We start from the raw sequence: 104032 nt of genomic DNA on the forward strand, positions 1-104032 counted from the left end.
TGTACGTTCAAAAAGTTAGATCCATTTACACGCCGGGTGGCGGTAATATTTTTTGGGTGATTAGTGCATTCCAGTGACATAAACGTACAGTTTCCAGCCAACGGCAAGCTGCAATTGACCGATTGTGCTAAATAAACTGACTTTATGCTTCACAACCACTATTGTACGTTCAAAGAGTTAAATCCACTTACACGCCGGCTGGCGGTAATATTTTTTGGGTGATTAGTGCATTCCAGTGACATAAACGTACAGTTTCCAGCCAACGGCAAGCTGCAATTGACCGATTGTGCTAAATAAACTGACTTTCTGCTTCACAACCACTATTGTACATTCAAAGAGTTAAATCCATATACACGCCGGGTGACGGTAATATTTTTTGGGTGATTAGTGCATTCCAGTGACATAAACGTACAGTTTCCAGCCAACGGCAAGCTGCAATTGACCGATTGTACTAAATAAACTGACTTTCTGCTTCACAACCACTATTGTACGTTCAAAGAGTTAGATCCATTTACACGCCGGCTGGCGGTAATAATTTTTGGGTGATTAGTGCATTCCAGTGACATAAACGTACAGTTTCCAGCCAATGGCAAGCTGCAATTGACCGATTGTGCTAAATAAACTGACTTTATGCTTCACAACCACTATTGTACGTTCAAAGAGTTAGATCCATTTACACGCCGGCTGGCGGTAATATTTTTTGGGTGACTAGTGCATTCCAGTGACAGAAACGTACAGTTTCCAGCCAACGGCAAGCTGCAATTGACCGATTGTGTACAATAAACTGACTTTCTGCTTCACAACCACTATTGTACGTTCAAAGAGTTAGATCCATTTACACGCCGGGTGGCGGTAATATTTTTTGGGTGATTAGTGCATTCCAGTGACATAAACGTACAGTTTCCAGCCAACGGCAAGCTGCAATTGACCGATTGTGCTAAATAAACTGACTTTCTGCTTCACAACCACTATTGTACATTCAAAGAGTTAAATCCATATACACGCCGGGTGACGGTAATATTTTTTGGGTGATTAGTGCATTCCAGTGACATAAACGTACAGTTTCCAGCCAACGGCAAGCTGCAATTGACCGATTGTGCTAAATAAACTGACTTTCTGCTTCACAACCACTATTGTACGTTCAAAGAGTTAGATCCATTTACACGCCGGGTGGCGGTAATATTTTTTGGGTGATTAGTGCATTCCAGTGACATAAACGTACAGTTTCCAGCCAACGGCAAGCTGCAATTGACCGATTGTGCTAAATAAACTGACTTTCTGCTTCACAACCACTATTGTACATTCAAAGAGTTAAATCCATTTACACGCCGGGTGGCGGTAATATTTTTTGGGTGATTAGTGCATTCCAGTGACATAAACGTACAGTTTCCAGCCAACGGCAAGCTGCAATTGACCGATTGTGCTAAATAAACTGACTTTCTGCTTCACAACCACTATTGTACGTTCAAAGAGTTAAATCCATTTACACGCCGGCTGGCGGTAATATTGTATGGGTGATTAGTGCATTCCAGTGACATAAACGTACAGTTTCCAGCCAACGGCAAGCTGCAATTGACCGATTGTGCTAAATAAACTGACTTTCTGCTTCACAACCACTATTGTACGTTCAAAGAGTTAGATCCAATTACACGCCGGGTGGCGGTAATATTTTTTGGGTGATTAGTGCATTCCAGTGACATAAACGTACAGTTTCCAGCCAACGGCAAGCTGCAATTGACCGATTGTGCTAAATAAACTGACTTTCTGCTTCACAACCACTATTGTACATTCAAAGAGTTAAATCCATTTACACGCCGGCTGGGGGTAATATTTTTTGGGTGATTAGTGCATTCCAGTGACAGAAACGTACAGTTTCCAGCCAACGGCAAGCTGCAATTGACCGATTGTGCTAAATAAACTGACTTTCTGCTTCACAACCACTATTGTACGTTCAAAGAGTTAAATCCATTTACACGCCGGCTGGCGGTAATATTTTTTGGGTGATTAGTGCATTCCAGTGACATAAACGTACAGTTTCCAGCCAACGGCAAGCTGCAATTGACCGATTGTGCTAAATAAACTGACTTTCTGCTTCACAACCACTATTGTACGTTCAAAGAGTTAAATCCGTTTTTATTTTTGGGGTGCTTATTGAATTAAAGAGTATGTCAGACAACACGCAGAGGAGTGGCAGAGGAGGCAATGTTTCAGGAGCGAGCAGACGTGGCAGCAGAGGAAGGGGTCGAGGCAGCACTAGTCGCAGCCAGAGGCCAGTGCTCCCGGTGTCATCCTGCGGTCGTGTCTCCACCGACAACCCTGCCGTCATCGCTTGGTTGACTCGGTCGTCTTCCTCTTCCCAGGTCACCTCTGACACCTACAGCCAACGGTCGGTGGGTACGTCAGACACAACCGTTAGTTGGCATGGCCCGGGAGCAAGCCCACTGAAATCACGTGTCCTCGACCTGCCCCTGTCCTTTGGTGTTCCCTCACCAAGCGAAGTATCGCATGCTGTGGGCTCAGCCCCACTGTACAGTGAGGAAGAGCTAACAGAGGGCGGTCAGGAACGGGGGGAGACATCCGCCTCTTCAGCAGCCAGGCGAAGAAGTACTGGCGAGGAGAGTGGCTCGGTAGCCGGTCTAGAGACAGGTCTGTCTCCTGACCCACACGCAGCCGAGGGGGCTAGTAGTGACGCGGAGACCCTAATTGGTGATGATGAGGCTGATCGCACTTGGCAGCCTCGTCGTCATCAGGCTATTGCTTCCGCATCATCAGGAGAAGAGGGTGCCAGCTTGCCAGCGAGCAAAACAGTCGGTGGGTTGCCCAGGAGGCAGCAGGGTCGCAGCAGTGTCAGTGGAGCCAAATGGCCACGGAGTAGAGCACCAGCTCCACTGCAGCCTACCACCACGGCCAGTAGTGGTGCCGGTGTGCACGGAGGAAGTAGCAGTCAGCCAGTGAGGAGTAGCGGGGCAAAGTTTCCTACTCGGCGGTGTGGCAATTTTTCGTCAAGCCGCCCGAGGAAGTAAACGTAGCCGTATGTCGACTATGTGGCCAGAAAGTCAAGCGTGGCCAGGGGGCCAATGTTGGGACTACAGCGTTGCGCCAGCATATGCAGCGTCGCCATTCGGTGGCCTGGGAAAACCGTGATAAAGATACGGCGGTTCTGCCTGCCCCAGCCCCCGCTCCATCACCCGCTCCGTTACTTGCTCCGTCACCCGACGTCAATCGCCCTCTATCAGCCAGTCAAGGCTCCAACACCTCTGCTGAGGGGAGTTGTCGCTCGTTGGCATCTTCCGCTCGTTCAGATGCTCCTTCTCCGGCTACTCCTCTTCACGGATTCTGTCAGCAGTCTTTCTTGGAATCCGTTTCCAAGAGACAACAGTTTGCGAGCACGCACCCGACGGTGCAGAAGCTGAACGTCCTCCTGTCCAAGTTGCTGGTGCTGCAGTCCCTCCCTTTCCAAGTGGTGGACTCAGCACCTTTCCGAGAAATGATGGCTTGTGCCGAGCCGCGGTGGAGAGTGCCAAGCCGGCATTTCTTCGCCAAAAAGGCAGTGCCAGCCCTGCATTCACATGTAGAAGAGATGGTGGGCCAGTCTTTGAGCATGTCGGTCTCTGCCAAAGTGCACGGCAGCGCCGACGTGTGGAGCTGTAACTACGGTCAGGGACAGTACATGTCATTTACGGCCCACTGGGTCAACTTGGACAGGTCACGCCGCTTTTGCCTCCACGTTTGCACGTCCTTGGTCCAGCAAAGATGTCCGCCTCTACCACCTCTTCTTCCGCCGTGTCCTCAGCCGCCACCCCCGTGCCAAGTCCCATTACCCGACCGGCATATCACATGTGCAGGGCGCAACGGTGTCACGCTGTGCTGCACCTGGTATGCCTTGGCGAACGTAGTCACACAGGGGAGGAACTTCTGAGTGTAATGAACAGAGAAATCGACAGATGGCTGTCTCCGCGCAAACTGAAAATCGGAACCATGTTGACCGACAACGGAAAGAACATGGTGTCTGCTCTGCGTCAAGGAAGGTTGTGCCATGCGCCATGCATGGCTCACGTGTTCAATCTGGTTGTCAAGCGGTTCCTAAAATCCACCATCCCACTGCAAGACATCCTTAAAATATCACGTAAACTTTGCATGCATTTCAGCCATTCCTACACTGCAAAGCACACCCTCCTTGAGCTGCAGCGGCAGAACGGAATTCCACAGCATCGCCTGATCTGCGACGTTGCAACAAGGTGGAATTCAACCCTACATATGTTAGACCGCCTTTACGAACAGCGAAAGGCCATCACCGATTTCCTGATGTTACAAGCGGATAAAGGTACTCCGCTGTGTAACTTAGATGTCAGCCATTGGCAGCTCATGCGTGACACCTGCCGCTTGCTCAGGCCCTTTGAGGAGGCCACGCTATTCGTGAGTTGGCAGGACTATGGGATGAACGACGTCATTCCTCTGTTGCACGTCCTGGAACAAATGCTGTTAACAATGGCTGGTCAGGGTGCGGTAGACGTGGCGCACAGATCTCAACGCCACATGACCCCTGTGGGGGCAGGACAGGAAGAAGAGGAGGAGGTAGAGGAGGACATTGGTGCTCAGGAATTATTGAGTGAAATGGGTGGTTTTTCCACTCAGCGGACAGGAGTGGAGGAGCAGGAGCATCTGGTAGAGGAGGAGGAGGAGACAGAGGACCCAGACGCACCGTGGCAGTATGCTGTGGAGATGGAGGCAGGGAGTCCCTCGCATTCCTTGGCACAAATGGCCCATAGCATGCTCGGTTGCTTGCGTAGCGACAGCCGAATAATAACCATCAGACAGAGGGATGACTTTTGGCTGTCCACCTTGTTGGACCCTCGCTACCGTTCAAAAATGGTGGCCTTTTTCACACCTGCTGAGAGGGAGGCCAAAATAAAGTACTATAAAAACCACCTATGTAGTCAGCTGGTCTCTGCCTTTCTGCACCAACGTCCATCCTCAGACACTGTGGGCCCTGTGCGCTCGCGGGAATTGCTTTGTATATCTGTCGCCTTAGGGGCCGCTGTCTGGCGACATAATTTTTTGTCACTGTGGAGACATCTATTTATAGGCCGATGTTTGGCCACAAAAATATATTTAGTAATAACCTAGCCGTTCAGGCCGCTCCCTGAACACCTCGGGAATTGCTTTGTATATCTGTCGCCTTAGAGGCCGCTGTCTGAACAGCTCATGAATTGCTTTCTATATGTGTCGCCTTTGAGGCCGCTGGCTGGACAGCTGATGAATTGATTTGTATATATGTACTTATTGTCCGCTGTCCGGACAGCTCATGAATTACTTTTTGTATATAGCCTTCCAAACCACTCTCAGAATAAGTCATGATATTCATGCTGTGTATAGCCTTATAGGCCAATGGTCAATCAAGTCATGATTGTTATAGTGTGTATAGCCTTATAGGCCGCTGTCTTTACAACTTTATAATTCCATGCAGTATATAGCCCTATCGGCCACTTTCTGGCATCCAGTTGCTGTAGCCCCCATCACCACACTGTGCCACGGGCCCCTGTACCGCCTTCTCATACTGCTGCCAGATCCATCCTCTGCCATGTGCGTCTTTGTCGTCTGCTCACGCTGCTGGGTTCCAGTTTTAAACCTAGGCCTGTGTATGGCTTCCGAATACTGCTGCCTCCACCGCCTCTGTCGTCTGCTCACGCTGCTGACGGCTTCCGCTTTTTAACCTAGGCCTGTGTATGGCTTCCGAATATTGCTGCCTCCACCGCCACCCTGCGCCATGTGCCTCTGTCGTCTGCTCACGCTGCTGACGGCTTCCGCTTTTTAAACTAGTCCTGTGTATTTTTTCCGAATACTGCTGCCTCCACCGCCACCCTGCGCCATGTGCCACTTTCGGGTCTCCTCACACTGCTGCCAGGTCCATACTGATTCATGGCCCCCTGTACCGGCTCCTCATGAACGTGGTTCAGCGGGTTTGCATCACTTAACGGCAAATCGTTGACAAATGCTGGGACGTTCAGTGTTGTGCGCATTAAGCCAGACACCAAAGGGCAGCACAGACCTGTTATTACTCGCTCAAGCATGGCTGAACAAAACCAGTCTCTACCACAAATTGGACCCAGACCTGCCCAGGGTCTCGTAACTAGATTGCACGGAGGAGTAGAGTCCGTTATCGGAATTAAATAGACAAAACGCCACACCAAAAAGAGTGGCCATTTCCAACACTTATTCCAGAAAGAGGAACAACTCGTTTCATATATGGCCCGTAGACGTTTCACGTCTGCCACATTCAGTCGATTTAAGACGCAAGCTCCACTTCCTGTGGTCTCTGACCGTCGATATACCTTTAAGTGTCAGCTTTGAAGCTATATTCCCTCCGGAGCACTGACACTGGTGCCCTTCCGTCAACATGCCTTTAAGTTTCAGTTTTCAACCATATTCCCCACAGAAGCCAAACTCTTGGGTATCCCAGAAGCTGCTCAGCGGGTCAGGGCAATAAAGCTCCCGGTTCGCAGGTTGTTCCGTCTTATGGATGGAAGTACGACGGTATATGATCTTCTTCGCACCCACGGCATTACCTCATAAAATTTCTGCATTGCATCTGCAATCACAACGCTGACTTCCCGGATCGCCACTTAGCCATTGGACTCTTGATAGTCGTCTCCCCACACTGCTGCTGGGGGGACTTTTTAACCTAGGCCTGTGTATGGCCTTCAATTGAAGCTGCTTCCGCTCCGCCACTCTGCCATTGGACTCTTGATGGTCGTCTCCCCACGCTGCTGCTGGGGGGACTTTTTAACATAGGCCTCTGTATGGCCTTTAATTGAAGCTGCTTACGCTCCGCCACTCTGCCATGGGCCTCTTGGGTATCCCAGAAGCTGCTCAGCGGGTCAGGGCAATAAAGCTCCCGGTTCGCAGGTTGTTCCGTCTTATGGATGGAAGTACGACGGTATATGATCTTCTTCGCACCCACGGCATCACCTCATAGAATCTCTGCATTGCATCTGCAATCACAACGCTGACTTCCCGGATCGCCACTCAGCCATTGGACTCTTGATAGTCGTCTCCCCACACTGCTGCTGGGGGGACTTTTTAACCTAGGCCTGTGTATGGCCTTCAATTGAAGCTGCTTCCGCTCCGCCACTCTGCCATTGGACTCTTGATAGTCGTCTCCCCACACTGCTGCTGGGGGGACTTTTTAACATAGGCCTCTGTATGGCCTTCAATTTAAGCTGCTTACGCTTCGCCACTCTGCCATGGGCCCCTGTACCGCCTCCTCTTGCTGCTGCCAGGTCCAGAGTGTGTCATGGGTCCCTGTACGGCCTCCCATTGCTGCTGACTTCATCGCCAGACTCTGCCATGTGCCACTTTCAGGTCTCCTTACACTGTTGGTGGGTTCCATTTTGTGATAGGGTGCTGTATGGCCTTCCATTGCTGCTGCCTCCACCGCCACCCTGCGCCATGTGCCTCTGTCGTCTGCTCACGCTGCTAACGGCTTCCGCTTTTTAACCGAGGCCTGTGCCAGGTCCATACTGATTCATGGCCCCCTGTACCGGCTCCTCATGAACGTGGTTCAGCGGGTTTGCATCACTTAACGGCAAATCGTTGACAAACGCTGGGACGTTCAGTGTTGTGCGCATTAAGCCAGACACCAAAGGGCAGCACAGACCTGTTATTACTCGCTCAAGCATGGCTGAACAAAACCAGTCTCTACCACAAATTGGACCCAGACCTGCCCAGGGTCTCGTAAGTAGATTGCACGGAGGAGTAGAGTTCGTTATTGGAATTAACTGTGAGGGACTTTTAAACCTAGGCCTGTGTATGGCCTTCAATTGAAGCTGCTTCTGCTCCGCCACTCTGCCATTGGACACTTGATAGTCGTCTCCCCACGCTGCTGCTGGGGGGACTTTTTAACATAGGCCTCTGTATGGCCTTCAATTTTAGCAGCTTACGCTCCGCCACTCTGCCATGGGCCCCTGTACCGCCTCCTCATGCTGCTGCCAGGCCCGTAATCTACCATGGGCCCCCGTACCGACTCCTCATGCTGCTGCCAGGCCCGTAATCTGTCATGGGCCCCTCTACCGCCTCCTCATGCTGCTGCCAGGTCCAGAGTGTGTCATGGGTCCCTGTACGGCCTCCCATTGCTGCTGTCTCCATCGCCACACTCTGCCATGTGCCACTTTCAGGTCTCCTCACACTGCTGGTGGGTTCCATTTTGTCATAGGGTGCTGTATGGCCTCCCATTGCTGCTGCCTCCACCGCCACACTGTGGCTCCACACTCTGGTTTTGGCCCCGTGACTGCCCAAATGAGTGAAGTGTGCGGTGATTCTAAGATCGACGGCACTCATCTGCATGTCATACTGACTGACAGTATTATTTCTCTTCCCCAGCAGACTCCAAGGGCATTTAAATTAAAGGTACAGTGTTCTGCACTAATATAAAGGCTCTCTGAAGCCTAGAAACACCCTTTTTATAAGTTAAATTCGCAGCGAATATATTTGGCTCGAAGCGAATTTATTCCGCGAATTCGGCGAATCAGCCGAACCGAATTTTTGAATAATTCGCTCATCTCTAATTATTCTGTATGGCATGAAAGAGTGCACAATTGTTTCAATACATGTTCTAGCTAAATAGATTTTGTCTAGTTAATCCCTCCATGCCAGACATTTTTTCCAGAATGCGATCAATTGTTTTAACTTGTATGTTTTATTATTAATATACCTCAGATTGTCTGCCTGCTTAGGGGGTCATGTTCTTGAATTATGCTTAAAACTTTTTATAGTCCTATGTGCAGAGGCATCCTTCCTTAGTGTTACTCCAATATCTTTAGGAATGACGAATGACCTTTGGCCCAAACCCTATTCTACACAAATATTTATCACAACTCTAAACGTCTTCTGTGGTTTTTCCTTCCTTGGGTCACCTAGCCTAAACCTAAGCATTTCAGAGAAATGAACATAATAAGATGATGACAGTAAAGATATGTATTGTTCCCACCTTCAATGGTCTACTTTCATATGGTCTGGCTAAGAACCTAAAGAGAGCAATCACATATCTGAATGGGCTTTCTCTGGGTGAACAGTTGGAAATGATTCAAAACTCTTTTTTAGTTGATCCAAATCAAAGCAATATTGCTGTTCTTTTTAACACGTTGCTGTGTTTTTTTTCCATGTGTTTATGTCACCATGGAAAAAAAAATTACCATTGTTGCCCCTGGAAACTATTTTCTGGTTTGAACTTTTACAATTATGGCTGAAAAGCAAGGTACATGCAGTCCTCGGGTTACAATCATGATAGGGTCTCTAGATTTGTTCTTAAGTTGAATTTGCAAGTAAATTAGAACAGGTACTTTTTTTAAGTGTAGCTCCAGTCAAAAACATTTTTTTTTCGGATAGCATAGGGAAGGAGTAACACCCTTGTAATGTTTGTTTTGCTGTCTGTGCTCCTGTTCAGAAGATTTCACCTCACTTTCTGTCTATGTGACAATTTAGATTTTGAAAAATGTGGTTTGTTGTAGAAACAGGTATTGGTGATAAACCTTCAGTGGAGACACTTTTTTCCCATGATAACTCTTACAGGAGTGAATTTCCCTTCCTAGGGGTAGATTTCCTCTCACTTCTTGTTTCTCACTCCATTCGTAAGTAGGATTTGTTCATAACTCAGATATTCATAACTCGGGGACTACCTGTAATGGAAAATGGAAAAAAATGGTTGAAGTTCACCATTCCCGTGTCTGACTTGCACGGCAGATAAATATGTAACTATCACTCCACCACTTCTGCAATGCATTTATTGATAAGTAATTTTCATTCACCAACCACTAAGAGTTGATTTCTGAAACTGGGGTTGGTTGTGCTGCTTGATCTGCATGATTTATTTTCTGTTAACAAACTGTACTCATTGGGGGAGGTTTGCTAAAGCTGGTTCACTCAAAATCTGGTGCAACTGTGCATGGTAGCCAATCAGCTTCTAACTTCAGCTTGTTCCATGAAAGCAGAGTTCCACTCACGTTGTCGAAAAATAAAAGTCAGCAGTTACATAAACTGTAGCTGCTGACTCTTAAAAAACAGCCACTCACCTGTCCATCGGTCTCGCGGTGTGTCCCCTGCAACCCGTTTTACTGGCCGTGTTCTCTCCCTAGGCGCCGGCATCTTCAGTGTGGGCACCTGACTGTGACAGCTTGCAGCTTCACAGCAGGGTACCCACTACGCATGCACGAGTAGCGCTGCGCTTCCTGAATGGTCCTGTTGTCTTCTGGGACCTGTCACGTGTCCCAAAAGACTACAGGGAGGGAGGAAGGGAGGACACCTTCCACTTACGATCGCCTAGGCGACTGGAGCGAAAGTTGGAGCGGGTACCTGTCAAATTTGGGTACCCGCTCCCTCCCCTGCCCCCCAAAGGTGCCAATCATTAACGGGGAGCGGAGGACCAGTCTTTAAAGCAGGGCTTCCCCTTTTGGGTGGAGCTCCTCTTTCAGCTTTAGCAATAATACCTGGAAACTGATTGGTTTCTATGCAGAAGTGCACAAGACTCTGAGTGAACCAGCTTTAGTAAATAAACCCCACTGATAAAAGTTACATTATGTTGACATCCAATTGGTCAGCCAGCAATGAGCAATCTAAAGATGATATCATGAAGTGAGGAAGGATAAGTAAGCATACACTGTACGATCTGATTGTATAATCTCCTTTTGCTCTACAATCAGCTATGTAGAGTAAGGATCTGCCTAAAAACTGATACTCATTTAGTTTTCATTCAATCCAGCAGGCTGAATAATAAAAATAAATGAGAGATAGTGGTGCTAACTAAGTAATGTTAATGCAATGTTCTCTCCCACTGTGTTATTGTGTTCTGACAGGGGGACTGCCATTGGCTGCGAGCGCTTATTGGATGCTGATTTTCCAGCATGTCCATTCGACAAAAGCTAGTCCTTAGATTGGCTTCTGCTGGCAGGACAGCTGTACACATTGTCCGAATGTTGGCCAGTTCCTGCTTTAGTTGATACATAGTGAGTGGATTGTTTAGGTGTGTCCTCATGTTACATTGTTTTCCTAATTCTAAATTAATTGTGCAATCAGATTGTATAGTGTATGATCAGTTTTAGTGCTGGTGGTCAGTAGGTGAATAGTAAAGAATAACTGACAAGGTATAAGCGTGGTGGCAAAGGATAGCCACATCAGTATTTCAATTTCAGTACACAACCATGTCCAATCATGTCATGTCCAATGTATGGTATTAAAGCCATGATTCTGTCCTGTTGTATTACATGCCTCATTTGTTTTGCTGCAATATTATTACTTTTGTACAATTCTAATGATTTTCAAGATTTTTTAGTGCAAATCTCTTTAATTGGAAGCATTTCCTTGATTTATCGTGTAGAAAGGAACTATGGGGAGAAAAGCCTTGCCTTCCATTGGGGTGTTTTCCTTCTAATTCTTGCCTGCAAACTTACATACCGTATGCTTTGAGTTGCCAGTAAAGGATGCATGTTTAATCTATGGATCCTAGTAATGATGATTGACTTTCAATGAACATATATGCCCAGGGATTCCCCGGATGAACAATAAGTCTCCCTCCCCTTCTAGAGCATGTCCGAGCATTATTCTTTCACCGTGTTCCTGTATTGGGAAACAACTTTTATTACCTCCTGTGTCATTATCACTAGATTTGTAAAATTCTTACAAGGGCAGAACTTCATGTCCCTACTCACTTCGCCAGGAAAAAAATCAGTATATGTATGTGGTGATGGACAGAGAGAGAGGCACTACGTTGTCAGCTCAAACAGGAAATTGGAAGCTTAAAGAATGTCTGATATATTTTTGCCTAATTGCAGCATTTTTTAACCCCCTAGTGTAGCTCGGGGTTAACTTTCAGTGCCAAAAGCGGTAACCCCGAGCTACACTCGGGATTACCATGCAGCGTTGCTCAGGGACTCCCTCGATCACTTACCTTGTCCTTCGCTCCCATGATGTCCCCCCCTGCAGCGTCCCCTGCCATGTTCTCCGGCCAATGCCGGCATCCGTCTTCCGGGTTCCGTTCTCTGCCAGCGTCAGGACCTACGGGACGTATGGGGGACTGAACCGGCGAGAAATTAAAAAAATTTAAAAGTGACATTCACTCAATACACTAAAATCACATAGTAAAACATTACTGTATCAAACCATTTCACATACATGTTGTCCCTAGTGCTTTGTCCTGTGCCCTGCCTGCATTTTTACTGTTCTTTCTGCCTGGAAACTGAGAAAAGTCCATGGCGTCCAAAAAGCGTCCCTTTAGGTCAAAAGTGGTTTTAGACCAGCTAGAGAACAGCGATAGTAAATCAGAACCACTTGCAGAATTGAGTGATAATGATTTGTGGGGAAATTCATCATCAGACACTGAAAACGATTTTGTGACTAAGCTCAGTGATGTGGGAACTTGGCGCTATATTTCAAATTTCAGTGTTTTTGGTTTGATTACGTTATTGAATTAAATTTATTTTTATTATTATATTATTATTTTTTAGGATTATTTATTATATTATAATTTATGATTTCGTGTTTCAAATGTTATCATACCCGGGATGTTTACTAGACTCTTGTTCTGACAGATTTCAGTAAGTTTTTCCTAAGAATTACAGGCCTACAATAAAAAAACAACATATATCTAAAGCATACATCTGTAGTGGATGGTGTACCCACTATAGGTCACAAGGGAAATGATGAAACTAGCACCAAAGAGGGGGGGAGAGAGAAAAAAAAAAGGGGAGGGGGTTTGGGAGAGATACAAAAAAGGATGAGAGTAGGACTCTAGGGAACATGTGCAGCTCAGCAGAAGGTAGCTATGCATAACGGGGAGTCAGTGGATGACCCCATGTATCTCAAGATCTTCATTAAGCCCAGTGGGTGAGAGGGAACCCAGAGTGAAGATCCAATAGGTCTCCCTCTTACATAGTCTTTGGAATTTTCTTCCACCATCTGAATCTCCTGTGATAGATTCAATCCCAAATACTTTCATGCCTGATGGATCACCACTGTGTGCCCCCTGAAAGTGCCGTGGTACGGAATATTTGTTTTTGCCTTTATTGCTCTCCTTGTAATTAATGATGTTACATTTGTGTTCACCAAACCTGACCCTCAAGGGGCGCATGGTTCGGCCAACATATAGGAGGCCACAGGGACAGATGAGCCCATAGATCACAAAGGAAGTACCACAGTTGATGAACTGCTTAATCTTATATATACGGCCATTGGTGGCAGCCACCTCTTTCTTTCTGTGGCACATGTATTTGCAGGTTCCACAATTGCTCACACCGCATTTGAAACTGCCCCTTTGATCAAACAGGGCAGACCAAGGATTGACCGTATTACTGGCACCAGCAAGAGGCTTCTTAATTCTACTGGGTGCTATGTGACTCCCGAGATCCCTAGGTTTCCTGAACACAATTTTGGGTCTGGGGGCAAGGCTCTGACCAAGAACTGGGTCCTGCTTAAGAATTTTCCAATGCTTTTGGATGCTTCGCTGTACATCAACGTGTAGGTGTCCCAGTGGACTATCAACATCTGTTGGTGTCCCTTGCGGATCGTCAACATGTGTAGGTGTCCCAGTGGACTATCAACATCTGTTGGTGTCCCTTGTGGATTGTCAACATGTGCCGGTGTCCCAGCGGGCTGTCAACATCTGTCAGTGTCCCTAGTGGACAGTCAACATCTGTCGGTGTCACCAATGGACTATCAGCATTTGTCTGTGTCCCCAGTGGATCATCAGCATTTGTCACAGTGCCCCAGTGTGCATCAACATCTGTCACAGTGTCCCAGTGCACAACAACATTTACAATTGTTTCCCAGTGAGCATCAACATCTGTTGGTGTCCCAATGGACCATCAACAGCTGTCAGTGTCCCAGAGCATATCAACATCTTTCACAGTGTCCCAAATGCACAACAGCTGAAATAGTGTCCCAGTGTAATTGCAAATATGCCTCTGTCGTGTGTAAGAAATACCTTGTTAAAATGATAATTTTCTTGAAACAAAATCATTTTATTTTATTTTTTCATTTTCCAAAGAATTGTGGGGAAAAAATTACAACTTAGAAAAATTCACAATGCATCTTACTAAATCCTATTTGGGTGTCTACTTTCCAAAAAGGGGTAATTTGGGGGGGTATTTGTACTGTCCTGGCATTTTAGGGCTTTACGAAATGAAATCAGTACAGTACCGTCAGTACATAAGGATTGATCAATTTTCATATATATGTTCCATAGTTTGTAAACTGTATTACTTCCACACAGTAAATAATATACACTGATTTGGTTACTTTTAACCAAAGAAATGTAGCAGAATACATTTTGGACTAAATTTATTTGCAAAATATTATAACAAAAACTAAAAAAAATGCTTTCTTTCAAAATTGTTGGTCTTTTCAGTTTATATAGCAAACAATAAAAAAACCCAGTGGTAATTAAATACCACCAAAACAAAGCTCTATTTGTCTAAAAATGTATAAAAATTTAATTTGGGTACAGTGTTGCATGAATATGTACTTGTTATTTAAAGCGTGACAGCACTGAAAGCTTGGCAGGAAGGGGATGAAAGTGTCCAGTATTGAGGTGGCTAACAGTATGCGTATTAACATGAAGTGGCCCTAAATTATTTATTAATAAATACAGATCTGCATTTGTATCTTTTATGACTGCCTGGAGTTCAGCTTTAATTTTTCCCCTAAATCCACGGTGTATTTTAAAATTTGTAATTACTTTTTAAATAATTAAATAAACGTGACTACAAGTTGAGCTGTTTACGTGTTGTGGGGAAAGGTTGAGGCCCCATGTTTTTTCTATACAGGACTACACATACATTAAGACAATTCCTGGTGTGGAACAATTCATTTGGGATGTTGCAGGAAGAATGTTTAACAAAGCAAATCTACTTAAAGGTGCAAATCTCTATTAAATGCTGATTGCTAACCATTTCCCTTTTATGTTTCCGCTTAATCACATTTCTGGTAAGATAACAGCCCTGTTAGATATCTTTCTGAAAACTATTGTGTGCATGGTAGTCCACTCTCACGCACTTGAAAAGGTTACATGAAATCTCTGTATTGCTACTCAGAAAAAAAAAAGATAAAAATCACTGTTAGCAGCATAAAAAAATCACAATATGTCTCAGCAAAATAATTTATATCAAAAGGCATCTTGTTGTGTCCCAATATGTTTCTGATTAGAGATGAGCGAATCGAACCAGGCGAAGTGGAATTCGATTCGAATTTCAGGAAAAATTTGATTCGCGTCGAATCCGAATATTAGCCTACTTCGGGTGCGCGAATCGGATTTTTCCCGATCAGCCGGCAAAAGTGTCCCTGCAGAGAGCTCCGCTATTTCTGACAGTTCTCTGACAGTTCCTTCACATGTACAGCAGTTGAAACATTGCATCTATTTGTTTCCATTTAGGATACAGATGTTTTTATTCGGAAACAGATACAATGTTTCAACCGCTGTAAATGTGAAAGTCAGAGAACTGTCAGAAATAGAGGAACTCTGCAGATACACTTTTTGCCGGTTTGGAATTATTCTTATTTTCATCCTACTTCTTCTTATTCTTCTTCTTCTTCTTCTTCTTCATCCTCATCCTCAGAAGAAGAAGAAGAGGATGAGGATGAAGAAGAAGAAGAAGAAGACGAAGAAGTAGGATGAAAATAAGAAGAATTCCAAGCCGGCAAAAAGTGTATCTGCAGAGCTCCTCTAAGTGTATCTGCAGAATAGAGGAGCTCTGCAGATACACTTTTTGCCGGCTTGGAATTCTTCTTATTTTCATCCTACTTCTTCTTCTTCTTCCTCTTCATCCTCATCCTCATCCTCTTCTTCTTCTTCTGAGGATGAGGATGAAGAAGAAGAAGAAGAAGTAGGATGAAAATAAGAAGAATTCCAAGCCGGCAAAAAGTGTATCTGCAGAGCTCCTCTATTCTGCAGATACACTTAGAGGAGCTCTGCAGATACACTTTTTGCCGGCTTGGAATTCTTCTTATTTTCATCCTACTTCTTCTTCTTCTTCTTCTTCTTCCTCTTCATCCTCATCCTCTTCTTCTTCTTCTGAGGATGAGGATGAAGAAGAAGAAGAAGTAGGATGAAAATAAGAAGAATTCCAAGCCGGCAAAAAGTGTATCTGCAGAGCTCCTCTATTCTGCAGATACACTTAGAGGAGCTCTGCAGACACACTTTTTGCCGGCTTGGAATTCTTCTTATTTTCATCCTACTTCTTCTTCTTCTTCTTCTTCTTCTTCTTCATCCTCATCCTCAGAAGAAGAAGAGGATGAGGATGAGGATGAAGAAGAAGAAGAAGAAGAAGAAGTAGGATGAAAATAAGAAGAATTCCAAGCCGGCAAAAAGTGTATCTGCAGAGCTCCGCTAAGTGTATCTGCAGAGCTCCACTATTTCTGACAGTTCTGTGACATTCCCTCCATACAGCGGTTGAAACATTGTATCTATTTGTTTCCATTTATGGAAACAAATAGATACAATGTTTCAACCGCTGTATGGAGTGAATGTCACAGAACTGTCAGAAATAGCCTATTTCTGACAGTTCTGTGACATTCACTCCATACAGCGGTTTCAACCGCTGTATGGAGGGAATGTCACAGAACTGTCAGAAATAGGCTATTTCTGACAGTTCTGTGACATTCCCTCCATACAGCGGTTGAAACTCCTTCTTCTCATCCTTCTCCTTCTCCTTCTTCTCATCCTTCTCCATCTTCTCATCCTTCTCCTTCTTCTCATCCTTCTCCTTCTCCTTCTCCTTCTTCTCATCCTTCTCCTTCTTCTCATCCTTCTTCTCATCCTTCTTCTCATCCTTCTCCTTCTTCTCATCCTTCTCCTTCTTCTCATCCTTCTCCTTCTTCTCATCCTTCTTCTTCTCATCCTTCTTCTTCTTCTCATCCTTCTCCTTCTTCTCATCCTTCTTCTCATCCTTCTCCTTCTTCTCATCCTTCTTCTCATCCTTCTCCTTCTTCTCATCCTTCTCCTTCTTCTCATCCTTCTCCTTCTTCTCATCCTTCTCCTTCTCCTTCTTCTCATCCTTCTCCTTCTTCTCATCCTTCTCCTTCTCCTTCTTCTCATCCTTCTCCTTCTCCTTCATCTCATCCTTCTCCTTCTCCTTCTTCTCATCCTTCTCCTTCTCCTTCTTCTCATCCTTCTCCTTCTCCTTCATCTCATCCTTCTCCTTCTCCTTCTTCTCATCCTTCTCCTTCTCCTTCTCCTCATCCTTCTCCTTCTCCTTCTTCTCATCCTTCTCCTTCTCCATCTTCTCATCCTTCTCCTTCTCCTTCTTCTCATCCTTCTCCTTCTCCTTCTTCTCATCCTTCTCCTTCTTCTCATCCTTCTCCTTCTCCTTCTTCTCATCCTTCTCCTTCTTCTCATCCTTCTCCTTCTCCTTGTCCTTCCTCATCTCCAAGGGCATTTAAATTAAAGGTACAGTGTTCTGCACTAATTTAAAGGCTCTCTGAAGCCTAGAAACCCTTTTAATAAGTTAAATTCGTAGCGAATTAATTCGCATCGAATCGAATTTCTTCCTCAAATTCGGCGAATCAGCCGAATCGAATTTTTGAATAATTCGCTCATCTCTATTTCTGATATTACAAAGTAACAGTCATACTGAGGGTGCCCTCAAATAAACAGAGGGAAGGTTCACCATGGTGCAGAGAAATCAGTTTTTCTGCACACATTCTACAAGGGCACAACAAAAGTGTGTATGAAAACTGATGTCTGCAAGTGAAATCAGTTTCCATCAGTTTTTCTGCATGTATGGTGTGAACACGGCCTTAGACATATTTTTTCTTCATTTTGCCCGCGACACTGTGACATTATTTATGGATTAACGGTTGTGTATTGACAAGTGAAGAGGGCATTGTTTTGCCCAGTTAATTTCTGTGTTGAATACATACAGAGGTCTTCCCCCTCTCTGATGGTTCTCAGAGTGTATATACAGTATATATATATATATATATATACTCACTGGCCACTTTATTAGGTACACCTTGCTAGTACATGGTTGGACCCCCTTTTGCCTTTAGAGCTACCTTAATTCTTTGTGACACAGATTCAACAAGGTTTTGGAAACATTCCTCAAAGATTTTGGTCCATATTGACATGACATCACATCTCTTCATGTAGTCCCAGACAGATTTCATGATGCTGAGATCAGGGCTCTGGGGGGGGGGGGGCAAACCAGTAGTTCCAGGACTCCTTGTTCCTCTACTTTGAAGATAGGTCATTGTCCTGCTGCAGAATAAATTTGAGGCCAGTCAAATGCCTTCCTGATAGTATGGCATAATGAATAAGTATCTGCGTGTATTTCTCAGCATTGAGGACACCATTGATCGGACAACATTGAGGATCATAGACACAGTGGTTGGCTAAGGAAACTTAATGCAGCAGATGAGAGATGCATCATTCTTACATCAGAAGATGTCCAGCAGTGCCAGCAGCACAGAACTGGCAAAAACTAGTGGGACCCAGGTACACCCATCTACTGTCCAAGGACGTCTGGCCAGAAGCTGTCTTCATGGAAGAATTGCAATAAAAAATACATACATACGATGTGGAAACAAGGCTAAGTGACTCAATTATGCATGAAAACATATGAACTTGGTTGCAAAAAAATGGCAGCAGGTGCTCTGAATTGATGAGTCAAAATTTGAAATAGATAGTGTCAGGGATCCCCTCGATCCCTGCCGCGATGGTCCCGGCGCAGGCGCACTGCTCCGCCCTGTGCAGGGACACGGGCACTAGGTCCGGGCCGGCCGCGGCGTTCGAGTTCGCGCATGCGCAGTAGAAGCCGCGGCCGCCCGCTGGGCACCAATGGCAGCGCAGGGCGGGATATTTAAATGTCCCTGAGCTGTCATTTCGTTGCCTTCTGGTCTTACCTGCTTCTTGTGATTCTGAACCTGTGCCTTGTAAGTTAATTGACCCGGATTGTTCTTGACCTGCTGATTTCTCCTGCCCAGACCCTTGCTTTGCCTGACCTCTCTCCCTGGATGCCCCTCATTAGATCTGACCTACTGTTGCTGACCTGGCGTGTGTCCCGATGATTCTCTGCCTGCTCCCTTGTACCTTACCGTCCTCTACGTTACCAACTCGGCCTGTCTGACTTCGCACTTGCTCAGCCATCCATCCCATCGGGGTCACCCGACCTCCTCACACCTGGCTCTCCCTGGTTGGAGCCCCTGGCGAACACCCCTACCACTGACAGGTGTGCTCAGTAGTGGCGACCTGGTCTCAGGGTACTACAAGTCCATCCCCACCATCAGGGGCCCTGGTGAACAAGTACCCTGGGGCTTAGACTCCGCGCTCTGGGCACGCCTGACCAGTGGAGTGCTAGTGGTGCCGCTCGGCGGTCCCTCACAGATAGCTATAGCAGGAGGCAGTTTGTTAGCGAAGGGCTGGACAGTAATGAGTGTCTGCAGGCAACAGTGAAGCATGGTGGGGGTTCCTTGCAAGTTTGTACATTTGAGGCTGCATTTCCGCAAATGGGGTTGGAGATTTGGTCAGGATCAATGGTCTCTTCAGTGCTGAGAAATACAGACAGATACTTATCCATCATGCCATACCATCAGGGAGGCATGTGATTGGTCCCAAATGTATTCTGCAGCAGGACAACGACCCCAAGCATACAGCCAATATCATTAAGAATAATCTTCAGCATAAAGAACAAGGCGTCCTGGAAGTGATGATTTGATCCCCTCAGAGCCCTGGTCTCAACATCATCTAGTCTGTCTGGGAGTATATGAAGAGACAGAAGAATTGAGGCAGTCTACATCCACATAAGATCTGCAGTTAGTTCTCTAAGATGTTTGGAACAACCTACCTGCTGACGTCCTTCAAAAACTGTGTGCAAGTGTACCTTGTGGTTACCTATGGGTTTCCCTTTGTATCCCAAACAATTCTTCTGGCAGTTGTGGCTGAAATCTTTCTTGGTCTACCTGTACTTGGCTTGGTATCAAGAGATCCCTGAATTTTCTACTTCTTAGTGGAAGTGATGACTGGCATATTCAAGGCTTTGGACATCTTTTTATGTCCTTTTCCATCTTTATAAAGTTCCATTACCTTGTTACGCAGGACTTTTGACAGTTCTTTTCTGATCTCCATGGCTCAGTATCTAGCCTAGTCAGTGCTTCCACGTAAGAGCTAACAAACCCATTGACTATTTATACACTGACACTAATTGCAATTTAAAAAGCCACAGATGTGGGACATTAACCTCTAACTGGCATTTTAACCCGTGTGTCTCACCTTGCGTGTCTGTACCAAGGCCAAACATTCCAGGGTATGTAAACTTTTGATCATGGCCATTTGGGTGATTTCTGTTATCATTATGATTTAAAAAGGAACCAAACAACTATTTGATAATAAATGATCATCATCCTTCATATGATCATCATCCTTCAATAAAAGAGCATTTTTTGGCATGATCAGTCATATTTTCAATATCAATGCCAAAATTTCACAATTTCTGCCAGGGTATGCAAACGTTTGAGCACAACTGTATGTATATATATATATATATATATATATATATATATATATATATATATATATACAGTATACACAATAGTGTCAAAATTATTGGGACACCTGCCTTTACCTCAATGGCATCCCAGTCTTAGTCCGTAAGGTTCAATATTGAGTTGACCCACCTGTTGCAGCTATAACAACTTCAGCTCTGCTGGGAAGGCTGTCCACAAGGTTTAGGAGGGTGTCTATGGGAATATTTGACCATTCTTCCAGAAGTTCTTTTGTTAGGTCAGGCACTGATGTCGGACAAGAAGGCCTGGCTCACAGTCTCTGCCCTAATTCATCTCAAAGGTGTGCTATTGGGTTGAGCTCAGGACTCTGTGCAGGTCAGTCAAGTTTCTCCATCCAAAACTCGCTCTTCCATGTCTTTATGAACCTTGCTTTGTGCACTGGTGTGCAGTCATGTTGGAACATGAAGGGGCCATCCCCAAACTGTTCCCACAAAATTGGGAGCATGAAATTGTGCAAAATGTCTTGGTATGCTGATGCCTTAAGAGTGTAACTAAGGGGCCAAGCCTAGGTTTACACCACTGCATCCGACACTTTGCATTGCACTTGGTGATGTAAGGCTTGGATGCAGCTGCTCGTCCATGGAAACCCATTCTATGAAGCTCTCTATGCACTGTTGTTGTGATAATCTGAAGGCCACATGAAGTTTGGAAGTCTTTAGCTATTAACTCTGCAGACAGTTGGTGACTTCTGCGCACTGTGCACCTCAGCATGCGCTGATCTCGCTCTGTAATTTTATGTGGCCTACCACTTCGTGGATGAGTTCCTGTTGTTCCCAGTTGCTTCCACTTTGTTATAATACCACTAACAGTTGACCGTGGAATATTTAGTAGCAAGGAAATTTCACGGATGGACTTATTGCACAGGTGGCAACTTGTCATGGTACCACGCTTGAATTCACTGAGCTCCTGAGAGCGACCCATTCTTTCACAAATGTTTGTAGAAGCAGTCTACATGCCTAGGTGCTTGCTTTTAAACACCTGTGGCCATGGAAGTGATTGGTGCACCTGAATCTAATATATATATATATATATATACACACACACACAGAATATAAACAAGCATTTGGTTAGGAGTGCCTTGCATCATGAGGATATAAATTACCTTTGATGTTCTTAGTTGTTCTTATTTGGACTAAATAAGTCCAAGCAAGGACTTATTTAGTCTAAATAAGAACAGTTATGTCATGGTGAATCAGCGTGTGAAAAAGTCCACTCGATACAACATCGTCATACACCAAACACCTATTCACTCATCTACTAGAAAGTGGATTGGTGGGATATTCCTCCTTGGCTTTCCAGCACCAAAGACCTTTAGGGTTATATAAAAGAGTCCTAAAGGGTTGATGTCAGCACAAAGGGAATGCAGGGGACTAGCCGACAAGGGTAGTGCTGGAATATCATTCCCACATCTGGAAATAGCACCAGTGATGGTGCATTTAGGTGAGTAAAACATAGGTTTGAATGGTTTTAAAAAAAACAATGGCACCCTGTTGGGAATGGGAGACAGAAGTGGTAAGGGGCCTGATTTTTGCCTAGAAGCAGGCTTTAAATTGATAAGCAATATGGTTAATAACCCTAAAGAGATAATTGTTTACATACTGTATGTATTCTTTAACATTTACATAAAACAAGTAAAGCTGTAAAATGAAAAAAAACAGGGTTAGATCCACTTTAAAATGGAGAATAATACATTTTAATTATATTACAAGGAACTAAAGGAACATGACGGAAATGAGGACATTGCTTAACAATAAAATTTTATTGTGTCCTATATGACAGTAGGAATGTATTTGCTCTAAAGCATGTGATGTTTAAAGTGGTAGTAAACCACTGCTTTTAATTAAAAAAAAACAAAAAGAAAATCCTCTGAAAGGCAACGGCATAATGTGCCAGTATGCATCACATACTAGCACATTATGAAATACTTACATTAGAGCAAAGTCCTCCAGTGGTGCATTGTCACTACTGACAGGGCTTCCATCTTCCCCTTGTCTTCCTTCCGGGTTCACTAGCGCTGGTCCTTTGAATGGCCAAACCATGATGACATCACTCCCACGCATGCGCACAGGAGTCACGGTTTACAGCACACAGCTCTGAAGGGATGGCACAGGTTTGCTGTTCCTTCATAGTGCATATGTCGGTGACATCATCAGCTGTATCCAGTGTGAATATCTCCTAAACACCACAAGTTTAGGAGATATTCACAGTACATGCAGGTACGCCTTATTATACAACTTCAAAAGTGGAGTTTACTACCACCTTAAAATCCTGCTGCAGCATTGCAAATGTCCCAGCCTATAATTTGTAAAGGTTAATGTAACTTTATTCACTCTGTTCAGCCAGTAGAAAGGATGGAGACCAGGAAGCCATTGCTGAGTGGCTATAACTCACTTTGTTCTTGACTAATATTCCATTTCTACAGCTGAGCCTCATATAGTTGCTGTAAACACTGTGCAAGATAGGCAGTGTAAAAGATCAATTTGATTAAAGGTAAGGTTTTACATTTTCTTACTAGCAACACATGGTTGGTCACTTCTATTGCCGCAGATTTGGCTGAATCCTCTCTAGAAAAACATAAAATCTGCAAATTTGTGTGAGAAGCTCACATTACCAGCATTTGCAGGCAATTTTTATGCTCTCGCCTCTATTGTGGCCAAAAATACATGATTATTCCCAAGCAAGCTCTACTTTTTTTGAGTGTTGAGTGACAGCACTTAAAAATAACGTGAAAACCTGCTGTCCAGCATTAAAACTTCTAGAAACACGCTTCAAATCACGTAGGTGTGAATGGGGCTTAGGCGTTGACTCCTGGTGACCACATGGATAGTCTTTTTCCTGAATAATCTGTACATTCCTTTTCATTTAACCGGTGCTTTTCCCATGTAGAGTTCAGTTGTTGTAAGTGAAGAAAAATACCCAATATTACCCGGTATGAGGGAGAATGTAATCTCTTTTTTGAAAATACTGTTTAAACAAAATGGGATTTTTAAGATACCAAAGAAAGAACAATGTGTCAAATATAAAACACCATAGTTTTATTTAGAATAATAAATAAAAACATCCAAAGTTAAAATGTGCAATGAGCACATGAGCAACACAATTCCATGTATTTGTTTGTTGTAGTCATTCCATCACTAAATGTCTCGGCAAACAAATTGCTTCTTCAGGAGATTTTTTTACCACAAAGTCATAAACTAAGATAAAACAGAGAGAAACACATTTAATATGATATTCGTTAACAATTAACAAATTAGCACTGAATTTTATGAAAGGCATTTCACCACAATCACTCTGATGTCATAAAGTGCCTGCATTTTTACAATATATCAACCCTTCCATTATACACCAGTTCACAATCCAAATAAGTATTTAGTAAGCCACAGGAGGGACACAGAGGTCACAAACCCCCCCCCCACCCCCCCCCCCACCCTCTCCATCATGACCAACAACGCTACCATCAGTCCCACCACGCAAGCCAAGGTCCTAGGTGTCATCCTATCCTAGACTCTAACCTGTCCTTCCAACCCCATGCCCAATCGCTGACTACTGCATGCAGGTTCCACCTCCGCAACATCTCCAAAATACGCTCATTCCTAACCCCAGACTCTACTAAACAACTTGTTCACTCCCTTATTATCTCACGCCTGGACTACTGCAACTCCCTTTTCACCGGCCTACCCCAAAACAAGCTACCCTCGTGTATTGTGTATTGTTTTGCTACTGTATTGTCTCATGTCTTGTCCCCCATTCTAATGTACAGCGCTGAGCAAACCCTTTGGTGCTATATAAATACTCTATAATAATAATAATACTGTACCAATGCAGGCGCCTTATAACATTTATAATAAGTGACTGTGGTGAGATGTCTTTCATCGAATTTAGTGCTAATTTGTTAATTATTAAATATCATCAGTGATTACTGTATTAACAGAAAAGTATGGGATAAATGAAAAAACAAACATTATACTCCCCCAGGTGGATGTAGCATTGATCTGATGCTGCATATGTCCTCCTCTAGTTCTCCACTGTGAACTGAGAGATCAAACATCATTAATCGCCTAATTCTCCCCTCCGTTCTGAGCAGAGAGCCTTGACTGTCAGTCACTGGCTCTCTGCTCTGCCACTACAGCTCTCACTGGAGCACCAGGTTAGGGAGGCAAGGGTGCAGCTGGCTCATTCTCTCTGTGGCACAGCTGAGAGGCTGAGCCAGCTGCCGGTCCAGGCTTCTGGGTAGATCCCGACCATATGGTCAGGATCTTTTCAGAGCCTGGACTGCCTCTATGATGTCAGCTGACAACGGGCTTTAGGGGAACAAACTGCACTATTGTGATCCATAGGAGAAGTATAGTTAAAAAAGCTTTGGCTATACTACAGCTTTAAATGTGTTTCTCTATGTTTTTTCTTAATTTATGACTGTGTAGTACAAAATTCTCCTGAAGAAGCCACCTGTTTGGTGAAACCTGTAGAGATGTAGTGACTACAACAAATAAATGGAATTGTGTTGCTCATGTTCTCTCACATTTTTAAATTTGGATATTTATTATTCTAAATAAAACTATGTTGATTTATATTTGACACATTGTTCTTTCTTTGGCACCTTAAAAATCCCATCTTGTTTAAACAGTATTGGTAAATATTTTCAGGGATGTGGTGCCCTTGATTCCCACTCAAGCCCTGTTTTTTTTCTGCATCTAATCTCTTTTTTGCCACATGACAGAACTAGTGCTTGGTGACTAAATACCCAGCACTGTCACTGTTCTCAGTTTCAAACTGAAGGTTACTGGGCTTCCTGTCTTTGGTCTCAAAAGTCAAATATAGCTCTGCAGAGGTAAAGCACATGGTCCCTTTAATGGTTAATTTTAGGGGTAGAATTTGAATTAAAGTGTAATTCCACTTTTGCCAAGAAAAAACAACAATTTCCTCTGGGTGATCTTTGTTGATTGCAAGGATCTTAACACACTTTGAAGCAGAGTCCTACCTTTATTTTCTCTGAAAATAACTATTGGTTTCACCATGTCCATTGCAGACTGAATCTGAATGGGAGGGGCTATTTCCTTATAATCAACTGGTGCACTCTCAGTTTTCTGGTGAGAAAATCTGCACCATTGGCATCCACGTACAAATACTTAACCCTTGGGGGGTATCTCACCAAAACTGAAATTCCTATTGCAGGGTGTGCTTAAAATTTGACTTCTATGCTAGTGCAGACTGCTGGGAAAATCAGTGAGCCAGTCACACAAGCAGGGCATTACATTTCTGGGGGTGTTTTGTACACTGTTGGTGTACAGAATGCATCCAGGTTGATATTGCAGTACGTTTTACAGAAATATACAGCAGGTTCAGAATGGTAATTTTAATAAAATTAAATTGCAATATAGCTTGCTTGGCAATTGTATGCTATATATTTTTGTGCTATATTTTTTCCTCAAAAATGAAGTTACCCTTTAAGTAAGTGTTAGGATTGTACAAAGTTTTTGGTTATGGGTTTAGGTTAAATTTAGAAATTAATGTAGGTAGAGTTAGACCAATGGTTTAATGTAGGGTAGGTTTAAGTTCAAAGTTTAGCTTAGGGTTCAGGTCAATTCGTTTTCAGATGTAATAACATTTGCTTCATCCAAAACTGGCATACCAGTTAAATTTAGCAGAAAGCTATTGTACAGCCACCTCTTTTCTATATTATACAAATGTGAAGGAAAAGCAGGTTTTGAACTACTGTCTGTGAGAAAAGCAGAAGTTAACTGACAACAACTAATGGTTTAAGAAAAAAAAATTCTATTTTTTATTTAAACTTTTGATTTGGTTCATATTTTACCTTCTATACGTTGTATTGAGCAGTGTACAAAGCAGCTATTTTCAGATCACATGTCAAATTTACATGCTAACCAAAACAAAAACTATTCCATTCAAAGCATCTATAATGAAAACCAATGCAGCGCTCGCATACAAGCTGGTTATACTAAGGCCTCATGCACACTGCTGCTCATGAATGTGAGTTCATGAGCTTTTGGCATTTTTTTTACCAAAGCCCCTGAACACACCTCAATAAAAGCCTATGGGGGGAATTTACTAAAACTGGAGCACTTACAAGCTGGTGCAGCTGTGCATGGTAGCCAATCAGCTTCTAGCTTAGCTTCTTAAATTAAGCTTTGGCAATAAAACCTGGAAGCCGATTGGTTTCTATGCAGAGCTCCACCAGATTTTGCACTCTCCAGTTTACGTAAATCAACCCCCATGTGTCCATGCACACACAGACTTTTATCAGAGTTTAACAGCAACAGCGTTTAGGGCCATTGAAATGTCCCTCTCCTGAACGCAGAAGAATCGCATTCAAGAGTTCAATGTTTTGGCAAAAAAAACGCTAAACATGGCAAAAATGCATCTAAGCACATCTAAACACACCTAAGCGTTAACCACGTTTATTCATTTCCGTGGCAAGTACTCTGGCCAATTAAATGAATAAATGTCTTAGCGCTAAATGCGGTACTGCTTTTACACGTATTTTTGCCGCATTTAGTGTTTTTCTGCTGCAAGCAGAAAAACGTTCCACTGTGCATGAGGCCTTATAAGAAACAGATTAGGATAATAAAATATTTATAACATGTCAACTATGACAAAAAAAAATCAGTAATAATAATATAATATAGCTATATACTTCATGTTTTAAAAATAATTTGAATATGTATATGCAAATTATATATTTATTTAAAGCTCATGAAACAAGCATCAATAATGTAAATTCATGTAACTAACAATAGACAAATAGTAGCCATTTTAGTTTGAATATTTAGTAAAATATTTAGGCAGCCAATCTCATTAAGATGAATGTTGCCATTTTTACTGATGAACAATTTAACATCCTTACAAAAGTTTTATCAATATTATTATTAATTATGCTGTACAGATTCTCAGCTAATATCAGTAGGTTATGAAGACCTAAAATTGCCATTTTTATTTCCTATTAAATAAATCTAGTGGTGCTCTGAGCCTTTTCCAGTTATTGAATCCTAATTTTGGTAACAATAGCGCATTTTTTGTGTTACTATACATAAAAAGAAACTAAAATAAGAAAGACACAATCTCCCCTGGGCAAAAAATGTGTTTTGCGCTTTGCATGTTCTTTCTGAAAACATACTTTTTATAAGTTTAACTTTATGCTACCAAGGAACTGTGTAATCAGGGAAATTAAGCAGTATTTGGGGCAACATTTCAGAATAAAAATTAAAAAGGGGTTAAGAAAGCATTACAGTGTGGTAAAGGTTAAGGTTCAGATATATACTTTTTGAACGTGCGTTCTTACTACCACTATACCTAAAGCAAACCAGCCATTGGTATGAGGCAGGACAATGTCAACTTATTCTGGACTGCTAATTAATCAAAACTTCAGCAAGGACACCACCCTAGACTAAGTAGTCCTTACTAAAGTTTGCTTTAGCGATTAAATCAAAACTATTTATATAAGAAATTTATAGAAGCGAACCCCAACATTCATAAATTAGAAATAAAATTCCTAAAAAATTTTAAAAAAATTAAGGTAACCTGTCAGAATTTGGAGGAGCACATAATTGCACTCCTACATATGATGTCCATACGTATAATTTCCATGATAAAATGACTAGCAGCTTTTACAACTGTCGACACCATGATTATTGCCTGTAGTTCTTTCATGAGTGGTTCCATATGTACCTTTTACTTTGTAAGTGGATAGAAAGAAAACAAACAGCCACTATTAGCTAAAAATCTAATGTTTCTAATTAAGTGCTTTGCAGGTCTGAATCTTCTCACAACTGGATATGAAGTTCACACAAGAGACAGACAAAAATGCAAGTTAGTTCATTTCTCTTGTATGTCATTACAAAACTTGCAGGTCTTCTATGCAATTCGACATACTCCAGACTTAGCCGAGTTGTCATTAGCTGTGGAATTTCTTCTGACATCATTTAATTCTGCATTTAGTTCATCATAAATGCCAGTCTCAATCATTTCCTCCTGCCATGGTATAGGGATATTGCCTGAAGCAAACTCATCAAAGAACTGCTTGTCATTTTCTTCAACGTTGACCCCTTTAACTGTTGAAAATGCCCCAACATCTTGAATATCCTTTGCATAGACAGTTCTGGAGTCAGGGGTGAAAGGTGGTGGAAGAATACCTTTCAATGTGAACAAAAAGAAAGATTAGGAACAAAATATTAGCATAAAGTAACTGTAAATATCTGCTGTAGGTCTCCCTGTAGGGAAACTAAACTCAAACTTAAGCTGTTCCAGTACATGCCTGTCCTTACTTTAAAGGATACGTTCACCTTTTCAGGCAGAATTTCACTTTTCATAATGAATAGAAGCGTTTTCCAATGCCATTTCTGGCACAGCCATCCCAATGTGATCATCTCTCACTTACCTTGACCTCAGGAGGTTTACTTTTGTATCAGTTTATTTGAATGTTTGAACACATTTTCATATTGCATAATTTCCTGTCGATGGTCCCTCAGCATTCACTTCCTGTAGCCCACTTCCCAGTCTCATTCACTACCTTGTTGCATCACAGAAGAGGGTATGGTAGGGTGTGTTCACCACTCTGGACCTAAACTCCCTCATTACAATACTACCTTCCTTCCATCAGCTATGTAGTACAGGGGCCTGTCTGATTTGATACAAATGAAATAGATTGTTCTGGTGTCTCCTATTCCGTACTTCTGGTGAATCCAAAAGAAATTGCACAGAGATTGTGCAATCAGATTGAATAGTGTATGGCCATCTTTATACAAATACATAGGAGGGAGTGGACGGAGACACTCAGTTGTCAGGCCCCGTTCACATCTCCATGTAGTGAAGACCCACATTCCCACATGTGTTTGTTTTGGGTGTTTTGGAGCATTTTCACTTGTCAAGCATAGGGTAGTCCATTCACTTGAATGGGCTGCTATACACCCAACAATTGCCCCAGAAATGCTCCCGAATGTTTTTTGGAGTGGAGCACGGTGTGTTTCTAAAGTTTTTGGTGCATTTGCCGCACTTGGGCTGCCTTTATCCGCCTCCCACCCGCCATATAAGGAAATGACGGGAGGCTGGCGCCTCTCTCATTCTGGAACAATGTCATATGATGTCCTCCCACTCTAGCTGCACATGCACGCCCCTGGATAGATGATACGCAGTGTCCCTGGGACACAGCGGATCGCCAATCGCAGTAAAGAGCAGATGACATAGGCTCTATCATGTGATCAGCTGTGTCCAATCACAGCTGACCACATGTAAACAGTAAATACCGATAAGCGCCAATCCTCACAGTGGACATCTACACTGATCATCAGGGCACTGATGATCAGTGTAGTCCCATCGGTGCTACCTGTCAGTGTCCATAATTACCACCTGTAAGAGCCCATCAATGGAACATACTAGTGCCCATCAGTGCACATCAATGCCACATATCAGTGCACATCAATGCCACATAAGTGCCCATCAGTGCTGCCTATCAGTGCCACCTATCAGTGCTCATCTGTGCCGCCAATCAGTGAAAGTCAGTGCTGTTTATCAGTGTTCGTCAGTGCCGCCTAGCAGTGCCCATCAGTGTTGCGTAATAGTTCCAATCAATGCCGCCTATCAGTGCCAGTCAGTGCCGCTTATTAGTGCCATATATGAGTGCTGCCTTTCAGTGCCCATCAGTGATGCCTGTCAATTCCCATCAGTGCCATCTATCAGTGCCTTGTCATCAGTGCAGCCTATCAGTGCCCATCAGTGCAGCCTATCAGTGCCCATCACTGCAGCCTCATTAGCGCACATCAGTGAAGGAGAAAAATTACTTACTTACAAAATTTTATAACAGAAGCTAAGAAAAAACTTTTTTTTTGCTTTTTTAGTTTGTTTAGCAAAAAAATAAAAACCCAGTGGTGATTAAATACCACCAAAATAAAGCTTTATCTGTCTAGAAAAAATCCTAAAAATTTTGTTTGGGTACAGTGTTGCATGATCGCGCAATTGTCATTCAAAGTGCAACAGCATTGAAAGCTAAAAATTGGCCTGGGCAGGAAGGGGGTAAAAGTGCCCGGTAGGGAAGTGGTTAACATGTAATGACAACACAAACATGATGCACATTTGCAGTGTGTTTCCGATAGCATGGCAAAGCGTGCATTTTCTGTGCAGTCTGGCATGCGTTCAGGAATACACAGATTAGAATGGAGCCTCCTTGTTCTGTGTAAATGCACCAATTACACTTTCAGGCCCCATTCACACCAAGGGTAGTGGTTGCGCTGGTTTTTTGGCTCTTTTTTCTAGTGACAGACATACTGCAGTCCATTGATTTCAATGGGCTGCGCTACACATGGCAAAGTAGCTCAAGAGACATTTTGGGTTGCACATTTTTACTACACGTTTTTCTGCATTAGTCACTCATTTTTTAATGTGGCAAAATGTGTGCTTGTTTCTGTTTTTGGTGTGCCATTAACAATTAATAACACTGAAAGCAACTAGTTAATTTTAGGTGTATAAATGTGGCCACACACTATACAATCTGCTTGTACAATCTCTGTACAATCTCCTTTAGATTTACCAAAACTATATAATAGGAGGACACACTATCTATCCAATCACTCTATATCCAATCAAGCTGGCCCTTGCATTACATCAGGGGTGTCCCGTGGGCTGCATTTGGCCTGAGCCAGTCTGAAGGGACTCTGGGGTAGCCAGGCAAATGCACGTGGGCAGAGATCCCAGGGATGCTGTGAAAAAAGAGTTGATGGGTGAAGGGTGTGTGCTAATGAGGTCAGTGCAGGATGTGTGTGCTAATGAGATCATCTAGTAATCTGCTTCCGGAGTCCTACTGGCTACTCTGTCCACTATCTACATTCCAGGAATTGAAAAAAGCTTTCTAAGAAATTTACCAAGGGTTAAGGTAAAGCCTTTTTCTTTAGATTCTTTAGATCAAAGAGGGCTTAAATATTTTTGCAACTGAGGTACGTTAATTATATATTGGTGCATAGGGGAGCTGGATTTTTTTTTTAAAGTGAATTTAGCCTTTAATCTGTTCTCCCCACTACAAATTTAAATTTGCACAAGGTTTATCAAGCTCTCCCCACCATACATGATCATGCTCTTGTATGGCACTGGGAACACAGACAGCAAGCATTGCACTGTAGGAGGCAGGAAGGCTGTATGTGTGATCTGTGCTAGGTACCCATAAGTAGCAGTTATTTCTTATGGTGTTGGGCAAACTGGGTGAAATTGAAATCAGGGGTGCCACGGTGCCTGCATTGCAGAGGCAGGTATAGTTTTGGATTAGCCATGCAAAGAAGCTTGAGATAATTTATTTTCATATGGTCCCTACCACACTATTCATACTGTACCTATTCACTACCGAATCACACACTTGCAGAACATTAGAACTGACTGCTAAAAGAGGTGTGTTGATAACAACAGATTGTGCACTGGCCTACGCATGCCTGCACCTGGGCTATTGGGAGCAGACATGCGTGTATGGCATGAGTGGGTTTGGTGAGCATGTTCTCTTGTGGATTCACTGCATAAATTATGTGCTGGAAGCATAGAGAGGGAACCCTCACAAAATGATTAAATTAATTGACCGCTTCAACTATAACAATAGTAACAAATACAATAATATAGTAATAATAGAATATTAATCATAATAATCAAACGTAATTTGCCAGATCTTTTAATTTAAAAGGATGGCACTGTTTTAAAACTAACACCTTCAAAAACCCCACGGCAGGAAATACCCTCCTCCATGCCACCAGCCATCATCCTTGGCCCCTTATTCATGGAATCCTTATTGGTTATTCCAGTACTCACAGAAAAATGGTATGGACATTTGGAATTGTGCCTTAAATGTGAGGGATTTAGGGATGGAGATACCCCATCCTTATTTGTCCTGAGGTTTGTGTGTGTCTGTGAGACCTGTGGTACAGTAATTAGGAGCATTTTGTGAGTACAAAGACTATGGCATAGACAAGCAGTGTATAGAGCAACTAGGCTCAGGTTCTGTTTAACCATCCCTCTTTAAGCCACTCCCACTGTTAGGTGCAAGTGGACTACGCATGCTGCAGGATTAATTTTTCGGCTCCATTCAAGGGTTCCTCAGGTATTTTATACTCCTAGTCATGTTCAAATTTGTTACACTGTTCTGCTTTTTTTGCTTTAAAGGAGAAGTACAGCCAAAGCTCTTTTGGCTGTACTTCTCCTGTGGCTGTTGGCTGACATCACTCAGCCAGTCCAGGCTGGGGAAAGATCCCGACTTTAAAGTCAGGATCCACCCCAGAGTCTGGAGCGGCACCTGACTCAGCCTCTCAGTGAAGCGCTGAGAGCTTTAGCCAGCTACTCCCTCCCCCTCCACAGCCCAGTACTCCAGTGAGCGCTGGGGGGGGGGGGAGCAGAGCAGAGATCGGTGACTGACAGTCACTGCTCTCTGCTCAGAGTGGCTGTGAGAACTCAGCGATCAGTGGTCATGTGATCACTGAGGTCTCACACTTCCAGCCGGCGGGGGACAGATGCAGCATCGGAACGATCCTGCATCCACCTAGGTAAGTATAAATGAGGGGGGGAAAAGCCACACTCCCCTTTTAAATCAAGACAGATTACTTGTTATGGGTATTGTTAATGTTTACATATTGCTTATATTCTTTTAATATCAATTCTCTTAGTTTCTAATAGGAGTTTCTATTATACTTCAGGTTTTCAGTAAAAAATGTGCTCTTTCAGTAAAATTTCAGTGTTTTGTCAATAAAATGTCATGAGGGCTGGAAACCCTTTACCAGCCTCTTGAAATCTCCTGTACATCAAAATTTAGACCATGATAGGGAGAAACAGCACAAGGGGCCAGTCAGTTGCACTGCAGCATGCATGTGCTAACAAGGAACAATCTGATTGGTGGAGAGAGCAGAGTGAAAGAGATAAACTCATATACCTGCAGTTTCTCCTTTCTTTGTCCAAGCACAGGCTGAGGGAAGGGCAAAAATTCTGAAAGTTACATAATTGCAGCAGACAAAAAATCCAATCTTCAGCTGTGCTATACAGGGCTGTGCTGTGTGGCAGAGCTGCAAATCCTAAGCCTGGATGGACAGAAATACAACTCCTCTGGCAGGTAAAACAACTGTCATATATGTATTTCATCTGTTTATTTAGTTTTCTGCCTTGAGTTCAGCTTTAAACATAGATAAAATCTAAAATGACGCTGTTACATGACATACAGTACATATTGTTAAAGAAGCCATGTTTTTTTCCATTATAATAGCGAGACTCATGTGCCAGACCTACCAGCTTCAAGCTTCCTCCAGTTTATTTCTCTAAAGAAAGGAACTACTCGCAGATCATTACAATTTCCATTTCGATACCCAAGCCGTTTCTTGGGATCTTTCTCCAGTAAGGCTTCACAGAATGATTTGCACTCATCACCAAACTTCTCTGTGTATGTCACTGTGTCGTTTATGATTCGGCTCTTTAACTCCTTGGGTTCAACCTAATATAACAAAGAAACAATGCAAATAATATACCATTATTCTACAAAATCAAATGCAAGTGTAGGATTGATTATCAGGACTACTTGAGATATGGATTTCTTTTTAGATTAAATAGTTTTCTCATAAAATTGCTCTTTAAAGTATAACTAAAGGCAAAACCTTTTTTTTTTTTGTTTTGGACAGGATGGAGATAGATTAAATGCTTGTCAATTTTTATTGCTGTCTGGGCCCCTATTAGGGAGATTCACCCTCTCTATTTGTCTTGTTTACCATTATCATTGAAAGTGAAAGAAATGTTTTGGGGTGGTCCCCAGAAAAATAATAGAAGAGAAATCTTCCAATGGAAACACTGGTTCGGGTAACCTGGGAGGCCCCAAGGGATTCCCTTCATTTCCTCTTACTACCAGTTTTGGCTATGGGACAGGAAGTGAAGGTAAATCTCTCCAAAGGTGACATAGATGACCCTGACAGGGGTTATAACCCTCCTTTACTCTATCCAAAATGAAAAAAAATGTTGCCTATAGTTCTACTTTAAGTATATGTATTTTTCTTTCTTTTGAAGATTTAAGAAGCGAGATACACCCAGCTCCTCTGATGGTGTTACTATGTCTACAAAGAGTAATTACCTCTAGTATAAATCACTAGGTAGCTCTGAACTTTTTTTACTCCAGCAATATACCAATATACTGCACATAATGTGCAGTATATTATACTTGTTAAGTGTTCAGGGCTCGCAAACAGTATAATTTATATCACAGTTGCAAGTGATGCTATATATATACATATATATATATATATATACTGTGTATATGTACCACTGCTTAAAGTGGTTCTAAAGCTTGAGCCCTGGTTCACACTGAAGCGGTGCGGAATTTAAAGCGATTTCTGTGCAAATTCCTCACCGTATCAGAATCACACCCCGTTCATGCGAACCGCTGCGGGTGTGTATGTTGAGTTAACAACACCCCAAAAGCGGTCCGCAAAACGCGGCGCAATGTGCAGAATTGGACTGCATAGGTGTAAATACCCATGCGATCCAATTCTAGTGCGGACCAAAAAAAGGGTCCTTCACGTTTTTGGTGTGGGTGCGATGAAATTAGAGCCATACAGAATGTATGGCTCCAATTGCACCGCACGCAAATCGTATGTGATTTGCACAGGAAGGCAGTGCGGTTCCTGTGTTAATCACATGCGATACACCGCACTGCATATATGTGAACCCAGGCTTAAGGTTTTTTACATTAATGTATTCTATGCATAAAGGTAAAAATCCTTTTGTGACTCAGCTCTTCCCCCCCAAAAGATCCCCCCCTTAGACTTATCTGATCCCCATAATGTTCCAGAGCTGTGCATGAGAGCAGAGGCTCTCCCGGCTCTGTCCCTCCTTACAGGGCAGATAGATAGTAGTGGGAGCTATTGACAGGGCCGTGTCTGTATATATGGTCTCAGACAGTGGATTCCCCTATAGGAAGTGGCTTCTTATGGGGGCACTGGATGAAGAGGAGGAGCCAGAAGCGCTGGCAATGGACCAGAGAAAAAGAGGATCAGTGCTTCTCTGTGCAAAATCATTGTACAGAGCAGGTAAGTATGAGATGTTTGTTATTTTAATAAAAATCTTTAATGCTTTACAATAAAAAATGATTTACAATCACTTTAACAGTTGCAATACTGTATGTCCTAAGCTAATATGAAGGTAAACATGATCCAGCTAGCAACAAATTTGTAACTAACCACCAAAGTAAAGCTGATATACTGTAAAAACACAAATTAATGCAAATAAATAGTCAATAAAAAGTAATATAAAATTTTTTTTTTGCATGCAGCTAGTGTACCTGAATTTGTTTTTGTTCCGGCCTTCTGTGCATAAGCACTCTAGAAGGAGGGCTAACACTAGGAGCTAGTGATGCTCTGCAGATCATCACTGTATAACCAGAAGGCAGAGGATGCATCCTTCACCAATCTAAGCTACTAATGCTGTATTGTAGGCAAGGACCTGGCAGTGTTGTCTGGCAGGATTGTCAGGATCACAAGATTGCAGTTTCCTTTTAACAACTATGTATTTAGCTGATTACCTAGTGTTCGACGTTAGGGAACATGCACATAAACATTTGCAGAAGCAAGGGAGCTCTAGTGTAAAACTCCTGGTGTTTTCTCAGGGAGCCAAAGGTGGTGTTTACCCACTCGTGTGTGTATGATATATTTCCCAGACATGGAAGTTTTGCATGTGGGAAAATGCTTTACAAACACCTGCGTGGGTAGAGGCCAATGCAAAACAGCATCAGCAATTACACAAGTACAAGCATGTACAGCCATGCAATTCAATGGCTGGCTGTTCATTCCACCTGAGGCTCCCTTGCAGCTGCAAACATCTGTGTGCATGTACCCGTAATCTGGGTTCACACTAATGCAGTGTGGTACACCACATGTAATTTGCAAAGGAATCCCATCGCATTCTTGTGCAAATTAAATGCAATGTCTGTGTGGTGTGATTTTAGCCATGCATTTTGTAAGGCTCAAATTACATTCCATCTGCACCAAAAATGTGCAGGACCCTCTTTTTTACCCGCACTTGAATCGCATTACATGGATGTTCTCACCCATGTGAAGCGATTTCTTGCAATTTTACCATGTTTTGCGATCTATTTTGGGGTGTCATTAATTTAACATGGTGGAGAAGGATCTGGGAGTTCTGGTATATCGCAAGCTTAATAAAGACATGCAATGCCAAGCTGCGGTTTCTAAAGCGAGCAAAATCCTCTCTTGTATTAAGAGGTATAGACTCCAGAGAGAGAGATATCATTTTACCCCTGTACTAATCATTAGTAACACCTCATGTGGAATATGCAGTTCAGTTTTGGGCACCAATTCACAAAAAGAACATTGGGGAACTGGAGAAAGTACAGAGAAGGGCAACCAAACTGATAAGAGGCATGGAGGAGCTCAACTATGAGGAGAGATTAGAGGAACTGAATTTATTCACTCTTGAGAAAAGGAGATTAAGGGGGGATATGATCAACATGTATAAATACATCAATGGTTCATATAGTGAACTCGGTGTAGAGCTATTCACCCCGAGGTCATCACAGAGGACAAGGGGGCACTCTTTACGTCTGGAGGAAAAGAAATTTAATCTCCAAACACGGAAAGGTTTCTTCACAGTGAGAACTGTGAAAATATGGAATAGACTCCCTCAAGAGTTGGTTCTGGCCAGCTCAGTGGCTTGCTTCAAAAAAAGCCTGGATTCTTTATTAGATACACAGAATATAACTGGATACTAACATTTATAGGTAATGTTGATCCAGGGAATATCCGAATGCCTCTCGGGGGATCAGGAAAGAATTTTTTTCCCAGCAGGCGCAAATTGGATCATGCTTTGCTGGATTTTTTTTTCCTTCCTCTGGATCAACTGTGGGTATAGGATTATAACTTTTTTTATGGTTGAACTGGATGGACTTTTGTCTTTTTTCAACCAGACTAACTACGTAACTATGTAACCCGCACCAGATCACATTAAGCCATACGATTGCAATGCAGTGTGGGAAACACACAGGATTCACAGCGTTTCCCCCACTGCATTAGTGTGAACGCAGGTCTTAATCAACTGGGATTTTAGCTGCTTGGACAGAGTTCAGCTTTAATCAATTACATATTTAAGTAATGTTCATATTTATTGGATTTCTAGAATGTTTCACTCAAAGCCTATCATGACACCATCCTTCTACATGAAGCTTTAGCCAAGACTTATCTTATGCAAAGCCTGACACCTATAATATAGTTTAAAATGTCCTATGCCACACCTAAATTATAGTGGGCATAAAATGATCTGGTGCTCAGCATTATACCCAAAACTCACTAGAACCTTATCTAATATATTTTAGATGATAGTAAAATTCCTTGATCGCTCTCATGTAATGTACTCCTCAGGAAGCACTAAATTCAGAGTTTGACTGCCATAATTCTAAGCATTTTTAATTAACATGCATTATCACTACTTATAACAGTCATTACCAATGTGGGAAATAATAAAGTGATAAAGGCATAAGCAGCAATTGCTACAGTTTCTGATCAATATACAAGAATTCCAATGGCATTTCCAGCAGTACATCACTGTACAGGACAGAAATTGATGAAATAGTGTTATTCAGCATAATCCTAGTACAAGAAAATGGCCATAAATAGATATTCTCCATTGTAGAAAGTGATAATACACAATTTTGCAGTAGAAGCAATAAAAGTAATATGATAAGTTGTCTGAAATGCTATTTAGCATTAATTCTCAGAAGAGGTTATTCATTACCTTCTCTCCTCGGGACCGAAATGGGCCACGTGCAGCAATCATCTCATACAGAGTTACACCCAAGGAAAAGTAATCCACCGAGTAATCATATTCTTCTCCGTTCAGTAATTCTGGAGCCATAAATCCTGTAAAAAAGATCTATGTAATCAAAAAGTATGTGTGTAAATGCTCTACAATGTATTATATTGGACTGTATTTTTCAAGTACACTGGGGACATTGAAGTTACACAAATAAAGGACACTACAAAGACATATTTTTTTTCCCTATTACACAACCTAGTGACCCAGAAAGCGCATTTTATAGAAATGAGATAATAAAACTAAGCAACATAAAACCAATAAAAGAATAATTATATCACACATTTAATATATATTATGGGGAAACAAAGCAACTTTGCAAATATGAACCCTTATCACCGCCTATTCCTGTTCTTGATAGTAGTCTTTACATACAGGACAGTATAAATATTGCAGTGTTTACATTCCATTTGTCTGCAACCCTCACTAGATCTGGCTTCTGGTTTACATACCTGATTTAAGCCTTCGCTGCCAAGAGCCATGATTGACAATGTCCATTCTGCGTTGAACTCATATTATCAGTGAAGATCTAAAATTCTAGAAGCATGGCAGTTCCAGCTCCCATATCAGATGTAATTCCCAACATCCAGTTTTGGAACATAAAATGCAAACCTGGGGGGAAACCTGCTGGCATCCTTGTTCTCAGTCCTAGTCTGAAAATATGTGATCACTGCAACAGGGCTTAACCTTTGCAGAGACTATCTGCTTCCAGCTGTTTGAGATGCTTCTCCACTGTATTTGCTGTATATATATATATATATATATATATATATATATATATATATATATATATATAAAATATGCGCTACAGCTTAGACGTTGCCATTTATGTCCTCTGCCTGTGGCAAAACTGAATAGGCAGTGGACCAGATATCTTCCTTGTTCTCAATCCCTGTCTGCAATTACAGTGCAGATGCAGACAAGCTGAATATAAACAGGATTGTGCCTATAATGGCAGCTCTAAAAGCACAGAAAAAAGGGAAGAGAGAGGATAAAAGTTGCTAACTACCTCTGGATATATTAAAAGGGAAATATGTTTTAAGGATCATGCGATAATATTCTCCAGTCTATTAGTACTTTGAGAGGCAGCTCAAAAAGTCACTGGCAAAAAAAGAACTCTATTAAGCTTGAACTGAATCTAAACTGGCTTTATAACTAAACCACAATGCAAAGAAAGCCAATCCAAGGCATTGTACAGCAATGTATAACACAAATAACGCAATACAAAAAAAAGGAAGAATAAAACAGTATCATATTGTTCCAAATGTACAAGGCTACCCTCGGAAGAGTTGCTGGATAAAATGTCTCTGTATACCTGGAGATGACACACCTCACTCACCCAGCACTTACTGACATCTCTTGGGGTACTACAAAGAATTTAGTTGAACAGAAACAGACTGAGGGACAAGTAGTAAGGCAAAGCACCAAGAGGAATTAAAACAATATATTGAACTAAAAAGAAAATTGACCATATAATCATAATTTGCTATCTAGCAATATACAACTAGTGAATAAAGGCTCTTTGGAACAGCTAAACAGTATCTTTCCTTGCTGGTCAGTGGTAGGTGGAGTGAGTGCGTTGAAGTAATATCAACACTCACAATAAGAAAGGAAGTCAGCTTGCAAGGGGATCACCTCTCTGGGTCTCTGTGTGCTCATGCAGACTCAGTTCAATTTAATAGGCAGGAAGAAAGGTTGTTAAAGTGGAACTTCACCCAAAAGGGAAAGTTCCTTCTATTTGCATCCTCCTTCTCCTTCACTGCCACAGTTGGCACTTTTTTGGGGGGAGCGGGTACCTAGTTTTGACAGGTACCCACTCCCACTTTGAAGTGAGATTGCCGCGGCAATCTTTGAAGAAGTTCAGCCCCTCCTACACATGAGTCCCAGAAGACTGCAGGAGCATTCACAAAGCGCAGCATGGAAGGTTTCACTGCCGATCTCCCTTAAGATGTCAATATCTGCACTCGAAGCTGATTGAAGAATCAGCTCGGGTGAGGACATCACTGGATCCCTGGATGGGTAACTATCCTTATTATAATACTTAGGGGGGGGGGGGGGAACTGGAGCTCCTTTTAAGCTCACACTACTTTCTCAGTTAATGCAGACTTTATTTCTCTTAAATTTAAGCAGTGGAAGGATAGGTTCTCTAATGCAGTTCAGACTGCCAGGGTGTTCACAGCATACCTCATACCATCCCAGGGAGAAGATTTTTAATCTAAGCTGCCCCCTATGGTGTTCTTAAAGATGCCCTCCACACGCCTGTATTACTGAGTCCGCAGCTAGTGATCTTAAAGTTGGCTGCTGCATTCATGCACAAGTAACTGTTCAACGTAATTCTGTCAGTTCCACAGTATAATAATGCAGCAACAACAAAAGAAGCAGAAAAGTACCACAGCAACTATAGTCCTAGTTACATGTATTTAATGCTTTATAAATAATGTGTGCAGTAGTGGGCTGAGATTAATATCAGAAATGTTTACAAAAGCTTGCAGTGCATTGAAAATCCAGATACAAAATACTGGTGTAGCACCCCCCCAGTTAGGTGCTAGGAAAAGTAAATTTGATTTGGACCCAATTTAGTCAATGAGGTTATTTTTGTTCTGTTAGGTAAATTTAGTTTGGCTCACTGTACCCAGTGAGGCTGGAATTAGGTTTGGGGTTTAATGTTTAGTGTTAGTGAAGGTACATTTAGTTTAGTTCGCTGTAACCAGTGGAGCTCAGTTTGATTCATCTGGTTTGGTCTTGTTCCAGGAGCTGCATGATTATTTGTTTCTCCCTGTTCACCTGGAGGAGCTCTGGGTAATAGACATGGGAGCATATTATTCAGTAGCTTAATATTTCTGTAGCACCAACCAATCCTTAGGAGGCTCGGCCTAGATGATTCTATGAAAAAGCATAAATACTCTGGAGTAGTGCACAACCTCGTCCCCTTCCTAAGGGGAGATCATCACCTACTGGCTCGTTTGCTTCTCCTGGGCACCCTGCCATGTGCTCATCGAGTGGAGGCCTCAGCTGGGAGGGCCTGAAGTCACTGTTTACTGCTGAAGGCTGGCTGAGAGGGCTGTCGTCTGACAATTTAATCTGGTATCACAAGGAGTACAGATGGGGAGAGATCCTAGAGACTGAGGGCTACAGCCCCTCTTGTGTGTGCTAGAAGGTCAGCCATGTGTTTGCTAAATCATTTGTCCTAAGGAGCATGGCTTATCCATTCCTCATGAGGGAGGCTGTTCACTGAGGAAGATTCAGCATTCTCACTACTGCCTTGCAGAATCTGTCCACTATCTGCTATACAAGGACAGTCTTCAGAGTTATGAGTTCCAAGTTTCAAGAGGCTAGTTCAGTGTCCTCAAAATTCATTATAGTAAGTTACTGGAGTATCCTACTCTCCCTAATCCCCATCCAAGTTCAACCCTTTATTAAAAACATCAAAACCAACCACCCTAGGCTGTTTCTTGAGCCAAAAGAGAGAAAGGACATGTGTGCCTGGCTGCGGAGTCAAAGTGGGAAAAGACCTTAGGACCTACAAAACTGCTGGTCTTTTCGGGGGACCTGCTACACTGGCTATCATAGAGAACATTTCATTAACAATAAAAAAGAATAATAAATATTTCCCAGCCCAAAGAACCACCACAGCAGTGGTTCCTGCTACATAGATAGTTTCTAGTGCTTATTGCAGCACAACAATGGAGTACAATATTTTATGTTTTTAAGTTTTTCAATAAACTGTATTAAATGATAAGTTCACCTTTGGAACATGTTACATATTCCACCCGTTTTTAGGGTGGAACATGTAACATGTTCCCATAGCCGCAGCTGAGCCCGCTGCCCCCCTTCCCTCTGACAGATAGTACGGAGAGAAGTTTCCTCGTACTATCTGTCAGATGTGAAAACAGCGCGGCCATGTGGGGCTCTGCACACGGCCGTGTCACTCATTATTCTGTGAATGAGTGCCTACAAGTCCTGGCAGCCTTAGTGGCTGTGGTCTTGTAGTTTTCAATGAATGCTCCACAGAGCTGTGGTAGTTCATTCAAGCTTCCTGTCAGTATATCTGCTTGCTCGTACTTCCCTTATGACAAGCAGATATTCTGACAGGTCTGCAGGAGACCTGCATGGCATCAGCGATCTACTGATCTCTGCTGCAATACTTTACAGTCTCCTTTGGACAAAAATAATAAATGCACATTTACCTGCAAAAAAAATGCATTTATTATTTTTGTCTAAAAGGTGAACTTATCCTTTAAGCTATGAGACCTCAATTTTTTGCCTTTTCACCACCTTGTACATTCTATTCAATCTGGTTGATATGACATCAGGAAAGTCTTTACGAGAGATAATTTTTTAGATCATTTTGATCTGCTTATTCCATAAAGGGTCTATAATATCTGGTGCTTGGCTGGTGTATCTAGATCACTCAGGAAGTCATGCAGAACACAGTGTTTCACGGTGGGGATGGTGTGTTCAGAGTGATGTGCAGTGTTAGTTTTTCACCACACACAGCGTTTTGCTTTTAGGCCAAAAAGTAAAATTTGGTTTCATCTGACCAGAGAACCTTCTTCCACATGTTTGCTGTGTCCTTGGTTTCTCGCAAACTGCAAACAGGACTTCATATGGATTTCTTTGAACTATGGCTTTCTTCTTGCCACTCTTCCATAAAGGCCAGATTTGTGGAGTGCATGACTAATAGTTGTCCTGTGGACAGATTCTCCCACCTGAGCTGTGGATATCTGCAGCTCCTCCAGAGTTACCATGGACCTCTTGGCTGCTTCTCTGATTAATGCTCTCCTTGCCCAGCCTGTCAGTTTAGGTGGATGGCCATGTCTTGGCAAGTTTGCAGTTGTGCCATACTCTTTCCATTTTCAGATGATGGATTGAACAGTTCTCCGTGAGATGTTCAAAGCTTGGGATATTTTTTTATAACCTAACCCTGCTTTAAACTTCCCTTTCCCTTTCCTGTCTGTTGTGTTCCTTGGCCTTCCTTTACCTTCATGATGCTGTTTGTTCACTAATGTTCTCTAGCAAACCTCTGAGGGCTTCACAGAACAGCTGTATTTATACTGAGGTTAAATGACAAACAGGTGGACTCTGTTTACTAAATAGATTACTTCTGAAGGCAATTGGTTCCACTAGATTTTAGTTAGGGGTATCATAATAAAGGGGGCTGAACACAAATACACACCACACTTTCAGATATGTATTTGTCAAAAAATGTGAAAACCATTTATCATTATCCTTCCACTTCACAATTATGTGCCACTTTGCATTTGTCTATCACATAAAATGTAATTAAAATACATTTACATTTTTGGTTGTAACATGACATAATATGGAACATTTCAAGGGGTATGAATACTTTTTCAAGGCACTATATATACAGTACCATTATAAGAGTTTACTTATACTATATTGCCAAAAGTATTAGATTCAGGTGTTCCAATCACCTCCATGGCCACAAGTGTATTAAATCAAGCACCTAGGCATGCAGACTGCTTCTACAAACATTTGTAAAAGAATGGGTTGCTCTCAGGAACTCAGTGAATTTAAGCATGGTACCATGATAGGTTGCCACCTGTGCAATAAGTCCATCTGTGAAGTTTCCTTGCTACTAAATATTCCATGGCCAAGTGATAGTGGTATTATAACAAAGCAGAAGCAACTGGGTACAACAGCAACTCATCCACGAAGTGGTAGGCCACGTAAAATGACAGAACAGGGTTAGCACATGCTGCTAGTCGCCAACTGTCTGCAGAGTCAATAGCTAAAGACTTCCAAACTTCATCTGGCCTTCAGATTAACACAACAGTGCGTAGAGAGCTTCATGGAATGAGTTTCCATGGATGAGCAGCTGCATCCAAGCCTTACCAAGTGCAATGCAAAGCACCAGATGCAATGGTGTAAGGTCTCTAGAGCAGTGCAGATGTGTTCTCTGGAGTGGCGAATCGTGCTTCTCTGTCTGGAAATCCAATGTGGGTGTCTGGGTTTGGTGGTTGCCAGGAGAACGTTACTTGCCTGACTGCATTGGGCCAAGTGTAAAGTTTGGTGGAGGGGGGATTATGGTGTGGGGTTGCTTTTCAGGGGGTTGGGCTTGGCCCCTTAGTTCCAGTGAAGGGAACTCTTAAAGCGTCAGCATACCAAAACATTTTGGACAATTTCATGCTCCCAACTTTGTGGGAACAGTTTGGGGATGGCCCCTTTCAGTTCCAACAAAGCATTGGGGGGGGGGCTCTTCACCACCCTGGGGAACATTTTCCACACCAAAAAAACATTTTTTGGAATTCCATTTGGTGGTGAAGAGCAACTTTATTAATGCTTGGTGTGAAACATTATATTCCTTTAAATGAGAAAATATTAAATTAATTAATTAATTAACGTGTCACTTGTCTGTGATATGGCGTATCTGTACAATGTTTACAGCTCATTGCAGCAAGATTATAATTTCAAAGAAAATAAATGCCCTTTAAATCATTATTATTATTATTATACAGGATTTATATAGCGCCAACAGTTTTACAGCGTGAGGGCAGTACAGTTACAATTCAATTGAACACAGGAGGAATCAAAGAGCTTACAATCTAAAAGGGGAGGGTCAAGTGATACAAAAGGTAATAACTGTGGGGGATGAGTTGATGAAGAAAATACATGTATAATTGTTAGGTGGAGGCAGGACAGGCTTCTCTGAAGAGAAAAGCTTTCAGGGATCGCCTAAACATGGACAGAATAGGAGATAGTCAGACAGATTGAGACAAGGAAACTAGAGAGCAGGAGGTCTTGGGAGGAACAACGGGAGTGATTTGGTTGGTTTTTTGAGACTAGTTTATAGATGTAGCTAGGGGCCGAGTTGTAGATGGCTTTGTAAGTTGTTAGTATTTTGAATTAGGTGAGTGGCAGCTGTCGCAAACTTGCGCATCAGAGATGGACGTGGTCCTACCATTTTGTTAAGCTTCCCCATTTTCTCCCCTCATTCCTTCCACCCTCCCTCCCTGAGAGGCACAGTGACAGATGTGGCTGGTTATGGGTCACTGACAGGCCAAGGCACGTAGTTCGGTGCCTAGCAGTCTGTGAAAGTGTAGCCTTTCTCACCTAGGCCAGGATAACTCAGCTGTCCTAAGAGAACTGGAGACTCACTGTCCCAGAAGATTTAACATTTCACACCTCGTAAGGAGATAAGGCAGCTCTCCCAGGATTTGAAAGAATTGTAACCTCATAAAACCTAGCTCAGCCTAGGTGGCAGGATCAGATAACTTCTGGTAAAATCTGTTTTTCCCCTATGTTTCATATCTTGAAATATGGAAGACTTACATAAAAACCGGGCACCTCGTCAGATGGCCAATGCACAGACGAACATTTTGATGGGTCACCTCAGATCACCAGGGGAGTCAAAACATAGAACTCGTACACCGCGTAACGTACAATTTCATAATTCATATCTACATGATCCTTAGACTTATCTGCATAATAAAATACCCGCGGAGAGAGTGTCGCTTGTGCAGCCGGGAAGTTATAGGCCAGGATATGAATTATGACAGATGCTGGTTCTAATTTTGGGTTCTGCCTGCCAATCCCTCCCTAAACAGAGTATTGGTCAGTTACTCAGAGCCACCCCCCTGCTGGGGGACTTTTAAAAAGCAGGATAGCAGGCCTAAAGAAGTAAGTTGAAGACATCTCCTATCTTTTCATCGTAACATATGGAGATCAAATCCCGCTTCTGCTCTGCAACTTGGATCTGCTGACCCAGGTCTTTGGCAAGTACTTTAACTCTTCCCTTTCTCTCTGATATCTCTTTGCTGTGCTATGGTTCTTTGTGTGTATATATATATATATATATATATATATATATCTTAGTTACATCTTTTTTCTGTAAATATTTTTATTGCACCCTGTTTGACCTTTTAGTAATAAATCTTCCTTTCTGTAAGTGTTGAACTGTTTCTATAGCTTTTAATTGCAATTTACGAATCCCTGCCTTTAAAGAGATGCTACTGTTTATTTAACCCTCTGTATAAAAGACCTGTATTATGACCGTTTTATACAGATGATTATATCGACCATTATAGTGTCATAACTGAAACCGAGTTTCCTCTTTCTCTGTACCAAAAAGGAGGTGGTGGCAGTGAATGGTTAATTGCATGATTAACCTGACCCAGTAACAAGCACATTCAGGCTGCAGGCACAGATTGTAGTCCATTAGCTGGAAAATCGCTGTGCAGGGTGCAGCTGGGTGTGGCATTGTTACGCACGTCACATCGCGATTTCCGATTGGCCAGTCCTTCGGTCGCGAGTTTGGTGAGAAGGTCTGGGGTCTGACGCCGCGATCCTGACAGCAGCCAGTTCAGGGATTGGCAGAGAGAGGTTGCAGACACTGAACAGTTGGTAAGGTTGATCATCCTGGTAGCAGAATTCATGAAGGACTGGAGGGGGGGATAGCCTATGTAAAGGTAAGCCAATGAGGAGGGAGTTGCAATAGTTGGCGAGAGATAACCTGGGAGTGAATTAGGAGCTTTGAGGTGTCATTGGTTAGGAAGGGACGTATTTTGGAGGTTGAGAAAGTGATTGGATATGGGGCTGAAAGGAGAGTTCAGAGTCCAGAATTACACCTAGCACCCTGGCATGTAGGGATGGGTTGATGGTTGTGCCAAAATCCTGACTGAAGGGGATCAAGAAGGCTTTTGTTAATGAGGTGGTCACTCAGGGAGAGGGAGAGATTGAAGATGGGAGTTAGAGACTCTAGGATAGAGCCAGATGTGACCAAAGTATTTGAGAGGGAATAGGGTCCAGGGGACAGGTGATTAGGTGGGCGTTGGAAAAAAGTTTAGCAACCTCGTCTGTAGTAGTAGGATTCAATAAGGGTAGTGTTGAGTATAACTGTGGACATAGAGTGTTTTATGGGGAGGCAGTTATCTGTAGAGTGGAGATTTCATCACAAATTGTATGGATCTTATTTTTGAAGTGATTGGCGATCTCTTGGGCAGTGAACAAGTTAGTGGGTGGAGGCAGTGGTGGACAAAGTAGAGAGTTAAAAGTAGAGAAGAGGTGACAGGGACTGGATGAGAAGGTGTTAATGAGAGTGATAACATAGGTCTGCTTGGCAATGTGGAGGCAAGAATTGTATTTTTGGAGAGCAGTTTTATATTGGTTGAAGTCTTTGTGAGACTTAGTCTTACACCACAGATGCACGAGAGCACGGCTGTGTTTTTGAGACTTCTACTATCGTCTGTTTTCCAGGGTTGTGGGGGTCGGGGCCTGATTCTGTGTGTAGTGAAAGGAACGAGCTTATCCAGGGTGGAGGATAGGGATCTATTGTAGACAGAAGTGACGAGATTGGGGCAGAACAGGGCTGAGATATTGTCATAGAGGTTGTTGGTAGCAGAGTGAAGAAGAGAAGGGTTACAGTGGGGAAAGGTTACTACAGGTAATTGTTAGGCAGTGCCAGTAAATAACACCTTAAGATGCTTATTTCTCTTTCTAAGCAAAAGAGGCTGGAGATTTCCTTTATTTATAGCTGGCCCTGCAAAAAAAACAGAATGGGGTTCCCTCTGAAAATACATTCCAGACCCTTCTCCTTGATGAAGGTCTGGTATGGAGTGTGGAAGGGAGGCCCACAGAAAACAAGATGGTGTGGGATCGCCCAAATTCAAAACCAGACCTCCAAAAAGTTTTGTTCACTTCTTTATCATGCTTCAAAACATAGCAGAGAGAGGCATGGGTGAAGTGCCCTTGTGACAGACCCAACTGGGACTGGGGCTTTTGGAGGGGACTGCAGGCTAGCCTCTTGCCTACTGACTATGGGCCCTGGCATCTAAGTGGGCTCTATTCTTTGGGAGGTATGTGCCTGGGTGGGACCTTTTGGAGTAGTTTAACTTCAGATTCAAGTCCATGTCTCACCAAAACACACAGAATCTGAGAACTGGTGGACCCAGATACAGATTTGGGGCCCAAACCAGCATTGACTGCATCAACGCCCCTCCTAGACTCAGAGCAGATGTTGATAGTCCTCCTGGAGGTTCCTACATGGTGGGATTAGTTTGGTGTCAGCTTTACCTCGTTATCTAATCAGTTTAGGATATTTAGCCCAATGTGTAATATTTGTTTTTATTGTTCATGAGGGGACTGCCCCTAATTCTAGAAGTGTATAAAAACCTGTATTTCTGTTCAATAAAGAGTTCCAGATGCACCTAAGCTAGTGTCGTCCAGTTCTTGAGTGCAATGCCCAGCTATAATACCTTGGTCCTGTGTCCTAGCAGTAAGGAAGCAGTTCCCTGACATAGGCACCCAGGCAGGGTGCCAGGCAGTCCATCACAGCCCTCATTTCTGTTGGATCAATAAAGTTGTTTTATGCTGTTTGGATCAGCAGTGTGTGGTTTGGATTTGTAGTCCTTTGAAAGAACACATTGGAGGCAACTTTGCAAGGTTAGTTGTAATTTGTAAGGGAACTTGTCCCAGAGCTTGATGCATGAGGTGAAACTCTGCTGGCTTTCATGATCTAATTATGTGGAAGCAAAATGCTCTTTTTTAACATTTCCTGGTATGTGATTGGGTATTCTTTGCAAAGTGAAACTTTAAGGAGACAACTGGGGCCAGCCATTTTGGCAGTGTCTGGTTCTATCTGAAAAGGGAGGAGAAAGAGAACTGGATGGGGCAGGAGTGAAGGCACACGTGGTGATTGGGTACAGGAGTGGGAGGGGATTGAGCTGTCTATCTTCAAAGTTTCCCTCTGATGGAGATCACCTCCCGAGTGTGTTTGAAGTTCTGCTGCTGGACACAATAATTGGGTGAGCCAAGTGTGTCATCTCCAATTACACAGAGACATTATATCCAGCAGCGCCCCCGGGGTGATGCTACAAACTTTTTTTTTTGCACTGGTACATGTTCCCCAGAGCATAGCCCCCCCCCCCCCCCCATTTTTTTGACAGCCCCCTACCTACTAGCCCAGAAAATGGGCATTTTTTATTTGACAGAATCGACTTCTATTGATTTCAGTTTGTTTCAGGTGCAGCATTCAAACTACTCTGAAGTCTGACGAACCCTGCTTGAACCAAACCCACGGCAATTAAGCTCATCCCTAGCCCCCACCAGTTACATGCAACTTTAAATGGCAGGTCCTATTAAGCCATCAAGGAATGAAGACACCTGCTACTACATAATAAGACCTCTAAGTGACTTCTTCTGAATGTCTGATATTTTTTAGCCAACTCTATATTAATTTTTGGCAAAAATTGGAAATAAACTATGGGACACAAATTTAACATCCTTTTCATTGCTTATCTGCAATTACTATAAAAATGTTTCCATAGTACTTAAGTTAGAAGGACAGGAGACCAATTACATTCTGCACAGTCAAATGTACACAGGTTACCTGGAGTTCCAGCATAGCCCTTGGTTTTGTTTTTTTTCTCCTTCAGTTCCACAGCAAGCCCAAGGTCAGAAATACGGACGTGTCCTGAAAAGCAAACATAGGCTTTGTTCTACAAGATCATACTTTATTGCTTCATTTCTGTCAGCTAGGAATATCAGAGCTTTATGTTTATAGTTTTAAATTAAAAACTTTTTAATGTAAAACTCTATGGGTTCAATGACTGACTTAAACAGAAAATAATGAAGAAAGAGTTGTTTTAAATGTTTGTTGCATACATTTAAGCTGCGTACAGTGGTAGACAAAATACATCATGCGTCTTGCACTCATGTTGGTAGATCTGTGTTATATCTATTATATTATTTGCATGTTAGAAAAGCAAACTTGTCATCCAATTACAAAACCCCCTCCCCAAAAAAGACTTGTAAAAGTATTGAGTTTTGTTTTAAAAGTGTTAAAAGTATACAAATTTTATATAAGCATAATTTGAATAAAGCTGGATTAAAATATATATAGGGCTTCACACTTTACAGATGCCTTTATAGATGCTTTGACACTGCGGTGTGGCTTTACTGTACTTGCAAATGTATTCAAAACTGCCTCTTTTAACCTGAAAAGGTAAGTATTGCTTGGACCTTAGTAGAAGGGGGTACACCCTGAATGCTTGTTCTGAAACTTAAAATGATAGTGCAAATAAAAGCAAGTATCACGAACAGTACTGTTTTTGTTGCAAGTGCACTAATATGGCTACAATTAGAACTGAATATTTGAAATAGTTTTTTACTACTGGATAACTTTTGCATTATGTGTATTGCTCTACCCCTGTGCACCTTTCTGCTAGTTTTAAATTGATGTAAGCAGTTGATAGTGTCATTTTAGCTGGATTTGGTGTAGCCACACGCTGGGGGTCTTCAGTTACCTTTGAGCTATGCTAGGTTTCTGGTGTGTGAGGGCACCTTTAAGAAAAAGGGGGTTCCCCCTGGTAACATGCTGTCAATTTCCATTTCTATATTTATTTATTACAGGTACATTTATAGCACCTTCAATTTTGTGCAGCACTTTACATATGCTGTATATTGAACATTTACATTAATCCCTGCCTTTAAAGGATAAGTTCACCTTTCGTAACATGTTGCTTGTTACCCCATATTCAGGGTGTAACATGTAACATATTACAATCAGACCGGCCCCTGCACATGACCCCAGCAGCTCTTCTTGCATTTTAATCTGGCCTTTCAGCAAAGGTAATGTGAAGAATACTTTGGTTTTTGGTCATATGACTGTCTGCTCTAGGATTCCAGGACTGTGGTTTCTGCAACCAAGTATTTCATGCCTTCTGTTAAATTTCCTATTTTGAAGAAAAGTCTATACAAAGTGAAAGCAGCAGGTTTGCTTAATCTCCTTCTTCCTAGGAGCACATAATCACCTTTTTCTTATTCTGTCCTCCACTCTCTTCAACTGTCGGGAGTGGAAGAAATATCCAGTACTTTTGGGTATAAAAAAAGCATGTTACTCACTCCATGTGACTGCACTAAGCCAATCATCAAGCATTAGTGCTGTTCTATGGGTACCGTACTCATTGCTTAGACTTAGTGACTCATAGTTTATACATCGTGGAGTCTTCTGCTCCTGTCAGTTTAACAAAGTGGCAAGTTAGCGAAGGAAAGGTTAGTGTGTGCAATGGGGGGAGGATTCAAGTGAACCTGCTACTTTGCCCTGTATTAGGGCTCATGTACACGGGGTGTTTGGAAAACTCCTCTGAACGATGGAAACTGACTACTGGAAAACGTAGGTTAAAAAACGTCAGTTTGGCCACGGTTGCATACCACGTTTATGCGTGTTTATGTGTGTTTGCGTTTAGAAGCGTTTTTATAAGATAACCTCAGGAGACCTTCCCAAATGCCCAGAATGCACTGAAAAATAATTAAAAATAACTATTTCAGACATTTTGAGAGGAATAGAGAGCGCAGAAGCATACAGAGCAGTATGTGTTGAGATGACCTGTCTTTTCTGGTTGTATTCACTATGGATCCCATCAGAAGCATAATGCAGCACGTTCTACCAATTTTTCTTCACGCGAAACCTGGAACTGACTGCGCTGGTGTGCCAGGTCCATTTGAATACATGGAAAATGCTTTGCATGCATTTCTGAGGATGAAAAAAGGCTCTGGATAGCATCTGGACATGGAACAGTTTAAAAACACTTCTAAACACAAACTCTTATAAACGCGGTTAACCGCATTTACAAGTGTTTGGCGTTTGAAACACCAGTGAAATCTACTCCTGAACGCAAGTTTGGTGCGTTCATTAAAACGACTGTAAACTCAACTGCCTGTAAACAACTGTAAATGACTATGTGTACATGGACAATAGGAAAACATTAGGGAGAGTTCAGGGGCTGCTGAAAAAGACGCTGAACAGCTCCTGAACATCAGTTTAGGAGCTGCAGTGTACATGAGCCCTTAGACCTTTTGTTGTATGGATTCAGAGGAGGAGGATTCAAGTGAACCTGCTACTTTGCACTGTATTAGACCTTATGTTGTATGGATTCAGTGGAGAAGGATTCGAGTGAACCTGCTACTTTGCACTGTATTAGACCTTATGTTGTATGGATTCAGTGGAGAAGGATTCGAGTGAACCTGCTACTTTGCCCTGTATTAGACATTATGTTGTATGGATTCAGAGGAGAAGGATTCGAGTGAACCTGCTACTTTGCCCTGTATTAGACCTTATGTTGTATGGATTCAGTGGAGAAGGATTCGAGTGAACCTGCTACTTTGCCCTGTATTAGACATTATGTTGTATGGATTCAGAGGAGAAGGATTCGAGTGAACCTGCTACTTTGCCCTGTATTAGACCTTATGTTGTATGGATTCAGTGGAGAAGGATTCGAGTGAGCCTGCTACTTTGCCCTGTATTAGACCTTATGTTGTATGGATTCAGTGGAGAAGGATTCGAGTGAACCTGCTACTTTGCCCTGTATTAGACATTATGTTGTATGGATTCAGAGGAGGAGGATTCGAGTGAACCTGCTACTTTGCACTGTATTAGACCTTATGTTGTATGGATTCAGAGGAGGAGGATCCGAGTGAACCTGCTACTTTGCCCTGTATTAGACATTATGTTGTATGGATTCAGAGGAGAAGGATCCGAGTGAACCTGCTACTTTGCCCTGTATTAGACCTTATGTTGTATGGATTCAGAGGAGGAGGATCCGAGTGAACCTGCTACTTTGCCCTGTATTAGACATTATGTTGTATGGATTCAGAGGAGGAGGATTCGAGTGAACCTGCTACTTTGCCCTGTATTAGACCTTATGTTGTATGGATTCAGAGGAGGAGGATTCGAGTGAACCTGCTACTTTGCCCTGTATTAGACCTTATGTTGTATGGATTCAGAGGAGGAGGATCCGAGTGAACCTGCTACTTTGCCCTGTATTAGACATTATGTTGTATGGATTCAGAGGAGGAGGATCCGAGTGAACCTGCTACTTTGCCCTATATTAGACCTTATGTTGTATGGATTCAGAGGAGGAGGATCCAAGTGAACCTGCTACTTTGCCCTGTAGTAGACATTATGTTGTATAAGGAGTCCAGTTCAGACTACCAGGAACATTTCCAATTCTCCCAGTTATCAACGTGTCAAAGTCAGCTGTGAGTAACAGAAAAGAGCTGTAGCTATGGCACTTTGGTTTTACATGCCTTCTGTTAAGATAATCTCTTGGAACGTTTACATTAACCAGCTTATGTATTTGGAATGTGCTGACCCTTTAAACTTTGCATTCCAACCTAACTAGTTGAACCCAACAAGTTTTTTAAAGGATCTTGCCATAATGTTAATTTTGATTAACCGCTTGCCGCCCTGCCACTGTGTTTATACGTGTGCAGGGCGGCAGTGGAGCGCAAAACCACGTTTAAAAACGGGTTCCGCGCTCCCGACACTTTCGCGGGCAGGGGGCGCGCGCGCGCGCGCGCCCGCCGACCCGCGGGTGATCCGATTCGATCCAGGAGGGATCAATCATTAGATTTCAGCCAGTGATTTCTGGCTGAAATCGGATGATCGGTCCCTGTCCTATCCTGTCCTGTGTTGATATTTACACAGGGCAGGATATGATGTCATTCTTCTCTGCCTGGACACATTCCGTTCCAGACAGAGAAGAAGAGACATTTAAACGTGAGTAAAACACTACACTAACAGTTAGAACACACTCTAGGACACATTTAACCCCCTGATTGCCCCCCCCCAGTTAACCCTTCACTGCCCTGTCACCAGTGTACCTGATCAGTGAAGCGATTTTTATTGATCACTGTATCAGTGTCGCTGGCGACTTCCAATAGTGCTAGCGCCCCTCCCAGATAGCGCCAGTTTGCCCCCCAGTACACCAATAAAGCCATTTAACCCCTTAATTTCCCCCCCCACCCCCCCAGTTAACCCCTTAACTGCCCTGTCACCAGTGTCACTGATCAGTGAAGCGATTTTTACTGATCACTGTATCAGTGTCGCTGGCGACTTCCGATAGTGTTAGCGCCCCTCCCAGATAGCGCCAGATTGCCCACTAATACACCAGTAGTCCCGTCTAACCCCTTGATCGCCCCCCCCCCCCCCTGAGTTGACCCCTTCACTGCCCTCTCACCAGTGTCACTGATCAGTGAACCAATTTTTACTGATCACTGTATCAGTGTCGCTGGCGACTTCCGTTAGTGTTAGCGCCCCTCCCAGATAGCGCCAGATTGCCCGCTAATACACCAGTAGTCCCGTCTAACCCCTTGATCGCCCCCCCCCCCCCTCCCCGAGTTGACCCCTTCACTGCCCTGTCACCAGTGTCACTGATCAGTGAACCAATTTTTACTGATCACTGTATCAGTGTCGCTGGCGACTTCCGTTAGTGTTAGCGCCCCTCCCAGATAGCGCCAGATTGCCCGCTAATACACCAGTGATCCCGTCTAACCCCTTGATCGCCCCCCCCCTCCCCCCTGAGTTGACCCCTTCACTGCCCTGTCACCAGTGTCACTGCTCAGTGAACCAATTTTTACTGATCACTGTATCAGTGTCGCTAGCGACTTCCAATAGTGTTAGCGCCCCTCCCAGATAGCACCAGTTTGCCCGCTAGTACACAGATAATCACATTTGACCCCTTGATTGCCAGGAACACGCTTACTTGCACGCTAAACCTTCATTGCTAGTATAGTGTCTGATTGGATCAATATCTTTGATCAGATCAGCGCTATACCAGCATTCACATTACTTTAGTATCCCCAAAAACGCAGTGTTAGCGGGATCAGCCCCAACACCTGCCAGCACCTGCGTTTAGCCCCTACGCCCCCCCCTTCTCCCCCGGCAAGTGCAGTGTCAGTAGATAACTGTCACTTGATACATATTACACACAAAACCGCAGTGTTCACAGAATCAGGCCTGATATCTGTTAGCACTTGTCGGTAAATTTTTTGTAGCGGTTCAAGCAGTCCCTGACAGCCAGGCGCTCTTTTTCCTGTGAGTCGCACTAGGTACCTGTAAATTTAGTGGCCAAAATGTCTAAGCAAAGGTACACTAGTGAAGAGGCCTATAGGATTCTGAGCATGTCAAGTGAGAGCGAAGGGGAAGACTCACTGGCAGAATCAGGCTCAGAATACGAACCTATAGACAGCAGCGGCACCCTGACAGCTAGCTCAGGCGACGAGGAAGTGGTCCCTGCTAAGGTCAGGCGTACCCAATCCCATTCACAGGTTGCTGAGGTGGTACAAATGCATGATGACTCTCATATGCAGCAGAGTGCCAGTACTAGTGCCGCAGTATCTTTTGGTGAACTGGCGAGCACCAGCGGCCTAGTACGTCCTGGTCGTAGGCATACCAGCACTGCAGTATCACTTGGTGACGTGGCGAGTCCCATAAGTGCAGTACAAGCTGGTGCGGTGGCGAGCACAAGTAGTGTCCCGCGGCCACCAAGAATTCGCAGACAGGCCCGTAGAGCCCCTAGTGTCCTTCCGGATGTGCTTGCAAATCCCGATTGGCAGCCCACAAATTCTGCAGCACCCGTACTTCCCCCATTCACTGCCCAACCCGGAATTCAGGTGGAAACAGCAAATTTAAATACTCCCCTTAATTTTTTTGAGCTGTTTTTCACAGAAGATCTTTATGCATTGATTGTGGATCAAAGCAATTTATATGCACGCCAATTTATCGCCGCCAACCCAAATTCAAACCTTGCCAGACCATTCGCATGGAAACCCATTACGGTTTCCGAATTTAAAGTTTTTTTGGGCCTAACCCTCAACATGGGCATTAATGATAAAAATCAATTGCGGTTGTATTGGTCCACCGACCCTCTTGTTCACATGCCCGTGTTCTCTGCTGCCATGGCCAGGCATAGATATGAGAGTATAATGCGTTTTATGCACTTCTACGACAACTCACTCAGTCTTCCTCGGGGTGACCCTGAATTTGACCGGCTCCACAAAATTCGGCCCCTCGTAAATCACTTTAACCAAAAATTTGCAGATGTGTATACTCCCCAGAAAAACATCTGCATCGATGAGTCCCTCATTCAATATTCTGGCCACCTTGTAATCAAACAATATCTCCCCAGCAAGCGTGCCAGATATGGGATCAAGATGTATAAGACCTGTGAGAGGGCAACAGGCTATACATGTAAGTTTCGGATTTACGAGGGAAAAGATAGTTACTTGGAGCCCCCCGGATGCCCAGACTACATGGGGAGCAGTGGCAAGATAGTTTGGGACTTGGCGTCATCCTATTTCCACATGGGGTACCACTTATACGTGGACAATTTTTATTCAAGCGTGCCACTATTTAGACATTTGTTCAATTTGGGAATTTGCACATGTGGCACTGTGCGATCTAATCGCCGAGGCTTCCCCCAACGGCTTGTAAATACCCGTCTTAAAAAGGGGGAAAAAGCCTGCTTGAGAAATGAAGAATTGCTCGCAGTGAAGTGGAAGGACAAACGGGATGTTTACCTCCTGTCTTCCATTCATGCAGATACGACCGTCCAAATTACCACGGCAACTGGTGTTGTTGAGAAGCCCCTCTGTGTCCACGATTATAACCTTAACATGGGAGGGGTGGACTTCAATGACCAGATGATGCAGCCGTATTTAGTTTCCCGAAAATCCAAACGCTGGTACATAAAAGTGTCAGTTTATTTATTTCAATTGGCTCTATATAATGCTTTTGTTCTCTATAAAGCAACTGGACATAGTGGATCATACCTAAATTTCCAGTTAGAGAACATCAGGGCCCTTTTGTATCCAGAAGGTGCTGTGCCCCAAATCCCTCTCCCAGATGCAGTTAGCCGTCTGCATGAGAGACATTTTCTCGATACCATTCCTGGTACCCCAACCCAAAGAAGACCCCAAAAAAGATGTCGTGTCTGCAGCAAACGTGGAATTAGGCGTGACAGCCGCTATTGTTGTCCCTCCTGTCCTGGCCAACCTGGCCTCTGCATCAAGCCCTGCTTCCGCCTCTACCATACGCTAGTGAACTATTAGTATAGGGTACAGCACGGCACAGATCAGGGCACATTTACACAGGGTCTCAAAAGATGTTCGGTAGTCAGGAAACTGGCTATCGCATTTGGAGAGACCCTACCAGCTGTTTAAATGTTTGAAGTTTGGAAAAAAAAGTTAAAAAAAATAAAAAAAATAAATAAAAGTACAAATACCCCCCAAAAAAATAAAAAAATGTAAAAACCAAAAATAGTTATAGTTTTTTTTGTTGTTGTCATTTTTGTGATTGTTCGACTTTCACTGGTTTATTGTTGTTTTATTGTTAACCATTTCTGTTTGCAGGAATGCTTTCAGCTGCAGCGCTGACCTGTTTATTCTGACAGCAACAGGAACTTGCTCTCAGAATAGACATAAGTCAGCGTGAGCAGCGCTGTTGGATGAGATTTTTCATCCGCAGTTATAAAAAACAGAATATATGCCAAAGCATGGGGGCCTGGGGTGGCCTGTGGGTGGATGGCCCCTATGCTTCGGCATATATATTTTATATTTGTTGGCACATTTCATGTGTGCCCACCATTAGAAGTGGGTGGATTGAGGGAGGTTTCTAATGGTGGGCATACCACCACACACTTTTCCTTATAAAGTTGTTTTATTGAGTTTATGTTTTATTGTTAACCATTGTTGATTTTTTTGCAGGAACGTCAAACTGCAGCACTGACCTGTTTATTCTGACAGCAACAGGGTCTTGCTTTCAGAATAGACATAAGTAGGTGTGTGCAGTGCTGTCGGATGAGATTTTTCATCCGCAGTTAAAAAAAAGAAAATATATGCCAAAGCATGGGGGCCTGGGGTGGCCAGTGGGTGGATGGCCCCCATGCTTCGGCATATATATTTTATATTTGTTGGCACATTTCATATGTGCCCACCATTAGAAGTGGGTGGATTGAGGGAGGTTTCTAATGGTGGGCATACCACACACTTTTTCTGGCAGAGATTTCTTCTCTTTTTTTTCATTCAGCCCACAGGCTGCATAAAGAAAAAAAGAACATAGCATATACACCCAACAAGGACCAGTGACGTACTGGTACATCACTGGACTTTGAATGGTTATACCAGGGTGATGCCTGCAGCTGCAGGCATCATCCTGGTTTTATTTTTTTCAGCCGGAAATGGGCTTTCATGTAAAAGCATTCCTAGTGGTTAATTAGCTGCAGAATTGCCTTTACAAGCAGCGGGAGAAAATGGCCCCCCCTCCCCCTCCCTGAGATTTGCTTTCCAAAAAGGGGTCATTTGGGGGTGTTTGTTCTATCCTGGTATTTTAGCACCTCAAGAGATGTGATGGGCGGTCAGAAAGTAAAAGCTGTGTAAATTTCAAATTATCTATACCATAGTTTGTAGACGCTATAACTTTCACACAAAGCAATCAATATACACTTATTGGGATTTTTTTTACCAAAAACATGTAGCAGAATACATTTTGGCTTAAATTTATGACTAACTTTGAGTTTACGATATATTTTTTATAGCTGAAAGTAGAAAAAATTGTTTTTTTTTCAAGATTTTCGTGTTTTTTTGTTTATAGCGCCAAAAATAAAAAGCGCACAGGTGATCAAATACCACCAAAAGAAAGCTCTATTTGTGTGAAAAAAAGGACGTAAATTTCGATTGGGTACAGCATTGCATGACCGCGCAATTATCATTTGAATTAGTGCAGCGCTGTATAGCAAAAAAAGGCATAAATTACAGTATCTATACCATAGTTTGTAGACGCTATAACGTTCACACAAAGCAATCAATATACACTTATTGGGATTTTTTTTACCAAAAACATGTAGCAGAATACATTTTGGCTGAAATTTATGACTAACTTTGAGTTTACGATATATTTTTTATAGCTGAAAGTAGAAAAAATTGTTTTTTTTTCAAGATTTTCGTGTTTTTTTGTTTATAGCGCCAAAAATAAAAAGCGCACAGGTGATCAAATACCACCAAAAGAAAGCTCTATTTGTGTGAAAAAAAGGACGTAAATTTCGATTGGTTACAGCATTGCATGACCGCGCAATTATCATTTGAATTAGTGCAGCGCTGTATAGCAAAAAAAGGCATAAATTACAGTATCTATACCATAGTTTGTAGACGCTATAACGTTCACACAAAGCAATCAATATACACTTATTGGGATTTTTTTTACCAAAAACATGTAGCAGAATACATTTTGGCTGAAATTTATGACTAACTTTGAGTTTACGATATATTTTTTATAGCTGAAAGTAGAAAAAATTGTTTTTTTTTCAAGATTTTCGTGTTTTTTTGTTTATAGCGCCAAAAATAAAAAGCGCACAGGTGATCAAATACCACCAAAAGAAAGCTCTATTTGTGTGAAAAAAAGGACGTAAATTTCGATTGGGTACAGCATTGCATGACCGCGCAATTATCATTTGAATTAGTGCAGCGCTGTATAGCAAAAAAAGGCATAAATTACAGTATCTATACCATAGTTTGTAGACGCTATAACGTTCACACAAAGCAATCAATATACACTTATTGGAATTTTTTTTACCAAAAACATGTAGCAGAATACATTTTGGCTGAAATTTATGACTAACTTTGAGTTTACGATATATTTTTTATAGCTGAAAGTAGAAAAAATTGTTTTTTTTTCAAGATTTTCGTGTTTTTTTGTTTATAGCGCCAAAAATAAAAAGCGCACAGGTGATCAAATACCACCAAAAGAAAGCTCTATTTGTGTGAAAAAAAGGACGTAAATTTTGATTAGGTACAGCATTGCATGACCGCGCAATTATCATTTGAATTAGTGCAGCGCTGTATAGCAAAAAAAGGCATAAATTACAGTATCTATACCATAGTTTGTAGACGCTATAACGTTCACACAAAGCAATCAATATACACTTCTTGGGATTTTTTTTACCAAAAACATGTAGCAGAATACATTTTGGCTTAAATTTATGACTAACTTTGAGTTTACGATATATTTTTTATAGCTGAAAGTAGAAAAAATTGGTTTTTTTTCAAGATTTTCGTGTTTTTTTTGTTTATAGCGCCGAAAATAAAAAGCGCACAGGTGATCAAATACCACCAAAAGAAAGCTCCATTTGTGTGAAGAAAAGGACGTAAATTTTGTTTGGGTACAGCATTGCATGACCGCGCAATTATCATTTGAATTAGTGCAGCGCCAAACAGCAAAAAAAGGCCTGGTCATTAAGGGGGGTAAATCCTCTGGGGCTCAAGTGGTTAATACTGTTGTTTTCGTTCTTCATTTTGTTGTAGTTTTTTATTACATTGCACTTTGGATTATGCTGTTTTCTTTACTGATTAACACAGAATGCAATGCCTATTTTATGCACATAAGTCAAACAATATTCTGTTTGCTCTGTTAAAATTCAAAATACAAAAACAACATACTGTATAAGCTTTAACTTTAAGTTTCCAATTGTTTCATTATGTTGCTTCAAAATAATGTGTACATTTAGTTCCCATAAATACCTTAGAATAATTCCAGAGATCTCAATCTACATTAGTTTCCTTTATGCCTATGTCTGTATTTCAGTCTACACTCTCAATATTAGAGCCACCCATTCAGATGCATGTAAAGAGTGATAATGAATGATGAGCTTGAGAGGAGGAACACATCGCTGGCAACCCTTTAGACCAGCATGTTCCTCCTTGCCAGCTGCTGGATGCTGGAGACTCTAGCTGTTCTGTGCTGATCAGTTGCTTGATTACTGTTCCAGAAGCAAGTCTGAGAATGTAATCAAGCAACTGATGGATAGACTATACAAGTATACATCATCCAGTAGCCGGCTCCCTCCCTGGAACATGTACATCTAAAAGGTGCCTTGGGATATGTTCTTTCATTTTTGCATTCAGCAGGAAGTTGATGTATCTCCACCCACCCCCTGGCTGTTGTGAGGATGTTAAAACAGTAGCTGCAGCTGTAGCTGCACACATTTTCAAAGTGAGAAAAAATATTTTAACAATATTAATACAACATTTGGCGTCAATGATTGATGCTCTTTATTAATGCTTAAGTTAATTAATATTCCTTTAGTTTTAGTTAGTTAATTAGCTTTCCTTTAAGTAGTTCTACTACCAAAAATTACAACAGTAACCATCTAGCATTAAAACTTTTATAAGTATAAAAAAATAAACATACCATCATTATCTAATAATACATTTTCTGGTTTCAAATCCCGATAGATGATCCTGTATTGATGTAGGTGTTCCATGCCACATATGATCTGAGCAGTGTAAAAACAAGCTCGAGGTTCATCAAGACCTGGATTTTCCTCATCGACATTGTAAATGTGGAACCTTAATACAAATAGATTTGAAAGCAGTCATCTATGATAATGTACAACAGGTTTCTGAAACCATGAAACTTTTTATTACCCAGTGATAAGGAGTTTGATTTTTTTTTTGGTTTTTACCTACAGACTGCAAGAAGAAAACAAACTTGTAATTTCCCGTAAGATTGTTTTGAATCTCTTCATGAACGAACTACAAAATTTCAAGAACTAAGTACTAGATAGCATCTGTTTTGTTATAATAGCTGGGCTTTTGTAAAATGTCTGGTGACACCAAACACATTAGTCTCACACAGAATGAGCTTACAGAAATTTTTACTAAACAAACTGAAGCACCCTCCTAGATAGGTGCTAGGTTAGGTAAATTTAGTTTTGGGCTCACTGTTATCCTCCAGATTCAGTTCATTTTTTTTTTATGTCAATATGTATTTCATTTATTTTGCTTTTTTTTATCCTACCTAAAACATACTGAAACTGATACTAATTTACAAAAAAATACTGTTGTTTATTTCTCTCTGCGAGCTGAGAGAAAGATACAATGTATCTCTCTCCTCCATTCAGAGAGAGAAAATGCAAGGGGTGATCTTCACAGTGACTGATCACTGTGATAGCCAATAAGAGGCTATGACAGCAATCAGGTGATCTGGAACCGAAAGTTCCAGTCCCGATTGTTAGTACGGGACCCAGGACTCTCGGTGAGACCCTGTTCTCTGTGCTGGAAGTACACCGTGGAAAAGAACTGTGGACTGAGGAGAAGTGCAATCACTGAATGAACTTTTTTGTATCTTTTATGGTTATCACATTACAAGCAAGGGTGCCATGATATATTCACATTGAGAGAAAGAAAGCCATGACATGTTCACATTATTAGAGAGCGTGCCATGAGATGTTCACATTATCTGACAGAGTACCATGAGTGGTTATAGTAAAAAGACTGGAAGTAGTGAGATAGGAGTATGTGTTCTCATGGTCCAAAAGGTCCATGTGCAGTGTAACATTGTTCATGGCATTTCTTTTTGAGGGTAGAGCAGATATTCACTGCTAACGTTATTGCTAAATAATGTGTTTGCAATATGGCATTGTGAGTGACATATGTTCTTATTAAGAGAACAGGAGTTACTTCTTGCCAAAGACCAATCTAATTCATATACAGTATGTCCTGAGAGTTTAAATCTGACTTATGATTATGGTGAAAAAGCGACAGTTCTTAGTTATCATTCTCATCTGGCTCATAGTTGTCAACACCCCAGTGAGCATGTGCTGTTCTCTAAACAATATTTTCAGCAACCTAGATGATTTTGGCAATTTTGCAGATTTGAGAAATACACTATATTGCCAAGGACGCTTGCCTTTACATGCACATGAACTTCAATGGCATCCCAGTCTTAGTCCATAGGGTTCATATATAGAGTTGGCCCACCCTTTGCAGCTATAACAGCTTCAGTTCTTCTGGGAAGGCTGTCCACAAGGTTTAGGAGTGTGTCTTTGGTATGTTTGACCATTCTTCCAGAAGAGCATTTGCAAGGTCAGGCACTGATGTCAGACAAGAAGACCTGGCTCGCGGTCTCTGCTCTAATTCATCCCAAAGACGTTCTGTCAGGTTGAGGTCAGGACTCTGTGCAAGCCAGTGAAGTTCCTCCACCACATACTCACTCATCCATGTCTTTATGGACTCTGCTTTGTGCACTGGTGTGCAGTCATGTTGGAACAGGAAGGGGCCATCCCCAAACTGTTCCCACAAAGTTGGGAGCATGAAATTGTCCAAAATGTCTTGGTACGCTGATGCCTTAAGAGTTCTCTTCAGTGGAACAAGGGGGTCAAGCCCAGCCCCTGAAAAACCGCTCACCATATTCCCCCTCCACCAAACTTTACACTTGGCACAATGCAGTCAGGCAAGTACTGTTCTCCTGGCAACCGCCAAACCCAGATACATCTATCAGATTGCCAGACAGAGAAGCGTGATTCATCACTCCAGAGAACATGTCTCAACGGTCCAGTGGTGGCGTGTTTTACACCACTGTATCTGACGCTTTGCATCGCACTTGGTCATGTAAAGCTTGGATGCAGCTGCCCGGCCATGGAAACCCATTCCATGAAGCTCTCTATGCACTACTGTTGTGCACTGTTGAGTTGCTGTTGTTCCCAGTTGCTTCCACTTTGTTATAACACCACTAACAGTTGACCGTGGAATATTTAGCATCAAGGAAATTTCATGGATGGATTATTGCACAGGTGGCAACCTATCACGGTACCACACTTGAATTCACTGAGATCCTGAGAGCGACCCATTCTTTCACAAATGTTTATAGAAGCAGTCTACATGCCTAGGTGCTTGATTTTATACACCTGTGGCCAAGGAGGTGATTGGAACACCTGAATCCAATGATTTGGAAGGGTGTCCCAATTCTTTTGGCAATATAGTGTATATATATCGTTAAAGTGTTACTAAACCCACAACAGTAAAATCAGTCTGTATATGCAGTAAAGCATGCTTGTTATACTCACTGTGGAACCTTAGGCGTTAATCCTCTGCATTGTGTAAAAAGGCTGTTTGATCCTTTCTTCTCTGCCCCTCCTCTTGTTGAAATGACCACCTGATACAGACTGAATCCGTAGTCACATGCACATGCTCAGTTTGGTGTGTATTGCTAGAGAGGTTTTTTTTTTTCTTGGGAGAGAGCATGTTATCAGCACAGGAACAATAAGCACTGTCCAGACAGAGAGTCAAGGGTTTCACATCCTCCTAGAGCAGAAAGAAAACTCCTCCTACAAGCTTTAACCAGTGCTCTGCTGAAGTCACAAGACTGCTCTAACTGCTGATGAGAAAAGGAATTTAGCAGTTTATATTTACTACAATAATTGCATTTCCATGTTCTGTGTACTGTGGGAGACCAGATATACTGAATGCAGGGTCCTGGGTTTAGTATCACTTTAACATTACTAATGTACATTATTCATTTTCATAAAATGTTAACAAGCTTATAGTAATGGTAGGGACTTACCGTAGGTCACCTCCATTCATTAGAGTCATAACTAAGCAGACATCATTTTTTGTTTGGTATGCGTATGCCAGAGAGACAATAAATCTACTGTGAACTTTAGCGAGAACCCTTTTTTCCACCATGGCACCCTGTAATCAAAAAGAGAATCTTGTGAGTCAAGTTTCATCTTACTAAAAGTAATTACATCAGTAACCTGAATGTTAGAAAACCAGGCTCTAGCCTGAAAGAAAATGTATCAGAATTGGTCGAAGATTCCTAGACTAAAAAAATATCTTTAGTCTGTAATAGCAACAAAATTGCTTTGAGGGTTAAATAATGTCTTAACTATAACTTTTTGTTTCAAGCTAAGTGCTGCTCTAAACTGTATGGGCATGTTTATCAATTGAACCTGTTTCCCATAAACCCCAGACCCTCCTCATTATTTAATACAAAAATCCTACCTCTGCTTGCGTTGCCCAGGGCTGGACAGTGTTTACAGATCACAACCTTCTTTTCAGCATGTTCTAGTCCTTGTAGTTTGAATTGTGTACATGTGCACTGCACTCCCAAAGCAAAATAATGATCCATAATTAATTAATGCACTGGGTTTTATGTACTGGGACCATTCTGAAATTCAGAGTACACGGACAGGTGTATGCTGGAAATAAGGTCAACTTCATAACCTGTAAATATCCTTCCAATGTTGGGCAGTGTGTGGTAGGATTTTTATATTTAGTTGTGATAAGGAGGACTTGGAGATGGGAAGTGGTTCATAGTTATAAGTGCAAATACATTTTATCCAATATATATATACAGGTGAAACTAAAAAAATTAGAATATCATGCAAAAGTTCATTTATTTCAGTAATGCAACTGAAATCATGTGAAACTCATGGGGCCCGAGTTTCCAAATGGTCAGTCCGCCCCTGGTTCAAGCCGTGATTTGTCATAATTGTGATGATTATGGCTTACAGCTCATGAAAACCCCAAATCCACAATCTCAGAAAATTATAATATTACATGCAATCAATAAAACAAGAATTGTACATAGAACAATATCGGACCTCTGAAAAGTTTAAGCATGCAAATGTACTCAGTACTTGGTTTGGGCCCCTTTTGCAGCAATTACTGCCTCAATGCGGCGTGGCATGGAAGCTATCAGCCTGTGGCACTGCTGAGGTGTTACGGAAGACCAGGATGCTTCAATAGCGACCTTCAGCTCTTCAGCATTGTTCGGTCTCATGTCTCTCATCTTTCTCTTGGCAATGCCCCATAGATTCTCTATGGGGTTCAGGTCAGGCGAGTTTGCTGGCCAATCAAGCATAGTAATCCCACGGTCATGGAACCAGGTTTTGGTGCTTTTGGCAGTGTGGGCAGGTGCCAAGTCCTGCTGGAAAATGAAGTCAGTATCCCCATAAAGCTCATCTGCAGAAGGAAGCATGAAGTGCTCCAAAATCTCCTGGTAGACGGTTGCGTTGACCCTGGACTTAATGAAGCACAGTGGACCAACACCAGCAGATGATTAACTGCCAATGACATCTCCAGTGACACTAATACTGTGATCAGTGCTAATATTATACACTATCACTGTACTAATGACACTGACTGGGAAGAGGTTAACATTTGGGGGCAATCAATGAGTTAAATGTGTGCCTAAGAATATTTATTGTGTTTACTGTGTGGTGCTTTTACTAAACAATATGCCAGTTTTAAAAACTGCACATTGCTGTTGTCTGTAGAGAGCTTTGTGTTGTTTACCAACACAGAGCTCTCTTCTGTTATTTGCTCCACCAATCAGTAGGTCCTAGCCATAAATCATTGTTCAGTACCTGCTCATCAGCTTGTGCTATAGCGAATGACAGCACAGCTGGGGTGGGAGGTGCATGCACCTCCCTTGCCTGAAATGTTGGATCACGTATACGTTTATGTACAGTGCGCAGTCTACAACTGATTAAAGAAATCTTGTCATAAAAGTGAATGGAGGCTCTCACTATCATACTTCCCTTCTGAAAATGATTCCTGCCTGCTGTCAAGCTGGCACATTTGCATCAATACTGTGAGTTAATGACCTGGAAAAAGTACACAGACAAGGAATAATAACACTTCTCTAGCTGACCTCATCTGCATATTTGTTCTGGGCCAGTAAGGTATCAAATCCAGAGCGTGAGCATATCAGTCAAGCAACTACCATTTTTAGAGCAGAGTCAGCAATGTAAGCCCAATGTTTCCTTCATGAGAAATTTACTCTAAGGACCATGATGAAGGCTATATTTGTAGAAACAATTTTAGAAGTCATAAACAACATGTATGAAAGATCAAAGGCCTTACATATGTAGCCAGGTCCAGGCTGGGTCATTTTGCAATTCAGGGACTTCTGATGCACAAACTGAGATCCCCTTTCTTCCCCTCTAGTGTTCACCGTAGAGTAATCACATCATTTCCTGCTGACAGAGTGGGAAGTGTGTCTGATAAGCAGAGGATCTTGGAACCTGTAGTCCCATCTCCTAGAGATACTGTATTCTTCAGCATTGTCTGGACTACATTTACCAGAAGAAAGGAAAACCAAAGGGCATCCTGGGGATGCAGATATATTCTCCTGCAGCAGCCGCGTTGGGGCTCTTGGCACAGGGACCTGATGGCTGACAGAGGGGAGTGTGTCTCTTTCCCTTTCAGGAACAGGCAGTCCAGCATCACGCAGCACCACTGGACCACCCTCAACATTCCAGGGACTGCAGTAACATCTGGAAATCGGGTCAGCCACTGCTGGGCACTTTGCAGGCATCACTACCCACTGTCTTGATCAGTTGTCAGGAGGAAGTCCGGTTCCATCCTACTCTGCCAGGAGCCTGACCCTTTACAGCGAATTTCAGTTGTGATATCTCTCAAGGGTCTGGTGAGCAGGTGCAAACCCAACATTTTCCCTAACACAATCCATTCTACTGTATGTCTTTGTGACTTTGTTTGATGCTGTTCTTTGCAAGATGCGGAATACCCATAGCTAACATCTTTTGTCTCCTGCTGACTTAATAATCTCTAGTAAAGTATTATCTTGTAAAACTATTCCTCTGAGAGTTTCTTGCACTTGAGTTTGCAGTATTCTTATTCACCCAGGTGTGTTGGGGGAGTCTGAGACTGTTCTTCGAGATTTGGCTCAAAACAGAGAACCCAAAATCATCAGTTGCTCCTTCGGTTGTGGTGCTACACATAAGCAAGTTGTGCAAGACCTCTAAATGCAATTGGTTGTGACAACAGCCATCAAGATCGATTGGTATTGTAATGGTATTTCCTGACCTCTACAACTCTATAAATGTCCTTAATGTCACTGGCCTTGATGACCTTTTATGTGTAGCCCTGGTCCACAGCACTGACATGAGAGGCTGCATAGGCCTGGCTGTCAGTTTTCATTGTTTCTGCTGCTGTTCCTGCTCAAGCAGATAGGAACATGCACAGCTGTGAAGAGGAGACTGTTACAATAGAGCTTTGTATAGCCTGTTTAGGTCCACCCACCACACAGAGGAAGAATATGTGGACTGCTTGAACTGCTGAGAATGCTGAGTGGAACTGAAGATTGTGAGAGAGGCAGTTCCATACAGACTAAGCCTGCTTGTGGACTAGGTGGAGGAACTACATTTTCCGGGCTCACTGGAGCTCTGGGGGGGAGATAAAAGGATAACCTTGTTCCTGGGCTCAGGGAGATGAGAAGAGGACATTAAAGTAGACAATGTGTGCATCTGGTTGCTGGCGAAATGCTTACCACTGCATCTGGAATGGAGAGAAACACCATATAGGACACTCCCTGGTCACAACCCAAGTATTGGAGAAAACACTGTGATCCCTGACTTTGGTATGCTGATAACAGTGAACAGAGGGAGATCAGCTGCACCCACTGGAGTTGGTGAGAGTCCACTGACCAATCACCACTACACCTTGATAAAGAGAAGCTGTGTTGCCCCATGGGTCACAGTGCAGATGCCTTTACTAGTGTTTGGAGAAACGTTATTCTGAGCAATCCAACATCAGATTTGGGGAAGAAGGGGTTTCATATAGACTGCCAAGCTGTCATTGTGGCATAACTCTCTTTAGGTAGGATTTCCCCCTATTATAGGGTTTAGGGGTTACTCTGGCTCCACTTGCTAGTTATCAACAGTCTATTTTCTTTGACATTCTTTTACCTATTGTTGTGCAATTACTGTTGTCTCTATTATTTTGTATATTGGGGTACTATATTGATACAGTATATACTACTGTATATATATATATATATATATATATATATATATATATATAGTAATACCCCCTCCTCCTTCAGCCCTGATGTGTCAGAGTGTGTTGTGCTACTTACAGGGAACAGTGCTTACTTCCTGGGCACAAGAACAGGGTACCCAGAAAACAGCAGGTTGTGGGTAACTTGGTAAGTGCTACATATGGATGATCAATGTTTCAAAACTTTTGGTAACACATTTTCAACTTTCTCAACAGAATATCAAGTCACAAGAAAAGCATAAGCCTCAAGATTTCACTCATAGCCTATATGAAAGGGGCATAGTTATACGGCATTAAGGTGAATCTTCTTGGCGACTCTTTACTAATATACAGTGAAAGATATGCCACAAGTGAGAGTTAAACACCTTTGTCTAATTCATATAAGAACTGTCTGATTAACCGGAAAATGAAATCCACTTGCACCCTGAGAGATTGCTGAGATTGTCATTAGGCGCTGGAGAGACTCTTGGTCATTGATAAAGTAGATGCAGATGCATGCATTAATGAATGATTTAATGAATAAGCACTGTCTTTAGCATGAAACGCTTTACCTGCCAGTCCCCCACTGTATTTCCACTGTTTGTATTGCTTTTATCTTGGTTCAATAAAGTGGATTGTTTGGAGTGCAGCTGATTGGACTTCCTTTGTTCTCATCTATGCAGCGCACCAGCTGGGTTAGCACCTACAGGAGGAGTTGTGCTTGGAGATTGGGCATCTCTCTACCCTGAACAGCAGCAAACATATACAGTATGAGTGAATAACATTAGGGGACTTCAGAGCCCACTCTGTAAACAAAATCAGAGAGTTGGAGAATCCATTTTTCAATACATATTGGAACAGCTAGACATGACAACATGGATATGCCACAGTGAAAGGGGCAGATAGGATGGTCGGGCTGGAGGGATGTAGATGGACTGCTGTATGACAAGGTCATAGTTGTACAGGCCTAGACACAAGTATGGGCATTTTAGGTGTGAAAACAATAGACCCACCTAAAAAGAGACTTCTCCATAGGATGTGACCATTCAGAAATTGACAGAAGGGATGAACTCATCTCCAGACAGCATTAACCATGTTGAAGAACAGACAAAAATACTCATTAGAGGGAAAAGGAAGGGATGGCAAGGAGGCCATCACACAAAACTTGAAGGGCATGGCTTTACTGAAGGCAGATCGTGTCAGACTAGTCTGATTTAAATTTTTACTATATCACAAATGTTTTGGATTAGGGTTGTGCTGCGGACATAGTCTATCTTGATTTCAGCAAAGCAGTCCCACATCATAATCTCATAAAAAAAGTTATACAAATCGTTGTACAAGATGACTATGCTGACCAATGAGTGCCTTGAGCTGCAAGCAATATCATGAATACTCACTCTGGGACAGTGTATTGCAGTGTACGGCGTACAGACTGTTACATTGGCAGTACGGCGCATTATGACCACTATGTGCAATGGGGTCCAGAGGGATGACCAGGATATTTGGATGTTATTTTTCAGTAAAAGATGAACTTCACCTATATATACATTGAGGGCATGCATAAGGTTCAGGAGGGCAGTATTTTTCAATATAAAACTATGATCAAGAACATGGGGGCACAATCTCAAACTAACAGGAAGAGCTAGTTGATGCTTGAAACAGACTTCTAGCAGAGGTATCGAGTCAGTCAACCATAAGGGGATTTAAACATGTTTGAGACAAACATAGAGCTAAACTATAATGATAAAAAATATAAAAATAAATATATATATGCTGTAAAGTATATACAGTATATATATATATATACAGTTGTGTTCAAAATATTAGCAGTCAGACATCACTAACCTGATCAATCACTGTTTTTGGTAGAAATGATATTTCTACATGGCAAATAATTTACTAGCAGGTGTAGTAGAGTAATAGAAATCCAACAGACCCAACATTCATGACATGCATGCTGCTAATTCTGTGTAATTGAATCACTAATTGAAAGGGGCATGTTCAAAATAATAGCAGTGTGGAGTTCTGTTAGTGAGGTCATTCATTCTTTGAAAAGCAGGTGGCAATTATTGCCCTTATTTAAGGAAGGAAGGCAGCAAATGTTGTACATGCTGGTTACAGTGCATTTCTCTCTGAAATCCTGAGGAAAATGGGTTGTTCCAGACATTGTTCAGGAGAACAGCGTACCCTGATTACAAACTTGATTGGAGAGGGGAAAACATATAAAGAAGTGCAGAAAATGATAGGCTGCTCAACTAAAATGATCGCAAATACTTTAAAATGGCAACCAAAACCTGAAAGACGTGCAAGAAAGCGAAAAACTTCCAATTCGAATGGATAGAAGAATAGCCAAAATGGCAAGGACTCAGCCAACAATCAGCTACAGGAAGATCAAAGAAGGTCTGGAGTTACCTGTGAGTACTGTTAAAATTAGAAGACACCTATGTGAAGCCAAGCTATCTGCAAGAAGCCCCCGCAAAGTCCAACTGTTGAAAAAAAGACGTGCTGAAGAGGTTACAATTTGCCAAAGAGCACATTGACTGGCCTAAAGAGAAATGGCGCAACATTTTGTGGACTGATGAAATTAAGATTGTTCTTTTTGGGTCTAGTGGCCGGAGACAGTTTGTCAGACGACCCCCAAACACTGAATTCAAGCCACAGTACACTGTGAAGACAGTGAAGCATGGTTGCGCAAGCATCATGATATGGGGATGTTTCTCATACTACGGTGTTGGGCCTATTTATCACATACCAGGGATCATGGATCAGTTTGAATACATCAGAATACTTGAAGAGGTCATGCTGCCTTATGCTGAAGAGGAAATGCCCTTGAAATGGGTTTTCCAACAAGACAACGACCCCAAACACACCAGTAAACGTGCAACATCTTGGTTCCTGACCAACAAGATTGACGTTATGGAGTGGCCAGCCCAATCCCCGGATCTTAAACCAATAGAAAACTTGTGGGGTGACATCAAAAATGCAGTTTCTGAGGCAAAACCAATTAATAGAGAAGAACTGTGGAATGTAGTCCAATCATCCTGGGCTGGAATACCTGTTCACAGCTGCCAGAAGTTGGTTGACTCCATGCAACACAGATGTACAGCAGTTCTCAGAAACAGTGCTTATACAACTAAATATTAATTAAGTGATTCAAAGGAAAGCAAAATCTTCAAACATTTTTCAGTTTATATAGTGAATGTTTGAGTTTGTAAAGAAGAATACAAACACTGCTATTTTTTTGAACAGTCTATATTCACTTGTCTTCAATTTTTTTAGAGGAACAACACAAATTTGATATATTTTTCTTCATGTTTTGATTTGGAATAGAATGTGTAGTGTTCCCAATGAATTTGTGTGTATGGAAATAAAAGATATTAGAAGGATTTTGAGCTTTATTCATTTTTTTCAACACACTGCTACTATTTTGAACACAACTGTATATATATATATATATATATATATATATATATATATATATTGCAAAAAACAATGGGATACCCCTCTAAATCATTGGAATTAGGTGTTCCAATAACCTCCACAGGTGTGTAAAAGCAAGCACCTAGGCATGCAGACTGCTTCCGTAAACATTTGTGAAAGAATGGGTCGCTCTCAGGATCTCTGTGAATTCAAGCGTGGTACTATGATAGGTTACCACAGTCAGCTGTTAGTGGTATTATAACAAAGTGGAAGCAACTGGAACAACAGCAACTCAGCCACGAAGTGGTAGGCCACGTAAAATGACAGAGCGGGGTCAGCGCATGCTGAAGAAGTTGCCAACTGTCTGCAGAGTTAAAAGCTAAAGGCCTCCAAAATTCATGTGGCCTTCAGATTAACACAACAACAGTGCGTAGAGAGCTTCATATAATGGATTTGCATGGCCGAGCAGCTGCATCTAATCTACAGTATACATCACCAGGTGCAATGCAAAGCGTCGGATGCAGTGGTGTAAAGCCACTGGACTCTAGAGCAGTGGAGATGTGTTCTCTGGAGTGACAAATCATGCTTCTCTCTCTAGCAATCCAATGGATGTATCTGAGTTTTCCCAGGAAAACTGTATTTGCCTGACTGCATTGTGCCAAGTGTAAAGTTTGGTGGAGGGGGGATTATGGTGTGGGGTTGTTTTTCAGGGGTTGGGTTTGACCCTTAATTCCAGTGAAGGGAACTCTTAAGGCATCAGCATACCAAGACATTTTGGACAATTTCATGCTCCCAACTTAGTGGGAACAGTTTGGGGATGGCCCCTTCCTGTTCCAACATGACTGCAAACCAGTTCACAAAGCAAGGTGCATAAAGACATGGATGAGCGAGCCTGGGGTGGAGGAACTTGACTGGCCTACACAGAGTCCTGACCTCAACCCAATAAAACCCCTTTAGGATGAATAAGAGCGGAGACTGCAAGCCAGCTCTTTGTGTCTGACATCAGTGCCTGACCTCACAAATGCGCTTCTGGAAGAATGGTCAAACATTCCCATAGACACACTCCTAAGCTTTGTGGACAGCCTTCCCAGAAGAGTTGAAGCTTTTATAACTGCAAAGGATGGGCCAACTCAATATTGAACCCTGCAGACTAAACACTGGAGTGCCATAAAGTTTATGTACATATAAAGGCAGGCGTCCTAATACTTTTTTCAATATAGAAACACATTTTCATATTACACAAAGATAACCTAAGAAAATACAAATTTTTTAAATGACAATTTAATTTATTAAGGAAAAAAAGCTGTCCAAACCTGCCTGGCACTAAGTGAAAAAGTAATTATCCTCCTTGCTAAATCATGAATGAACTGTGATTAACCACATTTTTTGGAAAGCAGAGTTAAAGTTCACTTGCCACACCCAGGCCTGAATACTATCAGACCTGTTGAATAAAGAAATCACCTAAACAGAAGCTGTCCAAAAGTGAAGCATGCTAAAGAATTAAAAAAGAAACACATCAACAATCTAAAGAAATTCAAGAACACATGAGAAACAAAGTAATTGACATGTATCAGTCTGGAAAGGGTTACAAAGCCACCTTAGATTGTACGCCCCTTGAGGGTTAGGGACTGATGTGAATGTACAACATATATGTAAAGTGCTGCGGAAATTGACAGCGCTATATAAGTAACTGTAATAAATAAATAAATAATACATTTCTAAGGCTTTGGGACACTAACGAACCATGATAAGAGCCATTATCCAGAAATTGGGAAAACTTGGAACAATGGTGAACTTTCCCGGGAGTGGCCTACCAAATCCAAGAACACAATGACAACGAAGGAGATCATAAAAGAACCCAGAACAACATCTAAAGAACCGCAGGCCTCACTTGCATCAGTTAAGGTCAGTGTTCATGATTCAACAATAAGAAATAGACTGGGCAAAAATGCAATTGAAATTGAAACTGAATTAAAACAATTCTGCATTGTGATAGATTCAAAAATATTTTTACAGCACTGTACATACACTGCTCAAAAGAATTGAAAGAACACTTTTTAATCAGAGTATAGCATCAAGTCAATTAAACTCCTGGGATATTGACCTGGTCAGTTAAGTAGCAGAGGGGGTTGTTAATCAGTTTCAGCTGCTTTGGTGTTAATGAAATTACCAACAGGTGCACTAGATGGGCAAAAATGAGATGACCTCCACAACAGGAATGGTTTTACAGGTGGAGGCCACTGATATTTTTTTGTCTACTCATCTTTTCTGAGGCGATACCTGGACCCTACAGAGGTTGCACAGGCAGTCCAACTCCTCCAGGATGGCACATCAATACGTGCCATTGTCAGAAGGTTTGCTGTATCTCCCAGCACAGTCTCAAGAGCATAGAGGAGATTCCAGGAGACAGGCAGTTACTCTAGGAGAGCTGGACAGGGCCATAGAAGGTCCTTAACCCATCAGCAGGACCAGTATCTGTGCAAGGAGGAACAGGATGAGCACTGCCAAAGCCCTATAAAATGACCTCCAGCAGGCCACTGGTGTGAATGACTCTGAACAAACAATCAGAAACAGACTTCATGAAGGTGGCCTGAGGGCCTGACATCCTCTAATGGGCCCTGTGCTCACTGCCCAGCACTATAGAGCTTGATTGGCATGTGTCATTGAACACTGGAATTGGCAGGTCTGCCACTGGCGCCCTGTGCTTTTCACAGGTGAGAGCAGGTTCACCCTGAGCATGAGAGATATGAAAGGGTCTGGAGAAGCCGTGGAGAACACTATGCTGCCTGTAACATCATTCAGTATGACCATTTTTGTGGTGGGTTAGTGATGTCTGGGGAAACATAACCATGAGGGATGCACAGACCTCTACAGGCTAGAAAATGGCACCCTGACTGCCATTAGGTATCGGATGAAATCCTTTGACCTGTTGTCAGACCCTGCGCTGGTGCAGTGGATTCTGGGTTCCTCCTGGTGCACGACAATGCCCAGTCTCGTGGAGAGAGTATGCAGGCAGTTCCTGGAGGATGAAGGAATTGATACCATTGAATGGCCCCCACATTCATCTGACCTAAATTCAATAGAACACCTCTGGGATATCATGTTTCAGTCCATCGGATGCCACCAGGTTGTGCCTCAGACTGTCCAGGAGCTCAGTGATGCCCTGGTCAAGATCTGGAAGGAAATACCCAGGATAGCATCTGTCGTCTCATTAGGAGCATGCCCCGATGTCAGGCATGCATACAAGCATGTGGGGGCCATACAAAGTACTGAGTACCATTTTGAGTTGCTGCAATGAAATTACAGCAAAATGGACTAGCCTGCTGCATCATTTTTTCACTTTGATTTTAAGGGTGTCTTAGAATTCAGTCCTCTGTAGGTTGATAATTTTAACTTCCATCAAACAATGGGGCACCCTTATGTTCCTAACACATTACCCAGTCCATATCAGTATAGATATCCAGCATGATATTTTCCCCATTGAGATCTGATGTGTTTTCTTGTCTTCCTCAGAACAACAGTGAAATGAAACAGAACAACATACTGCATATACCCTAAAAATCTCTCCCATCATCACCACCCACATATGACAAAATCATCAAGTGCAAGGCTCAAAGTTTTAGCTAAAAAATGGTGGACAAATGTTTAGAAAACACAAAAGAACAACAACAAAGTAGTACATATAAAATGAGCATAAATGAAGGATGGACCCAAACCCAGGCACTAATGGCATGTGCCAGAGACACTTGATCAAGCTGAATCAGGGCTGGACTAGAAGAAAATGGTGAATAGTTAAATGTACAGGAAAAAGTAAACGGGAGGCACTACAGAGCAGTCTGCAACACCAAAGATGTAGATCTAGAGACAAGCCCAAAAAACATAATTCAGTGTAAAAATCACTGACTAAATATGCTGAAAGTAAAAATAAACATAACTGTGATACAATAAAACACCAGGCAGTTTAAACTCAGAACAGGAAGAAGGTGCCAGCACCCTTAGCAGAGTAGTCGCACAGACAGCAGAAAGATACATGGAAATTATAAGGACAGAAATCTCCACAGACCTTTGACAGGTATCTCCATAGGGAAGATGACTGGGGAGGGAGGGGGCTGTAACCAGGGGTAGAGGAAAGGCTTCAGACTGGATAGAGAGCAGCAGTGGGTGGAGACAAAGTGTGAATCAATGTGGGAGCCAGAGTGAGGAGGACAAAGCAGGGAATGTCTGCAAAAAAGTATTGATATAAATCCCCACTCCAAGCTTTGTTTCAAGCACACTTTCCTATAAAAAATGCCCTTGAGAAAGTCATCCTATGATGAAATGTGTTTGGTTGGAGTCAGGCAGTATTTGTCAGCCTGATCAGATCCTGTTGTGGGGGAGAGAGAGAGGAGCAGTCTTGTACTATAGAGAATTGGGTAATTTAGTTCAAGAAAATGACATGCAACCAGTTGTGTGGTGGATCCTGAAGAAAAGGCCGGTCGTATAGCTGATCTGCACCGGCAGTGGAGAAGATAGATCAATTTTCAGAGGTGCATGCAAGTCTTTGTTCAATCAAAATATGTTTGCCAGATTGAGAGTGTAAAAAATACTGTTCAACAAGCATATGTTCACATGTACTATATTCTGGACATTGGTAACAATTTCACAGGACAACGAGGACAAGGAAACCAGAGCAGATGGCAGTTCAATTCGGACCAACAGCTCCAAAAGATTTCTCTCCTGCAATAGCTGAAATAGCTGAAAATTGGGGGATATTACTGAGCTACCAATGAGTTATCATCACTAAAAGCGATAGACCAATGGGCAGTGACTGCCGTTGTTATGGATTGCAAAGCTCTACTGTTCTTGTGGAACCCTTGCCCACGGAGTTGCCTCCACTTAATGGCAGAATCCTCACAGTGGTCCATCATGGTATGGAACTTATTAGAAACTGTAACACTAGGACACTTTTAATGCACCTACTCCCTGGGACAGCAGTGCTCTAACTGTCCCATATCATGAATTGCCTTTATAGTGGGGTACACAGAGCTCTGAGAGTTTCATGAGTGTTGCTATGTGACAAGATGGAATATGAGTTAGTGGTCAGAAGGAGCAAACTGAAAGTGAGAAGAGCAAATATTACCACTACTACAATTGACCTCCAAGCAACTTATACCCACGCAGTTAGAAGCAGAGTGAGAGCCAAATTGAGGAAGACAAAGAACTATTGAATAAACGGTCATTGCTGTTCTCACAGGGGGACCATGACCTGGGCTGGTTCAAATATGATACCCACAGGAGACACAGCCGTCTTATCCAGGAGACACATCAAAGCATACCTACCTTGTACACACCTCTACAATGGTGGCCAAGCAGATGCTAGAACAGATGGTATAACATGAGGTGATTAAAGAGAGTAAAGTAGCCCATAGATGATTCTGCTTTTTTCGTTCTACCAGTGGGTGGAATGAAAACAACTGATTCCATTCCCCCATCCATGCATTCAATGTGGAAGGGGGAATCACTCCCACTGAGCTGTTGTGTTCTGACAGCAAGGAGACTAAACTGATTGAGCAGCATTTATCCAACAGGCTGGTTGCACAGAAGTCAATCAGTAGATCAACTTCTGTACAACCACTGTTCCCATACATGGATGGAAATTTGTCTGGTCCCTGCTGAACCAGCTGAATTTTGATCCATGTAAGGCCGGCTTAAGAACCTATGGGCTTCAACCATCTTGGTGAAGAAGAGGGATGGCACCCTCTGCTCTTGTCTGTGGACTATATGTGTCTGAATGATGTTATACTATCCTCTTCCATGGATTGAGGAATCACTTGCCACCTTACGAAAAAATGTAGCTCCACACATTATAACACCAGCCAGTATTGTCAGACCCTGTCGCTAATGGAACACTGCCTTTTAGAACCTGGAAAGTATCCTGATCTATCTAGACAATCTAATGGTGTTTTCTGCCACATTGGTGGATTATCCTTGGCACTTAGATGCTGTTTTGGCCCAGCTGCACCAGTGTAGGCTAAAGCTCAAACCTAGGAAGTGAGATCTATTTACACATGAAATCAAGTTCCTTGAACACATCATCTTCATTGGATCTAGTGGTTGCTGATAGAGGCAATATGGTTACAGTGATGGCCCAGTCCCAGAAAAAGATTGAAGCTATTGCCAGAAACCAACAAACTGTTGAGCGAGTGGTCCTGTCTAATCCCAAATAAAAGCATACTGTGTGGCAGAATAGTGTTCTCCCATAATTCAGCAGTAACATGGCAGGTCTGTCAAGGGCCATTTTGGTGGTAGAAAGAATTCACATGGAAGTTATACACTGATATGTCCTCTAAACATTCACCTGGTTTAAGAGACAAGCCATGTGAATCGGGTCGTTCCAATTGATTGATTTGGACACTGTATAGTCTGCTCAGTGTCAAAGGGGGTTGAGGTTTGGACTCTTCCACTGACTTGGTATACATCTGTTCTGCTGGTCGTACTGACCATCAACTTTTAACCACTCAATATGGCAGAAGAGAGATACCATCATGTTCTACTTATAAGAACTACATTATCAAGACTGCAATAGTAGTATCAACCTGTAATCAGACCGCCAAAACTGCCACCCAGATGGTGTGGAAACACTTCTTCCTTCCTTATGCCCGTCCGCAGAAGATATATTCAGAACAGGGACCCTATTTTAAAAGCTTGTGCCATTTACTAGGCTTTAAAGTGGTTTTAAAGGCTAGGTGTTTTTTTTATCTTAATGCATTGCCTGCACTAAGGTAAAAAAAATACTCACTAACTATTTCCCTCTCCCCTCTCTAAACACTTACCTGAGCCTGTCAGACATCCAGCGCTGTGACCCGCTGCAGTTCTCTCTCCCCTCGCTTTCTCTTCTCACTGGTACTTGACCAACAGGTACTTGAGCAACTGCTGTCAATCAAATGCTGTGAGGAGGAACCAGGGGAAGGGAGTCTGACTCCATAGACACACACAGCTCAGGAGCAAGCATGCATGTGTCTCCCCATAGCAAATGGTTTGCTATGGGACACATAGAAAAGAGGAAAAGCCTGCAGCACTGGCAGAGGACACCATAAGAGGAGGGTTGGGCCTGCTCTGTGCAAAACCATTGCACAGAGCAGGTAAGTATACCATGTTTTTTATTTTAATTTAAAAAATAGATTTTACAATCACTTTAAGAAGTTGCACAAGGCAACTGGGCAGGTGAGAAACAAAGAAATTGGACCCACTACTTCAGCCAAAGTGGTCTGGAAATGCAACCATACAGTACATTTCTCAACAGGTTGATCATCCTTCCATGTTATGGTTGGTTGTACTCTTAGGGGGTTTACAGACCTATGGGCCACAGCACCCACAGAACTCAGATTTCTAAATTTTGGAGTGGAAACAACATCTCTTTGAAGTCCAACAATTTGTTAAAAAACAGTCATGGATGGAGCAAGAATACCTGGAAGCATTAGACATTCAACCTGGGAACACAGTGCTAGTCCAAAATAAAGTTACACACCTGCAAGGAAAGCAAACACTGCGGGAAAAAATCCCTGGAACTGTCCTACAACAGTCCATTCCAGGTATAACAGTCTACAGTATCCAGAGAAAAAACCCAAGAAAAATTGAGACAGCTACACCATAAAACCATCAAAACCCACAGAGGTTTTTGAAGAGCCTATCCAAGCTTTTGAGCCACAAACCACTGCCACTAGGGGTTCTGTGTTGATTGCCTCTTGATTTTACACCATTACATTCAATTTCCCCAGGAGATGCCATGGACCCTGGTAATATTACACAGCCCAATGGTCACCCAACGTAGGTCTATGCTCCCACTGTGGAACCCTTTGAACCACCATCCACTGACGCACCTGAAGATAAAGATGTGTCATTTCTTATCCTGGAAGATGAAACTGAGACTCAACCCTTGAGGTGCTCCCAGAGACCTAACTTTGGAAGACCGCTGTATATTTTGTACAGGATGAATGAGTCATCTGCAAACTTTCCAGACATAGCAGGTTTGAATCACGTGGAGTGTAGATGCTCAGATACAAGCGCAGATCCCTTTATCACCATTTCCCACAATGCCCTGGGCTTCTTGACACACCCAAGGAGTGAAAAAAACATTCATTGTTAGTGTTTGATGATGATTTTGCAGGGAATTAAATTCAGTACAAGATATAGCATCGATACAGGAAGACCTCGACATAATAAAGAATTGAGCAGATGAGGTTCAATATTGAGTAAAGTTATGCACTTGGGCACCAAATATATATATATATATATATATATATAGTGGGGATCGAAAGTTTGGGCACCCCAGCTAAACATTTGTATTAATGTGCATAAAGAAGCCAAGGAAAGATGGAAAAATCTCCAAAAGGCATCAAATTACAGATTAGACATTCTTATATTATGTCAACAAAAGTTAGATTTTATTTCCACCATTTACACTTTCAAAATAACAGAAAACAAAAAAATGGCTTCTGCAAAAGTTTGGGCACCCTGCAGAGTTAATATCTTGTACTGCCCCCTTTGGCAAGTATCACAGCTTGTACACGCTTTTTGTAGCCAGCCAAGAGTCTTTCAATTCTTGTTTGAGGTATCTTTGCCCATTCTTCCTTACAAAAGTCTTCCAGTTCTTTGAGATTTCTGGGCTGTCTGTCACGCACTGCTCTTTTAAGGTCTATCCATAGATTTTCAATTATGTTGAGGTCAGGAGATTGTGAAGGCCATGGCAAAACCTTCAGTTTACGCCTCTTTATGTAATCCCCCGTGGATTTCGAGGTGTGTTTAGGATCAATATCCATTTGTAGAAGCCATCCTCTCTTTAACTTCAGCTTTTTCACAGATGGCATCAAGTTACCATCCAAAATTTGCTGAAATTTTATTGAATCCATTTTTCCTTTTACTCGTGAGATGTTCCCTGTGCCACTGGCTGCGACACAACCCCAAAGCATATTTGATCCAACCCCATGCTTAACAGTTGGACAGAGGTTCTTTTTATTAAATTCTGTGCCCCTTCTTCTTCAAACGTACCTTTGCTCATTCCGGCCAAAAAGTTCAATTTTAACCTCATCGGTCCACAGAACTTGTTTCCAAAATGCATCAGGCTTGTCTATATGTTCATTTGCAAAGTTCAAACGAGGATTTTTGTGGTGAGGACGTAGAAGAGGTTTTCTTCTGATGACTCTTCCATGAAGACCATATTTGTACAAGTATCTCTTTATAGTGGAATAGTGTACCACAACTCCAGTGTCTGTCAGATCTTTCTGGAGGGATCGTGCAGTCAAACGTGGGTTTTGAATTGTTTTTCTCACAATCCTGCGAGCTGTTCTGTCTGATATTTTTCTTGGTCTTCCAGATCTTGCTTTAACTTCTACTATTCCTGATGACTGCCATTTCTTAATTACATTCCGAACAGAGAATATTGACATCTGAAAACGCTTTGCTATCTACTTATAGCCTTCTCCAGCTTTGTGAGCGTCAACTATTTTCAGTTTCAGTTTTCTAGACAACTGCTTAGAAGAACCCATGGTGCTGATTGTTGGGGCAAGGTCAGATGAGTCTGGGCATTTAAAACCTTTGAGATTGACATCACCTGGTCTTCCCAGACGATGATTGAGAACAATCCATGACACTGACAGGTCTCAGCTTGGCAAAGGGGGCAGTGCATGCTATAAATTCTGCAGGGTGCCCAAACTTTTGCAGACGCCATTTTTTGGTTTTCTGTTATTTTGAAAGTGTAAATGATGGAAATAAAATCTAACTTTTGTTGACATATTATAAGAATGTCTAATCTGTAATTTGATGCCTTTTGGAGATTTTTCCATCTTTCCTTGGCTTCTTTATGCACATTAATACAAATTTTTAGCTGGGGTGCCCAAACTTTTGATCCCCACTGTATATATGCAAAATACCCATTGAGAGGGGCTTTCCTGGGAGAATCAGTAAAGGAAAAGAATCTGAGGGTGCATATAAATCAGATAGCATGCATTGCATTACAAAGCTAGAATAATACTTTCATAAATCAAAAGGGGCATACATTCAATAGATAAATCAATACTTCTATCCCTTTACAAAACACTGATTCAGCCTCATCATAAATATGCAGTTTAGTTTTGGTTTCCAGTCCTCAGGAAAGTTGTTTTTGAATTAGAAAGAGTTCAGCAGATGGCAGAAAAATTAATATGGAGGTGGAGGACCTCAGCTATGAGGATCAATTACATAGATTACAGTTATTCACTCTAGAGAAGGAGCACTTAAAAAAGAATATGCTTACAATGTACAAATATATCAAGGGCAACCTCAGTGACTGTAATAACCTGTTTACTCTAAGGATATGCAGCCACAATTTCAGGTTAGAAGAAAGGAGGTCTAACCTTAGACTGTGGAAAGGGTTCCTTATTGTTAGAGCAGTAAAAATATGAAACTGCCTCCCTCAGGAAGTGGCACTGGCTGAGAGTGTTGACAGTTTAAAAAAACTATGAGATTTGTTGGAGACTGAAAATCACAAACACATACATGCATACTGTAGGTTGAACTGGATGGACCTGTGTCTTTTTTTAACCTTATAAACTATGTACATCTATAAAACATAGTAGCATAGAGCTGCTGATGCCAGTCCGGCAAATCTGAGAAAATTGAGGAGGTGTCATGAGGAGACAGGCAAGTACATTGATGATGGGGCCCAGCCAAAGTGGAGGACTGAGTAAGAGCCAGCTGTTTATTCAAATTTTATATCATGAAAGACAGTATGGGAATAATTAGCTAATGAGCTAGAAAACTTGTGCAAAGTGGTATGATCAGGGCCATGGATAAGGGGTACCACCAGTCCTCCTGTACTGGGCCCAGGCAGCTAGGTGAATTGGCTGTGGGCAGGGAAGGTGATCGGCATGGCAGAGGGGCAACCACTGGAACCAATCCTTTGTATGGCTCTCTCTGCAGCAGCTGAAAGCTGGCTTTTTCTCCTCTCCCTCCTGCTTGCTTTCAGCTGCTGCAGAGAGAGCCATTCAGGGGATCAGGTCCCGTAATTGCTCCCCCGCTATACCTATCACCCTCCTTCTGCGCCATTCATTTCCCCCTAATGCCCAAGTCCCCCTGTGTGTCATCACACCTGCAGTGCTGCCAGCTTCCCTCCTTTCCTTCCCACTGGCAACTGCAAGTACACAATAGGATCCTTCCACGGGGGGAGGGGGGTCCAGCAAATATGTCACACTTAGCAACACCTTTCTTTCCTGAATGAACACAGTAAGCAAACGTTACTGACCACTAATTGTGTTCATTCATAACTGAAGCATCGTAATCTGTTTTTTTTTGGGGGGGGCTGTCAGGTTGGCTGTATGGTGCCCCGTGGTTTCTAACAGCAGCCCTGGGTATGAACCCTTATTGGATACAGGACTGTCACAAAACAAAGTAATATAAAGCTGTAATAAGAAGTTTCAATTTTTTTATTTTATTTTAAAGCTTTGTGAGGCCCCCTTACACTGCTGTCCTAGACACTGGTCGACAAGTACTATTATGTTCATAGCCCTGATCCCACCTATCATTGCCAATATTATCAGTAATATATAAATCACAAAATTGACTAGATGAGTATAGAGTACGTACCCTGACCTTGTGCAACATTTATCCTGCCTTTGCTGTAAACACAATTTATAAAAAAAACATTATTTTTTATTAATATAATGCATTGTTTTGTATCTGACTTACCTTTTTGATACAGGTTATGGGTGGGTGTGGTTAGTACTACAATGGCTGGAATTGGGTGAAATACCAAATCTACTTGTATAATTTGCAAACATCATGTGAATTTCTCAGAACGTCTCTTTGAATGTTTGCAGACATTATTGTGGTAACATAATATAGCATTGTCACAGAAACAATCTAGATTTCTGCTGTTGTTCACTTATTACACAAAATAATTATTTGAGCTTAGTTCCGCTAGATTTCCAGCAAGCTGCATCAGGAAAGTAACTGCGATTTTCAGTACAGTTAAATAGTCCTGAAAATTCTGTCAAAGGATATGGATTTTATTTGAGGTTTTGCATTTTTAGGTTGAGCAGGTGAAATAGTGGGAATGAGAAAATATTTGAAATCCAAATAATAAAAAAGGAATAGAAAAGGTTTTATTAAAACAAAAAAGACAGTGAATATATTCCTGGCGTGATTTGCACAAATGCATTGATTTTAGGATGGTAATGCTATTACAGCCTGCTCATTTTGAGAACTTAAAGGGTCAGTCCACCTTAAAGTGATATTTTAGTTTGTGGAAGATTTTGGAGTAAAAGAATATGTTACCCAAACATTTCATAATCCGGATATGTGCCTGCTGTACCATGTGCTTCTATGAAAAAGTATCCTGGTCTCTTTATATTGCTTCCTTTGTGTGATTTACCTGATGACCCTGCCAGTCCCCCTGCTTTCCTATGTCAAACTGACCACGCTAGGTATAGAAGCACATAATTCCCAGCATGGTCAGTTTGCTGGCTTATCTAGGAGAACAGTCTGCCTGTCTTCAAATAATCAAACTTCAGCTGACACGCTCCCACCTGCACAGACATTCATTGGGAAGGTCAATGTACTGCTGCTTCAACTCCTCTACCTTTCTAAGCCCCTTATACAGCTGATAGTATATACAGTATATATATATATATATATATATATATATGTTTTGCCTTTCATTTCTATTTTAAAATTAATGGGTTGTTTTAGAAGGTAAGGGTAAGGGGTCACATATACTTTAAACCACCTGAAAGTATCTCTACCATTGTGTTCTCAAGTCTGCAAAACCTGCTGAGGCTATTATGAGGGTTTTCTTCTCTCCCTGTTGAATTGTTTATTTTATATTGCAACAGATGCACTAGGAGTTGCGGGAACAATGCAGGTAGGTGGGAACACCAAAAACTCACAGATGGGCAGGAACAGAGGGAATTATGACCAAGAAAAATCACTATTAGAAGCTGAAGGGTGACACAGCCCATCAAGCTCCACCTTTAATTTAAAATATCACATTTGGGTGACTTGACCCAATAAGTCATATTTCTGCTACACCAGTATTATGCCATCTAGCTAGCTATCAGAGATAAGTATAAATTGGGTAAATTTGGCAAATTGTGATTTTTGATTCTCCTACATGATAGATTATTTTCATCTCTACTAGCTATATAATTTCTAAAGCTGTTAAATATTCATAAAACATATAGCATGTTACTACTGAACCTTCTGTTAAAAGATATAATTTTCCTTTCTGATATTGATGGTGAAATTCAATGAGTATATTTTAAACATACTACTATTATTTTATTTCAGTATTTATGCACCGTGTAGCCTACAGTTTATGAAGCCTCGAGTTCTAAGCTGAAATGTAATAAAATAAAAGCAGAGAGCTTTGCTCAGCACTGTGTTTCCTTCTCCATAATAGTCTTCTGGTAGTTTACTCCATGGTTTCTTGTTTTTCACATAATAAAAGCTCAAATATTTATTTATTTATTTATTAGAATTATAAACCTAGTTTTAGTTTCTCACTGGAAGTGTAGGGCATATATAGTCCTAGAGCTCCCTCAAGACTACAGTTAAGACACACCATTATCATAAGTATATAAGAATTTGGGAAAAATAATCTAAATAATGTCCTTCTGGAAATTATTTAATGCAAGTTAACTTGCAGCAAGTAAGGAAATGCTTTTGAAACATATGATGGTCATTACACACGCTTTGTTTCTTGGCATTACCTAATTTCCCTGTCCGCAACATCTAAATGAATAAACAGTTAACTGAGTTTGAAAAAAACAATATTTTATAAACATAACAACTAGAGACAAATTCTGTTAAGTGTGATTAACCATGACCTTCAAAGACTAAGCTTCTAAAGAACAGCCTGGTCATATGATCGTAAGCCAATCACATAGATCCTAAACACATATTATCTGTAGGTGTACTCTCTTTTTAGAAAAATATAATCAGTTGACATATTATGTATTCAAAAATCAAACGCTTACATCAAATCCCTTTCTTTTCTTCAAACGTTTCTTGTTGAGTTTCTTGCAAGCATACATTTTCCCTGTTGCTCTCATTTGAGAAGCTGATACCTCCCCAAATCCACCTTTGCCAAGAATTCTAAAGTCCATGAACCAGTCCTCTCCAATGGGCTGAGCTTCTAGCCATTTCCACTGAAAAAATCTGGAAAGATATTTGCCCTCCTTGTACTGTGGAAAAGCATTTTCTTTTAAATAATCCAAAGTAGATTGAAGTAGATCTTTAAAGAGCCCATCCGGGACCTTGGTATACTCCTCAACTACTGGTGCAATTCTTTTCTCATCTAAATAGATACAAAAATACTTTGAATGTGGATCAAGATGTTTGTTGATGATGCCAGCAGCTTTTTGCAATCGGTCCTCATCCTCTGCAACATCGTAATCCTCAATATCACCCCAAATATCTAGAGCTGGAACAAATTGCTCGACTGTTCCCAAAAATTCCTGAAACAACTTCTTTCCAATGGGTTGCTTGACACAGATATTGTCAAATCCCAGATCAAGCTGATCCTTCAGATGCTCACATTCTGATAGTGGAGGCAATTTCAGCTTGGAACGAAACTTCTTATTTCTTGTAATTTGAGGGTTAAAGCCCCCATCAAAGCTACCACGAGCTGTAATATATGCTGAATTAGCTACCACTGTTTCCAAAGCCCCAAAATCCATCTTTGATTGTTTAGTCTCCTGGACCAAACATGAACCACTTGGTAGCTAGAGAAAGCAAATCTTGACTGCAAGGAAGTCCAGCCCACACTGCAATCAGTGCTTCCAGGCTTAGCAAAATCCCCTTGAATTATGGACTAAGGACTTCAATCGGGTACTGCGTGTCTATGATACTGTGCATGAAAAAAGAGCAGGAACATAAACTTATGACCTAAAATCCTTAGATAAAATGTTACAAATACAAAAAGGAAAACAAAAAGCAAGTTGGAACATCACCCCTGATGTACAACAGTAATCCAGAGCTTGAGTGATATAATGCAAGAATGTCTGTCTAAAAGAGATAGCTAAATGACAGGTGAGAAACTAATATGCCTGAGTCAACACCTCCATAAACTCTTTATCCACTTAGATAGCTAATGCGACTCTCTTTCTCCCTCTCTCTCTCTATCATTATCTCTTCAACCTACTCTGTTTTCTCGGCCACATAAATATACCACTATTTAATATTTCATATACTTCCTACGGGTCCGCTGCGTTGCTTTGCAAGAAAAAATGAATTAATAACTTCCTGCTGGAACAATACAGTGGCATTATATAATTATATATACAATATATATTATTATTATTACTATAGTTGACCATATTAGCTGCATGTGCTTTCTAGCTAACAAGACTGTTTGTTAGCATTCAACATTAAATTATTTTAAGCAGAAAGTCTTCTATTTATTCTGGATTAATATGTATGTATAATAGGGACAGAAGAAAGAAAAATAAACAGCACTGTATTCATCTTGCAAAGACAAGCCAGTTCTATTATGGTGATGAAAATAGGATTACAGTCTTTACAGACATATATAAAACAAAATCTCCAGATTAGTGCATGCCTTCTAGAGTGTGTGTTACAGAGCAGTCAAACTGGAGACACTGAATTTCAGTGGCTGCTGTCTATAGACTACAAATGTTACAGAGGTGTGTGATATAATTCCTACACTTAGGAGTGACTTACACAAATGTGAAATCACAATCTTTGTTGACCACAAATACATGACAACATGCAGAAAAATATGTGCATTCCTAGTCTAAATGTAAGCTGGCCATACCCCAGTAGATTTTTGAAAATTCATACAATTCTACAATTTCTCAGTAGATTTGATGACTTGAGGAATGATTTTGAAGGCATCTTAAACCATGATTAAAAATCTGATAATTTCATTACAAAATGTAAAAACATATCCTTGTTAACATTGTTACAATTATCAGAAAAATATAATGGAATCCAACAATCTTGTCAAGATATAGCTCAATGTATTCCCTAGATTATTTCCACTTCATCAGGCGCTATAGTTTGGGTACAAGTTAATATATCTAGGTATAAAACAAAAGACTTATTAAGAATTTGTACATAACAATAATACAACAATGACAGCAAAGAATAAAGTTATATACAGTTGAAACTCAAAAAATTAGAATATCGTGCAAAAGTTCATTTATTTCAGTAATGCAAATTAAAAGATGAAACTAATATATGAGATAGACTCATTACATGCAAAGCAAGAAAGTTCAATGATTTGTCATAATTGTGATGATTATGGCTTACAGCTCTTGAAAACCCCAAATCCACAATCTCACAAAATTTGAATATTGTGAAAAGGTGCAATATTCTAGGCTCAATGTATCCCACTTTAATCAGCTAATTAAGCCATAACACCTGCAAAGGGTTCCTGAGCCTTTAAATGGTCTCTCAGTCTGTTTCAGTAGGACTCACAATCATGGGAAAGACTGCTGACCTGACAGTTGTGCAGAAAACCATCATTGACACCCTCCATAAGGAGGGAAAGCCTCAAAAGGTAATTGCAAAAGAAGTTGGATGTTCCCAAAGTGCTGTATCAAAGCACATTAATAAAAGGTTATGTGCAAGGGAAAAGTGTGGAAGAAAAAGGTGCACAAGCAGCAGGGATGACCGCAGCCTGGAGAGGATTGTCATGAAAAAGCCATTCAAAAGTGTTGGGGACTTTCACAAGGAGTGCACTGAGGCTGGAGTTAGCGCATCAAGAGCCACCACACACAGACGGATCCTGGACATGGGCTTCAAATGTCGTATTCCTCTTGTCAAGCCTCTCCTGAACAACAAACAACGTCTTACCTGGGCTAAAGAAAAACAGACCTGGTCTGTTGCTCAGTGGTCCAAAGTCCTCTTTTCTGATGAGAGAAACTTTTGCATTTTATTTGGAAACCAAGGACCCAGAATATGGAGGAAGAATGGAGAGGCACACACTGCAAGATGCTTGAAGTCCAGTGTGAAGTTTCCACAGTCTGTGTTGATTTGGGGAGCCATGTCACCTGCTGGTGTTGGTCCACTGTGCTTCATTAGGTCCAGGGTCAACGCAGCCGTCTACCAGGAGATTTTGGAGCACTTCATGCTTCCTTCCACAGACGAGCTTTATGGGGATGCTGATTTCATTTTCCAGCAGGACTTGGCACCTGCCCACACTGCCAAAAGCACCAAAACCTGGTTCAATGACCGTGGGATTACTTTGCTTGATTGGCCAGCAAACTCACATGACCTGAACCCCATAGAGAATCTATGGGGCATTGCTAAGAGAAAGATGAGAGACATGAGACTGAACAATGCAGAAGAGCTGAAGGCCGCTATTGAAGCATCCTGGTCTTCCGTAACACCTCAGCAGTGCCACAGGCTGAAAGCTTCCATGCCACGCCGCATTGAGGCAGTAATTGCTGCAAAAGGGGCCCAAACCAAGTACTGAGTACATAAGCATGCCTATAATTTTCAGGGGTTCGATATTGTTCTATGTACAATCCTTGTTTTATTGATTGCATATAATATTATAATTTTCTGAGATTGTGGATTTGGGGTTTTCATGAGCCGTAAGCCATAATCACCACAATTATGACAAATCACTGCTTGAACTATCTTGCTTTGCATGTAATGAGTCTATCTCATATATTTGTTTCACCTTTTAAGTTGCATTACTGAAATAAATGAACTTTTGCACGATATTCTAATTTTTTGAGTTTCACCTGTATTGTGCATCCTGAAAATACTTCCTGCTCTTCCAAAGGAGAGTCAATTTAGTAAAATTCCTGCCAAGGATCCAACCGAGTGGAAAACAATAGAAAGAAAACCAAGGCATAAATACCTATTGAGGACAGCATAGACACGAGAGCAGGAGGACCATGGAGGCTAGTAGAACCAGATTGGGGCTCACAAATTATATAAAAGGTGCCAAGCTGTCGAAAATCATGTCTAAAATAAAGTACAAGGTCAAGAATAATATTCAACCAATGTAACTACAGTACTTTAATTCCTAAACACTAAGGTACACACATTATAGAATATCACCTGTATTCAAAACTTTGGGCTAGCTATCCATTTAAATTTCCCATCAAAGCCAGATCCTATTGCCAGAAGTAGTATTCATGAAGAAAAAGTTAGATGTTGTACTCCCACAAGGGCTCCAAAATTTCAGCTGCTTTTAACATTAAATTTTGGAATCAATGGACTTTCCACAAAAAAATCACATTCACTGTTAGAAGTTTGTTCAACAAAAATGTTCCATCCTGTTATTTGTTGATTCTATCATAATGAAAAAGTACCACATTCTATTGGAGTATTACCAACAGCTAGACCGTAAGGCTGGCCACACAAAGATGTAAGTTGGAACCTTTAGCAGGGACTCTTAATTTATGCATGGTTAGGGACTGGGTTTTAGACTAAGAGACTAAAGCTGGCCATACATGAATAGAACATTGTGCGTTTCAGCAGGGACTAGCTGAGATTCGGTGCATGTATGAGTAAGCTCATTGTACCCAAATCAATCATTCAGTTGGGTACAACCAACCTGTCTGATTTTTTACATTTGATTTCTGCAAGCGGCTATCATGTTCTGTTGGACTAGAAGGCTCCCCGCACCCCTCCAGCAGCAGAGCACAACACCAGCAATGTTAATTGGAGAATCGAGCAATTTTTTTTTCCCTTCCATCCATGATGGAATTACCAAAAGTTATCTATGGGCTTCTCAAGACACTGATTCTTTTGTTTCTTAGGAATCCAAGAGACAAGATTTCTGTCCATGTACCACAGATGAAAGGGTGTCAGTCTTACTGATGGAATTTTCACTGATTGTACACAAAGAAGAATGCAGAAGGTGAAAAGCTACATGGTGAGGGACAACAGCAGGATAATGCACCAGGGTGATCTATACCCTGGGGAAATCTGAATGCGATTCTGTCTATGGCGTTATCCTGCAAAGTGAAATTTAAAGTGAACCTGTTCAGTACTTCTCACAATAGTGGAAAAGTAATAGTTTCACTGAATTTCTGGCACCCTCCAGTGCTTGTATTAGTTCCCTTCAATACCTATTGCGTTATTCACCCAATGGAATCACCAAAACTCACTGTAATTTCTGGGTCATCTCTGAGGAGGAACCTACACAGCATGAAGGTTCCTCCCCCTGTTACAAAATGAGGGAGCTGCACCATTGGGATTGGTTACCTTGGCACCCAGGATAGCACTGTAGAAAGCAAGAGAGAAAGTTAAGTGCCTCGCCATATTCAGCATTACTGGGTTTCTTGGTGCTTTGGAAGGTGAATAGGGCATTCCAGAGAGTGAATGGATGGATATGCAAGCACCAAACGGTGCCTGCCATTCAGAGAACCCCCTTTAAAGCTTTATTTTAAAAATAAGCTTCCAGATTCCAAAATGACGTAATTATATAAAAACTCAAAAGTATTTATTTTCTATAATTGTATTGTATCACTAAAATGAATGCATTCATTAATTATAAAAGAGGACACATGAACATTTGTAGTTACAAGGTTATCTATATATATAAAAGGACTTGTTAAGTAAAGTTTTAGCCCACTCATTTGGAATTTTGTTTTTCGTTTTACTTTCTATAAAATGTTATTTATCTGTTAATGTATATGTGTATTAAAGAGCACCATTAACATTCTACAGATTCTGTTTCTGCAGTAGAAATGTGGTCAGAACTGAGTGTTCAATTTATTTTACATAAGGCCTAATTCTTGTTTTATATATGCTCCATCAACTGGATAGTTAGCATAAAAATGTACAGTGGCAGAGACCCTAATGACATATGTCATGAGATGCACAAGGACTCTAGCTGAACTGAAACATGTGCCGTTGTAATTTCTGTAGATAGCTATTGTAACTTTCAATGGCAGGTGAGTTCTATCATTACTACCAGAAGGTCATAGGCCCTTAATGAATATTACTTTTTCTTTCTCTCCATTCTTATCATTTTATTATTATAGCTTGACTTTGAAGGATAGCAAAATCTCACTGACAGCTAAAGAAATTATGTGATAGGATATACTATGACTGACCCCAAGCAGATTCATGTAGGCAATGACACTGCTGATCCTTTAAATCCAAGATTACAGTTCTTGACCTCTATCAGATCAAACACAGGATATGTGAATAAGTGGAAATCCTAGGCTGCAGAATAACTCCAATACAAATTACTTAAGATGGCAAATTAATCTATAGTGTAAACATTACAAACAAGTGTACAGTCTGAAAGGATGAAACTAATAATAGAATAAGTAGTTCTATTATACTGAATCACTTTACTGACAGTCATCATTTGGTTAAGCCTGTAAAACAGGATCTTTATAAGCTCACTCTACAAGCCAACAATATACTGTACTGTAGGCACTATGTACAGATAACATATCGTGTTTGTTTTTTATGCACAACGCTAGTTATTCCAGAAAATAACCTTGGCTGATGCAGTACTAACCAACACCCCCCCTATTTTCAGTTTCCTCTTTAGTTGTATTTTTACGTAAAGTGTATGTGAAGCCAAAACTTTTTTCTGTTGTTGTTTTGGAATGGATTTTGGTTAAGACCCTTTACAGATTTCCCCATTGTACGATTTCCCATCACTTTCCCTTCCAGTGACAAAAGCTTTGGATTCCCAATCACTAGGGACACTAGTGAGGGTGGAACTCCCCAGTGGGAGAATGGCAATAAATACTACACAACGTTTCTAACCTTCCCTCATTCTCTGAGTTTTGCCTTACATATGCTTTTTTCTCATGCCCTTCTTTAACATGCCTTGTAAGATGCCATCAAATAGTCAGCCTTATTGGTTACTGAGCATCAAGATCCACAGGAGAATTTCTGCCTTGCTTTCCAGGTTTCCTTTATAATGGAGGAGAAATGTCCTAATGTTTAGATTAAAGGTCACCAGGGCCTCCATGCTTGGAATGGCAAGTATTTACCAGATGATTCCTTAGTTTCAGTTTTACTTCTTCACATCCTCCTCTTTATTCCTCATTTTCTACATTAGCACCCACCAAAAAATTCAAGTGTTACCTTCTAGTTTATTAAAAACTAGTTGCTATATACAACCACTTATTTTATTTTATTTTACTTTTTGAATGTACAGTGTTTTTCCTCCAAAGTGTCATTTTGTTAAAACAAATGCTTATCGGTTCTGGGCTATGGTATATGTTTGAATGGAATGTTTAATGGTTTTATATACTATAAAGCCATTTAAAATGGCCCGGAATCATTGAGTCTTCTGGAATTACATAAAGAGACAGAAGCAAAACCGAAACAATACCTGAAACAAACTACCCACTGAGTTCCTTAAGCTAGCCATACAGGTGAAACTCAAAAAATTAGTATATCGTGCAAAAGTTCATTTATTTCAGTAATGCAACTTAAAAGGTGAAACTGATATATGAGATAGACTCATTACATGCAAAGCAAGAAAGTTCAAGCTATGATTTGTCATAATTGTGATGATTATGGCTTACAGCTCATGAAAACCCCAAATCCACAATCTCACAAAATTTGAATATTGTGAAAAGGTGCAATATTCTAGGCTCAAAGTGTCCCACTCTAATCAGCTAATTAAGCCATAACACCTGCAAAGGGTTCCTGAGCCTTTAAATGGTCTCACAGTCTGGTTCAGTAGGAATCACAATCATGGGAAAGACTGCTGACCTGACAGTTGTGCAGAAAACCATCATTGACACCCTCCATAAGGAGGGAAAGCCTCAAAAGGTAATTGCAAAAGAAGTTGGATGTTTCCAAAGTGCTGTATCAAAGCACATTAATAGAAAGTTATGTGGAAGGGAAAAGTGTGGTAGAAAAAGGTACACAAGCAGCAGGGATGACCGCAGCCTGGAGAGGATTGTCAGGAAAAGGCCATTCAAAAGTGTTAGGGACTTTCACAAGGAGTGAACTGAGGCTGGAGTCAGTGCATCAAGAGCCACCACACACAGACGGCTCCTGGACATGGGCTTCAAATGTCGTATTCCTCTTGTCAACCCGCTCCTGAAAAACAAACAACGTCAGAAGCATCATTGAGGCAGTAATTGCTGCAAAAGGGGCCCAAACCAAGTACTGAGTACATATGCATGCTTATACTTTTCAGAGGTCCTATATTTTTCTATGTACAATCCTTGTTTTATTGATTACATGTAATATTCTAATTTTCTGAGATTGTGGATTTGGGGTTTTCATGAGCTGTAAGCCATAATCATCACAATTATGACAAATCACGGCTTGAACTATCTTGCTTTGCATGTAATGAGTCTATCTCATACATTAGTTTCACCTTTTAAGTTGCATTACTGAAATAAATGAGCTTTTGCACGATATTGTAATTTTTAGAGTTTCACCTGTAGATGGGTAGAATTTCAAACAAAAAGTCTTAAGAAAATAATGCTCTAAGAAAGTTGTTTGTTTTTCATTTGTGAGTCAAATTGACATTTGTTTTTGACCACAGTGATGAGGAAATTCAAAGGAGCAAATTTCTAACAATGTTTGTGGTTTTCATTATGTAAAATCCATTCATTCCTAAATCAAATGGTAAAAGCAAACAAAATCTTTCAAATGACATTTACATGTTCTGAGAATGTTTATAGAATTTTCTTATTCCTAAGAACTTTCATTCAAAATTCTACCCATCTATGGCCAGCTTTAAAACTGTATACAAATGTACCTGGGAGAATTGATACCGTTTTAAAGATTGGACACACCAAATATTGATTCTTCGAGAAAGCACTGTGTATAGAGTAAAATATGCCAGAATAGCATCTGTTGCTACCAGCTATTTGGCTGCAAATTATTTTGCATCTTGGTGTGTGGCATTCCTGTTGCAAGTGATTCCTTCAGTGGAGACAAACCAAGCCAGCACCTGAGATGTGAGTGTGGAGTGTGCAGCCTGATCTCATCTGGAGTGGAATGTGAAATACTGTAGTTTTTTCCCATTTCTGCACTTTGTAGGTTGTTAAAACTACATATATATATATATATATATATATATATATATATATATATGTGTGTGTGTATAAAATGAGAGTGCTAGGCCCTGTCACTGTGTGAGTATAGGGAAAATCACACACAGGGTTCATGATAGTGTCTCTGAATGGACTGAGAAAACTGGGTATTCGGTTTTCTACAGATTTTATAATCCTGGATTAGGGTCTGGAGCGTAAAGGCTTCAAAGTGTCTTGGGGGATATGAAGTCTTAAGTCCTGTGTCCACGTCTTGCAAAAGGACCAGCAGGCTGAGGTTTGCACAGCCATATTAATGACAGACATAGATCAGGACTCCCAATTGGAGACACGTGTGTGTCCCTGTTAGGAGACAGATGTGCTCTATTCAAAAGACAGCACTCCCTGCTGAGGGAGAGATTCCATATCCATCAACTGAGAGAGTTGAGGTAGCTAAGAGAAGTCTGGGTGATTGACAGAGCCAGGACAACTAAGTCCAGGGGACCAAGGGAATCTGTAAGCCTTAGAATAGTCCAGGGTGCTAGGAGAACCCCTTGGATTAGGCCTATACACCAGGAGACTTTAACTACAGGCTAAGTGAACCAGGAAATCTCAGTGAACCAGGAGAAGCTGGGTGAAGTGGTCTGACAGACCAGTAGCAAGATCAGTAGGTGGCTTGCTCTTGTGCATTGTGTTTTGATGGTGAAATTCCCCTGCATGAGCAACTGTTTGTGGGCTTATGCTTTTGTATAATAAAAGTGTGCTGGTAAGCCTTAAAACCACAGTTCAGACTGTGATGGACTCACTACAAAATGCCACTACCATTAAGCTAAACATTATCACTATATATCACATTATATACAGTATATATCACAATAAACTGTATATTAACTGTTTTAATTTATTTATTAAAGGTATTTTATTTATTTATTAAAGGTATTTATATAGCACTGTCAATTTACAATATTAAAATGATATACTTGTACATTCACATCTCTCCCTGACCTCAAGGAGCTTACGTTCTAAGAAGGCCCTTATTGCATATGTATACAGTACATACAGTACACATACTAGGGCCAGCTTGAAAAGGACCCAGTTAACCTACAAACATGTCTTTGTTTGGAAAGTGGGAAACTGGGTATATATATTTACATATATAGAGAGAGAGAGGAAAAAACAGATATAAAGCAGACATTTCATAACATGTAAACTGATATAATTTTATGTAATTCCTTTTTAAACCCAAAATGTTATTTAGTTTAGAGTAGTGATGTTTTAGAACCACTGTCAGGTTTTATTTTTGACTGTGTTCCTGTTACAGAGATACACCCTCTTTATTTGTTCTCATGATGACCACTGCCACCAAAAGCGAAAGTGAGTTTTCACCAGGCAACTGTCTTAAAGAGCATTTTCTTCACTTTGAATAGATCTTTTTTCTCATTTCTTGATGTATTTATAGAACAAGAAACAAATGAGACATTTATGGCAAAGAAAAATCTGACAGGGTTTTAACTTTTCTCCACTGTCTCAAAAACCAAAAAATAATAAGGTTTGGGATTTAGATACACTTCAATAGGTTACTTAAATAAGGGTTGTTCATGTGCCATCCCTCTTTTCTTTCATGGCATTTGTCTCAGACTTACCACTGAACTGCCATCTAGGAAATGGGCATTATGAATTATAGTTCTGTATATAACAATGGCCACCATAGAATGCCAACAAAAAAAATGAATAGGTCATTAGGCACTGGAATCTATAAAATATGAATGAATATGATTGTTTTTGGTTTGGATTTATAATGTAAATTGGCATATTAAATTATGTATCAATTAGCATAAATAGCTAATCACCAAGAAGAGGTGTATCAAATGAAAATCATTGGAACCTAAACATAACTCATCTTATGGTTGTCTTAGTCTTTGTCACAGTAAAGCAAAGAGACTGCTTTTGAGGACTCAATTTATATATCGTTATTGCTCTTTGTATTACTTCACTGAAAGGGCCCAAATATATTATTGCTCCGAAGTAAAAAATAGAAGACTGGTTACAAATGTTATATTATGTTTTCTTCAGTATGAACTAGCACTGTGTCTGCTTTTAGTTTGCCAGGGTTAACAAAAGAAAATGTGAATAGAGGTTTCTGCTTTGCTACATAAGTTTGTGTGCACTTATCTCAGTAAATAAACCAATCAAGGTGAACTTTCATACTGCTCAGCAAGTGCAGAACGTGCGTAATGCTACTTTGTGAAGAATGTAGAAGAAAATGGAAGGGCATGTGATAACCACAAACTCTATGCTACCTGATATCAACAGCCTTATACAGTAGTATGATAACAATGCTAATGCAGGAAGAGTAGTTGAATCTGATTCGACTGCAGAACCAATGACATTAAACAACCTTCACAAACTTCTATAAAAGAGAGTGAAAGTCTAGTGAGTTGCTGCCTTTTTGCATACTGTCTAGAAGGGTTCAATCTTGAGCTTCAAAAATGGCCACTTTTAATGAAAAAAAGACATGCAGCGAACGGATGGAAAATTTTGGCCGCTTTATGTGGAATTCTGACACAGGAGAGTTTATGGGAAGGACTCTAATCAAATGGGGTATATTTTTCATGTTTCTAACTAAATAATGTTAGCAGAAATATTATAATTAATACTATTTTATATTATCTGAGCAGATCAGTCTGTGTAGCATGTCTGGGCACCTTTAAGACAACATGCAATAGAAAATATTCACATCTTTTTTTATCTTCTACATCTCTAACTGGTGGTGTAGTGACATACATGTCCTATATGGTATCTTGACCATCATGCCTGCATAAACAGTATTAACATATAAAAACATGTTTAATTCTGACAATATTTGAGAACCCAAAGTGAATATGTAGCCAAAACTTGTTTATTGTTTTAGATAGAATATGGAATAGTTATTACCCCATCAAGTTATTTTTGTCTGCCTGTTTTCTTCTGGGAAGATATTCTTTCACTACCTGTCACAACAGAAAGTGAGAGGAAATCTCTCAAATGGGAGGGATTCCTGTCTTAGACAGTTGTCACCCAAACATTTCTCCCCACTGAAAGATTCTAATGGCCTCTTGCTCTTATGCCAACTAAAACATTTTGCATTATGCCTTACTGTTTTTTTTTACAGTGGTTACCAGGACATAAAGACTGCAGTAAAAACTTGAAAGAGAGTCAAACCCTTTCACACTGTATCCTAAACTAAGACAAAATGTTTTGCCTTTACATACACTTTGCTCATATGTCTCATGATAATTTAATTAATTCAAAAAATACCTGTTACTGAATGCTGTATTTTGTGCTTCCCAGTCATCTAATGGTTTAATGCATTAGTCATTCAGGTAGAGATTATAGAATGTATTAGATAACATAGTTAACATAAATCACAATGAATGTCCTCATCTGATAAAAAAAAATATTGATTTATATATGTTATGTTGAAAATATTATTTAAGTCAAGCATCATAAAATTAAAATGAATTTTCTTTTGTATTCTCATTACAGTGTACATAATTGCTTACTATGTGGCTTTTTACATTGTTATGATTGGAATGTTTGCTCTTTCCATCTACTCCCTGATGAAAACCATCAGCCCTTATGAACCGTATTATCAGGACCAGATAAAGTCACCGGGTAATTTAAAAAACTTAGTCTTGCTGTCTATATCAAGTATCTCTTTAAAGGTTTTGCTAGTTGTTACACTTCACTATAGTTTAAAGTTGGTGTGCAAAAGTGATTCTTGCATGATGAAAGCACTATTGAGAGTTAAGGCAAAAGGAATATCAGCCTGGCCCCAGTGCCAATAGCACCCAAACTGTCAATTGAATCTGATATATGAATAAACCAATTTGATGGAATTAACTAGATTTCATTTAGAGGCATTTTTTAGATTTCACCTTCCACAGTATATCTCTAGTCAGCTATCCAAGAACTTTTTTGGCACTCCCAGCACTTAACTTAAATATCAAAAGACATGAAAACAAAGTATATGCAGTGTATGGTTATGTACTAAAAAGAAATCTCCATGTAGTTCCCAGATTCAGTTCAGAACATGGATCAAGGGGAAGAATAATTTGTAGCTGTTCAGAGACTGAAGATGATCCGTCTTATCTCTGGGCATTGCAGCTAGTGTCTAATTTCCCAGAAAGTTGACACTTCAGCCTTGTTTTACAGCCCAATATAGTCGGGCTGTATGGGGCCCTATGATTTCTAGTGGCAGCCCTGTGTCTGTGTGAGAGTGTTTGTAGAAAGTGCATTGCAGCAGAGGGTTGGGATTGAGTATCAGTATCTATTATTGGACAAAAGAAAACTACCTTACGTCTTTGGTGTGTCCTACAAATACTGCTGATTTGCCCAAAATGCACACGTCAAATGATAGCTTAAGGGCAGCCCCTTGCTTACAGGTATAAAGAAAACATTTATAAAGAGAAACATGAAAGATGTCATTGCTGACTAATCATTTTGCAAATGGTAGTTACTTAGCTGTCATCCCGACCTTCTGACTTTAATACTTTAAATCAATAACCTAAAGCAAAATTAAGTCAATAACTCAAAACAGGGCCTCCTAACCCCTTGTGTCTTGAATTGCATTGTAACTGTACTGTCTCACCATATTTTGTAAAGCTCTGTGTTCACACTATAAATGCCCTGTAGAATAATAAGAATATCTGACTATCCTGATTTGCATACATGTTCCAGGACAGGGACTCAGAATGTACTGAATACAAAAGGTCAATACAACAGACAGCAACTCTGTGGTCCATGTATCTATAGGAAAGGTTTATTTTATGTTGAAAAAAATGTAAAAATAATAACATATTAAAATACGTGCTGGCCGTAAGTTTCTGCTTCTACAGAAAGTATCAAAATACTAGCCACTCCCAACCACATACCTCTTTCTGTCTGATTTAACAAACATAAAGTGGTGTACCCTCCATCAGAAATTCTTACCTTACATTTCTGTGTATTTCTTTGATACAGGTGTGACAGTGAGGCCAGATGTTTATGGCGATGATGGAATAGAGTTGTATTTTAACATGTCCAACAAGGCAACATATGAAAATTCTGTGAAGACTCTGATCCAGTTTCTTGAACGTATGTAATTTATTTATTAGCACTTTTTTATAGTAAGTTAAGGTTGCATCTGCACAACACTGTACCACTGTGTTGTGCTTCATATGCCAAAACTGGAACAAAAATGGTATATTAGTCACAGCTACTGTTTGAAAACCAACTGTAGACTTAAAGGGAACTATAAAGTTTTGCAGATATACATGTGAAAGAAGTTGCAGTAAAGTCACCGTCAAAAATCAATCTATGTTAATTAATTAATTAAAAGTCTTTTTTTCTGTGTATATGGGGCAGCCATATTTAATCCTGTTTATTTGACAACGAGATATTCTGCAGTAATGTTTGACAAATAGACGGCATGTGATCTACAGTGTTGTGTGCAATAGAAAACTGCAGTTTTTTATTCATGCCAAGCAAAAGTTATTTATTACATGCACCTTGTTGATACACATGAAGGGTAAACATTAAAGTGGTTCTAAAGGTTTTATTTTTCCTTTCTGGTTTTGCAAAGAGCAGCTCCAATCCTCCTCTTCTCAGGTCCCCTGCCGCTGTTTGTAGCCCTCCCCATGCCAAGTGCCCCTAGCACAAGCTGCTTGTGCTGGGGCACTCGTGCGTGCTCGCTCCTGAGCCAGCTCTGTGTGTCTATGGGGAACACACAGCATGGCTCAGTCCCACCCCCTCTCAGTGTCTGTGATTGATTGATAACAGTGGGGGCAATGGCTCCTATTGCTATGTATCAGCCAGTGAGGAGAGAGTGACCCGGGAGAGCCAAAGCTTCCATGCACAGCACTGAATGAAGATTAGGCTCAAGTAAGTATTAGAGAGGCTGCGGGGGAAGCTGCAAAATGAAGGTTTTTTACCTTCATACATAGAATATATGAAGGTAGAAAACCTTCAGCCTTCACAACCACTTTAAAGCACATTTTTTAAAGCTGTTAGCTTGTAAATGCAAGTCAGGTTTAGAAAGAATTTACAAAGCAGAAACAAAGAATTTAAAAATAAGAATTTTGACTTAACTATAAATTCCATATCTTGAAGCACAGTACAGGACACAGGCTGAATTCTCTTAGACCCTGGGTTTTAGTCTACTACCATTAGGTAATTGGACACTGACAAAAAAGGTGCTTGGCAGACCTCAGGTGTACTCCTGTGATCCTAACCCAATCCATGATTTCTCCGTTTTTTAGTGAGAGATTCAGAGTAACACAGGAACAGATGGGAGGGTGTCCTGTGTTCTTTCTGTATTCAAAATTTATCTTATCTTAATTGTACAGTACAGGGCACAGGATGGCTATTAATAGACCCTGGGACATCCCCAAGCAATGAACGAAAGGGTGGTCAACAATTAGGAAAATAAAACTGTGGCAACAGGCCCAATAACAAGGATCAACAAACCCAAGTTCACAGTGCCACCCCATATGGAAGAAAAATATATTTGAAATATATTTTAAAAATATTCTTTCCAAATATATTGCCATATATATGAAATGCCACAATTTTGGCCATATTCAATATATATATATATATATATATATATATATATATATACTGCATGGTGAAATGCATTTTATTACAAAATATATGAAAACATTTTTTACAAATACATTTCAAATATACTGTATAATATAAGTCTTTAAAAATACAAATCTATATTTTTGAAATGCATTTACAAATATTCGTAAAAAAAATATATGTTAAAATGACTTTTTTATATCTTAAAAGAAACTGAAGAATATATTTTAAAAATTTATATTTTTAAAAACATATATTTTTAAATATATTCTTCAGATTTTTTTTAACATATAAAAAAGTCATTTTAACATATCTTTTTACATATATTTGTAAATGCATTCCAAAAATGTAGGTTTGTATTTTTAAAGACATACAGTATATTTGAAATGTATTTTTAAAAATAGTTTTCATATATTAAATTGTAGCATTTCAAATACTGTATATGACAATATATTTGGGAAGAATATTTTTCAAATATATTTCAAATATATTTTTCCTCCATATGGGACTTGTAGCTGAGAGCTGCATTTGCAGAGGTCTCGCCATCCACCTGGTAAAATTTGGAGAAGGTATGAATAGAAGACAAGGTGGCAGCCTTGCAAATCTGTGCAACAGATGGCTGATTTCAGAATGCCCTGGAAACTCAAAGTGATATGGTGGAGAGAGCTCGTACTGGAGGTGCCTTGTCTTTGAGAGCTTAACCTCTTGCAATAAGTTGTCTTATCTACCTAGCAATAGTGTACTTAGATGCAGGGTGTCCCTTATGGGACCCTGTAAGCAATACAAGGAGAGAGTCCATTTTACTGATAGAGACCATAGCTGTCAGACCCTGACAGCTGTGATAACATCAAAACAATGGTGAGCATTGGAGGGTCTTTGATGCAAGACCACTTTATTTGTGTGGAGAATCAGAAACTCTCTTTACAAGAGAGTCACTAATTCAGAAGCACATCTCACAGGCATGAAAACCACCAAGAAGGCCACTTTACAGGAGAGATAATCCAAGGGGAATTCCTAATGGGTTTAAACAGTGGTTTCCTCAGGGAAGAGAGTACCAAATTGAGATCCCAAAGAAGCACATGGTACTAACAAGGAAAAGGTTTCTGGAACAGAAAGGATAGACGAAACATATCATCTAAGGGTACTTAAGGCCTCATTCCTGTCAAATCCTGATTATAGGAAGGCCAGAATGTGAAGTACAGAGTAATCTCTAGGATTAAAAGTCTGTGTTCATGCCAACCAAAAAATTATTTCCAGGTATGGTAGAACATTTTTTGTGAAATGGCTTTCTGACTCTGAGTAAGGTGGGAATGACAGAGTCAGAGATATCCCTATATTTCAAGGCCTGGATTTCAATAGTGATGCCATTAAAGCCAGTAGCTAAGATGCAGGATAGAATAGGGAACCTTGAGACACCAGATCTGACCAATTTGAAAGAGACCAGGGGTTGTCTCCCAAACGTTTGAGTATGTCTGTGTACCAAGTTCTTCTGGGCTAATTCAGTGCAAAAAGAATCACTGATTTCTTATCTTCCTCTATCTTCTGGAGTAATCAAGGAAGAATCTGCATTAGAGGGAAAGCATTTATCAACCTGAATAGAGCCAGGGCATCCAAAGCCAGTGCTAAAGGATCCTTGGTCCTCATCAGGGGTGACTTGTTGTTGAAATTGGAGGCCAGGAAGTCCACATCTGAAGCTCTCTATTTCTGACATATCATGCTGACAATGTAAGGTTGAAGGGATTATTCCCCTTGGTCCAGGCAGCGATGGCTGAAGAAATATGACCGCCAAATGTCCACTCCCAAAGTGTGAACAGCAGAGATTGTTGGTCAGTGGTTCTCTGCTCATAAGAGAATTGACCTACTGTCACGTACCTGATTGGAGACTGAAATGACGAGGTCGGCCTCACTTGTGTCACTAGCCCTGACCCCACTGGAAGTGGAACAGAGGGTGTCTAGGGACCAGGGGGACAAGAGCGCCAGCTGATGTTGTTTGCAGCTCTTGCAGCTGGAGACTTTGGAAGACTGATGAACCTCCGATTCAGGAACAGTAGTGATATGCAGAGCTGGTATGGTAGATAGCCAGGTGTGCACCAGAGCAAGGCAGGAAGCTGGGATAGGATACAGGAGCAATGTCATAGGAATAACTGGGGTCATCAACGGGCTGACAGCGAGGTACCAAATCATAAGCAAGCCAAAGTCAGGAGCAGAGCCGAAGTCAGGAACAAGTATCAAGCACAAGAGTAATCAAGAGTCAGGTCAGGAGCAAGCTTGGTCAGCAACAAGGAAATGACACAGGAACGATCAGGAAACGGGGAACA

At 41.3% G+C, this 104032-nt stretch overlaps 2 protein-coding genes across 2 annotated transcripts in view; one reads left to right on the forward strand and one right to left on the reverse strand.

The window, feature by feature from the left end:
• Positions 1–26296: 26296 nt before the first annotated feature.
• On the reverse strand, positions 26297–87132 carry GRK1 (G protein-coupled receptor kinase 1). Its single transcript, XM_089693538.1, has 7 exons — positions 86139–87132; positions 64511–64638; positions 61358–61515; positions 49724–49807; positions 38296–38420; positions 33796–33997; positions 26297–28688 (listed from the first exon to the last, which is right to left on the reverse strand). Exons 1-7 carry the CDS (start codon positions 86838–86840, stop codon positions 28411–28413), a joined length of 1677 nt encoding a protein of 558 aa, XP_089549664.1. The 5' UTR covers positions 86841–87132; the 3' UTR covers positions 26297–28410.
• Positions 87133–97570: 10438 nt separating this feature from the next.
• Positions 97571–104032, forward strand: part of ATP4B (ATPase H+/K+ transporting subunit beta) — a 22986-nt gene continuing 16524 nt past the window's right edge. The window contains exons 1-3 of the mRNA XM_089693539.1: positions 97571–97712; positions 98637–98765; positions 100113–100226. Coding sequence (XP_089549665.1) covers positions 97601–97712; positions 98637–98765; positions 100113–100226 — 355 coding nt within the window. The 5' untranslated portion in view covers positions 97571–97600. The remainder of the gene's footprint in view (positions 97713–98636; positions 98766–100112; positions 100227–104032) is intronic.

The sequence above is a fragment of the Staurois parvus genome, unplaced genomic scaffold, assembly GCF_062004578.1.
Source record: "Staurois parvus isolate SC_StPar_1 unplaced genomic scaffold, SC_StPar_1.0 ptg000634l, whole genome shotgun sequence".
Lineage (NCBI taxonomy): Eukaryota > Metazoa > Chordata > Amphibia > Anura > Ranidae > Staurois > Staurois parvus.

Coding starts and splice junctions, on each gene's coding strand:
- GRK1 (XM_089693538.1), bottom strand. CDS start 86,840: ATGGATTTTGGGGCTTTGGAAACAGTGGTAGCTAATTCAGCATATATT. Junction 64,639..86,138: donor AGAAAAGAAAGGGATTTGAT/GTAAGCGTTTGA, acceptor TTTTGATTACAG/GGTGCCATGGTGGAAAAAAG. Junction 33,998..38,295: donor TTCGGTCCCGAGGAGAGAAG/GTAATGAATAAC, acceptor TTGTTATATTAG/GTTGAACCCAAGGAGTTAAA.